Raw genomic sequence first — 144,179 nt, 5'->3', positions numbered from 1 at the left:
GCACCATGCAATATGTGCCCTCCTTAATACCCATCACTGGCCTATCCCAATCCCCCATCCCCCTCCCCTCTGAAGCCCTCAGTTTGTTTCCCAGAGTCCACAGAGATTTCATTTTTTTGATGGCTGAGTGATATTCCATTTTATACACACACACCCCCCATGTATATATATTATGTATATATGTATATTATGTATACATATTTTATATATATATATATATATATATATATATAATATCTATATACACACACACACACACACACACCACATCTTCTTTACCCATTCCTCAGTCGATGGACATTTGGGCGCTCTCTATAGTTTGGCTATTGTTGATAATGCTGCTATAAACATTGGGGTGCATGTATCCTTTCGAATCAATATTTTTGTATCCTTTGGGTAAATACCTCATAGTGCAATTGCTGGATCATAGGGCAGTTCTATTTTTAACTTTTTGAGGAACCTCCATACTGTTCTCTAGAGTGGCAATACCAGTTTACACTCCCACCAACAGTGCAAGAGGGTTCCCTTTTTTGCCACATCTTTGCCAACACTTGTCGTTTCTTGTGTTGTTAATTTTAGCCATTCTGACAGGTGTGAAGTGGTAGCTCACTGCAGTTTTGATTTGTATTTCCCCGATGATGATGTTGAGCATCTTTTCATGTGTCTATTAGCCATCGGAATGTCTTCTTTGGAAAAATGTCTATTCATGTCTTCTGCCCATTTTTTTTTTTAAAGATTTTACTTACTGGACACCTGGTTAAGATGGTTAAGCATCTGCTTTTGGCTCAGGTCATGATCCCAGGGTCCTGGGATCAAGCCCCTCATCGGGCTTCCTACTCAGCAGGGAGTCTGCTCCTCCCTTTCCCTCTGCCTGCTGATTCCCCTGCTTGTACTCTCTCTGTGTCAAATAAATAAATATAATATTTTTTTTAAAGAGGGGAGTGGCAGGCAGAGGGAGAGGGAGAAGCAGGCTCCCTGCTGACCTATATGGGGCTTGATCCCAGGACCCTGGGATCATGACCTTAGCCAAAGGCAGCTGCTTAACTGGCTGAGTCACCCAGGCACCCCACCTTCTGCCCATTTCTTAACTGGATTATTTGTTTATGTATTGTTTCTCAATCTGTATACCTTCTATTTCCTTTTCTTGTTTTATTTGATCAGTAAGAAAGTTCCCCTTCATTCCTAGTTTACCAAAAGTATTTGTCATGGATGGGCGTTGCACATTAATTTAAGTTAAAAATTTTTAGATTGAAGTTAATTTTTGCATATTAATATAAATTGCATTCATATGCAAAAAAAAATCTGTAGCCTACGTTATCACTGAAATCTAAGACCTGACTGGTAAGAATGAGGCAGCTGTGGTCGGTTCTCCATATAAGGATGCAGTTTTCCTTTTAGTTGCTCATTCCCTCACAATCCCAATTCTATATTGTAAAAAGTCACAGGATGCTGAGATTTTTATCAAGAAACCTAGAATTCACCTCTAACTCTGGCTACTCCTCAAACTCATCTCCAGTCAAATACTACTTGAAGTGGAACCAAAGAAGGAATCCCACTCCTTTTATTCCTTAGGCTTGTAGCTCAGAGTACTAACCAGACTTTGAAATACTAGAAACATTCCAGGCAAATATCCAAGGGTCTAGACTGTTTCAACACTGTTTGTTGAAAAGACTTGCCTTTTCCCCATAAAATCACCTTTGTACCTTTGTCAAAAATCAATTGAGTGTATTTATGTGGGTATATTTCTGCTCTATTCTGTTCCATTGACCATGTGTTCTAGTGTGAGTCTTCTGACTGTATTCTTTTTTCCAAAACTGTTTCAGCTATTCTAGTTTCTTTCTTATAAATTCATATAAATTAAAAATTCATATAAATTTTAGAATCAGTTTATGGATATCTACAAAAAAAATTGTTAGGCTTTGGTTGGAATTGTGTTAAATAGAATTGACATCATTACCATATGGAGTTTTCTAATTCATTAATACAGTATATCTCTCCATTTATTTGGATCATCTTTGATTTCTTTGTTTTTTTGTAGTTTTGAGCATACAAATTCTGTACGTTTTTTTAGATTTATGCCTAAGTAATTTTGAGCTCTTGTAAATGGCAAGTTTTTAAAAATTTTCAAGTCCCAATTATTCATTGTTAATATGAAGACACATGATTGATTTTTACCTTTTGACCTTGTGTATCCTGCAACTTTGTTAAACTCACTTATAAGTTCTAGGAGGGTTTTTTGTAAATAAATTTGGATTTTCTACTTAAACAATCATGTCATCTGTGAACAGGGACACCTGTTCTGCACCAATACCCACTCTATGTTTCAGGCTGCCTTAAGTCTAGGCCAACAGACTCTGCAGGGAGAAAAATGGTAAACCCACTGACAATTCAGTATTATTTTAAATTCGGGTCTTCTTCTCTAATTTACCTGCTACTATTTACTTTTCAGAGTGCCCAAATAGCGGCTCCAAGAATTCTTTCCAGGTTTCATAGCTGCATTCAGTGAAAGACAGCGTGGAGTATGCTTACTACATCTTTTCTGAAGCCAGAAGCCTTATAATTTATATTCACCATTAGAAGTTATAGTCTTTATTAGAAAAATTTCAAATTAAAGTGCTATTATTGCTACCCTTAAGATAATTCTCATGTCTTGCTTTTCTCTTCCTTCCTGAATCTAAATCTGATTCTAAATCACCTACCTAAATCACCAACCCAAATATGTATGGCAGAGGAGGAAAACACCGAGAATCAAAGTGAGGGGGAAGATTAAGGGCTCAGAGTCTTTAAAAGGCTGGTAAAAGCAGGCAATGTAAATTGTGAAGCATATTTTTAGTTAGAGCAACTCAAAGATTAAAAAATTCTATTTTTATAGGAATGAGATGCTCATTAGAGGCTCAAAGAGACTAAATTACCACCTGGTATGGATGACTGCAGGGAATGGAGGCCCTTAAATAGGAGGTTGGTTAGTTAAACTTTAAGGTCTCACCTAGACTCTTCTAGGATAGAAACTGCATTAATGATTTTTTAAAAAGTCATAGATGAGAGTAAACAATCATATTCACTTATCAACAAATATTTCTTAATCAGCCAGTATTTATCTAGCAATTGGTTGGGTGCTGGTCCTACACAAGTGAATATACATTCCATTCTCCAAGGAATTATGGAAGGAAAGAGACAAATAAATAGGCAATTATGAGTCCATCTGACAACTACTGTAGCAAGGGTAAGTACAAGATGTTATGAAGTCTGTCAGAGGGCCTCTACACTTAGGAAGCAGGGAAATCTTCATAGAATGGGAACTTCTAAACAGAAGGTCCAACGGGAATCAACCAAGCAGAAGGAGGGAGGGCAGAGGGGCCTGTTCTAGGACCCCAAAACCCCAAAACCAAAAACCAGTTGGTAGGCAACCTCTTCACTTAAACATTCATTCAACAATACTTACTGAGCGCTCACTGTAGGTCAGATGCTGTTTTAGGCTCTACAGACATAGCCATTTAGCATAAGTATAGTACAAGCCACATACAAGTATAGTGAGAGAGTTTGATAAAAAAAAAAAAAAGCCAGTAAATAAAATGTGAAGGAAAACAGGCTCATAGGAAGCCCACATGATAAGAAGTGACAGGGTGAGTGGATGCGTGTGTATAGGGCAAGACAGCTCTGAGAAGATCTCCTTGTAAAGGTTCATGTTTGGGCAGAGACACGAATTAAAAGAAGCCATAAAGAGACCTGTGGGCGGAGCACTCCTGGCAGAAGGAACTGCAAGTAAAATAGTCAAACGGTTTGAGATTGGTCTTAGAAGTGGTTTTCAAAGGGTTTGGGGGCTCAGATGAGGAATTAGGACTTTTATTCCAAATGTAATAGGAACTCATTTGGAGTTTATTTTTTAAGTTTTATTGAGGAAAATTTCAAACAGACACAAAAGTAGAGAGGATAGTGTAAAGAACCTTCATATATCCATCAACCAGCTTTAATAATTATCCCCACACATGGCCAATCTTGTTTTATTCATACCTGCAATTACACCCCCTGAAATACTTTGAAATGAAATCAAGATATCATTTCATTCTTAAGTATTTCAGCATGTATTCTTAAAAGGTAAGGATTTTTTTTTTACTATCACACTTTAAAATTAATATTTCCTTTTTTTTATAATAACATTTTTTTATTATATTATGTTAGTCACCATACAGTACATCCCTGGTTTTCGATGTAAAGTTCAATGATTCAATAGAAACAAATATCCAGTCAGTATCCCGGATTCCCAATTGTCTCACAGTTATTTTTTAGTGTTTGTTCACTAAAAATTCATATGTTACAATAGCTTGACAGGTCTTTTCAGTCCCCATAATGTTTACACATCCCCCTCTTTTTCTCCTTGCAATCTATTTACTGAAGAAACTGGGTTACTTGGCCTATAGCACTTCCTGTAGTATAGATTTTGCTGATTGCTTCCTCAGTGGTGGTGTTTAACACGCTCCTCCTCATTCCCCAGCCTTCCTATAAGTTGGTAGTTAGAGATAGAGGCTTCACATTTAGGTCTGATTCCTTCTTCTTCTTCTTCTTCTTCTTCTTCTTCTTCTTCTTCTTCTTCTTCTTCTTCTTTTCTTCTTCTCCTTCTTCTCCTTCTTCTTCTTCTTTTGACACGAATATTCCATCAGGCGATTCGTAATGTCTAGTCTTCTGTCTTGTGATGTTACCAGCCATGCTTAAGTGCATTAATTCATTATAGAATGCAAAAAGGTTATATTTCGTTCTATTACACTTTCCTCGTTTATTAACTGGAAGTAAAGAAATACTTCCCCTCAGTTGCTTGGTTACCTTAAATATTATGGGCTGAATTGTGCTCCCTCTCCCAAATTCAAACATTGAAGTCTTAACCCCCCAGCACCTCAGAATGTGACTGTATTTGGAGTTAGGGTCTCTAAAGAGGCGATTAAGTTAAAAAGATGCTGTTAAGGTTGGTGCTAATCCAATCTGACTGGTGTCCTTATCAGAAGAGGAAATTTGGACACACAGAGCGACACAGAGATGTAGGTACACAGGAAAAACCATGTGGGGACACATTGAGAAGGTGGTCATTTGCAAGCCAAGGAAAGAGGACTTGAAGAAATGACACTTTGATCTTGGACATTCAGCCTCGAGAAATGTGAGAAATAAATTTCTGCTGTTTAGGCCACCCCGTGGTGGTATGAAAGTCAGAGCAAACTAATATACTAAGGTACGTTTGTATAGGTAAGGCAGGATGAATGCTTGATATTACCAGTTTACCTTTATCCATCAGTTTTTAGAATAATGAGTTGGTTCCTTAGCATCTTCCAAAAGTGACCAATGATGTTTTTTAAGTTTCATAATGGACTCATGAGTTTGAACAATTCATTGATATTTTAAAATTTGTTACCATTCTTATTTTTATTGATACAAGAATTATTCCACTTTGGTTGTTCACAACCTTCTCCAGTCAGACTTTTCCAGTCCTAAGTCCCTAAAGCTGTGACTAAAGTCTTTCGTCATGGCCTTAGTGTCTTTGATAATAATTTCCTTACTTTCTGATGGGATCAGGCATTCCAGACTCATCCCTAATTTCCTGCTGCAGATCTGGAATCAGCCACTTGTCCAAGTTACTTTTGTTCCCTTTAGTGGGAATGGTTGAGGCTAGGATGCTAGCAGTACTCATTACTACTGAGTTGCGTGTTTTTTCCAGCCCCTTTTAGGGGACAGAACGAAGAAATTCTTTTTATAAAAGAAACTTCCATACACTATGAGTTTATATTGATACTTTAAATTCAAAACTGTAGGATTTTACTTAAACTCTTTGATTTGTATTTCCTTTCTCTCATGACCAACAAATTCCATTTCCCAATGATATCAAAACAATTAATCATTTGCTTTATCCCACAATTCATTCATACAATTTCAAATAACAATAACTAACACTACAATCAGCAATTCTCAAATAACAATAACTAACACTACCATCAGCAATATTACTAAAGCAGCTTAAGAATTTCTTCATATTTTTTGTCCTTTGGTAATAGCTCACAAGAGATGCGCTTGAATTAATTCCTCCTTATGTGAATATGCCACCAATTCAGTAAACAGTCAGTCTCATGGGGGAGGAGTTAAGAGGCCAGAGAAGAGGTGGACCCTAAGTTTGTCTGGTCCCTCGAATACAGCTATATAGTTATCAAATCATTCTGAACACCTGAGAAATCAAACCGAGATCTGAGAAAAGAAATGCTACAATTCTACAAGTAGAAAAGCAACCACTTTTTGGAAGGTAGCAGGTGCAGAGACTTGAGTCCAGGGTAATATATCTGAGGATATAGCAGACGGGATGGAGTCTGCTTAAGGAGGCTACTGCGAAGTATTATAAGCAGCAGGGCCCCAAATCAGAACTTTTAGAAATCTGATATAGTAGGGTATGTCTCTGGCTTAAAGGTGCTCAGGTGGCAAAGCAGGGCGGAACCCCACCACCACCACCGGTGTGACAGTCCCAGGATCCCTGGCGTCACAAGAAGAATGGGAGTGCTTGAGTGCAGCAGAGCTCCCAGGCATAGGAGTAGGAAAGCTGGCTGAGAACAATGAGTCCAGGCACCGGCTTTCTGCTCTATGTTGCCATAAACTGCAAACCATTGCATGGTTGTGCAACTGCTTTCCTGGGAGGGGTCCAGTAAAAGACCAGAAGTGCAGAGGAACACTACAGGTCCGCACCCCAGGAGTCTATAAAATTTGGAGTTTTGAAACTCTGTTGTGTGCCTGAGATAAAAACTCTCAGTCACAGGCCAGGTGAACACAGAGTTCTGATGGAAACCAGGGGGACAAGAGTGAGGGGCTGCTTTTCTGTGAGGGCTCACTGAAGAGCTGGGGCAGTGAACTTTCAGCTCCAGGGCTAGAGAGTGGGGCACCGCCATATTCATCCTGTCCCTTGGTGCTGAAAGCCTTCATGGAGCAAAACAGTGCCACATAGTGGAATGTGGAGCCACTTACACTGGGCCCTGCCTTGGCTCAAAGGAGGCACATTTGCAATAGGGCAAGTCCACCTGAGAATCAGCGCAACAGGCCCCTCCCCCAAAAGACCAGCACAAACAACTGGCTTACACCAAGTTTACTGATCATAGAGGGCTGCAAAGCTTCAGCTCTTTGGGAAAACAGTATATAACATCCTTTGTTTTTTAATTCTTTAGTCTTTCAGTATTATTTTTCAGTTATTTTCTTATTTTTTCAATTCTTATTTTTAAAATTTTAATGTTTATATATACATTATATATATGTATATACATATTTTTCCTTTCATTGTATTGTATGTTATTTTATATATATATGTTTTTCTTTCTTAGTATGGGATCTAGTTTCTTTTAATAAGCAGACCAAATGTATCCAGGATTGACTTTTTGTTTTGTTTTGTTTGTTTTGTTTTTTTCCATTGTTGTTGTTTTTTCTCTTTCTTTCTTCCTTTCTGAACAAAATGACGAGATGAGAAATTCACCCCAAAAGAAAGAACAGGAGGTAGTACTCACTGCCAGGGATTTAATCAATACAGATATAAGTAAGATGTCTGAAATAGAATTTAAAACAACAATTATAAAGATACTGGCTGGGCTTGAAAAAAGTATAGAAAACACTAGAGAATCCCTTACTGTAGAAATAAAAGAACTAAAATCTAACCAGGCTGAAATTAAAAATGTTATTACCCAGATGCAGTCATAAGTGGAGACTATAAAAATGAGGATGAACGAAGCAGAAGAGTTAATCAGTGATACAAAGGTAAAATGATGGAAAATAAGGAGGCTGAAAAGAAGAGAGAAAGAAAACGATTAGATCATGAAGGGAGACTTAGAGAACTCAGCAATTCCATAAAGTGAAATAATATCCATATAATAAGGGTCCCAGAAAATGAGAAGCAGGAGAAAGGGGGAAAAGGTTTATTTGAACAAATTATAGCTGAGAACTTCCCTGATCTGGGGAAGGAAACAGGCATTCAAGTTCAGGAGGCGCAGAGAACCCCCTTCAAAATCAATACAAAAAGGTCAACACCTTTACATTAATAGTGAAGTTTGCAAATTTCAAAGATAAAGAGAAAATCCTGAAAGCAGTTTGAGACAAGAGTTCCTTAACCTACAAGGGTAGACACATAAGACTGGCAGCAGACCTGTCTACAGAGACCTGGCAGGCCAGGAAGGACTGGCATGATATATTCAGTGTGCTAAATGGGAAAAATATGCAGCCAAAAATACTTTATACAGCTAGACTGTCATTCAGAATAGAAGGAGAGATAAAGAATTTCCAGGACAAACAAAGAGTAAAGGAATTTCTGAACACTAAGCCAGCCCTGCAAGAAATATTAAGGGGGATCCTTTGAGCAAAGAGAGATCCCAAAGGTAACAAAGACCAGAGAGGAATACAGACAATCTACAGGAAGAGCAACTTTACAGGTAATACAGTGGTTCTAAAATATTTTCAGTGATTACTCTGCATGTAAATGGGTTAAATACTCTAATCATAAGACAGGGGTATCAGAATGAATAAAAACCCACAATATCCATTGATATGCTTCTTACAAGAGACTCATTTTACACCCAAAGACACCTCCAGATTGACAGTGAGGGTGTGGAGAACTATTTATCAATCTAATGGACATCAAAAGGAAGTTGGAGTAGCCATCAGACTACCAGATTATATCAAACAAACTATATTTTAAACCAAAGACTGTAATAAGAGATGAAGAAGGACACTGTATCATAATAAGAGGGTCTACCCAACAAGATCTAACAATTGTAAATATTTATTTACTAACTTGGGAGCAGCCAAATATATAAACCAATTAATAACAAAATTAAAGAAACTCATTGATAATAATGCAATAATAGTAGGGGACTTTAACTCCCCACTCACAGCAATGGACAGATTTCTAAGCAGAAGATCAATAAGGAAGCGAGGGCTTTGAATGACATACTGGACAAGAAGGACTTCACAGATACATTCAGAGCATTTCATCCTAAAGCAGAAGAATACACACTCTTCTTGAATGCACACGGAACATTCTCCAGAATAGATCACATAATGGGTCACAAATCAGGTCTCAACTGGTACAAAAAGACTGAGATCATACCATGCATATTTTCAGAACACAATGCTATAAAACTTGAAGTCAGCCACAAGAAAAAATTTGGAAGGACCACAAATACATGGAGGTTAAAGAGCATACTACTGAAGAATGAATGGGTCAACGAGGAAGTTAAAAGAATGAAAAATATATATGGATGCAAATAAAAATGAAAACATGACAGTTCAGAACCTTTGGGATGCAGCAAAAGAAGCGCTAAGAGGAAAGTATATAGCAATACAGGCCTTCCTAAAGAAAAAAGAAACATCTCAAATACACGACCTAACTTTACACCTAAAGGAGCTGGAAAAAGAACAGTAAATAAAGCCTAAATCCAGCAGAAGCAGAGAAATAATAAAGATTAGAACAGAAATCAATGAAATAGAAATTAAAAAAAAAAACAGTAGAACAGATCAACGAAACTAGGAGTTGTTTCTTTGAAAGACTGATAATTCCCTAGCCAGACTTATCAAAAAGAAAAAAGAAAGGACCCAAATAAATAAAATCATGAATGAAAGAGGAGAGGTCACAACAAACACTGAAGAAATACAAACAATTATAAGAGAATATTATGAGAGATTGTATGCCAGCAAATTGGATAATCTGGGATTTTTGAGATACAGCAATTGCACTACTAGGTATTTGTGCAAAGGATACAAACATAGTGATTTGAAGGGATATATGCACCCTGATGTTTACAGCAGCAATGTCCAGAATAGCCAAACTATGGAAGAGCCCAGATGTCCACTGACAGATGAATGAATTAAAAAGTTGTGGTAAACATATATAATAGAATATTACTCAGCCATCAAAAATAATGAGATCCTGCCATTTGCAATGACATGGCTGGAACTAGAGGCTATTATGCTAAGTGAAATAAGTCAGTCAGAGAAAGACAAATACCATATGATTTCACTCATGTGTGGAATATAAGAAACAAAACAGATGAACATAGGGGAAGGGAAGGAAAAATAAAATAAGATGAAAACAGGGAGGGAGGCAAACCATAAGAGACTCTTAACTCTAGGAAACAAACTGAGAGTTGCTGGAAGGGAGGTGTGTGGGGGGATGGGGTAACTGGGTAATGGGCATTAAGGAGGGCACCTGAAGTAATAAGCACTGGGTGTTATATGCAACAGATGAATCACTGACTTCTACCCCTGAAACTAATAATACAGCATATGTTACCTAAATTGAATTTAAATTAAAAATTTTTTTAAAGCCGTCAAATACATTTATTTATTTTGCTTTTTGTTTTGGGGATTGCTTGTTTTAATTTTTGTTTTAAAGTTATATATTCACATGGTTACAAAGTCAAAACTACAAAACAATGTCGATCCATAGATATATTCACCACCCTCCTCCCTTTCTTCTCATAGATAATTTTAAAATTTGATTTTGCTTCCACTTGAGGTAAGTTCTGGTGAGGATGTGGAGACATGGAACCATCATACATGGCTGGTGAGAATGTAAATAGTATAGCTGCTGTGGAAGATAGTTTGGTGGTTCCTTAAAAGAAATTAAACATAAAATTACCATTTAATCTGATAATTTCATTCCCAAAACTAAAAGCAAATACTCAAAGAGATATTTGTGCACCAACGTTCACAGCAGAATTATTCACAATAGTCAAAGTTGGAAACAAGACAAATGTCCATCAACATATAAATGGGTACACAAAATATGGTATGTATGCACAATAAAATATTCAGCCACAAGAAAGAATAAAAGTCTGATAGAGACCACAACAGGGATGAGCCCTAAAATAAGCCACACACAGAAGAACAAATAGCATATGATTCTACTTATATGAAATATCTAAAACAGGCAAATTTACAGTGATAAAAAGTAGATTAAAAATTATCAGAGGTTGTGGAGAAGGGGGAATGAGGAGTTATTGTTTGATGGGTACAGAGTTTCTGTTTGGAGTAATGGAAAAGTTCCAGAAATAGTGATGATGATTTCATGACATTGTGAGTATTATTAATGTCATGAGTTGTACAGTAAAAATGGTTAAAATGGGGAAAAATAGTATTTAAAAAAAACTCTCCTCCCAGTTTTACATAAATAGTAGCATACTCTCCACACTTTCTCCATCTTGCTTTTTAAATTCTATCTTGCTTTTTTTCTCTGAATAATCATCTATAGTAGTATAGAGACAGATTTCTCATTTCTTTTATAGTTGCAGAGTACTCTATTATATAAATACATCATAGCTTATTCGAGTCTTCTAAAGGTGGAAAATTGGGTTGTTCATTGGAGATTTCAAAGTAAAAACGTTATATAATCTGATTTACATTATAAATAGATCACTCTGACTGATATGTGGAAGATGTATTATGGGGGAGTTGGGTAAGAGTGGAAATAGAGAGATAAGACCTTTAAAAACATCCTGAAAAGATGATGGTTACTTGAATGAAGGTGGTAGTGTTGGACATAGAGAAAATCCGTGAATTCTTGATGTGATTGTGGTAGAGACTACAGAATGTTTTCATGTGCTGGATGTGGGAAGTAAGGGGTAAAGAAAAGCAAAGGTGAATCCTAATTTGGGGGCTTCATAAGTTAGGTAGATGGTGGTGCTACGAATGGAGAAGACTAGGGAAGAAGTAAGAGTTAGTTGTTTTGTTTGCATAGGATTTTGTTTGTTCGTTTTTGGTCTTTTGTGGGGAGAGAAATCAGGAGTTCTTCTTGGGATATCCAGGTAGAGTATCAAGTAAGTCATTTGGAATACGAATCTGGAGTTCAGTGGAGGTGTTAGGTGTTAAACATTTTGGAAGTTATTGGCATATAGGTGGCATTTAAAGCCATGGGATTGGAAGAGCTTGCAGAGGAAGTAAATGTAGCTAGAACCAGGAAAGAGGTCGGCGTGCTAGCTCTGCTCCACGCTAACAAAGGAGGAGGAGCAAGCACAGAAACCTGAGCAACCTGAGGTGGGAAGGGAGGAACCTGAAAAGTGTGGTGTCGTGAAATCCAAAAGAAGGTTTTTTTATGAATGAGGGAGCTGTCCTTGTCCATCGCCATGTTGGATGTTATAAATGGATGAAGTAAGATGGCTAAAGGAAGTGACCACTGGCTTAGGCAACAAAGAAGCTACTGGTGATTTTCACAAGACATTTAAACAGAGGGATGAGAATATGGGAGGTGAGGAGTAGGTGACAGGTAGGTCAAAGAAGGGTTTTCGATGCGAGGTCCTCAGGCATGTTTGTAATGCTTTCCTTGTGAAGAAGGATGACAGGAAAAGGAGAGGGCTAATTGGGGTAGAAACATCACAAAACTCCAAGGCCCTTTCTACTCCTTTACCTTTTATTTTTTCCTGTCTTGAGATATTCTTTGATTCAATTTGTTTAAGGTTCTTCCTTAGGTAGTTTCCTCAGAAAGAGAACATGGTTGTATATTTTCCTGAGCTCTTCGTGTGTTGAAAATGCTTCTTCTTTTGCCATCACTTGGCTGTGTTGTGGATTCTTAGATCACTTCCTGTCTTCTAAATGTGGTTTTTCTATTTTCTAACTTCCAGGGTTGGAGATGAGAAGATTCATACTGATACTTGCTTGTTTCTCTCTCCCTTAGACAGCAACCAGTTCTCTTTGAATGAAAGCTTGCAAGACTTCTTCCTTGGGATATAGGAATTTCACCAGGGTATAGGTAACTTTTCTCATTAATCTCGCCTTTAACTTGATGACCTTGACCAAACCAAAGACCCAAGTCCTTCCTCTTTCTTTTCCTTATAGGACTTCTAAAATTTGTCATTTTTTCCTTAGTGGTTGATGAATTTGCTCTCGGTGGTGGAATATGTTCTCCATTCAGTCTACCTAAACTCTGATGGAAGGTTTAGCGGTAACCATTTTGTTTTCAATTCATTGAATTTTTAAATTTTAAGTAGACAATGAGTTCTGCCTTTCAGAAAACATCTTTTGTGCTTTAATTATATGTCCTTCAACAACCCTTACATTATAATTAAAGCCACTTAAGTCTGCCTTCTTAGGCACTATCTGCTTTGATTATTTGGTAGCATGCCTCCTTTAAGTGATAGTCTCTCCTAAATGGTTGATGGTCTTTTTGGCTGATTCATATCTTTAGATATAAAATCCCTCAGTAGGTGGAGCCCTGTGTTTTACTGGCCAATGTTAGAAAACAGGTGTCTGTTCGAGACCACTGGTGCCCCTTATCCCAGGCACGATGGGATCTATTGTCAATCTCTACTCCTGAACCACCATAGAAACAAGCCTTTTTCACAGCTTGTTAAGTCCTAACTTTGGACACGGTGATGTTCTGAACTTGTCCCAGAACTCAAGGCCTCAGCTGTATTTGGGTGCTCCTCCTGGCTTCAACAAGAGTGGACAGTTGTTTGGGTGGCCTTGAAACCAAAAGGGAACAGAGTCAGGAATTTGAGTTCAAAATCCCCTTTGATTTGATTTGATTTGATTTGATTTGATTTGATTTTTAAGTCTGTAACTCTGCAACCCTTGCCCCCAGAGCACAAGAACAAAATTTTGGCACATTAAATGTACATACAGTGCTATAATATAAGGTTATATGATGTATGATTATTGGTATAGTTAAGTATACATAATTAATTGAGGTGGATGATTAGTTGGAGTCATAATGAGAGCAAATTAAGTTTTGAAATAAATTAAAACCTAAATACATTTTTTTGTTTCCAGTGCCATGAAATACCACATACATTTTAAATGTCCTATTAGGGATTAAAGAGTAGGATTATAATTCAAGCTAGAGTTTGCAGTCTAAAGTTACCACATGAGAGAACTTGTGTGCTAGTTTCTGAAGAATTTTTACTTAAATTTAGCTAACACCATCAATAAGCTAAGATGGAGGGTGGAAATTTAACAGATCAGATGGTTAGAGTCCAACAGACATTTAGGCACACTGGAAAAGTGCAGAGATGCTGAGTTACTCATCCTGAACTCTGCTAATTAAAAAAGTTTTAATCACCCTGGTTCAATTAATGTCTCTAAAGAAATTATAAGTTAACAAAATGTTTGTCAGGCCAAACTCTGATTCAGGCTTGCCTTGGTGTGATGCAAATGCTGGCTGGGGGCCAAGGACGCTTCGTGCTCTCACGCTGAAATACGAGCTGGGCTCCGCGAAGACCAGAGAAGCCTAAACAAACATCTGGGCCCTTCTAACTGCTTACTATTTTCAGTTTTTATAACAGTCTTCTCTGGATTTCTATATAAAAACAAAACACAGTGCACGCTTTTCCTTAGCAGAGGCAAGAAAATCTTGAGATCGCGATGCCAGTTTGGTTTCAATCAGTATTGACGCTTCTCTCTTTTTAGCAAATTATCTTTTGCCTCTGCAGTTTTTCCATTTTCATGATCTCTCCTCTCTTTCTGTTTTATTTTTTTTTCTTTCTGCACTTTGATGGCTCATCAAATTACTACGAGGTATCTGATTAGGCGCAATTAATGAAAAATCTACGAATAGGAAAATCCATCCATCACAACAGCAGTTGGTGTGCCTGGATACCAACAATGTAAGATACTGAACAGATTCCCCATCTAGAACTAGAGCCTGGCCTTCTACCATCCGTAGTCAGCCTGTGGCTTGTGGATGTGCTTAGTTTGGCCAACTCGGTGTTCTTTTAAAAAAACGGGATATGAATGGGGGTGCCGGTCTGGCTCAGTTGGCATAGCATGTGAGTCTTGATTTCGGGGTCATGAGTTCAAGCCCCAGGTTGGGTGTAGAGCTTACTTATTGCATGGTGCACTGGGTGTTATACGCAACTAATGAATCATGGAACTTTACATCAAAAACCAGGGATGTACTGTATGGTGACTAATATAATAAAAAATATTATTATTTTAAAAAATTAAAAAATAAAAAATAATTTAAATAAAAGAAGTAAGTAAATAAACTGAATATGAATGACTTTAAATGGAATGCACCTTTTCCAGGGGACCCCAGGGCAAACAGCCTTAAGCTTCCTTTCGCTTTTACCCTACTTGAATGGCCTGTGAGTCACCTAAGTTTGTACCTGGGTAGAATTTTCACAGAGAAAGCCCCCAAAGCGCATTTCTTGAATGATTGTCAAGGAGTTCTGAGGTGTGGCCCAGGGCCATGCCTGTTTAAGGATCATTTCAGGTGGTTCTACCAAGGTGATCCTGGGCCCTGCTGAAGACACATCACCTGAAAGATTTTCCAAATAGTCTTTGTGTGTGTGTGACAAAAAAAAAAAAAAATCAAGTCAAATCAAAGCAATTTCTGCACTCAAATAGTATTACAGCAAACTGACAGAGCAGATAAATGAGAATGATGTATCTCATTAGTTCATGGGGTCTCCTTTCGCTAAATATGCTGAAGTTTTTATGAAGGAAAATAAAAAGTGAATAATTAAAAATGAAATTTTGTATGGAAAGCAGCAATTATACACATGTATGCATAGGCAGCAGTGGTAATGCTACCAAATTTCAAAACAGTTTTCTTTCTTAGCTCTCCCGAAAGTGACATAATATTTTTTTAGTTTAATTTTTCAAAAATTCATTTAACAGAAAAAAATTCTACTCACGGAGATGGTTTTTTAAAAAAAGCAAAATTCTTCCAACTTTGTAATAAAGGTTGCTGAATACAAAGTTAAAGTGTTACCCTTAATCGAATTACACTAAATAAAATTATTGATTTGTTAAGGTACTAATGAGGTGAACTAAATTACCATTAAATCTAAATTAGGCAATGTCCTTGCACTATTAAAACACACAGTTTACTGCTACCATTCTTCTGAAAATTCTGGACAATTTTCTTTAAAATTGGTCTAGACATTTTTCTTTTAAACTTAGCAAAGTAGGCAATCCCCTTTTTTAAGAACGTTTTCTCCTCTGATTTTTAAAAGTTGTGTATGAAGTCATACAATATAGAAAAGTAGAAAAAGCAAAACATTATCCGTAACTTTGCCCGCTTAGAGAGAACATTTAATAAGCATAATATGAAAGGTGATAAAACTATAATATAAATACAACATAATGTAAAGTATTTATAAAATAAAGGCCATTTTTCAAAGTTAAAAAAATATTTGTGTACCACAAAAAGCCACAGTTAAACAAAATGCAAATTTCACAGTATTGCGTAACATAAAAAGCAAAATTCTTCTTTCTCAATTCAGTCCTGATAGTTGGCTCTTTTTCTTCTTTTTTTTTTTTTTGAAAAAGTTTTTCCAGTAATTAACATACCTTAAAATAATATGTTTATTAGTACTTTAACTCTTTTTTCCTTTCAATTTAGGTATTGCATTCAGAAAGTTGTGCACAAATACTAGGCTGGCTCAAAGAAATTCTATATATGTCTACAACCATGTCACTATTAACTGCTACCAAATCAAGCTACAGAACATTTTAGCTCCAAGAAGGCTTACCCCTTCCCAGGCAGTGTTCCCCCAAAGATAATTACTTTTCTCCTTTACAACATAGATGAGTATTACAAGTGTTTGAATGTTATGTAAACAGAATCATATATACTTTTATCCTTTTTTTTAACAGTGTAATTAACATACAGTGTTGCATTAGTTTCAGGTGTACGATATAATGATTCAATAATTATACATTTCTCAGTGTTCATTAAGATAAGTGTACTCCTAATTTCCTTTACCTATTTCACCATTCCCTCACCCACCTCCCCTCTGGTAACCACCGGTTTATTCTCTGTATTTAAGAGTCTGGATTTTTTTGTCTCTTTTTTGCTTTGTTTGTTCTGTTTCTTAAATTCCACATATGAGTGAAATCATATGTTATTTGTCTTTCTCTGACTTATTTCGCTTAGCATTATACCCTCTAGATCCATCCATGTTGTTGCAAATGGCGAGATCTCATTCTTTTTTTATGGCGGAACAATATTCCATTATAGATACACCACATCTTCTTTATCCATTCATCTATCAGTAGTCATTTGGGTTGCTTCCATAATTTGGCTAATGTAATAATGCTGCAATAAACAAAGGGGTGCATATATCTTTTGGAATTAGTTTTTGTATTCTTTGGGTAAATTCCCAGTAGTGGAATTACTGGATCATATTGTAATTGTATTTTTAATTTTTTGAGGAACCTCCATACTGTTTTCCACAGTAGCTGCAGCAATGTGCATTCTTACCACAGGGGTTCCTTTTTTCCCCTGCATCCTTGCCAGCACTTGTATTTCCTGTGTTTTTATTTTAGCCAGTGTGGCAGGTGTAATGTTTTGCACAGTAAAGGAAACCTTCAACAAAACAAAAAGGCAACCTAATGGATGGAAGAAGATATTTGCAAATGATATATCTGATAAGGGGTTAATATCCAAAAGGGATAAAGAACTTATACAGCTCAACACCAAAAAACCCCAAAGAATACAATTTAAAGATGGGCAGAGGATCTGAATAGGCATTTTCCCAAATAAGACATACGGATGGCTAATAGACACATGAAAAGATGCTCAACATCACTAATCATCAGGAAAATGCAAATTAAAGCCACAGTGAGATATCATTTTATATACTCCTCTCAAATAAGATTTTTGTCATTCAACATAATGTATGTGAGATTCATCCATGTTTTAAGTATATCAATAGTTTATTTTTCATTGCTATGTAGTTCCATACATGACTATATCACAATTTATCTGTTATATTGTTGACAAGCATATGGGTAGTTTCTAATTTTTGCCTATCATGAATAATACTGCTCTTCTTGAGCATGTCTTTCTATGGACATAAGCACTCTTATATCTTGGGTATATCAAAAGAGTTCAATTTATTAATCTTTTTTTTAGTCTTTATAAGAAATCTTTATCTGTCCCCAAGTCATGGAAATATTCTCTTATGTTTTCTTGTAGAAAGCTTATTGTGTTATTTTTCACATTTAGTTTTAAGATCTATCTTGAATTAATTTTTGTGTACATTATGAAGTAGAGGTCAAGATTCTTTTTTTCTTCAAATATATATCTACTTGACCTAGCATCATTTATTTAAAAAACTATCCTTTCCCCCACTGAGTTTAGTAAATAAGTCCACTGTCACAAAAAACATCTATGTATATGTTTATATTTGTTGCTGGGTCTCAATTGCATTCCATATATCTATTTGATTATTTGTACATCATTACCACACTCTTAAGCACTATAAATCTGTAAACATTGATATTTGGTCATTAAAGTCTTCCATCTTTGTTCTTCCTCAAGATTCCCAAATAAAATTTAAAATCATCTAGTCAGTTTTCACAAATAACTTATTAGAATTTTGCTTGGGATTGAATTGAATTTATAGAACATTTTGGGCAGAATGGATATCTTACTAATCTGAGAACATATTATTATTACTCCATTTAAAAAATATCTGTAATTTCTTCCAGTGATATTTTGCACTTTCAGTATAAAGATCTTGTGGTTCTTTTGTTAGATATATTCCTTGTTTTTTGATGTGTCTTTTTGTGCTTATATGGTATTTCTAAAATTTTTATTTCCTGCTTTTTTTCTAGTATATACAAGTAAATTGATTTTTTTATTTGACCCTGTATCCTGCAACCTTGCTAAATTCTCTTATGTATTCTAATAATTTGTTTGTAGATTCTTTTCGACTTTATCTGTACATGTCATATCATCTATAAATAAAGACAGCCTCATGTAAAACAAAGAACAGAGCAGAAATAAATGAAATAGAGATAGAAGAAGAAGAAGAAGAAGAAGAAGAAGAAGAAGAAGAAGAAGAAGAAGAAGAAGAAGGGAAGAAAAGATCAATGAAACCAGGAGCTGGTTCATTTGAAAAACAACAAAATTGATAAATCTTTAGCCAGATCCACCAAGAAAAAAAGAGAGAGGACTCAAATAAATAAAATCAGAAATGAAGAGGGCGAAATAACAACCAACACCAGAAAAATACAAAGGATTATAACAGAATATTAAGAAAAACTACATGCTAACAAACTGAACATAGAAGAAATGGACAAATTCCTAGAAACATATAATCTTCTAAAACTGAATTAGGAAGAAATAGAAAATCTGAACAGATCGATTACTAGATATGAAATCAAATCACTAATCAAAAACCTGCCAATAAACAAAAGTTCAGGACCAGATGGATTCACTGGTGATTTCTACTAAAATTTTTTTTATTTATTTGAATTTTACGTAGTTAACATACAGTGCAATATTGGTTTCTGGAATAGAATTCAGTGATTCATCACTTACATACAACACCCAGTGTTCATCACAACAAGTGCTCTCTTTAATACCCATCCCCCACTCTAGCCCACCCCCACCCACCTCTTCTATCAATTCTCAGTTTGCTCTCCATCATTAGGAGTCTCTTATGATTTGTTTCCCTCTCTCCTTTTTTCTTTTCCCCCTTTACCACATGTTCATCTGTTTTTTTCCTTAAATTCCACATATGAGTGAGATCATATGGTATTTTTCTTTCTCTGATTGACTTATTTAACTTAGCATAATACACTCTAGCTCCATCCACTTTGTTGGAAATGGCAGATTTCATTTTTTGATGGCTGAGTAATATTCCATTGTATATATACACCACATCTTCTTTATTGATTCATCAGTTGTTGGATTTTGGGCTCTCTCCATAGTTTGGCTACTGTTGATAATGCTGCTATAAATATTGGGATGCATGTACCCCTTCAAATCAGTATTTTTATATCCTTTGGGTAAATACCCTGTAGTGCAATTGCTGGATCATAGGATAGTTCTATTTTTAACTTTTTAAGGAGCCTCCAAACTTTTCTCCAGAGTGGTTGCCTCAGTTTACATTCCCACCAACAGTGCAAGAGGGTTCCCCTCTCTCCACATCCTCACTAACACCTGTTGTTTCTTGTGTTGTTACTGTTAGCTATTCTGACAGGTGTGGGATGATATCTCATTGTTCTACCAAATTTTTAAAGAAGAACTAATACCTATTCTTGAATTTTTCCAAAAACTTGAAGAGAAAAAAAAACTTCCAAATTCATTTTATGATGCCAGTATTATCCTGGTACTGTCTTTATCCTGTCCAGTACAGGATATCCTGGACAGGATAAAGACCAGAAAACTGGACAGTACCTGATATAGACAGTACAAAAAAAAGAAAACTACAGGCCAATATCTCTGACAAACATAGATGCAAAACTCCTCAACAAAATACTGGCAAACTGAATTCAAGAACACATTGAAAAATCATTCATCATGATCAAGCAGGATTTATTCCAGGGATGTAAGGGTGGTTCAATTTTCATAAATCAATCAACATGATACATCACATTAACAGGACAAAGGATAAAAACCTCAATTTCTCAACAGATGCAGAAAAGCCTTGGTAAGATACAACATCAATCCAAGACAAAAAATCTCAACAAAGTGGGTTTAGAGAGAACACACCTCAATTTAATAAAGGCCATATGTGAAAAACCACAGCTAATATCATATTTAATGATGAAAAACTGAGAGCTTTTCCTCTAAGATCAGGGACAAGACATGGATATCCACTCTCACTAATTTTATTCAATATAGTACTGGAAGTCCTATATGCAGCAATCAGACAAGGAAAAGAAACAAAAGGATCCAAATTGATAAGTAAGAAGTAAAACTGTCTCTAATTGCAGATGACATGATACCATACTTAGAAAACCATAAAGAACTATTAGAACTGATAAATGAATTTAGTAAAAGTTGTAGGATACAAAATTAATATTCAGAAATCTGTTACTTTCCTATACGTGATTAACAAAGTAGCAGAGAGAGAAATTTACAATTTCCCAATTTACAGTTGCAATAAAAAAATGACACACTAGGAATAAACTTAATCTAGGTAGTGAAAGAGTTGTACTCTGAAAACTATAAAACACTGGTGAAAGAAATTGAAGGCAACATAAACAAATGGAGAGATATTCCATTTGCTCATGGGCTGGAAGAATTCATATAATTAAACTGTCCATATTACCCAAAGCAATCTACAAATTCAATGCAATCCCTATCAAAATACCAACAGCATTCTTCACAGAACTAAAAAAATAATAATAAATTTCTATGGAACCACAAAAGATACCAAATAGTCAAAACAATCTTGACAACAAAGAAGAACAAAGCTGGGGGTAACCCAATCCCAGATTACAAAATGTACTACAAAGTTGTAGTAATCAAGACGATATAGTACTGGCACAAAAACAGACACATATACCAATGTAACAGAATGGAGAGCCCTGAAATAAACCCATGCTTAGATTGTCAATTAATCTATGACAAAGGAGGCAAGAATATACAATGGGGAAAACACAGAGTCTTTTCAACAAATGGTGTTGGGAAAACTGGACAGCTACATGCAAAAGAATAAAACTGGTCACTTTCTTACAGGACTCACAAAAATAAACTTCAAATGGATTAAGGACCTAAATGTGAGAACTAAAATCATACAACTCCTAGAAGAAAACATGGGCAGTGATCTCTTTGACCTTGGCCTTAGTAACATTTTTCTAGATATATTTCTTCAGGTAAGAGAAACAGGAGCAAAAATAAACTAGGACTACAATACACCAAAATAAAAAGCTTTTGCACAGCAAAGGAAACCATCAACAAAATGAAATGGCAACATACTGAATGGGAGAAGATATTTGTAAATGATATGTCCAATATGGGGTTAATATCCAAAATATGTAAAGAACTTATACAAGTCAACACCAAAAGAACAAACAATCCAATTAAAAAATGGGCAGAGGACCTTAGACATTTTTCCAAAGAAGACATATAATTAGCCAACAGACACATGAAAAACGTACCCAACGTCACTAATTATCAGGGCAGTGGAAATCAAAAGCACAATGAGGTATCACCTTACACCTGTCAGTTGGCTAAAATCAAAAAGACAAGAATAACAAGTGTTGGTGAGGATGTGGAGAAAAGGAACCCTTGTGCATTGTTAGTGGGAATGCAAATGGGTGCAGCCTCTGTGGGAAACAGTATGGTTTCTTAAAAAATTAAAAATAGAATTACCATTCAATCCAGGAATCCCACATCTGGGTATTTACCCAAAGAATATAAAAACATTAATTCAAAAAGATATATGCACTCCTATATTTATTGCAACATTATTTACAATGGCCAAGATACAGAAGCAACCTGAGGGTTGAAGACATGGTATACACACACACACACACACACACACACACACACACACACACACACACACACAGAGGAACATTACTCCGCCATAAGAAAGAATGAAACCTTGCCACTTGTGACAACATGTATGGACCTGGGGGGTATAATGGTAAGTGAAATAAGTCAGTCAGAGAAAGACATATATCATATGATTTCACTCATATGTGGAATCTAAAAAACAAAACAAACAAACCAAAAAACCCCAGACTTTTAAATACAGAGAACAAACTGGTGGTTGTCAGAGGAAGTTCAGGCGGAATGGGTGATTAGAAAAGAGGACTAAGAGGTACAAACCTCCAGTCATAAAATAAATAAATCACAGAGATAAAAAATACAGCACACAGAATATGGGCAATAATATTGTAATAATGTTGTATGGGACAGAGGGTGACTACACTTATTGCGGTGAGTATTGAATATGTATAGAATTATTGAGTCACTACGTTACACACCTAAAACTAACATAATATTATATGTTAACTATACTTGAATAAAAAAAATTCTTTTAAAAGACAGCCTCATGTCAAGAACTGAAGGGTCTGGAATTTTACTCTACTTGCAAGGTAACAAAGTTAGCTTGCCACCACTCTTGCAATCTGAAACAAGACGTCTGGGTCGTGATGAAAGACTTTTTCACTCATGACAAAAGCAGTATCTAGAGTATCAACATGTTTGTATCAGTACAAGCCCCAATTTGCAGATGGGCCTAGACGAACATCTGCATACACAGTGGGTCATGTTATAGGAGAGAAGCACTGAGCTTGGGGAACTTTCTGTTTTATAGCAACCAGGAAGCAAGACTTCTTATCCCAAAGCAGACATGATCTTATTCCTCAAGGTTACTTAACTACAAGTACAATGGTCAGGGCTTTGCATTCTTGGCACACTCAGCAAGATGTGTAGGAACAGGAGAGCCCCGTGGAAGAGCATTTCCTGACACTGTCCACACCTGACTTTTACATCATCTTGGCTTCCGGCCTGATCAGAGCCCCATGGACATGGGCAGGTTGTGTTCACTGTCAAGCTTTAATCTGGGTTTGTATGGGCACCAACAAGGAGGCAACCTACCCTCTCTCAACCCCAGATGCCAAATTAGGATTGATATTAATTGGCCAATAGGGCTTGACTTGGATGTCTTTCTGGGGCAAAGCTGCTTTGCCCTTTTGTCCCTTCTTTTATCCCTTGTGAGAGTCTGGAATTATTTCCCCATTCTCGGAGCCCCAACAGGCTAATAACTATCTTTAGGGAGCAGTTCTAAGGCCTCTGTCCTGACAGCAGGATGCTCTGGAAAGAGGGGAGGGCAGGGCAAGAGGCAGGGATCTTACTGTCTCAGCTATTCTGAATAAATCATCAGTTAATTTATGGGTTAGCAGCCAGCTCTCTCCCACTCATTTCATTTGATGGGGAATCATGAGCTGGAGTTGGTTTGGGCTAATGTTTTACTCTGCTCTATTTTCTTCAAGCTTCCTATCCTGCTGCTTCCTCATTCAGGATTTCCTCAAACTTCCTGTTCTTGTTTTCTCGGTTATGTTTTCATTTCTTAAAAAATAAATTATTCCTGCTATTTCAGTGGGACCTAGGGAGACAGAAGAAGTAAACAGGAAGACTCTTTTCTCTGTCTTGAACTGGAAGCCTATAATTTTTCAAGGACTCAGCATCACAGAAAGAGCACGAGATCCCTTTTATCTCCCCATCCTTTTTTTCCCCTTCACTTTCCCTCTCTCCCCACTCCGTACTTCCATACACTCAGCCCACAGGCAAACTGCAGGACAACAAATGCTATTAAAATAAAAATAAACTAGGACAATGATTTTCACATGTATGTTCTCTCACTCTTTCACTGATTCAAAAAACATATGCTAAGTGTCTCCTCAGTGTTTGGCATTATTGTAGGCACTGGGAATACAAAAACAGTGTAATCCCTGACTTCCTATGGGTTTAAAGACCAGTAAGAGAAAAGCAGGCAATAGCCAATGGGGTGAGTATAAAAATTGCATTATATACTCTTTGCAAGGGGAGACCTGGAGTCTGGAGAGAAACTCTGATCAAGGACAATGAGTGTGAAGAGAATTTGCCAAGGGTGGGGGGTAGGGTGGTGTGAAGGCTTCACCATGGAGATCATGTACCAGTCGCAAAAACTCAACAGGATTGTCCCAGACAAAGTGAAGATACCTTATATGGCATAACCCATAAAGCATATAGTTTATTGGGGAAATATAGCATATTTCCAGAGCTCAAATATTAAGGGGAAAGGTCAGAACAACAAGGTTTTGAAGGTCCTTGTGAGTCAGACCAAAGAGTAAGAATGTGGTCAGTGCTTCTCAAAGTGTGGCACAAAATTATTTTAGTCACACATGTACATTTTAAGAAATAGTTTTGAGTTTGTTATGTATGATAGAAACATAAGCCAACACGTCAAATGCATGATTTTACAAATATTAACACTTAGGTAAGGCTAGCAGGTAATGTTGTTGGGATTCGTCTCAGGCAAGCCAATATAGAGGTAAGTGCTCAGATACACTCATAAATGTTCCAAGCCACCAAACTTAGAGAAAATAGACACCAATAGTATTAAGGAGCTTAATATAAGAAAGGAGAAATAAAAGTGATTAAAAAACAAAGTAAAAGTAGTAATCTCTCTACTCCTAAATTCATTTTTCCATTTACTATGTATTTGTTGGGGTTTGATGGATTTGGGGCCGATCAAGGAAAAAGATATGACCACAAGAAGCAGTAGCCCACAGCTAGCTTTATTGGGTGGCACTTAGGGTTGCATGTGGCTAAGTACCTCACTGAAGGAATCTGTCCAGAGGCGATGGTATGGGAGGCCACCACCCAGAAGGGGAGTAGGGCAGGGGAACTCTCAGGGGAGAGGGAGACCAGAGAGTGGCTTATGTGTCCAGATGATGTCACTCAGCAGCATGGCAGGGAGTCTCTGAGTCAGAGAGCTTGAAAGGTCAGCCATAACAGCTTGGGGCCTTAGAGCCATGAGGCTCTATCTAACCAATGCCGGCAGATGTGGGGTGAGGTTTTATGGAGTATGCAAAGCAGATGGGGCTTAAAGGCTTAAAATCTGCTTATCTGGGCTATTTTTTAGGTATTTAGATGTATAGAAATTTGAATGTGGCACTGCTGGGCTTTTGAGCTAACAAGTCTCAGCCTTGAGTGAAGAAAAAAACAATGGAGTCAATACTCAGAGGCCATCTTTGGCTCATGTATACAACAGCGTTTTTTCCAGGGAGCTCTGGAATCCTGTAGTTTGGGAACATGATTTATAGCAATGTATTTAAATGAATGAAATCATATTACAACAAAATGGGGCTCCCCTTTGAAGTGGTATTTATTTCCATTTAGTATAATTCAAAATAAACCCAAACAATTTAATTTTATTTAATTTCAAAACAATTTGCATTTAGTTTAAACTGTGGAGCCCATGTGGCAGTTAAGGGCATAGATTGGAATCAGAAAGCCCTGGATGCAATGTCTAGCTTTACCACCCACGTAACTTCTATCTGCTTCAGTGTTCTCGTATGTGAAATGAGGATCCTGGCCTCTACGTCATGATAAATTTAGGATTAAATAAGGTAATGCAGGGAAAACTGGCTGGTAGACACCTCTGACCTCGATGTCAACTGAGGGGACTAGACAGAGGACATCAGAGTCTTAATGTGAGTGAGAGGCAAGACACCCCCACCCCCACCAAGTGCAAAATTTACAGAGGGGACACAGGAGTTAGCTGTCAATGACTAAACTCCCTTACCCGCTTAGAGAATAAGGGCTACAGTGTGGAAGACAGTTTTGTGGGGAGATTGTTGAAGAATTTATTTGGAAGGGTGGCTGTACAGCTTGGAATTCCCACTCCACCTCTTTGCATGGAGGGGCAAAGGTGTTACTTTGCAGTGCCAGGTTGAGGGGGCCAGTTTCAGTGGAATCTCGCTATCTCCTGCATTTGTTTTTGTTTTGTCTTGTTTTTCAAAGATTTTATTTATTTATTAATGGAGAGAGAGACAGCCAGCAAGAGAGGGAACACAGGCAAGGGGAGTGGGAGAGGAAGAAGCAGGCTCCCAGCAGAGGAGCCCGATGTGGGGCTTGATCCCAGCACTCTGGTATCACGCCCTGAGCCGAAGGCAGATGCTCAACGACTGAGCCACCAGGCGCCCCTATCTCCTGCATTTGTGAGACAGAGGAAATTGTGTCACACCTTTGCCTAAAGTGGACTGAAGTCTCACTCAGCTGTGGGGTAGAGAAAGAGAAAGGCTGACTGGCTTGTCACTTTAATGGCAGAGCCAGGATGAGGCTGTTGGGTTTGGACAGATCTGCACTCCTAGAGGTTGTTGGGGCCAGTCATGCTGTAGGCTCCCCGGTGGACCAGATGATGGGGTGCTGCAGGAGAGAGCTGAGTCCTAGACAATAGGGCTGCCAGAAAAGTGAACAGACACCAGGTGAGGACGTTAGAGCTGTTCCAAGGGACCTACCCAAGAGCAAAGGAAAGCATCACCATGAAAGAAAGTCAGCTTAGATTGTTCACCTGGCCAAACCCTGAAGTCTCAGAGCTCAAAGCCATCCAGCTTAGTAAGGACGGTCCTTCCCACTTTTTCCCTCCCCCCAATCATGGGTCTCCAGCGGAGTGAAGCTGCGACTATCTGTTGGAGAAGTGAAGGAGGAGTGGAGCAGGTGGATGGCAGAAGGCAGTCCCTTTCTTGGCTTGCAAAATTAATTCACGGAAAGTACTATTTAAATCTGTGCTGCCCAGTATGGTAGTTACATTTTTGGCTATTGAGCACTTCCAATGTGGCTAGCCTGAATTGAGATGTAACTGTAAACTACGTGCTGGATTTCAAATACCTGGAGGAAAAGAATGTAAAAATGTTTCACTAGTAATTGTATATTGACCACATGTTGAAACTGTGATATATTAGATACATTTTACTTTTTAAAATGGGACTAATAAAAAATTTAAAATTACGTATGTGACTCACATTATATTTCCATGGGACTGTGCCTGTTTAGCCCTTACTGAGTGTTTTCCTCTAAGTTCTAAAATGACTCTGAGATTTTCAAACAAGTCTCATCACAAGCGCATGTCTCCCTCAAAATATGGCTTTTGTTAGCAAGACAAACTCTCTTTGCAACATGATAAACATGGGCTCGTCAGACGACCAACAGAAAGGAAATTGCCATCACAAATTCCAGCAACACCTGTGTTTTCTCCAAATATCTGTCACTAAAGGCTACCAAAGTCTCATCTTATGTAGCTCACAAGACAAAACCACTGCACAAAGCAGGATAAAGAGCAATGAAAGTAGCAGGTACTAACCTGTAGGTGACAAACTGAATGAACCCTTGATTACTATATTGTAGCAAGCTTTCAAATACTTGTGCTTGTTTGAATATCTGATTTTAAAAGTTTACAAAAAGCCAATATTCCTCTATGGCTAGCAAACACTTTCCCTCATCCCATATATAAAGGCTTTGAAGTTCATTGCTGACTGGGGTCTTCTATGATGGAGGCAAGTCTTTGTCTTTGTGTGTTGATCACAAGGGAGGCTGCCCAGAATGTGTCCATCTCAGGATGGAACATGGATGAAAATCTCTTGTCACTGAGCAATTTATGAAAGCAACATCAAACAAGATGACACAGGTGACTTCAGAGTAGCTTTGCTCCAGCATGATATTAATGTTTCAGAGAGTGGTAAGGATTCTGGTCCTGGCAAGGGGTAGCGGCCTGACACAGGACATCTGTGATGGGCAAGTCCCTGTCCAGAGCTCTCCTGTGTGTGGTGGAGGCTTTTTCAGCTTGCATTTTTTGGACTTCTCCTTCTGCCCAATTCTTTTTCCTCTCCTTCCCCTCCACAGATGTTAACCCCTAATAAATATCTTGCACCCCCAATTCAGGCTCAGTGTCCGCTACTGGAATACACAACCTCCGACATCCCTGAGATAGGCAACCTGAGATAGGGTCTTACCTTATACCCATTCCCATATCCCATTAACCTCCAGAGCTGGTCTTAGGAGCAGAAAGGGAATAGCAAACTGGGGTGCCATGCTTGGAAGTGCCTCAGCTCCCCTCCCAACTCCCCGCAGTACACATACAAGGAGTAGGATGAGGTATCTGTTGAGCTGGTGGCATTTCCCCATGTGTGGGACATGCCCAATCTGGAAGCACTTCTGGGTACACTCTATGATGTTGGCCATGCTATTTTTCTTGCTCTATAATTGGGACAAAGGCCTGCTTCAAGTGTTCAAAATGGAGATTTCATGATGTCATCATTTTCTTCCCTGACCCCTGGTGCCCTACCATTACAGGTCCCTGTGTATCCTTGAGGAAGCAGCCAAGCCCTCAGGGGAAGCCTATGAACTCCCTTTCCAACCCCTCCTTCTCTGCCCAATCCCAGCCAGCATCCTTGAACATGGAGGACCTGCATATCTCCCAATGGCCAGCTTACCAGAAGAGGACACAGACCCCCCTCCCCACCCCAGCACTGTGTTTGCCCTGGGTGGCCCCTTCTTCTTCCCCTATTCCCTGTGTGGCTTGGACTTCAATATGTTCTCTGAAGCTCTCTCAAGACAGCAATGCCTAATGAATGCATTTGAGTGAAAGCCAAGGAAATGTTTAAAGTTCTGTCTTATGATATAGCTTTGAGAGTGGTGGCAAGAGAACGTCCAGACCCTGGAAAATAACCTTGCCCACTACTCTTTCCACTGTTGGCTTGGCAGGGTGGGGGTGGGGGGCTCCTCTGATTAACAGTTGCCTATTCATGAACACAATGACAACCATAAATATTTATTTTAAAACACAGAACTTGGCCACAAAAGAATTGGAGAAATGGCATTATTTCCTGTCCAACCAGGTCATATGTCCATGGATACTTATTTCCTTATTGGAAAAGTGAAGGGACTCACCTTCCTTGCTAAAAGGGAGATTCACTCAATTACACCCTGGGGCCTGGGAACGGGGAAGAACGAGGCAGAGGGCAGGAGCTACAGCTAGAACCTACTAACTAGAGGTCTGCAAGCTCCAGGGACCCTACTTATCCCTAAAAGACGGTCTGGGGACTGAAAACACAGGCTGCTGGTGAGAGCCTTGCTGCGCGTGAAATGCAAACATCATCGTTGTTTTTCCACGCTGGCTAATTAAGATAATTCTGTTTGAAGTTACAGCTCCTGGCTCAACTCTAAGAGGCCCGCTCTTATTTTTTGAATCTGTGCCCACACTTTGCAGGTTTTCTGCATCGCTTGTCTGCCTGGGTGACTCTGGACAGTGTTTTCAGGAGCTGTCAGGCGTGTGCAGCAGTGAAAGAGGCAACTGTGTACGTGCAGAAATTTCACAAAATGGCATCTCACAGATCATAGATGATATGATTTTTCCAAAGACCCTAAATTTAAAGCTTACTCAGGAGAGCTTGGGAGCTTTCTGTGTAGATGTGGTTTGGGTGTCACATACCAGGGAGCTGAGGGTTGATGAGATCAGAGCCTCTGTGACTTCTCTGGCTTGCACTGATTTTTTTTTTTTTTTTAAGTAGGCTCCCAATGCAGGGCTTGAACCCACGACCCTGAGATCAGGACCTAAGCTGAGATCAACAGTCAGACACCCAAGCAACTGAGCCACCCAGGCACTCATGGTTTGCACTGATTTTAAGGGTGGGTTTCAGAATTAAATCAACAGGGTTGGTCAGGCCACAGCCCCACTCAAAGCCGAACATTGCATAAGCAATAGGAAAAGGAGCTGTTATAGTGGAAGTGGATGACTGTTACCTCTTGTCCCCAAAGTTCTTCCAGACCAAGATGATCTCTCTTGTGCTTAGGGTGCAGAATTTAGGGTTTTCAACCAATACCAATGAGCATCTGGGCAGAGTCAAAGATGCTTCCCAAGCTGGGGCAGCCACTATGGAAAAAAGTATGGAGGTTCCTCAAAAAATTAAAAATAGAACTGTCATATGACCCAGCAGTCCCACTTCTGGGTATATATCCAAAGGAGATGAAATCATTATCTCAAAGAAATACCTGCATTCCCATGTTTATTGCAGCAGTATTCACACTAGCCAAGATACGGAAACAACCTCAGTGCCTGGTTAATAGATGAATAAACATTACACACACACACAAACACACACACACACACACACACACACACACACACACACTGGAATATTATCCATTATCCAGCCATGAAAAAGAAAAAAATCTTGTCATTTGTGACAACATGGATGGACCTTGATGGCATTATGCTAAATGAAATAAGTCAGATAAGGACAAATACTGCATGGTATCACTTATATATGGAATCTAAAGAAAAAGCAAAATTCATAGAAACAGAAAGGAAAAAAGTGGTTGCCAGGGTGTGGGGGTGGAGGAAATAGGGAAAAGTTAAAAGTATACAAACTTTCAAAACTTTTCTTGCGCTTTATCTAGGTGGTCTCTAAATAACCCATGGCTATCCTTCCAGGTAACCATGGGGACTCCCCACACCCAGGTTCCTCATCTGTAACAGCCATGGTAATAATAATACTGACCTCCCAGGGGGGCTGCTGGAAGGAGCAGATGAATGACACATTAAGACTATTCAGAACTGCATCAGGCACAGCTGGCTATTTATAGCACTAGTCATCATTTCAGTTATCTGGTATTTGCAAATGACACTGGTCACAAAGTGACAGCTATCTAAACCTGGCCCAAAGCTTCATTATCAATATGTGAGAGGTATATGCTAACCAGTCACACCTTGGTTCTCTAGTTCTAACCCTTTGTTACTAGATAACCAGAAAACCACAGACTTGGACAAGTTTTGACTGTCTATATTTAATTATTTCTATTCCCTCTTATTCTACCAAGGATTTGAAACCATATATGCAAATGAAATAGAAATTCTAAAAATCCATATTCAGGCTTGTAGCTATGGATTAGATAAATCACAAGGATAGAAGGTACAGCATAGGAAATAGAGTCAGCAGTATTGTAATAGTGTTGTATGGTGACAGATGGTGGCTACATTTGTGGTGAGCACAGAATATATAGACTTGTTGGGTCACTATGTCATACATCTGAAACTAATATAACATTGTCGTCAGCTAAACTTCAATTTTAAAAAAATTATTTTAAAGAGTCAATCTTTTTGAATATTTTTGAACAATTCCCCACCTACACCTCTACTCCACCTTGAATGGTCTTTAAATGAGTACTTGGGAAACAACACAAAACAACACATATTATATCCAGGGAAAATATAAATGGGGGAGATAAAATTTATATATATATACATATCTTATATATATACAGATATGTATGTATATATATATATACACATATGTATACATATCTTAATATGTATAAATATTTAATTACATATTTAATATCTTTTATATATAAGTTAAATTATATAATTTATTTAAATTACAAATAAAATTGAGTGTTAAAGTAAATAGTACACAGACATGATGGACATAAAAATAAGGCTGGTTGGGGCACCTGGGTGGCACAGCGGTTGAGCGTTTGCTTTCGGCTCAGGGCGTGATCCCGGCGTTCTGGGATCGAGCCCCGCATCAGGCTCCTCCGCTATGAGCCTGCTTCTTCCTCTCCCACTCCCCCTGCTTGTGTTCCCTCTCTCGCTGGCTGTCTCTATCTCTGTCGAATAAATAAATAAAATCTTAAAAATAAGCCTGGGATGCAAATTTGCTTCTAAATTTCCTGAAAACCAAAGAAAAAGGAAATACGATTGGCTATATATCTATATTGTCCAAAAGAAGAAAGTACACCATTTCCTCAGGAACACAAACAAGTACATAAAAATATTTTCCTGACACTTGGGTATTAAAAAAAATGTTTTGCCTGATTTTTCATATGTGAATACTGAGACTTGCTGTGGGCTACAATGGCTAATGTCCTCGTCATATCTGGACAATAAATGTATTCACTGATTCAATATGAGAGTATATGCCAAGTGAACAAAGCCAAACATGGTGAAGGCAGTTGTGGGAGCTCAAGACAAGGTGTTCCAATTTGAGACCTCTCTTTTTGATCTGGCTTTATCTAAGAGAAAACATAGACCACGAAGAGCAAGTGGGGAACTTCATGTCCTTTAAATTCTCTTCCATTTTATATAGTTCCTCTCAACTGTTCTGGCAAAAACAAAAACAAAACTCCCCAAATCCTCAAAACATACAAACAAACAAACAAACAAACAGAAAACCCCAGAAGATAGCCACAGACAATTTGAGATTATATTTTTTGGAAAGGGACCAGACTGGATTATAGTTTAATATTTTGAATTTTGCCCTTTTCTGGGATTTGGTATTAGATAATACATGATAATATCACTGCATCTTTTAAAGACTGCTTTTAAAGATATTCATAGCTTCGGGGTACCTGGGTGGCACAGCGGCTAAGCGTCTGCCTTCGGCTCAGGGCGTGATCCTGGCGTTATGGGATCGAGACCCACATCAGGCTCCTCTGCTGGGAGCCTGCTTCTTCCTCTCCCACTCCCCCTGCTTGTGTTCCCTCTCTCGCTGGCCGTCTCTATCTCTGTCGAATAAATAAATAAAATATTTAAAAAAAGATATTCATAGCTTCTGATATCCTTTTATTAGATTTACTTGATACATTTTTTAGGACTCTGCTAGGAAGAGGTTGATACACTGGGATGCTTTCAGTCATTAGATAACCTGAGTTTGATGCCAGAAACTCAGAGGTAAATTTTAAATTTAATATCAGTAGCTCTCATTCACCTTGGTTTTCTAGAATGACTATCTTTCTCTCACCTTACTTTGATCTTATCCTGTTACCATGGTCTGAACGGTTCTATACTATTTGTGTCATTTATAATAAACTACTTCAGATGGTTTTTGAAAGAAGATGAGGCACAAATTTAAAATCAAGTGCACAACAGCATTTTATGATGCAAAGGGGGAGCATTTAAAATGTATTCACCAAATACATCTATCAATATTGTTTTTGTCTGGACATAACAGAACCTGACACTACTGTGGCTTACAGTCTTTACTTTATACATTAAGTCTAGAGAAATGCGGTCCGGGGCTGATATGGATGCTTAATGAGATAACCAAGGACTCAGGGTCTTTCCACCCTTCAGCTCCACCATCCATTATGTGTGGCTTTCATCCTCATGGTCCAAGGCAGCTGCTGCACCTGTCACCCTCAACATATCAGGTATGCATACTGGGCAGGAAGAAGAGGGAAAGGACAAAAGGACAAAAGTAGCATGTCTGCTGAGTCTGTTCCTTTTTAAAGCTTTCTCAGAAGCTCCCCCACCACCACCACTAGCAGCAGCAACTTCTCCTTATGTGTCACTGCCTAAAACAGTCACATCACCAACCCCAGCTGCCAACAGCTCCAGGCAGGTGAATATTTTATCTGGGAACATTGCTCCTTAAGCAAACTCTCAGTTCTGTTAGTAACACAGAAGGGAAGAGTGGATATAAGGTAGGCATTTAAAAGTGTAAACCACAACAAATGTTTGTAATATAACATTAACAGGAAAAAAAGACCAGAAAGAAAACCATCTCTTGTGTATAACCTCAGCTTTATAAACCAATAGACACAACATGAGAAAAATTACCAAAATGTTAAAGGTAACTGTCAGTGGGTGGGGGAATTATCAGTGATATTTATTCTCTTATAGGTAGGTTTCTGTCTTTTCTTTGTTTTATTAAATTGTTTGCCAGTTTATAATGAGAATAAATTAGTATTTACAAAATAAAATGTATTTTATGTTTATGTTTATCTTATTGCTAGACTTCTCTAATTCGTCATTCACCAGCATCATCCTGAACATTACATAAGAATAACAGGAATCGGGGTGCTGGGTGGCTCAGTTGGTTAAGTGGCCAACTCTTGATTTCAACTCAGGTCATGATCTCAGGGTGGTGAGATTGAGCCCTGCATCCGGCTCCGCAATCAGCGGGGATTCTGCTTGAAATTCTCTCCCTCTGCCTCTGCCCCTGCTTGTTTTTTTCTCTCTCTCAAATGAATTTTTAAAATCTTAAAAAAAAAAAAAAAAAAGAATATCATGAACCATTTTTTATGGACACCAATAGGTTACACAGACTTTCTCATCTAGTTTTTTTTTTTAATATGGACCCCCCCAACTTTACAAGCTTAAATATGGTGGATTATAGATTACATTATATGACACAATCAGAAAATTGGCAGGATGGCAGGATTCGGCTCAGCTGAAAGAACACTCAACCAGCAGGCAGAGATAAAATTCCACTGGTACACTGCAGGATCTGTGTTATCTTGGACTATTTTAATATAACCAACTTCTTTGAGACCCAAAGGCCTCATCTATAAAATGAGGGCTTGATCTATGTGACCTCTAAGAGTTCTTTTTGACCTTGGCATTCTGCTTCTTTTAGCTACATGTCAACTTCTCTCAGAGCTCGTTTTTATGGCCTTCTGAAGCATTTGTCTTTGTTGTTTACCCTCACCCTGAAACTGTCATCTCCTATGTGATGCTCCCTTTGCCTGTTTCTCCTTCTACTTTTTTTGAATATTTCTCTCTTCTTTTATGATTTAGTTTCCTCCTTCAGACCTGGAAATGTGAATAATGCTCAAGAATCAGCCTTGTTCTGATCAGGCTCCTCTCTGTGGTCCCCTTCGCAGTTTCATCTGCTTTGATAACTGTTGTATGGATGAGTCCCAAATCTATGTCCTTGGCTCCGACACCTCTAGGCTTCAGACTCACATTTCCACCTGGTTGAGAGCGATATGCCATTCAGATAAATGTTGTCACCTGAAATTCAACCTGTTTAAAACCAAGCTCATCCTTTCCCTAGTCAACATGGTTTCCCACCCCCTCATTTTTTGTTATTTCTCTGATTAGCACCATTCTTTTCTTAGTTTTTAGGCCTGAAACCTTAAAGGATGTCTTTGATTCCTTCCTCCAGCTTACCCCTCTTATAAATTCAAGGACAAATCTTTTTGATTCCAGTTTAAGATGGCAATGTAAGATCCTGAAATCGCTCCTGCTATGGACACACCGAATCTACAGCCACATATGGAACAGTTTCCTCAAAAAAAAAAACCCTAAAAACTAGCTGAGGGAATCCTATACATCAGGCAAATTAGAAAAAAACCCACATAGAAATGGGTAGAAGAGGCTGAGATACAATCTTGCCATAAACCCCACCCCTGGCATGGCAACCCATAATCAGGAAGGAACTCAAAACCCAGAGCTTCTCCCTGAAGAGTGAAGAGTTTGAACCCCACATCAAAACCCCCAACTTTTAAGACCTACACCTGAGAAATGAGCCCCTAAACTCTCTAGCTCTGAAAAAAATGGGGCTCATGCCCACAAAACCCATAAGGCTATAATGAACTGAGAAACCCCTCTTAAAGGCTTGTGTACTCAGACTTAACCTACCCCAAGGACTAGCAGAGAGGCAGCCAAGTGAGATGCACCCAGAGTTCACATGAAAGAGGCTTATTTGCTTATCCTAAAGCATTGGCCTGAGGGACAGGGATCTACATGAACATACATGTGGGACCTGCTGGGGTACTCACAGGGGATGGAGGCTGGCAGGCACCATCTTTGCATTTTCCTTCTGCTTTGCTCCAGCCTGCAGATGCCATATTTGTGCTCTCCCTCTGTTTCAGTTCAGCTCACAGGTGTCTTCTGGAAAGAAACTTGTACTCTCTTCTGGTGCCATTATTTTTTTGCGGCTACTACTGGGATACCCCTCTAGATCACCCAGCTCTGATGGCCAGTGGGGTCAACATTTGTGGGTCCCAAAGAAGTGTAACCAATGGAGAAAGAGTTCTAAATGGCTAACACCCCCAGGGCACAGAAAGAGGCAAGAGTCTGGGGAGCCCAGTGTTTCCATGAAAGAGGGTTATCAACTTATCCTTATAGCTGTGGCCTGAGGAGCAGGCTTCTAATTAAACACACATCTAAGGGTTGACTGTAACCCTTTCCAGAGACCTCAGAGGGCAGGTGCTCTCTTCCTGCTCCCCCTCTGCAATGCTCCAGAGTACCAGTATCTCCTGGAGGGGAGCATGTATATATGTCTAGTGCTCAAGTTTTTGCAGCTGCTGCCTGCTGCCCAGGGGCTGTCCCTTGATAACCTGGTGACCTAGCTCTGGTGACCAGGAGGACTTGTGTTCCTAGGTCTCATAGGATTATAACAATCAGAAAGAGAGTCACAGATAGCTGACTAAAACACACCCCCAGTCTTTCTGTGAAAGAGGCCTATTTGCTTATACTGGAGCTTTAGCCTGAGAGGCAGATTTCTAGTTTGGCACACATCTAGAGGCCTAAAAAGGTTCATTCTGGGGATGGTGGCTGGTGAATTCCACCTTTGTGCTCTCCCTCTGTTTCACTCCAGGTCACCAGTATTGCCCAGAAAGGAGCTTATACACCCATCTGACACCTCAATTTTTGTGATTACTTCCCTGGGGACACCTCTAGATCATGTGACTCTGGTGGCCAGCAGGACTTATGCTTGAAGCCCCACAGGAATATATATATATATTTGCATACTTTAAAGGCTGCTGCCTGAGGGTCTGGCTTCTAATAAGGTTGAATCTAGGTGTTGACTGAAATCATACCCTTTGTGACACTGACAGGTCTTGGCACACCCTCAACTTCTTACTGGAAGCCACTAAAAATAAAATTGGCTGTTTGGATGATCACAAAGTTTTAAGACACAACCAAGAACTAGAGCAGGGTTGAATGATAAGGTTCATCTCCTATATGAGGCCACTCTTTCAAGACTGGGAGAGTTGGCTATTTTATCTAATGCATATAAACCAACACATAGAATTAAGGAAAATGAAGAGACAAAGGAATATGTTCCAAATGAAAGAATAAGATAAAACTTCAGGAAAAGTCCTTAATGAAATAAAGATAAATAATTTACCTGATAAAGAGTTCAGAATAATGGTCATAAAAATGCTCACCAAACTCAGAAGAGTGGATAAAGTGAGAATTTCAACAAAGGGATAGAAAATATAAATATCAAATAGAAATGACAGACTGAAGAATATAATAACTGCACCAAAAAATACACTAGATGGGTTCAGTATCAGACTAGAGGGCACAGAAGAAAGGAACAGATAACTCAAAGACAGGGCAGTGGAACTCACCCAACTAGAGCAGCAAAAAGAAAAAAGAATGAAAAAAAAAGTGACTAGCTTAAGGGACTTATGGGACATCAAACACATCAACATTTGCATTACAGGGTTCCTAGAAGGGAAGGGGGGGAGGTGTGTGCAAAAAAGTTAATTTGAAGAAATAATGGCTGAAAACTTCCCTAAGTTGGGAAAGGAAATAGACATCCAGATCCAAGAAGCTAGAAAGTACCAAATAAGATGAACCCAAAGAGACCGACACCAAGACACATTATAATTAAAGTGTTAAAATTTAAAGACAAGGAGAGAATCTTAAAAGTAGGAAAAGAAAAAGAATATACAAGGGAACCCCCATAAGATCATCAGTGGATTTTTCAGCAGAAACTTTGCAGGCCAGAAGAAAGTGGCACAATGTATTCAAAGTACTAAAACAAAAAAACAACTTCCAACTAAGAATACTCTATCTGGCAAAGTTGTCATTCATAACAGAAGAACAGATAGAGAGTTTTCCAGACAAGCAAAAGCTAATAGAGTTTGTCACCACCAGACTGGCCTTACAATAAATATTAAAGGGATTTCTGCAAGATGAAAAGAAAGGGCACTAATTAGTAACGGAAAAACATATGAAAATATAAACCTCACTGATAAAGGTAAATAGATAGTAAAATTCAGAATAATCTAATGTTGTAAAGCTGGTGGATTAATCATTTATAAAGCTAGTATGAAGATTAAAAGACAAAAGTAGTAAAAATATCCAAAACTATGATAATTCAAGGGATACACATGGCTAAAAAATGTAAAATGTGACATCAAAAACATAAAACATGGTGAGGGAACAGTAAAAATGTAAAGCTTTAGAATGTGTTCAAACTTAAGTTGTTAGCAACTTAAAATAGACTGTTATAAGTTGTTATATGTAAGCCTCATGGTAACCACAAAGCAACAAGTAGATAGACAAAGATAAAGGAATATAGACATACCACTGAAGAAAGTCATCAAACCACAGAGGAAGAGAACAAGAGAAGAAAAAAAGAACAGAGAGGAGCTACAAAACAACCAGAAAACAATTGAACAAAATGACAATAAGCATATACCTATCAATAATTACTTTAAATGTAAACGAACTAAATTCTCTAATCAAAAGATGTATAGTGGCTGAATGAATTAAAAAACAAGACCCATTATATGCTGCCTACAAGAGACTCACTTCAAATGTAAGGACACACACAGATTGAAAGTGAAGGAATGGGAAAAAATATTCCATGCAAATGGAACCAAAAGAAAGCTGGCATGTCTACACTTACATCACACAAAAATAATTTTTTAAATCAAAGACTATAATAAGAGACAAAGAGGGGATGACATAATAACAAAAGGGTCAATCCAATGAGAAGATCTAACATTTGTAAATATTTATGCACCCAACCTAGGAGCAGCTAATTCTATAAAGCAAATTTTAGCACACCTAAAGGGAGAAATAGACAGCTATACAATAATAGTAGGGGACTTTAAAGCAAGGTACACCCCCACTTACATCAATGCATGGGGCATTCAGACAGAAAATTAATAAAGAAACCTCAACCTTAAATGGCATGTTAGACAAGATGGACTTAACAGATATATACAAAAGACTCCATTCAAAAGCAACAAAATGCACATTCTTCTCAAGTGTACATGGGATATTCTACAGGACAGATTATATGTTAGGCCATAACACAAGTCTAAATAAATTTAAGAAGACTGAAATCATATCAGGCATCTTTTCTGACCACAGTGGTACGACACTAGAAATGAAAAAAATTAGAAAATTCACAAATATGTGGCGATTAAACAACACGCTACTATACAACCAATAGGTCAAAGAGAAATCAAAAGAGAAATAAAAAATATACCTTGAGACAAATGAAAATGAAAATACAACATACCACAAATTTGGAGATGCAGCAAAAGCAGTTCTAAGAGGAAAAGTTTGCAGTGATAAATCAAAAAACAAGAAAAATCTCAAATAAACACCCTAACTTTTTTTAAAAAAGATTTTATTTATTTGACAGAGAGAGACACAGCAAGAGAGGGAACACAAGCATTGGGGGTGGGAAAGGGAGAAGCAGGCTTCCTGCTGAGCAGGGAGCCCGATGCAGGGCTCAATCCCAGGACCCTGGAATCATGACCTGAGCCGAAGGCAGACACTTAAAGACTGAGCCACCCAGGTGCCCCCAAACACCCTAACTTTATACCTCAAGCAACTAGAAAAAGAACAAATAAAACCCAAAGTTAGTAGAAGGAAAAAAATAGCAAAGATAAGAAAAGAAATATGAAATAGAGACTAAAGACAATAGAAAAGATCAATAATCTAAGAGCTGGTTCTTTGTTATTTTTTTTAATTAAATAGCCTTTATTTTTTAGAGCAGTTTTAGATTCACAGTAACATTGAACAGAAAGCACAGAGAGTTCCCATATAGCACCTGCCACCCCCCCCCCACATACTCAGCATCCCCCAATACCAACATCCCCCACCAAACTGCACATTTGTTACAGTTATGAACCTTCATGGACACATCATTATCACCCAAAGTCCATAATTTACATTATGGTTCAATCTTGGTGTTAACAGTAGATTCTATGGGTTTTGACAGTGAATAATTACGTGTCCTCTGTTCGAGTAGCATAAAGAGTAGTTTGACTGCTCTAAAGATCCTTCATCCCTCCTTTTCCCCAACCTGGCAACCACTGATATTTTCATTGTCTCCATGGTTTTGACTTTTTTAGAATGTCATAGAGTTGGAATCATATAGTATATAGCCTTTTCAGATTGGCTTTTTCTACTTAGTAACATGCCTAAGAGCTGGTTCTTTGAAAAGATAAACAAAATTGATGAACTTTTAGCTAGACTCACCAAGAAAAAAAGAGAGGAGTCAAATAAATAAAATCAGAAATAAAAGAGGAAACATTACAACTTATACCATAGAAATACAAAAGGATCAATGGAGACTACTATGAATAATTATATGCTAACAAATTGGACAACATAGTAGAAATGGAGAAACTCCTAGAAACATAACTGACCAAGACTAAATCATGAAGAAATAGAAAATCTGAACAGACCAATTACTACCAAGGGGATTGAATCAGTAATCAAAAACCTTCCAACAAACAAAAGTCCAGGACCAGACAGCTTCACTGTGAATTCTAACATTCAAGGAAGAATTAATATCAATTACTTTCAGAGTCTTCCAAAAAACAGAAGAGGAGGGAACACTTCCAAACTCATTTTATGAGGCCAGCATTACCCTCATACCAAAATCAAAGAATGACACCACAAGAAAAGAAAATTATAGACCAATATCCTTGATGAACATAGATGCAAAAATCCTCAAAAAAATTAACAAACAGAATTCAACCATACATTTAAAGTATCATACACCATGGTCAAGTGGGATTTATTCCAGGAAAGCAAAGATGGTTCAACATTTGCAAATCAATCAACATGAGACACTATAGTAACAAAATGATTGATTAAAAAAATCATACAATTGTCCCAACAGATGCAGAAACAGTGCTTGACAAAATTCACCCTCCATTTATGATAAAACTCTCAACAAAGTGGGTATAGAGGGAACATACCTCGACATAATAAAGGCCATACATGACAAACTCACAGCTAAAATCATACTCAATAGTGAAAAGCTAAAAGCTTTTTCTTTAGGATCAGGAACAAGACAAGAATGCCCACTCTTGCCACCTGTATTCAATGGAGTATTGGAAGTCCTAACCAGAGCAATTAGGCAACATAAAGAAATAAGAGTCATCCAAATTGGTAAGTGAGAAGTAAAACTGTTATTATTTGCAAGTGACACATTATATATAGAAAACCCAAAAGACTCCACCAGAAAAACCATTAAGAGCTAATAAACAAATTCAGTTCGAAAATAGGTTGCATTTCTATATACTAATCTATATAATAATAAGAAAGAAAAATTAAGAAAACAGTCCCATTTGCAATCACATCAAAAAGAATTAAATGCCTAAGACTATATTTAACCAAGGAAGTGAAAGACCTGCACACTGAAAACTGTGACAATAATGAAAGAAATCAAAGACACAAGTCAATAGAAGGATATTTCATTTTCATGGCTTGGAAGATTTAATATAGTATGCCCATATTACCCAAAGCAATGTATAGATTCAATACAATCCCTATCAAAATTCCAATGGCATTTTTCCAATGGCACAGAACTAGAACGAACAATCCTAAAATTTGTATGAAACTGCAAGACCCCAAATAGCCAAAGTAATCTTGAGAAAAAAAGAACAAAGTTGGAGAACATCATGTTCTCTAATTTCAAACTCTATTACAAAGCTATAGTAATCAAAACAGTATGGTAGTGCCATAAAAACAGACACATAAATCAATGGAACAAAATAGAGAACCCAAAACAAACCCATACATATAGGGTCAACTAATTTACACCAAAGGAGCCAAGATTATACAATGGGGAAAAGACAGTCTCTTTAAAAACCAGTGTTGGGAAAACTGGACAGCCACGTGAAAAAGGATGAAACCGGACCACTATCATAACACCATACACAAAAATTAACTCAAAATGGAAGAAAGACTTGGACATAAGACCTGAAACCATTAAACTCACAGAAGAAAAATAGGTGGTAAGCTTCTAGACATTGGTCTTGGTGATAATTTTTTTGGACCTGATACCAAAAACAAAGGCAACTAAAACAAAAATTAAGAAATGGGAATATATCATACTAAAAAGCTTCTGCACAGCAAAGGAAACCATTATAAAAAGAAAACTTGCTGAATGGGAGAAAATATTTGCAAATCATGTAACTGATAAGGGGTTCATATCCAAAATATATAAGGAACTCATTCAACTCCATACCAAAAAAAATATGATTAAAAAATGGGCAGAGATTCTGAATAGACATTTTTCCAAAGAGATATACAGATGACCAACAGACAGAGATGCTTAGCATCACTCATCATCAGGAAAATGCAAATCAAAACCACAATTAAGATATCCCATTGCACTTGTTAGAATAGCTATTATTCAGACAAGATCGGGTGCGTTCAGGGTGGTATGACTGTAGACAGAATAGCTATTATTCAAAAGACATGAAATAACAAGTGTTCGTGAGGATGAGGAGAAAGGGGAACCCTTGTGCACTGTTGATGGGAATGTGCATTGGTGCAGCCACTATGGAAAACAGCATGAAGTTTCCTCAAAAAATTGAAACTAGAATTACCCTATGATCTAGCAATTCTACTTCTGAGTATTTAGACAAGGAAAAAGGGAACACTAACTCAAAAAGATATCTGTACCCCCATATTCATTGCAGCACTATTTATAATAGCTAAGATATGGAAACAGCCTAACTGTCCAACAATAGATAAACGGGTAAAGAAAATGTGATACACACACACACACACACACACACACACACACACACACACAGAGGAATACTACTCAGCCATAAATAAGAATGAAATCTTGCCATTTGCAACAACATGGATGGACCCTGCGGGCATTATGCTAAGTGAAATAAGTCAGAGAAAGACAAATACCATGTTATCTCACTTATATGTGGAGTTAAAAATACAAACAACAGAAAACCAAGCTCAAAGATAGAACAAATTGGTGATTGCCAGAGTGGGAGCAAAGGGAGAGCCAAATGGGTAAAGTAAGTCAAAAGACACAAATTTCCAGTTATAAAATAAGTTAAGCCGTTGGGGTGTAATATACAGCTTGGTGACTATGGTTAATAATACTGCACTACAATTTGAAAATTGCTAAGAGAGTAGATCTTTAAAGTTCTCATCACAAGATAAAAATATTTTGTAACTATGTATGGTGATGAATGTTTACTACACTTACTGTCATGATCATTTTGCCATATATACAAATATCAAATCATTATGTTGCACATCTGAAAGCAATATAATGTTACAAGCCAATTATACCTCAATAAAAAAAGTCATATAGTCAAATCTGCTAGTCTTTTAATTTATGATTTGAAATAATATTTTTATAATAGCCCAAGATTATAAAATGTCATCTTAGTTTTTTTTCAGCACTTTCTCATTTTACTTTTTAAGCTTACACTATAGTCCCAATGTGACCTGGAGCTCCTGACGTAAGCTCTAGGATGGCACGTCTAACTGCTTACCTAACACATCCACTTTGGTTTCTGACTGGCATCTCAAAACTGCCATGGTTAAATCAGAGATTTTGTGTCCCCCATCCACCGATCTGCTTATCCCTAGTCTTCCTGGCCTTAGTAGATGACACTGCAATTTCCCCAGTTGCTCAAACCTGAAAACCCATCCATACTGGGGCAGTCCTCTCTCTCACTTCCAGCAACTAATTCATCAGCAAGGTCTGTCAACTCTACCTTCAAACCACATCCCAAATCCATCCATTGTCCCAGTTGCACTAATACCACCTAAGCCTAAGCCAGCAGCACCTTTTTTCCTGGACTGCTGTGACAATCTGGTCACTGAGATCATTGCTTCCACTCCTTCCACCCCCACACACATAACTGATTCTCTATGCGGCCGCCAAGGAGATTTTTTAAAACAGAACACCAAGTTACATAACTCCCTTGTTTAAAATTCTACCATCACCGAAGACACAAGGTCTACAGTCCTTACCATAGACTTCATGGCTCCAAGTGCCCCACGCCACCAATGCCTGTTGGACCTCAGTCCTTCCTCTCCCCCTGGCTCCAGTGTTCTCCAAATAGCTCTTGTAGAGCTTTTTGCTATTTCTTCTTTCTAGACTTAACTTCTCTCAAATCTTCAAATGGCTGGCTGCTTCTTTTCAATTCAGATCCCAGCAAAAATGTCGCCTTCTCAGCGAGGCTTTCCCTGAGCCTATATAAAGGAGTATCAGTCATTTTCTCCCCCTTTCCTGTTTTGTTCCATCACAGTACTTACCTTCACCCCCTATTTTCTTCATTTGTATACTGTCAGAGTATAAACCAAATGAAAAGATTCCACTAAGCATGGGCCCAGTCAGAGCTTTAAGTACAGGCCACCACGATGGGACTGGTACCTCAGAAGGTTCACTCAGGCTGTAAAGGGGAAGGCAGACCTCAGTGGGCCGGAAGCAAAAGCAGGGGGAGCTGGGGTGGGGGGAGGCAAGGAGGCCAGTGGTGAGCTTGCAGCTCTTAAGGTTAAGCTCTGTGCCTTACAGCTAAGTCAGTTCAGGTACTCCCCACCAAAGTCGAATTTAACCTCTTAGAAAAGCGCTCAGAAAGAGCCAACTGCTTCGTCCGTGGAACAGTGACCAAAGGGAAAGATAGCAGCGGAGCTAACGAGACCCGCTGGGAAGGAAGCCCTGTATTTCCTCTGTGTGTGTTTTTGCGTGTATTTTTGTTGTTGTTTTTTTAAGTCTTAAACTTAGAAGGGAAAAACCCGATAAATATATTCTCTTCTGAATTTCCTGGCTGCCTTTAGCCAGCTCTCAGCAAGAGAGGCCAAGTTCTCCTAACCTCTGTGAGGAAGGCCAATAGGCTGACAGCTGGATATCAATATTTACATTCTGTTATCACGTCTGTTGAGGAACCCCAGACCTAAGAAGCTCAACTGAATTATTCTAGTTTTATCTCTCTACTGCTGGGTTCTGAAAAAACACTTCCTCTTTTTGAGAGCACAGGGTTTTGGTTTTTTTTTTTTTTTTAAGGCCAATATAATTTTTTTTCCCTAAAATATCCTAAAGACTTCTCACCCCGAAAGTTAACCCTTCCCTAGCTCAGTTGGCACTCAGCATATCTGAAGTGCAAACTGATTGACATGACTGTTATAAGCCAACATTAAAACAATCTGCCATCTGCAAGACACATCTCCAACACTTGGGTAAACAACAAGGAAAATAGACTTTAAGTGACCACTGACATGAGTCAGCTGTGAGCAACAGCAAAGGAAAACATGTAAAGGGCCTGGGAGGCCTTTCTGGGACTTAGATTTTGTTAAAAAGGGACTACCAAGTGAAACTTTAGGAGAGTCGGTTGACCACTCAGGGTAGACGCAGTGCTCTACTCGCATCCCACAAATCACGGGACGGTTGCCAGATACCCACTTTCATTGGGAAAACAAAAACAAAGAAACCCACAAAACCCGCTATGACAGATATACTTGGCAAGATATTGTACATGGTATCCAACGTCAGATCACTCCAACAGTTTATCTTTCTCCAGAGTCATACTTTTTCTTTGCTGTATTTTCCTTTTCTTCTCCCATTGTAATCTTCGTGAGATGCACAGATGTGGTCTGGAACAATCCAGATTTATTTAGAGTGTCCTTATTTTCTGTACCATAAATGGGTTGGTTTATCTGGGGTCAGGAGGTCCTTCTCTTGCAAATAATGGAAACGTCCGGATGCCTGTTTACAAAATGTGAAGATAGAAGAAAATACCTTTGGTCTTTTAGTTTGGCCTTTTAATTTGTTTCTTATTTGCACACACAGTGTCGTTTCAAGCGTGTGGACCCCATGTTCACTCTCCCTTAACCCCATGTCCAAGGTTCCCACAACCGCCCACTAAGACCTGAGCGCAGCTTGTTCAGAGCCTGATCCGCAGGGGGTGTGGCAGTTTTCCCTTCACACGTTGCAACAACAGCCAACAAGAGGGCATGGCTGTGCACGGACCTGTATCCACAAAGTCATTCATAAAAGGAAGTGGCCAAAAACAGCTCTCGAAGTGTCACTTGTTGGCAAGAAGGTACGACAGCTTAGTGAACACCAGTGCAGAATTAAGGAAAAGGCGTGACGTTTCTAACTGCCGATTGGGGGTTTTCTTTACCAGCAGCCATGGAGTTTGAACAATCGGATGGGAAGGGTGGCCGTGTTCCGAATTTGCCAGCAATGTACTGCATCCTGAATCTTAAACCTGGCAAGCTGTGGACATTTGTTTGGTTATTTTTGTGTTTTGGTTTTGGTTTTGGTTTTTACAGCCCAGCATTGGAACCCTTCCCTATGAGGAATTCCCTATCTTATTTATGACTGTGGTAGGGAAAACATTTCTGAGAAGTCCCCATCCTCTTCTCAGTCTCCTTCGAGGTGGAGGTGGGTGTGTGGTCTGCACTTGACCAACGGTGACACCCCGACAGGAATCAAGTACTGACAGTATAATGGCAGGGCGGCCCATCCAGCAGTTGGGAGAGCAGCTTGGGCCTGGCGGTGTTGCCCGGGGGACCCTGAGGGCACAGAAGGGGAGCTGCACAGTTAGATCTCCAGCATCCCCAGTGATCATACGGGCTTTCCAGTATCATCTCTACATGTTTCAAAAATCATCCAGGGTCAGTTTCTGTTGCTCGCAATGGGCCGGGGAAATAGAGCACTCTGCACGGGGCAGTGGTCCAAATCTGGCATCTTCGTAGGAAGGATGTCTTGGCAAAAACACCAGGGGAACTTCGAGGCCCTACCTTAGCTCAGGTCCCCTCCTCATCACCAGCATTGTGCTCCTGTTTTCAAAGGCAACTTGATTCTTCCCTCGATTCTTTCGGGTGGCAGGCCGTTATCAGAAACGACACTCATTTAAATGAAACAATAGGAAATAAATACCAATGTTCACGTTAATTTTTCTCCCTTCAAGACCATGAGAGCAGATTTGCAGGGATATTTAAGGGATGGGTTCTTGATGCTCAAGTTGTTTGATTCCATCTCTCCTGATAACATATATATATTTCTATAGAACATACATATATGTTATTTATAAGGTATATATTCATAAAGATAGTGTTTGCTGGCTTTTTCAGGGCAACTCTGCAAGCTGCCACCTCTTTTTCTCAATAGCTAATTTTATTATAATAAAGACTTTTCAAAAACAGTACCCTAAGCATGATGTATTTATTTTAAAATGTAATGTTGACAACCAAAAGCTGAAAACAAAGGGGTTAGGCTGCTGTGGTGCTCACACAGCTAGTAAGTGGATGAGCCAGAGGCTGAGAAGGATTTAATTATGGCTCTCCACTTGCCCTGGACTCATAAATGGATTCTGCATGGCACGTGCCTCATGCGTCCTTTTTAAGTGTGAAAAAGGCCTTTTGTAACCAGGCAGGTATAGATGCTATCAGTGTGAGTTATGCCCTTGAACTGTCTGGAGAGGTGAACAAGCATTTGCTTTGTTTGATTGCAAGCTCAAGCCCCTCTAAATAGGACCTTTATCTTCACTGGTGTTTTACTCTAATTTCCAAAATAATTCTTTGAGTGGGAAATTTAGTAAGGTAGCAATGTCACCTTCCAGCAATATGTCCCAAAAAGATTTCTCAAAGTCCCTGGGGTGTTTCCCAAGACTTTATCCCCATGGCTGGGTAGCTATCTTGTGACGGCTGTCACTCCTCTTTTTTTATTCACGTCTCCTTCTGCAGCGCCTTTCCACTGATGGTGTTGTATCTGTCTGTCCCAGTGCTGCTAGTTGGGCCCAGCAAAACTGGTGTGCCCCCTTCCTTTCCATTTTCTAGATTCTTCACATATAAAATATTCCATTGGGGACATTTTTAAATGACAACAATAAGAACTAGATGGAAAATTCTATTTATATCCTCTAGATTAAACTAAAATATGTTACTTATGTTGTTTAACTCTTAAGTACTTGGACTTCTTAGGACTTTCAGAAATGAAGGGCAGCCCTTTCTGGTCGAGTGAATAAATTCAATCTACTTTGAAAAGTTTCTCTTTCCTCTCTGAATGTCACTGGAATTTTATTAGTCAACATATTTGTCTAGGATCTGTTTTGAGGTATGTGAATGGCTATTAATCAGCTCACAAAGGCAAGCAGAACAGACACTCTAACTCTTGTGGATTTTGTGTTTTCCTATTGGATGAAATGAGTTCTTTATGTATTAAGCCGTTCATTCTTTGCCAGATTATGGCAATTTTTTTTTCATAATATGTTCGTTTTGAGCATTTTAACTTTTTTCTTTCTTAGAACTCATGCCAATTTAAATTAATTATTTGCATGAATCATTGGCTAATGTTTGATACAACAATTTCTCGTATCTCCACGTCTATCATCCAAATATAGGTATGGCCATCTCTTACCAGGACTACACCAACAGCTCCTCACCAGGCTCTCTGCTTCCCCTCTTCCTCTTACAGTTCATTCCCCAGCAGTCAGAAGAAGCCTGTTAGGACAAAAGTGTGGTCATGACACTCTTCCTCAAAAATCGCCTGAGTGGCTCAGTCGATCAAGCGTCTGCCTTTGGTTCAGGTCATGATCCCAGAGTCCTGGGATTGAGTCCCACATCGGGCTCCCTGCTCAGCAGGGAGTCTGCTCCCCCCCCCCCCAGCCCTCTACCCCACCGCTCATGCTCTCTCTTTCTTTCAAATGAATAAATTTTAAAAAACTCTTATGTAATGGCTCCCCTCCTGTCACCTTCCTCTCACCAAGCTTACAAGACCCTAAATGATCTATCGATTGATTGATCCATTGAGTCTCTGGCTGCCTTCCACACCTCAGTTGACCTTCCTGACCTCAACCACTTGGCTGCCTCCCCACCCCCCATCCCTTGCTCCTGCTGCACCAACCTCCGTACTATTACTCCATCTCACCACACATGCTCCTACCTAGGAATCTTGGCATTCTCTATCCCCTTTACTTGAAATCTCTTTTTCTAGATATTACCAGGACTCAATCCCTCGCTCTCTTTAAGTCTCTGCCTGTGTTTTGATGTCCCTCTTTGTGACTTTGTCCATCTTTTAATTGTTTCCAATTAAATCAGGTGAGGGAGAGGTAAGGGTGTATTGTCTGGCCCCCTCAAACTCTTAAGAGCAACGTATAGTTTATGTTGCTATTGTAAATGGAAGCCTTTGAAAAGTTATGCTTCCTGAATGTACAGGAATCTAACTGGTTTTGATATTTTGATATTTTGATCTTGTACTCAGGGAGGGTGGTGAGCACTCATATTAGTTCTAGTAGTAAATTTGTAGATTCTCTCCAAATGCCTATGGTTTCAATCATGTCATCTGATGCCAGTTTTGTTTTTTTCTTTTCAAATCCTTTTATCATTTAGTTCTCTTTTTGTCTTACTGGGTAGGACCTCTACAACAATATTGAATAGAAGCAGTGATAGCTTGCCTCCTTGTCTTATTCCTAACTTTAAAGGGCATTCTTTGAAAATTTTCCATTAAACGTCATGTTTGCAGCAGGATTCTGCTAGACATCCTTTATCAGAATAGAGAGGTTCCCTTTTATTGTATTTTGCTGAGAAAGACTTTTTATCATAAATGCATATTGAAGAATAATGAAGACAGTCTTGTCCTATCAGATATTGATACATTACAGAGTTGCAATAAAGAGCGTACTGCTAGCACTGGGATAGATAGAACAATGGCGGATTAACAGAGTCTAGAAGTAGATGCAAATGTATATCAGAAGTTGGCTGATTTATTCTGGTTTGCTTTGTCTCGTTTTGTTATATTTTCCTTTTACTCTGTTAAAAGTCCTTCTTGACTACTGTTATGGATTCTCTTTCCAGTCACTGGAGCCATGTTTTCTTGTAACCTACTGAAGAAACAATTTTCATTTGAGTTCTCCAAAAGGTTATCTTCAGGGGCGCCTGGGTGGCGCAGTCGTTAAGCGTCTGCCTTCGGCTCAGGGCGTGATCCCGGAGTCTCTGTGAGCCACCTGAGAGGCTCAAAGCCTAGAATTTCAGCCTGTCTATTAAGCTTGGCTGTACAGTGCAAATGGCTGAAGAGTCACACTTACCAACCACAACAACAAAATTTTTTGAAAGGGTTTTCAATGACAGTTGCGGAAAACTGAAGATACTTGAAATGTACAAACCAGATTTTTAAAGTTACTATTCCATCTAAAATAATTTAAAGGCTATTATATATTCTGACTAAAGACAAGTTAAAATAAAATAAGATAAAGAGTTGAAAATGAGATAAACTCCTGCCAAATATTTGACCAGCCTTTAAAGGAATGTCTTGTTTCCTTCCCACATATTTTTTAAAGAGGAATGCTCAGGGCCAGATAGACCAGGGGTACACTCAGCTCAAGAGTCTTGGGAAGGCACAAACTCCATGCATGCTGGCGTATCAGCAGCAGGCTAATCCACAATGGGCAAAATGATATATGAAAAACCACCCCAGACATAGGATTGATCCCTGACGGGCAGGATTGATCTAACCTTGTGCTATGCTAGTATCAAAGGTAGTCCAATTCAGTTGGACTGAATTCAGAGAATAACAATAGAATCATGGTGGTATTCTGATTGCTACTGGTATATCTGGTTAAGAACAAAATCTCAGCCAGTTCTTGGGGGACATAATTTCTGGGAACAGTGATGGTCGAGGGTAGGCAGAGAAGTATCAGAAACCTGGTCAACTGAGTTGAAGTTCATGGAAGCCTCTGGTCCTTGTGCAAATAAGAAAACCAAGAGGTCAGCTCAGTGAACACAGCAAGATTAGGAGAAGGTTTGCGCTCACCCAGAGTGCCCATATATAGCTTTCCTTGCAAAAAATTCATTCCATATCTAAGCAGCAGATGGACAAAGCTACTGAATATGGCTGCCTTACTGGGTTTAATTAGGGAATTCAGCAGAGCTTTAGCCTACTAGGAAAAAGGTCCTCACTGTTTACAGTTGAGTGGGATCAAACCGTTCTGGCTGTAATGGGGTTTAATCTTCTCAGGCCTGAAAAAGTGTTGGAGCAGGACAGGACTCCTACTCTAATGAGTGAAGAACATGTAGATGAAGTACTACGGATAATCCAAAGGAACAATAGGGCTGCATTACTGCAGGCCACAGCATGGTTTATCCAGCTCACTAGACTTGAATAGAACACCACACAGTCTATACCAAGGCCATAGTATTTCAAACGATCATCAATGACCTGGAAAAGGACGCTCTGGTTTCCCTGCTAATGGCCTGACACATGGGCCATTCTTTTAACTTCTTGGAGTCATCTTCCCATAAAACAGATTTTATTTGCCTCCTAATAACTACATCAATATCTTACACATATAAATAAGATACTATTATAAAGATATGTTGCACATGGGGTGCCTCAGTGGCTCAGTTGGTTAAACATTCAACTTCTGATCTCAGCTCAGGTCTTGATCTCAGTGTTGAGTTCAAGCCCTGCGTTAGGCTTGAAGCCTACTTAAAAATGTGTTGCACATAAGTATAAAAATAAAAAAGACAGATAATGGAGGAATGGGAAAGATTTCTTAAAACACGTTCACTGGAATTTCACAACACAACTAGAAGTATCTCTCTAACCCTCTCCCGTTTCCCCAGCACCAGAATCATATCTTCCCTTGAATGACTTCATATATAGCCAAACAAAACTCATGACATTTTCCCATAAATACTCTGCCTTTTCCTATCACATCACTGCATCCTCCTCCTCACTTGTACTTGACCATTGCTCTCTCTCCTACGTTAATGATCACTGCATTCAAAATTTTCAGTCAAAACTCCATTACTTCATGAAGCTAGTTAGCTGTACTTCTGTTCTACTAAATATCATCACTCCAACTTGTATTTGAATACAAACTGGGAGTATGGGGAAGGGAGAGATGGCTTCTTAGAGAAGGTTGAATTTGAATTGACCTAGAATGAGTAAAATACTTAATAAGTAGATATTGGAGATATTCCAGTCAACATCACCATCACCACCACCATCATCATTATCACTAATGCTTGTTGTATGCTTACAATGAGCCAAACACTGCTCTAAGCAGTCTATATGCATTATTTCACTTAATTCTCATGACAAGACTATGAGGTAATAGTATCAGCTCCATTTTATTGATGCATACGTGGAGGCACTGATAGATTAGGCAACTTGTTCACGATCGCTCAACTACTAAGGAGTAGAGCAAAGTGTGAAGCACAGAGGCTGTGCTTGTAAATACTGTGCTACAATGCATAGGGAACTGATTGAGCTACCCACACTACCCAAAGTAATCTACAGATTCAATACAATCCATCAAAATATGAACAGCATTTTTCACAAAACTATAAGAAAGAATACTAAAATTTGTATGGAACCACAGAAGACCCCCAAAAGCCAAAGCAATGCTGAGAATGTAGAACGAAGCTGGGGGTATCCCAATCCCAGATTTCAAGATACACTACAAAGCTGTAGTAATCAAAACAGTATGGTACTGGCACAAAAACAGACACCTCGATCAATGGAACAGAACAGAGAGCCCAGAAATAAACCTGGGCTTATATGATTAATCAATCTATGATGAAGGAGGCAAGAATATACAATGTGGAAAAAACAGTCTTCAATAAATGGTGCTGGGAAAACTTCACAGCTTTATGCAAAAGAATGAAACTGGACCACTTTCTTACACCATACACAAAATTAAACTCAAAATGGAGTAAGGACCAAAATGTGAGATCTAAAATCACAAAACTCTTAGAAGAAAACATAAGCATTAATCTATTTGATATTGGCTATAGTAACATTTTTCTAGGCATGTATCCTCAGGCAAAGGAAATGAAAGCAAAAATAAACTATTGGGATTACATCAAAATTAAAAAATCGTTTGCACCTCAAAGAAACCATCAACCAAACAAGGCACCCTACTGACTGAGAGATGATATTTGCAAGTGATATATCCAATAAGGGGTTAATATCCAAAATACATAAAAACTTCACACAACTTGTGGCCAAAAAAACAAATAATAATCAAATTAAAAATAGGCACAGGACCTGAATAGACATTTTTACAAAAGAGACACACAGATGGCCAAACAGACACATGAAAAGATGCTTATCGTCAGGGAAATACAAATCAAAACTACAATGAGATATCACTTTATACCTGTCAGAATGGCTAGAATCAAAAATACAGATAATGAAAAGTGTTGGCAAGGATGGGGGAGAAATGAACCATTGTGCACTGCTGTGGGAAATGTAAATTGATGCAACCATTGTGGAAAACAGTATGGAGGTTCCTCAAAAAAATTAAAAATAGAAATACCATATGATCCAGGAATCCCACTACTGGGTATTTACCCAAAGAAAACAAAACACTAATTTGAAAAGATATATGCACCCCTATGTTAATCACAGCATTATTTACAATAGCCAAGATATCGGAGCAACCCAAGTGTCCATCAATAGATGAATGGATAAAGAAGACATGGTATATATATATATATATATATATATATATATATATATGCACACACACACACACACACACACACACACACTGGGATATTTGTCATAAAAAGAGTGATATCGCCATCTGCAACAATATAAATGGACCTAGAGGGTATTCTAAAGTGAATTAGGTCAGAGAAAGACAAGTACTGTATGATTTCACTTATTTGTGGAATTTAAAAAACAAAACAAATGAACAAACAAACAAAAATCAGAAATAGAGCCATAAATACAGAGAACAAACTGGTGGTTGCCAGAGGAAAGGGGGTGCAAAATGGGTGAAAGGGAGTGAGAGATTCAGGCTTCCAGCTACGGAATGAATAAGCCACGGGAATAAAAGATACAGCATAGGGAATGTAGCCAATGGTATTGTAATTGTGTTGTATGGGAACAGATGGTAGCTACACTTGTGGTGAGCACAGCATAATGCATAAACTTGTTGAATCACTATGTTGTACACCTGAAACTAATGTAACATTGTGTGTCAACTGCACTTCAATTTTTAAAAAAAGGGAAAAAATTAATTTCCTGTCTTTTCCTTCCTTCTATTTTTAAGATTCTTTTTCAAAATCCTTCCATTTATGAAATATTTTTCTAAGTTCAGGGAGAAAACACACACACACACACACACAGAATTGATTGAGCAAACAAGAGCAGATAAGAGGAAACACAGTGTTTAAAGAAAAGCTACTGATTATTATGACTACACACTAATAAAAAATGTTTGGTCTCTATAAAGATAAAATTAGGCCAAATTATGAAAGGCCTTGAATTCTCTCATGAAATTTTCTTTTATAGGAATTATTCTATGGATAATAGAGAGCTATCAAGGTTTTTTAGCAGATAAATGGTATAAAATCTGGCTTTAAGGTATGTAAGTTTGGGGACAGTGAGGAATTCAGCAGAAAACACCAGTTCTCTTCTTTCCTTTACCTACTAAAGAATTTAGCCTTCAGCTTAATTTCTATCAATGCAGATTCTGAAACAACGTAACCTATGGCACCCCCAACAAGCATGAAGAAATAAGAATCCAATTCATCATGGGCCAGTAAATAATAGTGACTCTTGCTAACTTTATGAAATTATTATTGGCCAAATCTCCTTCTTCCGTGGCATACATGTTTAATGTACATACATATTTAATGTAGTCTCCTCTAATTACTGGATGTGTTTATCAGCTGCATATTTATTAAGTAAAGACAAAGATACTCAATATGTTTGCTCTGCATAAATCTTCCTCTACTCCAAGCAAGTTACAATTAGCAGCCATAGCAATATCTAAAGGGGCTGAGAAAGAACAATCAAAGATGTGTGAATTATGCGTATAATTGAGTATAATTAAATCCTTTTACTGAGAGAAATTGAGGTGTAACAGTTACTCACACTTTTTGGCTGCTCTTATCAAGCTCCCAGTGGAACCCTTGGAAGGAAGCTGCAAAAGGTGGAAATTCTGCTCTGGGCGACCCTGCTCAAGTTCACCTCTGAAGTGGCTCAGACCACTTACCATGCATCCTTTCCAATCCTTGCTTGTGATATAGCTATGATACTAAAACTGATTGGTTGTGGTTAATTAGCTTACCAACCATTAAATCACTCAGTTGTTTAATAAGAAATACTTTGGTTACTATTTTGGCAACAAATCAAAAAGTATACCCTATATATCTATTATCTTGATTTCTCCTCTTTCCCTTCAAAATCAAATGTATTTGTCCATAAAACCTCCAACTATCCCAAAAATGAATTTTATTTCAGAACTCTAAATTCCCTGTTCACTTGATTCAGGAAGTCACTGTGTTCATTACCTGGGGGGTACATTTTTCAGCTACTGCAGCCCAGTGTTCATACCAAGAGCTTACGCTGCTTAGAATTTGGCATTTCCCTGGGTATTACGGACCTCCTTTTACAGCTGTAAAAGCAGACAATGTATTGTTTTCTAGGCCAAAAATCACTTTGTTTATGCATTATGGTGTCGAAGCGTGAAGTCTCAATCAAACACTAGCCCATGCTTCTGGGAGAGGAATTTGGTTTTGCTCACAGGTATCCCTGCCTACAAACTCAAGCCACAGTGGGGCAGCACTCCATCTGAGTAAACAACTGCTTAAACCTCTCAGCTTTCATCATGGAAGTGCAGATGTGACAGAGTACCCAAGCCACTGCCACCAAGTCCGGTCCCAACGCCACATGCCACCAACGCCCACCCACATGCACTGCCGATTCCTTTTGGTTTGAAGTCCAATATGGCATCTCTTCATGGTTAGCTGATTCAGAATCTTCTTCAGGAAGACCGTACCACCAGAATAAGATTACAGTTGTTGGGGTTGGTGCTGTTGGCATCTTCGTGGAGGACTTGGCAGATGAACTTGCTCTTGTTGATGTCATGGAAGATAAACTGAAGGGAGAGATAGCAGCCTTTTCCTTAGAACGCCAAAAATTGTCTCTGGCAAAGACTATAACATGACTGCAAACTCTAAGCTTGTTATTATCACAGCTGGGACACAACAGCAAGAGGGAGAAAGCCATCTAAATTTAATCCAGCCTAATGTGAATATCTTCAAATTCAACATTCTTAATATTGTAAAAGATAGCCCAAACTGCAAGTGTGTTGTTTCCAGTCCAGTGGATATCTTCACCTATGTGGCTTGGAAGATAAGTAGCTTTCCCAAAAACCATGTTATCAGGAGTGGTTGCAACCTGGATTCAGCCTGGTTCCATTACCTAATGGGGGAGAGGCTGGGAGTTCACCCATTAAGCTGTCGTGGGTGGGTCTTTGGGGAGCATGGAGACTCTAGTGTGCCTGTATGGAGTAGAATAAATGTTGCTGGTGTCTCCCTGAAGAATCTGCACCCTGACTTAGGCACTGATGCAGAAGAGGAACATGGAAAGAGGTTCACAGGCAGGTGGTTGACAGTGCTTATGAGGTGATCACACTGAAAGGCTATCCAGCCTGGGCCATTGGGCTGTCTGTGGCAGATCTGGCAGTAAGTATAATGAAGAATCTTAGGCGGGCGCATCCAATCTCCACAATGACTAAGGATCTCTATGGAATAAAAGATGATGTCTTCCTTAGTGTTCCTTGCATCTTGGGACAGAATGGAATCTCAAACATTGCGAAGGTGAATCTGACCGCTGAGGAAGAGGCCCTTTGGAAGACCAGTGCAGATGCACTTTGGGGGATCCAAAAAGAGCTGCAGTGTTAACATTTTCTAATGTTGTACTACTTCACTGTCTAGACGACAACAGGATTTGAATTGGAGGTTGTGTATTGTCCTTATTATCTGATCTGCTACTCAAGTAGTAATATTAAGAGGGCCTAGGAAAAATACCAGTTTTCTAAAGTTACAAATAGGAATAGTTCACAAAACCCTGCAGGTATACCCTGATACTAGATGAAACCTAGGTATACCCTGATACTGGATGAACCCTATCTTGTGTTGTGCTAAATTGGTTCATGTAAAATAGTTCTACCACCTCAGAGGCACCACTGTCAGTGTTGCCTATGCTGTAGTTGCTGTTCAAACCAGACAAGTATTTACTGTGTGTTACAGAACTTTCGATTCCTTCACCCAACATGCCAATCCAACTTTTTTTCCTCCAGTCAATCCCATCTTGGGATCTAGTAGATAAATTCAATATTGCATGTATTGTGCATAGCTGTTCTAAAGGACCTTATTTTGTATACTCTATGTATCAGAATATGGTATACATTGCAATATAATGTAAAAAGAAAGATCTGCATATAAACAATGTAACCAACTGTCATACCAACTAAAATACCAAATAAACCTTGAACAGTGAAAAAAAAAAAGAAACACAGATATGACACCCCCAAGTGTCACTGATATTATGAATATGTCTTTAATCAGCAGCCATTGCTTTAAAGCTCTTGCAGAGAGCACAGCCTTGAATCACCTATTCAGATAGTACTTTTGTGAATGCTTCTTTCCTACTCTCCATGTTTCCTTCCAGTACAAGAATCTCAATGGTAAGACATCTTGGCTTTTCTCTGCCCTAGTTAGCCAACTTTACTGGAGAGTCTGGGAGAAGAAACTGAGTATGCATAACTAGACTCCTTCACTTTCATTTGGGAAAAGAGCAAATATTCTCTGTTTCTCCCAAGCCCTTTGTGAGGGGCCTTCCCTGCTCCAGTGCTACCTGATACTGTGTAGATGTGTCAGTCTGTTTCTGGGGTTTAGTAGTGGAGAGCCCACTTGCCTAACACTTAGAAGCCACGTTTTCCAAAATCAGCCATATAAGTAATGAAGGTGGTATTTGCAACCTCCATCTGCTAACTGATATATTTTATTTTTCAGTCAATTGGGAATGTGTTCAGTAAAAAAATGTGTCTTTATTGGGCCCCAGCTAACGCCCAACAACTACTAAAGTTCAACTGAAAAAAATTTAATTTAATAAAGGCAGACTCCCACACCATCAATTCATTCTTTGAGGTTGAGAAGTTCTAGATCAGTGTCACTTACACCAATGTATAGGGAGAGCATATTAAAATGAACCTTCTCAGAATTGCCTTCACTGAGTTAGACATTAATGTTGGTTTTTACTGGAAGTCATTATGAAAAGGGGCTGTGTAAAATAACATACGTATCTGCTGATTGTTAAAAACATTATCTGTTACATGTCTATTGCTCAATGCTTCACTTGTTTATCCCTTGTAGAATTTTTACTTTAGAAGCAGGAGAATATTATCTTTATTCAGAAACTGGTATGCTTACTCAGCAAGGCAAAGATAACTGTGTAACCTGTAATACTTCTCTCTTTTGATTTCACTAGCAGGAAATCCCTGGTCCAGAGTAGTGCACAGGAACTGTAATAGCCAATATGAAGAGCATTCTTACTTCATTCTCTTCATAGTTTAAATATCTACTTTCCATTTTAAAAACCTGCACACAATCAGTTTTGAAGGCCATCCTATAGTCTCTAGAATATAAATAAAGCACAGTTTAAATAATATAGAAAAGTTGGAAAGCAAAGGATTCCCACTTTCCAGTCCAGCATGTAAGGAGCTTGGAAGTCATCACTCCTGACCTCCCAATAAGAAAAATGCTGGACAAACTAAAAATCAACTATTCTTCTTAGGTCCCCCACAGGATTGAGGTTCCTGCTGCCACCCTCTCCCAATTGAACAGAAAGACAGTTAGATACAGACAATCACAACTTATCAAAGCAGAATCCCAGGAACAGAAACTTCCACAAGGATCAGTACCAGAATGGGAAAACTTAATATGTAATTGGTGAATTGCTGGAGGCTCAGTGCAGGCAAGGTTGAGAGTTAAAAATCATAGGGTGATCCAGCTTTAGGGAGGCCTCCCATAATTTTTGTGAGTTTTACTTCCAAGAGCCTTACGACTCTCAGTGAAGATTGGAGAGAAATTGCCTCTTGCTTCTGGTAAACAGCAGCCACTTTGAAATAGGTGAGATAATTCTGTTCTTTTTTTCACAAGGCCTGCCCTCAAGATAAGCTATTGTATCAGAGCCTAACTAACTAGGGTTTTATCAGTCTAAGCAATGTAGGAGAAAGGAAATATCTAACTCCAGCCAACTCTAGCCTTTCTATCTCACTTTAAGAGGAAACAAACGAACAACAACAACGAAATCCCAAACTGAGATCACAACTAGAGGCACAGACTCTCTAAAAGACTGACACCTAATCCTAGGACTAGAGAATGCTTACCCTCCCCTAAACAGCTTATCACATCATCAGCAGGGCTCTGTATAATAACAGGAGGATAAAATGGAAAGAACTATGTATCCCAGATCTTATTTAAGAAAAAGTCTCTGGGGAAACCCAAGGAAAACAGCACAGACAAAAACAAGGACACCAGAGGAAATTTTTGCTGTGACACATACAGCCACAGCAAGTAGTCAACATAGTCTAACCCCTAGCCACATAACCATAAAACCTCATGTTAGAGGCCTATTTACCTTAGTTCCTTTTATACAGTATGCCATGTCTGGCTTTCAACCAAAAACGTTTTAAGAGACAGAGCAGGCACCAAAAACAAACTCAGATATGGCAGAAATGTTGGAATGATCAGACTGGAAATTAAAACAACTATCATTAATATGCTAAAAGCTCCAGTGGAAAAAGTGGGCATGATGCAAGAACATGGTTAATGTAAGCAGAGAGATGGAGACTCAAACCAAGAATCAAAAGGACATGCTGGAAATCAGAAACACCATAACAGAAATGAAGAATGCCTCTGGTGGGCTCATCAATAGACTGGATATGGCTGAGGAAAGAATCAATGATCTTGAAGAAATGTTAATAGAAACTTCCAAAACTGAAATGCAATGAGAAAAATAAATAAAAAAGACAGAGCAGAATGTCCAACAACTGTGGGACAATTATAAAATGTGTAACATATGTGTAACAGGAATAAAAAGAGAAAAAGGGAGAAAAGAACTGAAGAAATATTTGAAGCAATAATGACCAAGCGTTTCCTGGGTGCTGGGTGGCTCAGTTGATTAAGCGTCTGCCTTCAGCTCAGGTTGTGATCCCAGGGTCCTGGGATCGTGTCCTGCATCGGGCTCCATGCTCAGCGGGGAGCCTGTTTCTCCCTCTCCCTCTGCCCCTCCTCCCTACTCATGCTCCTTCTCTCTCTCTCTTTCAAATAAATAAATAAATAAATAAAAGCTTAAAAAAAAAAATAATGACCAAGAGTTTCCAAAATTAATGATAGACACTAAACCACAGACTCAGGGAGCTCAGATAACAGCAAGTGGGATAAATACCAAAAAATCTACACTTAGGCATGTATCCAAACCACAGAAAAATAAACACAGAGAAAAATTTGAAAGACGCCAAAAGCGGGAAAAGCCTTACTATGAAAGAACAAATATAAGAATGCCATTCTTTTTCATTACAACTTCTTTTTAGAAACCATGCAAACAAGAAGTGAAGTATTTAAAGAAAAATGCCACCAATCTAGAATTCTGTATCCGGAGAAATTATCCTATAAAATTTGGAATATGGTTCCAGTCTCATCTGAATTTCAATGTCCTGATAGTGCAGCAGCTTTTGTACACCTCAGGAATTATGTTCTGGCCTAGAGGATGGCTGTACTGATCACTCCCTTCTTTGAGCCTTCCACAGGAGGAAATTTCTACATGCTTGCTTTAAAAAAATAACTTCTTTGTTGAACTGAAAGAAAGAGTTGTCTGTTTCTAGAAGAAACATTTTAGGGAATTCAGTACCAACCAAATAGTAGTATCCCTTCACATCTAGCCAGGCTAACTAAGAAAAAGAGAAAAGACACAAATTACTAATGTCAGAATGAAAGAGGAATTGATCTTTGATCCCATGGACATAAAACAGACAATAAAAAAATTATGAACACATTTATGCCCACAATTTGGTAATATAGATGAAATGGACCAAAATATTAAATGATGCAATCTACCAACACTCATCAAGGAGAAATACGTTACTTAAATAGGACTATATCTACTAAAGAAATTGAATCAATAATCAGTGCCTGTTGAAACAGAAAGTATCAGGCCCAGATGAATTCACTGGTGAATTCTACCAAACATTTATGGAAGGAATTATAACAATTCTCTATAATCTCTTCCAAAAAATAAAGCAGAAGGAATACTTTCTAACTCATTCTATGAAGCCAGCATTACCTTAGTAACAAAACCAGACAAAGACATCATGAAAAAGGAGAACTACAAACCAATACTTTTCATGAATACGAATACAAAAATCCTCAAGAAAAATTAGCAAATTGATTCCTCTTGTGTATAAAGAGAATTATACCCCACAACCAAGTGGGATTTATGCCAGGTATGCAGAGCTGGTTCAACATTTGAAAAATCAATGAACACCTCATCAGCACCCATTTCAGCTTTAGCCTTCCTGACAAGGTGCCCACTGTGTGAAGAGCCCAGGACCCCTAGCCCATGCCTGCCAGAGCTCCATCCAGGCAGCAAAAGTCCCCAAGCACACATGGTCTACATAGAGAATGATCATACACAAGACAATTCCTTCAAGTTTAGAAAAAGTGGCTGTTCTGCCTAATCCATAGAAACAAACACAGAAAGTCAAGCAAAATGGGAAGACAAAAGAATATGCTCCAAAAGAAAGAACAAGACAAAAACCTCTGAAAAAGCACTAAATGAAACAGAGATTAGCCATATGCCTGATAGGAAATTTCAAGTAATGATCATAAAGATGCTCATCAAGATGGAGACCAGAGTGGATGACTCAGTAAGACCCTCAAAAGAGATAGAAAGCATTAAAAAGAACCAATCAGAGTTGAAGAATTCAATAACTGAAATAAAAAACACACTAGAGGGAATCAACATTAGACTAGCAGATAGAGGAGAAATATCAGCAATCTGGAAGACAGGGTAATGGAAAGCACTTAAGCTGAACAGAAAAGAGAGAAAAGAATTTTTAAAATGAGGCTAGGTTAAGGGAGCTGTTGGATAACATCAAGTGAACAAACATTCACATTATAAGGGTCCCAGAAGAGGACAAAAAGAGAGAGAAATGGGTAGAAAACGTACTTGGATAAATCATAACTAAAAACTTCCCTAACCTAGGGAAGAAAATAGACTTCCAGGTCCAAGAAACACATAGAGCTCCAAAGAAGATGAACCTAAGGAGGTCCACACCACGACATAATAAATAATTAAAATGGCAAAGGTTAAAGATAAGGAGAGAATTTTAAAAGCATCAAGAAACAAGCAAAAAGTTACCTACAAGGCAAAAGCTATGAGGTTATCTGCTGATTTTTCAGCAGAAACTTTACAAGCCAGAAGAGAATGGCATGATATATTCAAAGAACTGAAAAGAAAAAAAATCTACGACCAAGAACACTCTACCGGGCAAGATTATCATTCATATTTAAATAAGAGAAAGATTTTCTCAAACAAAATATAAAGGAGTTTATCACCACTAAGCCATACTTACAAGAAATATTAAAGGGACTTCTTTAAGAGGTAGAAAAGAAATGGCCATAATTAGATGTAAGAGAATTATGAATACAAAAATGTAAAATACGACAACATATACATAAAATATTGAGGAGGGAAGAAAAAAAGAAAGAAGTTTTTTTTTAAGAATGTTTTTGAACTTCAATGACCATCAAATTAATATAGACTGCAATGTACTTAGGATATTATATATGAACCACATGGTAACCACAAACCCAAAACCTAAAATAGATACACAAAAAAGAAAGAAAAAGAAAATGAAACATAACACAACAGAAATTCATCAATCACAAAAAGAGAGAGCAAGAGAAGAAGAAAGGAACAGGGAACTACAAAAAAAACTTGGAAAACAAATAACAAAATGGCAATGTGTACATACCTATCAATAACTACTTTAAATGTAAATGGGCTAAATGCTCCAATCAAAAGACACAAGGTTGTGGAATGGATCAAAAAAACAAGACCCATCTATATGCTGCCTAAAAGAGAATCACCTCAGGCCTAAAGACACATACAGACTGAAAGTGAAGAAACGGAAAAACGTTTACCATGCAAATGAAAGTGAAAAAGAAAACTGAAGTAGGAATACTTACATCAGACAAAATGGACTTTAAAAACAAAGATTGTAACAAGAGACAAAAAAGGGCATTACATAATGATAAAGAGATTAATCTAACAAGAGATTATAACGATTATAAATATCTATGCACCCAACACTGGAGCACCTAAATACATAAATATTAATGGACATAAACAGAGAAATTGATTGTAATACAATTATAGTAGGAAACTTTAACACCCCACAATGGATAGATTATCCAGGCAGAAAGTCAATAAGAAAACAGTTTCTTTGAATAACATGTTAGACTAGCTGCATAGGACAGATATATACAGAACATTCCATCCAAAAACAACAGAAAACATATTCTTTTCAAGTGTACACGAAACATTCTCCAGAATAAATCATATATTAGGTCACAAAACAAGCCTCAATAAATTTAAGATCAAACTTATACCATGTAACTTTTCTAATCAGTGATACTGAGACTAGAAATAAATCAGGAGGAAAAAAACTGGAAAAAATACAAACACATGGAGGCTAAACAACATGATATTAAACAACCAAGAAGTCAATGAAGCAATCAAAAATGTAATGAGCACTGGGTATTATACACAAATAATGAATCATGGAACACTACATCAAAAACTAATGAGGTACCGTATGGTGACTAACATAACATAATATTTTAAAAAAGAAAAAAAAATACAAGGAGACAAAGGAAAATGAAAATGGAATGGTCCAAAGTCCTTGGGATGCAGCAAAAGCAGTTCTTTTTTTTTTAATAATATTTTTTTGTTATATTATGTTAGTCACCATACAGTACATCCCTGGTTTTGGATATAAAGTTCGATGATTCACTAGTTGTGTATAACACCCAGTGCACCATGCAATACGTGCCCTCCTTAATACCCATCACCAGCCTATCCCATTCCCCCACTCCCCTCCCCTCTGAAGCCCTCAGTTTGTTTCTCAGAGTCCATAGTCTCTCATGCTTCATTCCCCCTTCTGATTACCCCCTCTTTCTTTATCCCTTTCTTCTCCTACCGATCTTCCTACTTCTTATGTTCCATAGATGAGAGAAACCATATGATAATTGTCTTTCTCAAAAGCAGTTCTAAGAGGGAAACATGTAGCAATAATGGCCTACCTCAAGAAACACAAAAAACTCCAATAAAAAATCTAACCTTATGCCTAAAGGAATTACAAAAAGAGTAACAAACAAAGCCCAGGGTGAGTAGAAGGAAGGAAATACTAAAGATCTGAGTAGAAAGAAAGAAAGAAAGAAAGAAAGAAAGAAAGAAAGAAAGAAAGAAAGAAAGAAAGAAAAAGAAAAAGAAAGACTTACTGGAACAAAAAAGAAAGAAATGAGATAGAAACTAAAATAACAATAGAAAAATCAATGAAATCAAGAGCTGGTTCTTTGAAAAGATAAACAAAATTGATAAACTCTTAGCCAGACTCACCAAGGAAAAAAATAAAGGAACCAAATAAATACAATCAGAAATGAGAGAGAACTAAAAACTAACACCACATAAATTAATACAAAGGATTATGAGGGAATACTATGAGAAATTATATGCCAACAAATTGGACAATCTAGAGGAAATGGATACATTCCTAGAAGTAAAAAATCTTCCAAAACTCAATTAGGAAGAAAGAGAAAATCTAAACAGGTCAATTATTAGTAACAAAATTGAATCAACAATCAAAAACTATAGGAAAAAAAAAAAGTTCAGGATCAGAAGGATTCACAGGTGAATTCTACCAAACATTTAAAAGAGAGTTAACACTTATTCTCCCCAAACTAGTCCAAAAAATAGAAGAGGAAAGAGAACTTCCAAACATGTTCTTTGAGGCCAGCATTATCCTGATACCAAAACCAGACAAAGACCCCACGAAAGAAAAGAAAGAAAGAAAGAAAGAAAGAAAGAAAGAAAGAAAGAAAGAAAGAAAACTATATGACAATATGAACATAAATGCAAAAATCCTCAACAATATATTATCAAATGACATTCAAAAATACATTAAAGGATTTTTTACCACAATCAAATGGGATTTATTCCAACAATGTAAAAATGGTTCAATATTTACAGATCAATCAACATGAACAAAATGAAGGATAAAAATCGTATGAATCATATGATCATCTCAACAGGTGCAGGAAAAGTATTCAACAAAATTCAACATCCATTCATGATAAAAACTCTAAACAAAGTGGGTTTAGAGAGAACATACCTCAACATAGTAGAGGACATATATGAAAAACCCACAGCTAACATCATACTCCATAGTGAAAAACTGAGAGCTCTTCTCCTAAGCCCAGGAACAAGACAAGGATGTCCATTCTCACAACTTCTATTCAACATAATACTGAAAATCCTACCCATAGCAATCAAACAAGAAAAGGATATCAAAGCCATCCAAATTGAGAAATGAAGTATAAAAATGTCACAATTTCTAGATGACATGATACTATATCTAGAAAACTCTAAAGACTACACCAAAAAACTACTAGGAGTAATACATGAATTTAGTAAAGTTTCAGGATACAAAATTAATACCGAGAAATTGGTAGTGTTTCTATACACTAATAATAAAGTAGTAGAAAAAGAAATTAAGAAAAAAATCCAATTTACAATTGTATCAAAATGAATAAAATACCTATGAATAAACTTAACTAAGGAAGTGAAAGACGTGTGCTCTGAAAGCTATAAAACACTGGTGAAAGAAATTGAAGATGACACAACAAATGGAAAGACATTCTATGCTCATGGATTAGAAGAATTAGTATAATTGAAGTGTCCATATTACCCAAAGCAATCTACAGATTCAATGCAATCCCTAACAAAATATCAACTGCATTTTTCACAAAACTAAAACAAATACCCCTAAAATTTGTATGAAACACAAAAGACCACAAATAACAAAAGCAATCTTGAGAAAGAAGAGCAAAGCTGGAGGTATCCCAGTCCTAGGTTTCAAGATACACTACAAAGCTGTAGTAATCAAAACAGTATAGTACTGGCACAAAAATAGACAAATAGATCGATGGAACAGAATAGAGAGCCCTGAAACAAACCCACGTTTATACAGTCGATTAATCTATGACAAAGGAGGCAAGAATATATAATGCAGAAAAGACATCTCTTCAACAAATGTTGCTGTAAAACTGAACAACTACATGCATAAAAATTAAACTGGATCTCTTTCTAACACCATACACAAAAATAAACTCAAAATGGATTAAAGACTAAATGTGACACCTGAAATCATACAATAGCTGTAGCAACATTTTTCTATATACGTCTCCTGAGGCAAGGGAAACAAAAGCAAAAATAAACTATTAGGACTACATCAAAATAAAAAACTTTGCACAGTGATGGAAACCATCAACAAAACAACAAGGCAACCTACTGAATGGGAGAAGGTATTTGCAAATGATACATCCAATAAGAGTTAATATCCAAAATATATGAAGAACTTCTGCAATTCAACACCAAAAAAAGAAATAATGTGATTTTAAATTGGGCAGAGAACCTGAATAGACAAACAGATGGCCAAAGAAGACATACAGATGGCCAAAAGACACATAAAAAGATTCTCGAAATCATTAACCACCAGGGAGATGCAAATCAAAACCACAATGAGTTATCACCTTATACTTGTCAGAATGGCTAAAATCTAAAACTCAAGAAGTAGCAAGCGTCGGTGTGGATACGGACAAAAAGGAACACTTGTGTGCCATTGATGGGAATGTAAATTGGTGCCACCACTGTGGAAAACAGGATGGAAGTTCCTCAAAAAGTTAAAAAAAAAAAAGCAGGTAATCCAATAATTCCACTTCTGGTCATTTACCCAAAAAAAATCCAAAAACACTAATTTGAAAAGTCATATGCGCCTGTACGTTAATTGCAGCATTATTTACAATAGCCAAGTTATGGAAGCAACCTATGTGTTCACCCATAGACAAATGGATATAGAAGATGTGGTATAGATAGATATAGATATAGATAGATATAGATATAGGTATAACTCAGCCATAAAAATGGATGGGATCATGCCATTGATGACAACATGGATGGACCTAGAGGGTATTATGCTAAGTGATATAAATCAGACTGTGAAAGACAAATACCATATGATTTCATCATATGTGGAATCTAACAAAAATCAAATGAATAAACAAACAAAAAGCAGAATCAGACCTTTAAATACAGAGAACAAACTAATGGTTGCCAGAGGGGAGGAAGGTGGGGGGATGGACAAAATGCATGAAGGAGAGAGGGAGAGACAGACTTCCAGTCATGGAATGAATAAGTCATGGGAATAAAATACACAGCCTAAGGAATAGAGTCAGTGATATAGTAGTAGTGTTGCATGGTGACAGATGGTAGCTACAGTGGTGGTGAGCATGGTGTGATATATAAATTTGTCCAATCACTGTGTTATACACCTGAAACTAATGCAACATTGCACATCAACTACACTTGAACTACAAGAAAAGAAAAGAAAAAGATACAATTCTGTAACATAAATTAACTCTTCTATTTTTAATTTTGGTAATTTTTGTTGTTTATTTTAACTCTAGAATCTCAGAGAAATTGGGACATTTCTAAACTGCTATGCCTCACATCCTCTCTTGCTCAAGCTTGTCTGGGAATTTCATCCAACTTTTATTTGAGGGGGAGTTGAAGGTATTTCAGCAAAGCAAACAACTGAATTGTGTGTCAGCCAAAACCCAAAATGTTTGTTTTAGAATGCTTATATTTTTGAATACAATAAAGTCTGTCAAAATAACAAAAAAAGGAAAGAAAACCAATGAATGTAATTCACAACAAGCTAAAAAGAAAATTCACATGACCATATCAACAGATACGGAAAAAACATTTGACAAAATCTAATGCCCATTCATGATAAAAACTCTGAGCAAACTAAGAATAGAGAGAAACTTCCTCAACTTGATAAGGAAGATCTATAAAGAATCAACAACTAACATCATACTTAATGGTGAGAAACTAAAAGCTTTATCACTAAGAACAAGAACAAGGCAAGAATGTCCCCTCTCACCACTCCTTTTTAAAAATTGTACTGGAAGTCCTAGTAATGTCAAGGCAAGAAAAAAAGTATACAGGTTGGGAAAGAAGACATAAAACTGTCTTTGTTTGCAGATGATATGACCGTCTATGTAGAAAATTTAAAAAAAAGAGAGAGACCAAAAATCTTTCTCTTTTTTTTTAAAGATTTTATTTATTTATTTGATAGAGATAGAGACAGCCAGCGAGAGAGGGAACACAAGTAGGGGGAGTGGGAGAGGAAGAAGCAGGCTCATAGCAGAAGAGCCTGATGTGGGGCTCGATCCCATAACGCCGGGATCACGCCCTGAGCTGAAGGCAGACACTTAACCGCTGTGCCACCCAGGCGCCCCGAGACCAAAAATCTCTTGAAACAAATTAGAAATTATAGCAAGGTTGCAGTCTACAGGTTAATATACAAAGGTCAACTGTTTTCTATATGCCAGAAATACACAACTGGAATTTGGTATTAAAAACATAATACCATTTACATTCACAACAAAAAAGAAATACTTAGGTATAAATTTAACAAAAAATGTATAAGACTTAAATGAGGAAAACTACAAAACTCTGATAAAAGAAATCAAAGAAGATGTAAATAAATGGGGAGATATTTTATGTACATGAATAAGGAGACTCAATATTGTCAAAATATCAGTTCTTCTCAACTTGATTTTTAGATTCAATGCAACCCTAATCAAAATTCCAGCAAGTTATTTTGCAAATATTGATAAACTGATTCTAAAGTTTATATGGAGTAAACAAGACCCAGAATAACCAACAGAATATTGTAGGAAAAGAATAGATTGGAGGACTGATACTACCTGACTTTAAGACTTACTATAAAGAGATTGTAATAAAGACAGCAGAGTTTGGTCAAAGAATAGACAAATAGACAGACAGGGAATTTTGGGTCAGTGAAACTATTCTGTATGATAATGTAATAGTGGATCCATGTCATTATACATGCATCAAAACTCATAGAATGTATACATGGAGTGAACCCTAATGAAACCATGGACTTTAGTTAATAATAATATATCAATATTGGCTCATTAATTGTAGCAAATACAACACACTAGATGCAATATGTTAAAATAAGGGAAACTGGGGCAGGGGGTAAAGGATGATTTGGGAACTCTTAGTACTTTCCGGCTGATTTTTCTGTAAATCTAAAACTGGCTTAAAAAGGAAGGGGGGAAACCTATTAATTCAGAAAATGAAAGCAAGGGAAGTAACAGTTTTTAAAAATGTTAAAACATAAGAAAACAGGACATCGTGATGGAAAACAAGCAGAAATTCAGTCAGCAAAATTATAAATACCTAACCCACTCAGACTTTAGCCATTCAAATTTTCAGAAACAGAATATTAGCCATACAATGTTTAAAGAAATAAAATAGAAACTTAAACAATGTTAAGTGTGTGTGGGAGGTGATACTGTGATTTATAATAAAAAATATATATGTTTGGTCCTCATCCCCATTTCTGGCACAGAGCTCCTAAAATTCTTGGAATTTCCTAAATGGTAAGAGCAATAAAGATGTCTTGCTATTTATATCAGGCCTCTTTCAACCACACGAGTTTATGCTAATGAGGAGACTTTTGGAAAACCCCTAAGGATGAAAGCTGGTTGCCAGGGAAACCAATCAGGTAATTAGAGGATTGGAACTTTTGGCCTTACCCCCAGACCTCTGGGGAGGGAAGAAAGGCTAGAGATTGAGTTCAATCACCAATGGCCAATTATTTAATCAATCATGCCTATGTAATGAAGCCTCCACAAAAACCGAGAAGTAAGAGATTTGGAGAGCTTCCAGGTTGGCAAACCAGAATCCATCCATGTGTTGGAAGTGTGGTGCACCCCAGACTCCATGGGGACAGAAGCTTCTGTATTCAGGACCCTTTCAAACTTCTCCTTAGGTATCTCTTCATCTGGCTATTTATTTGTATCCTTTAATACCCTCTGTAATAAATGATTAATCTAGTAAGTAAACTGGTTTCCTGAATTCTATGACCCACTCTAGTAAATTAGCCAAACCCAAGGAGGGGTTGTGAGAACCTCTGATTTATAGCTGCTGAGCAGCACAAGTGGCAAGATAAACTTGTAATTGCTATCTAAAGTGGGGGCAGTCTTCTGGGACTAAACCCTTAATCTATGATATCTGACACTACTCTCTAGCTAGATAGTGTCAAAATTGAGTTAAATGAGGAGGACACTAGTCAGTGTCTGCTGAGAATTGAAGAGTTGCTTGGGGGTATTTGAAAAAAACACACCCTGGAGGGGAGAAGGCTATAAAGAATGACCAAGAAGATCTGAAAAAGAACCATACAACTTCTAGAAATTAAATATATAATAAGTGAAGGGGCACCTGGCTGGCTCAGTCAGTAGAGCATGCAACTCTTGCCCTCAGGGTCGTGAGTTCAAGCCCTACATAGGGTGTGGAGCCTACTTAAAAAAATAATTAAAAAAAAAGTGTAAAATAATTTATCAGTGTACTGAGAGGAAAAGCTGTCAATCTAAAATTCTATACATAGCAAAACTGATTTCAGATGAAAAGAAGTTGAAAGGAAAGACAGTCAGGAGCAACTCCTCATCTTCTGCTTGGCCATGGAAGAGTGGTATTGGGCCCAGAACATTTCCTCACTGAGAGCGGAAGAGTTCTCATAGCCTGTGTTGGACTTGTCATCTTATGGAAGAATATCTTTCATGGTCTGGGCTCGATGTACACTTACACAAAGCATCAAGGACTCTTAGGCATGCTCCTGCTTCCTGTGTTTTAGACCCCAAGACAGGGTATAGGGTCCTCCCACTGCAATGTAAAGTGGGATGTGTGCAGCCACATTGCCTGTGTGGGCTGGCCATAGTGGATGGGTGCATTGCAAGGGCTGGAATTTGTGTACTCCCTCTTCCTCTCTTGTTGTAAATAAATGCTGTACCATGTAAGCCTGGTGTGTATGTTGTCTGTTCTCAGTGACCTCAAATCGTGCACTGGCCTCTTCCCTGGGGGGCACCCAATTGCCTTTTAACCTTGGCTTCATGGCCCAGTCACCCACTGGATCATGAAACATCAATAAATAAAGCAAAATAAAGACACTGTTAGAAAAACATAAAACTGACAAGGTCAGTTTCACTAAGTGAAATTCTTAAGGATAGAACTCAGAAGAAAAATACTGAAGACAGGAAACGCAAGATACAAGAAAGACTAATGAAGAAAGATATTTGGAAATATATGGGCAAAGCTAAGTAAATATCGAATGGACATAACCATAATATAATGCTTAATTTGTTGAGAGGAAAATATGCTAGATTGAAATATAGGTCAATAATAGATTATGATATGAGAGGTAATAATCACATTTAAAGGATCTTAAGGTCTTCATATTGTCTGGGAATGAGGTAAAGATATTAATTTCAGATTTTGTTGAGTTAAAGGCAGTTAAAAAAAAAAAAACACCTGAAGTAATTACTCAAAGAGGCTACATAGAGCATATAATTTTCAAACAAACAGAGGGAAAAATAGAATGAAACAAAAGGAACATAAGCAAAGTTAATCAATCAAAAAAAAAAGTCAGGGAAGGAGGAATAAAACAACACAAAAATCAATCAAAAAGCAAAACCAAACACAGAAATAAGACAAATCAAATGAGTCCTAATATGACCAATCACAGCAAACAAGGAGTGTAAATTCTATAATTGAAAGACCAAGATTATAAGACTGTAATTTTTTTTAAATTTAGGTATATGATGTTTACAAGATATATACCGAAACATGAAGCCACAGAAAGATCAAAATTCAAAGAATGGCAATGAATGCCCAAATCAATCTTTGTTCCTAGTACCATTCTTCAACAAAAGAACTAGAGATCCTTGAAATAGTGGCTCATTTTGGGGCGCCTGGGTAGCTCAGTTGTTAAGCATCTGCCTTCAGCTCAGGTCATGATCCCAGCGTTCTGGGATTGAGCCCCGCTTTGGGCTTCCTGCTCATGAGCAGTGGGAGGCCTGCTTCTCCCTCTCTCACTCCCCCTGCTTGTGTTCCCTCTCTCGTTGCCTCTCTCTGTGTCAAATAAATAAATAAAATCTAAAAAAAAAAAAAAAGAAAGAAAATAAATAAATAAATAAATAAATAAATAAATAAATAAATAAATAGTGGCTCATTTTAGGGCAGGGTAGGGGAATATACAAGATGATCCTGGAATATCTTGTAGTGCTGGAAAGTAACAAAGTGCTACACACACATACACACACACACACATTTGATCACACAAGTAAGCAGACACACACACCTCAAATAATAGAAACCAAATTGATGGGCATATGTCAAAAAAGACATAGGAGCCAACTGAGAGAGGTTCCAAAGGTCAAGGATAAAATAATTCGAGCAATAAAATAAATGAGTACTGTATAACCCACAGCACAAAATGAACACTCATGAGTCCATAAAGATATAAACAAGTGAGTGTATAAAAAATAAATGGGAAGAAAAAAACAAATCTCCCACACAGAAGAATTCCAAATAGTTTATGTAGACACTCCTCTTTCAAGGACGGGGAGCATAACACTCAAGTGTGGGCTGCACACAGTGACTTCCTTCCAAAGAGCCCATTTGCCCTAGTGTGAAGCACAAACATTACAATTTTCCATATGTGCCATGAATAACAAAGGTTGAGACTAGCATATCTTTTCAATGATTGCATCTTCTTTTATGTCTATGACAGATACCCAGGATTGGCTTCCTCAGCTCCAGCCCATCCACCCTTTAGACGATCTTCCTATACTGCAGGGGCTGAAAAGTTGAAAAATAAATAAATAAGAATAAAAATAGCCTACATTTTCTGATTTCTTGGTGCTAATGTTCTCGATGCAAGTACCACCAAATTCAATGCATTTCCTTCATTTTTGATGGCTGCAGTGAGGAAGAGGCTTTGTTGCTATTTCCACTACAAGAAATGTCGTGGAGAAATATCATGGAATTATGAGACGCAATTGCAGTGGCCCAACTCATCATCCTGGTGTCTGTCAGCATCTTCGTGGGTACTGATAGGTGGTTGCAGCGTCTGTCGTGGCTCCTAGATCTCTGGATTCCAGCTTTCGGGGGCACTTTTGAATTCAAGATATTCTGACTGCTAACACTGTCCTTTAATTATTAAGTCTTACATATTTTAATTTTTTTGAGAGAGAGTGAGAGCTGGAGAGAGAGAGAGCACACACAGAGGGAGAGGGAGAGAGAGAGGCAGACTCCCCGCTGAGCAGGCAGCCCAATCGGGACTCGATCTCAGGACCCTGGGATCATGACCTGAGCCAAAGGCAGACATTTAACTGACTGAGCCACCCAGGTGCCCCTAAAAGAATTTATTTTAATAATATTTTTCTTCCTCTGTACCACTTGCTAAATCTAAGGGAAGTGGGGGGAAAAAAAGGATAAATTTTTCTAGTGGATCTTCCTTCTTTAGAATTGAATTTGTTAACATTGAAATCATGGAAGTAGAAAACATTGTAAGTTTGCATCAAACTGAGTAAAATATGTTTTATTTCCCCATCAGTCTTCAGTTATTGAGAACTAGTGCTAGGCAAAAGACCAATTTTGCCTAACTCAGGGACAGCTCTATTCTCCTTTGGTCTCCCTGAACTCTCTCCTCCTTTCTTTCCTTTCTCCCAAGTCAGATATTACAGGTTTTCTATTATGTTCTTTTCATATCCACCCCCAGACGCATGTCATAAACTCAGGGTATCTGAGTATGTAAACTACCTCACCTATGTTCCCACTGGAATATAATGATCCTTAACTTCTCCTTCTTCTATGCTATCATTAACCTCTTTACTATTTGGCTTACAATTTCCTTTTCTGTGATCTCTGGCATATTGCCTCCAGTTTCCTGCCTCAGCTGAGAATGTGCCCTTCTTTTACTTATAAAACTTCAACTACACTACTGACCAAAAGAATAAATTCCAAACTTCCTAGCCCAGAATTTTAGGTTCTTTACAAGCTATCCTCAAGAAAACTTATCACTATAAGTCAATATAGTAGATCCCTAATAGATATTAGATATACTTTAATCCAATCATTTTTAGTTTAACCCCATTTTATTTTTAAATTTTAATTCTAGTATCATTAGCATAGAGTGTTACATTAGTTTCAGTGACTGTTAGTTACAGTGAGTCAACAATACTATACATTACTCAGTGCTCATCACAGTAAATGCACTCTTAATCCTCTTCACCTATTTGTCCCATCCCCCACCCCCCTACTGGTAACCAACAGTTTATTTGCTATAGTTAAGAGTTTGGTTTTTTGTTTGTCTCCTTTTTTCTTTGTTTTGTTTCTTAAATTCACACATGAGTGAAATCATAGGTATTTCTCTTTGTCTACCTGACTTATTTCACTTTAGCATCATACCCTCCAGTTCCATCCATGTGGATACAAATGGCAAGATCTCATTCTTTTTTATGGCTGAATAATATTCCACTGTGTGTGTGTGTGTGTGTATCTTCTTTATCCATTCATCTATCAATGAATAATAATAATATAGAGAATCCTATGTGGCAATTTATGGCAAAAAGAAATCACAGAGAAGACGTCAAGGAAAATATAAATTGCCAAAATTTATTCCAAAGATGACAGAAAACCAGGTTACACCAAGTATAGGAAGCCCTGAAGGTTGTTAAAGATATGACTTTCAAAACAAGCCATCCATATCACATGGTTTCATGGATGAAATAAAGAAAATCTTTAAGAAAAAGATCTTTAATAATTCCTAATGCCATTCCAGAGCATAGGTAAAGGTGAAGATTTTTCTAATATGTTACATGAGCAAATACACAAAAACATCTGCAAGAATAGCACACACACACACAAAAAAAAGAGCTGTATCTTTTTAGAACTGAAGAAATCTTCCCTAGCTAGAAAAAGACTATTTGGCAATTAACAATCTAGAAACCAACTGCACATCCTGTAAGCATTCCCCTTAGTGTAAGAAAAATACATGAGCTCCTACTATGTCTTCTCCATTTAACATTGTTCCAGAATCCTAGGTGATACGATTTTAAAACAAAAATCATAAGATTAATAAACATTGGGAAGGTATCATTATTTTTTATGATATTGTTGCCTACCTAGAAAATCCAAAACAAATAACTAAAAAATAAATTGAATTAATCTGAAAGTTTAACAAAATATAAGGTAAATATAGAGAAATCAACAATAACCAGTGACTGTGTAATTATTATTTTATTTGTTTTTGTTTCAACTTTTTATTTAAATTCTAGTTAGTTGCGGTGCCTGGGTGGCTCAGTCAGCTAAGCATCTGACTTTTGATTTCAGCTCAGGTCCTGATCTCATGGTTGTGGGATTGAGCCCCTTGTCCAGCTCTGTGCTCAGCAGGGAGTCTACTTCTCTCCCTCTGCCCCTGCCCCTGTCCCTCCTTGTTCACTGGCACTCTCTCTCTCTCTCAAATAAATAAAGCTTTTTTAAAAAAAGAAATTAGAAATCCTAGTCAGTTAACATATAGTGTAATATTGGTTTCAGGAGTAGGATTCAGTGATTCGCCACTTACATATCACTCCCAGTGCTCATCACAACAAGTGCCCTCCCTAATACCCACCACCCATTTAGCCCATCCCCTGCCCACCTCCCTCCATCAACACTCAGTTCGTTCTCTGTAGTTAACAACCTCTTATGGTTTGCCTCCATCTCTTTTTTTTCCTTCCCTTACCTATGTTCATCAAGAAATTCAAGAAATTTTGTTTCTTAAATTGCACATATGAGTAAGATCATATGGTATTTGTCTTTCTCTGACTGACTTATTTCACTTAGTATTATACTCTCTAGCTCCATCTACATCGTGGCAAACAGCAAGATTTCATTCTTTGTGATGGCTGAGAAATATTCCTGTGTGTGTATGTGTGTGTGTGTGTGTGTGTGTGTGTGTGTGTACCACATCTTCTTCTTCCATTCATCAGTCAACTTTGACTCTTCATAATTTGGCAGTTGTTGATAATGCTGCTATAAACATCAGGGTGCAGGGGTGCATGGGTGGCTCAGTCAGTTAAGTGTCCGGCTTCGGCTCAGTTCATGATCCCAGGGTCCTGGGATCAAGCCCCGTATCAGGCTCCCTGCTCAGCGGGGAACCTCTTCTCCCTCTCCCCCTTCTGCTCTCTCTGCTTGTGCTCTCTTACTATGTCAAATAAATAAAATCTTTAAAAATAAATAAATAAACATCAGCGTGAATGTGCCCTTTGAATCAGTATTTTTGTTACCTTTGGGTAAATACCTAGTAATGCAATTCCTGGAGCACGGGGTAGTTCTATTTTTAACTTTTTGAGGAAACTCCATACTGCTTTCCATGGCGGCTGCCCCAGTTTGCATTCCCACCAACAGTGTAAGAGTGTTCCCCATTCTCTGCAAATCAACAGCAACATGCAGAAGAATGAAACTGGACCACTTTCTTACACCATACACAGAAATAAATTCAAAATGGGTAAAAGACCTAAATGTGAGTCAGGAAACCATCAAAATCCTAGAGGAGAGCACAGGCAGAAATCTCTGACATCGGCCATAGCAACTTGTTATTAGACATGTCTCCAAAGGCAAGGGAAACAAAAGCAAAATTGAACTATTGGGACTTCATCAGGATAAAAAGCTTCTGCACAGCAAGGGAAACAATCAACAAAACTAAAAGACAACCTACAGAATGGGAGAAGATATTTACAAATCACATATCCGATAAAGGGTTACTATCCAAAATCTATAAAGAACTTATCAAACTCAATACCCAAAAAACAAATAATCCAGTTAAGAAATGGGCAGAAAATATAGACATTTTTCTGAAGAAACATACAAATGACTAGCAGACACATGAAAAGATGCTCGACATCACTCATCATCAGGGAAATATGAATCAAAACCATGATGAGATACCTACCACCTGAGATACCACTTGTCAGAATGGCTAAAATTAAAAACACAGGAAACAACTGACGTTGGCAAGGGACTATGCAATTAAAAGTAGATCTTATTTGGGGTGCGCCTGGGTGGCTCAGTCAGTTAAGCATTTGACTCTTGGTTTCTGCTCAGGTCATGATCTCAGAGTCCTAGGATCAAGCCCCCCATGGGGCTCTGTACTCAGCAGGGAGCCTGCTTCAGGATATCTCTCTCTCTCTCTCTCTCTCTGCCCCTTCCCCCACGCACTTATGCTCTCTCTCTAAAACAAATAAATAAATCTTTTTTTAAAAATAAAATAAAAGTAGATCCTGTTCAGAATAAGAAAGTAATTTTTCCAAAATACTAGGGATAAATTTAATAATAAATATATAGGAGCTATGAGAGGATAACTCTAAAACTTTCTTGAACAACATAAAAACACTAGAATACTTGACAAAATATTGCTGTTGCTGTATCAGAAAACTTAAAATGGTAAATATGTCAGCGTTCCCCATATTAACACGTAAATTCAGTGAAATGGAATAAAAATTCTGCTGGAGTTTTGTAATTATTAGATCGATTCTTTTTTTAGGGGGGAGGAGCGGGGAGAGAGGGAGAGAGAGAGAATCTTAAGCAGGCTCCCCCCAGTTTGGAGCCAGATGCAGGGCTCGATCTCACGACCCTGAGGATCATCTCCTGGGCCAAAATCAAGAGTCAGGCACTTAACTGTCTGGGCCACCCCGGTGCCCCTCTTAGATTGATTCTAAAGTTCAACTGGAAGAATAAATAGCTGGGAATATTTGGGATAAGTATAATCTGTTATCAAAATGTAGTCCAAAGCCATTCTAGTAAAAACAATGTGATACAGGAAAATTTTTTCAGTGGAAAAAAACGTGTTTGGCAATAGATGCACACACATACATAAATATTGCAGTACAAAGGAAGCATTTCAAATTAGAAATAATGATCAGTAAATGGGGATGGAACAATTCACTACTTGCAGAAAAATTGGAATTGCCTGAATTAAAGAGTTAAAAGCAAGAGAGAAATGAAACCACAAAAGCATTTGGGAAAAACTTAAATAGTCTTTATATCGTATCAGAAGGAAAAAGTCATTCCAAAATAAAGGCAAAGGAGAATACTATGAGTAAAGAGAGTGAAAGAACTGACTACCCAAAAAAAGGGTGATATGTTTTCTTCCTTATATTTTTTAGGGTTTTTTTTTCAATATTTCTATAAAATATATTACTTGTGTAGTCAGAAAATTGCTATTAAAATTTAAAATTTTAAACTAAAGAGTTTAACAAGGAAATTCACCTGAATGAAAGGCTACCCTACCTCACGACAGAGTCAGCCAAGGGTCTACCCATGGGCAAAATCTCTCACAATGCCTTTTCACAATTATAATTTATTACAGGTGCACATATTTATGTAATACTTAACTGACCACCCCCTCCTACTGAAATCCACCAGCCTTTCTTAACCAGGGTTAAGTTGCCAATACCCTAGGGCCTCTACTGTAAGTAATGAAATAACTTCTCTAAGCATCTAGAATGGTACTAGTTACATGCCAGCCTTGCAAGGCTTGAGAATGTGTTCTGTAGTTCAGATCAGAAACCGTGTTTAAAAAGGCACAGAGTAGGCCCTAAGCTCTACTTAAGCCTAAAGGTAGGAAATAGATCTCTTTTTTTCTGGGCTTGGGCTTTCTGCCTGGCACTGCGTATAACATTTAGGAGGTGCTCAGTCAATTAATATCTGCTCAGCACTCTATCAGATCCATATCTGCTCAAAAAGAATCTTCCCATTTGAAGCAGAATCCACTTTGGAACAAAGCAGGAGAATTCTTACTTTGCATTCTTTTATTTCAGGGACAAAGATATTATAAAGAAGTTTGAAAATACTAGGCATATGGATCCCATAGGCAGTCAAGTCAATTAACTGGAATCCAGGGGGAAATATGAATTTGTATCACTGAAACAAGAAAGTTGTATCTCCCAATGCTCAAGTTTTAGAACATAGTATCAGCCAAACAGGTAGTAAATATACCGTGCAGTTGCCTTCTAGCCTAGGTGTGGTGACAACACCACAAACAGAACGCATGAGCTGTAATTTTGAGCAATTTCCCTTGTTTCCTAAGTACTCGATGTGATTAAGCTGATTAGTGCAAATAAGCCAAAAATCCCCACCTAATTACAACTGGGAATTAGGTAAAGCACCTCAGATAAGTTGTGGACATACTTTATTTTGGTAACATTATTTCTCTTATGAGGCTGGAAATATCGTTCAATAAATTATTTACGAAAATCTTATTTTTTCCACAATGGTCACAGTGAAGACTTGATAATCTAATATCCTGAGCCTAGTGCTTCACACACTTGGCGTTATTAATGGAGACCTTTTTCTCCCTGTGTTATAATAACAACTTCCTCATTCATCACACACCCTTGCTGCCATTATTCACTCTTTCCCTCTTGTTTAAATCTGTTGTTAAGGGTCAATCATTCTGGAAGTTTCCAGTATTATGTTTTACATTCTTCTCCATTAAATCCAAAAAGGAAATAATTATCTGAGAACAAAGCCCTGTGATGTCCAGCGGATGAACCTTTCAGTTCTATTGACATTCTCCTGGGTATCTGAACACATGCTGTTCTATGGGGTTTCTTAAGGCTGCACTAATTAGTCTTTGTCTTTAACTCTGCATTTCTATTACAGGAGGAAAGTGTGTGTGTATGTCTATGTGTGTGTGCATGCGGGTACATTCTCATCTGTAATTCAATATACTAGCAGGATAAGACAACCAAGCATAAATCTACATATACTCTGTAGACCATCAGACTGCACATTAGCCACTATCAACTGAACACCAAAAGAGGGTTCTTTTTATAGTATACAAGTAAAGACTTTCTGCTGAAATTACCGTTTTTCAAACTACCATGTACAACAAGGTGGTCATTTAGAAAAAACTCTCTTTCAAACCTAGGCAGTTTATATAGTGCTGCCCTTAACTGTATTTCTTCCGGCTTGGTTTTTGAAACCTGAACCAACTGGATATTGCCTGGGCATGAGACAGCTGTGCTATGAACTAACCTAGAGAGGGCCGCATAAAGAAAACAAACAAATAAATAAAACAAAACAAAATTCCAGGTTGAGGATGAACCAGCGTACTCTCAGGGGGTTAGTGTGTCTTCCGTGATTTAGGCCCCAGTACCTTCTTTATTTCATTGAACAACACTTCTCTGCCATCTTGCAGACTAACAAGTGGGAGACTCCACGAGCAGCTGAGAGGCTCCGTGTCAGAGTTAGACACACCTCGATCTGGATCCCAGATGATCCATTTCCTAGCTAGGTGATCTAAAAAAAGCTCTTAACCTCCCCAAGTCTCAGATTCCTCATCTGTGAAATTCTGGATAACAAGACCTGCTTTCCTATGACGTAAGGTAGAAACAGGCAAGAGAACGGGTTGATGAGAGGGGCATTAGATATAGGCTATGGTCCTAGATTTTGTTTCAGGTGGTGGGATCACAGGTGTTTATTACATTACTAAAAGTCAATAATTAAACAACCAACATGAGTCATGAATGAGCCAAGGATTATGTTCAATCATTTCTGTGCACTGAGAGCCTAACGATAATAGTAATATTTGTTTTGTACAGCTGTTGTCATATTTAAATAACATATATGGAATGTTTAGCACATTGGCTCATTTTTACTGCTCTATAAAGACAACTGCAATTATTATGATGGGGGTGAGTGGCAGTGATGGGTGAGAAGGAAAAATAGAACTTCTTAAAAAGTACACTGAGGAAATGACAATGTCTCATAAAGAACGATCCTTTTCTATTTACTGACCTAAAGTTCAGGAAATTGACATTTTATCTAAATGACAAGACTCCCCCTCAGAAACTAGATTCTTCACTAAGGTCATTTTATTTTATTTTATTTTATTTTATTTTATTTTATTTTATTTTATTTTAATTTTATTCTATAATTTTTTTAGAGAAAGAGAATGCACAAGTGTGTGGGGCAGAGGTACAGGGTGAGAGAGAATCTCAAGCAGTCTCCCTGATGAGCAAGGAGCTCGGCTGAGCAGGGCTCTGATCTCACAACCCTGAGATCATGACCTGAGCCAAAATCAAGAGTCAGACACTTAACCGACTGAGCCACCCAGGCAGCCTAACAGATGATTTTAAATGATCCTACAGAATACATCACGTAGGGTTACAGTACACTTTAAATAGTTGCTTATTTTTATTAAAGAATGCTCTTGCCTTCAAGAAGCTTAGATTTTTCAGGGCAGAGGGTGAAATGGTCCTACAACATGGAACAATTACAAAACTAGAACTAGAATGTGTGATATGAATGACAGTTTCTTCAAGGAGTCCAGACAAAGGAGATGGCTTCCTAGAATAAGGAGCTGAAAATGTAAAAGTTAGGGGGAGCACAATCCCACTTTTATTTTTTAAATTTTTTTATTTAAATTCAGTTTAGTTAACGTATAGTGTATGATTAGTTTCAGAGGTAGAATTCAGTGATTCGTCAGTTGCATACAACACCCAGTGTTCATTCCATCAAGTGCCCTCCTCAACGCCCATCTCCCAGTTACCCCATCCCCCGACCACCTCCCCTCCAGCAACCTTATAGTTCAGAGTCTCTTATGGTTTGCCTCCCTCTCTCTTTTCCCCTCATTTTATTTTTCCTTCCTTCCCCCTATGTTCATCTGTTTTGTTTCTTAAATTCCAAATGCGAGTGAAATCATATGGTTATTTGTCTTTCTCTAACTGACTTATTTCACTTAGCGTAATACCCTCTAGTTCCAGCCACGTCACTGCAAATGGCAAGATTTACAAACCCACTGTTAAATGAGGGAACTTCTTTCTATTCTTTCCAGGCCCTGGGGGCCATGTCTGCCCCCTATGGCCATTATTTTTCCATTTCCCACAAAAACAATATGCCCAGGGAGAAAACAAGAACAAGGTAGTGGTTTGACACCAGATTGTATAAAACAATCTCTTTCACTTTCTTGCTCCTTAAATACTAACCTAATTTTAAAATAGATTCTAAGGGGCACCTTAACTGGCTCAGTCAGTTAAGCATCCAACTCTTGATTTTGGCTCAAGTCATGATCTCAGGGTTGTGAGATCAAGCCCAGTGTTGGGCTCTGCCCTCAGCAGGGAGTCTGCTTGAGAGTCTCTCTCTCCCTCTCCCTTTGCCCCTCCCCCACTGGCACTCTCTAAATCAATCAATCAATCAATCTTTAAAATAGATTCTAGGGGCACCTGGGTGGCTCATTCATTAAGCATCTGCCTTTGGCTCAGGGCATGATCCTGGCATTCTGGGATCGAGCCCTGCATCAGGCTTCTCTGCTGGGAGCCTGCTTCTTCCTCTCCCATTCCCCCTGCCAGTGTTCCCTCTCTCACTGGATGTCTCTCTCTCTGTCAAATAAATAAATAAAATCTTTAAAAAATAAATAAATAAATAAATAAATAAATAAATAAATAAATAAATAAAATAGATTCTACAATATTGCCTAGAGGTAATGTTGTCAGAGACAGAAAAGAAGTGCCAGGTATTGGATTCAGTGCAAAGTTCGGTTGTATCTGAGACTCAAAGCACATGAGAATATGAGCAACTCTGGGAGACTGGATAAAGAGAAGGACACTGATCAAAGCAGAAACACTGATATAAGACACTGATACATAAGACATTGATAAAAGGAATTTTCAAGGTAGTAAGAGACAAAGTAAAAACAGCAAATCATTTTGTATTTATATGTTATGAAAAGGTGGCATAAAAAATGCACAATTTTGAGGAGAGAATAGTCATTTCAACTAGCCAAACTTCCAAAAGTAAAATTAATTGCACATAACTTAATTTCACATACATACATATTCACTACTCGTCATTCAATAGTACAAAAAAACTATGCGAATAATGAATAATAAATTAATGTTCCCTTCTACTCTGAAATTCTAAGAACTTCTTATATAATTTTACCTACTTTAATAAATAATCATCCTAGGAAATATATACTGTACTAAAATATATAGTGTAAATATTCAGAAAAGGATAGCAATCCTTTTTAAAAATTTGTTTGTGGAAAAGAATTTTTACAGAAAAGACTCTAAAATCTGAAATGCCAATATAGAAAAAAGCTGGTAAGGATTTGATTGAAACGTGTAAAATTGTAAAGGATACAGTATAAACTGACTTTATACTGAATCATAAAATGATTCAACTTTTCACTCCCCCCACAACCAAGGGCAAAAAGAGTTTCAATGAAATTAAAAAGTAGTAACTTCAGTAAAGGAAAAAGTACAGAAAACTACGCAGAGTAGAAGAATTGCCTCTCAAATCTCCCAGCATGAAAAACCATACAAACAAGTTTATTTAACTCAAAATAGTGTGCTCTTTTGAAAAGCTGGTAATACTCAACTAATGTTAACAAATACATAGTCATCAAATACATATTATGCTCTTGCCGCGAATGAGACAAACTCTCTTCTTTTATTGAGCTTATACTCTACTGGGAGAGACAGAGAACAAACAAGAACCAAATAAATCATATAATTTCAGATTGTGAAACAGTGCTGTGAAGAAAACAGACCAAGAAGCAAGATACAGAATGGGGATGTGGTGAGGTGGGACACAGTTTTAGACACTGTGGGTAGAGAAAACTTCTCTGAGGTTATATTTGAGCATAGATCTGAGTGTTAAGGAGAAATCAGCCATATGAACATCTAGGGGTGCAATTCTCCAGGCTAAGGGCTAACAGGTATATCGGTCCCATAGTAAGATGGATAGAAAGACTGAAGGATGGGGTGGGAGGGTGGATGGATGGATGGATGGATGGATGGATGGATGGATGGATGAGTGGATGGATGGACAACTTATCTATACACAACACTACACATACATAAAACACACAGAGAATGCTCCAGCTGACAACAGCAGAACACACATTTTTCTCAAGTGGACATGTAACACTTTCCAGGACAGACCATTTTTAATGTCTGCATTTACAGCTACAGCTTTCTCTCCCAGCACTGCCTTTGCTGCATCCCATAAGTTTTGGTATGTGGTGTTTTGTTTTCATTTAGCTCAAAGTAGTTTCTAATTTCCCTTGTGATTTCTTCTTTGACCCATTGGTGGTTCAAGAACATATTGTTTAATTTCCACATATTTGTGAATTTCCCAGTCTTCCTTTTGTTATTGATTTCTAGTTTCATTCCATTATGATCAGAAAAGATGCTTTGTTTTCTTTCAGTCTTTTAAAATTTACTAAGACTTATTATGGCCTAACATATGGGTAATCCTGGAGAATGTTCCATGTCCACTTGAGAAAAATGTATATTCAGCTGTCATCTATTCTTAATTTATTCTCTATTTTTGTAATCATGTTAGATGTTGGACTTTGTCAAAAAAAATTTTCTGCATCTATTAGAGTAATTATATACATTTCCCCCTTTGGGCTATTATTAAGATATAATATATTCATAGTTTTCCTAATATTGACACACCCTTGCAGCCCAAGGAGGAAGCCCAATTTTTTTAAATTAACATACATTGTTATATTAGTTTCAGGGTTACAATAAAATGATTCAACAATTCTACACATTTCCCAATGCTCATCAAAATAAGTGTACTCTTGATCTCCCCTTTATCTATTTCACCCATCCCTCCACCCACTTCCCTTCTAGCAACCACCACTTTGTTCTCTGTATTTAATAGACTGGTTTTTTTGGTCTCTTTTTTAGTTTGTTCATTTGTTTCTTAAATTCTGCATGAGTGAAATCATATGGTATTTGTCTTTCTCTGATTGATTTATTTCACTTAGTGTTATAACCTCTAGATCCATCCATGTTGTTGCAAATGGCAAGATCCTGTTCTTTGCTGTGGTTGAGTAAAATTCCATTGTATATATACATATATATACCACATCTTCTTTATCCATTCATCTGTGGATGGACACTGGGTTTGCTTCCACATTTTGGATATTGTAAATAACACTGCAATAAACATAAAGGTGCATGAACTTTTTGAATTAGCATTGCTGTTTCCTTTGGGTAAATACCCAGCAGTGGAATGACTGAATCATATGGTAATTCTATTTTTAAGTTTTTGAGGAACCTCCATAGTGTTTCCCACCATGGCCATACCAATTTGCATTTCCACCAACAGTGACTAAGGGTTCTTTTTTTCCCACATCCACACCAACACTTGTTATTGGGCTGGGAGGAGCCCAATTATTTATGACATAATTTTTGGAGTACTGGTGAACTACAATTTCCATTGTTTTATTAGGATTTTCACATAATTATTAATAAGTGAGTTGGCCCTATCCTGTCAGGTTTTGATGTTAAAAGACTTTCTTAGACTTTCTTTATAAATATGATTTGAAGGATCTCCCTTTTTTGGTGTTTTGCAACAGATTAAATTCTATCCAACTTGCCTGTTTCTTAAAAATGTTAAAGAGTTAACAGTGAAACCATGTGAGCCTGGAGATTTTAAGGAGGAAACTCTTCTGTAACTTTTTCAACTGCTTTCATTGTTACTCGTGTGTTCAGATTTATCTGTCTGCTGCTATCCAATATTTTTCATTTATATTTTCAAATGTATTTTTAGGACCTTTTAATTTCCCTATATCAATAGCTCTTTTCCCTTTTTCATTTCTAATATTGTGTATTTGTCCCTTTTTCCTTTTTAAACAAAATTTATTTCTATACCAGCCAGTGGTTTATCTGGGTTTTGTCTGTTTGTTACACTGTCTTCAAAGAATCACCTGATTTTTGCAAACATACTGTATTTCAGTCTTCCAAATGTATGGCTGGATTTTGTGAGGTTTTTTTTTTCCTTTCTCTATTCTGTAGCTTCTTGTATTGGGTGAACTTATTCTTTTTTATATGTATTAGTATAAGATATATGTTTAGTAATTATTATTTCATTTTACCTTAAGTGTTCCTACCAATTGCCAAATGTATGGTCTTTCTGTATTTGGTTTTATAGGTATGTCTATGTGTGTGTTTCTTTGAATAACTTTGAAGTTTATAATCTGCTTTTTGGGTTGTTGTTGTTGTTTGTAATCCTTGTAACTTCACTTAGTATTATTAATTCTCCATTTCTTGATTCAGCAACTTCAGACTGTATCTGTTGAGTACCAGTTACAGAATAATATAAAAAAAAAAGTTCACAAATAAACCTCTTTCCACTTCCCTCACTCCCCTCCACGCTTGATTTTCATTGTTATATTACCATTTTTTTACATTGTCAAGGTTTATAGCAGTTACATCCTTAACTATTTTCCATAATTGTTTTGTTTTAATTTTATATTTAAATGAATACAGTCTTTATTACCAAGTCTTTTTACTGTGGCTTCCCTCCTTATTTCTTAGTTATTTGGCTTTGATTTTTTTTTGTTTTTTCAAAAAGGTCATGTGAGTCCTGGGTTTGGGTTTTGTGTGTGTGTGTGTGTGTGTGTGTGTGTGTGTGTTTAAGATTTATTTATTTGAGAGAGAGAGCTCACATGAGCGAGGGGGGAGGGGCAAATGGAGAGGGAGAGAGTGAATCCCATGCAGACACCCTGCTGAGGGTAGGATCCAGACACGGGCTCAATCTCATGACTCTGAGATCCTGACCTGAGCCAAAGTCAAGAGTCAGACACTTAATCAACTGAGCTACCCAGGCACCCCTGTCCTGGATTTATTTATGATTGAGATTGTCTATGTGTCCATTTCTTGCCTTTATATTTGAATGTCAGCTTGACTGAGAAAAACATTTTTGAATATTACCTTCTTTTCTTCAGCACTTTACAGACATTAAATAATTCTTAGAGAAGTCTGAGGCTACCCTGATTGTTTTTGTTTTTATTTTTGTTTCTGGTATATAATTAGTATTTGCCTAGATATGTAAAGAATTTTATCTTAATCAGTAAAATGCAAAAACCATAAGGATATATCTCAGTTTAGCTACTCACGTGTCAATTCTTTTCCAGGACCAAGATGTTCTAGGTTAATTCCTTCCTCTAACTGGGAAAATTCTCTTCTGGTTTTTAGGTACAATGTCTGATCCATTGGTTAGTTTCTCTAATTCCAAGACCCCAATTACCTCTATTCTAATTAGTCTTTGTCCTTCAAATATTTTATCTACTCTTTAAATTGCTTTGTCTTTTTACAAAAATCTACAGACTCTGTAATTATCAAGCCTTTCCCCTATTATAATAATTGATTTTACATTGCAGTCTTCACTGTTCTTAAATTTTTTAATGGCTTTGTAGGGGTGTTGTTTGGGCTCCCAATTTGTTCCTAATCTATGTGTAATGATTTGCATTCCCCAGAAGCAGACCCAAGAATATGGGTGCACATAATTTATTTGAGAGGCAATTCCAAGAAACACTAACAAAGGAGTGGGGGATTAAGACATAATTGGGAAGGAATCCAAAAATACTATCAATCAAGTAAACACTGGGGGCAGCTGGAACTAAAACCTACTGGGGAACTCTGAGACACTGCAGAACATGTCTCAGAGTTATCCCAAATGAAGGCAAAGAAGCTGGAGTATGTGTCCACCAACTGGCTATTACTGGTTGTAGGCTGTTTCTTGGGAGCATTAACGTTCTGACACTTCTCACTTGCCCTGATTGTGGGCTGAGCATATTGCTTTGGTCAGAAAAGTGACCTCAGGCAGAGTGTCGCAGGTGTTCACAGGACTCACAATTTTATAGAGGGGGCAAGATTGAAGGGATCCGGGTTGGGCACTAATACAAATACCCCCTTAATCTTTGTGGTGTTGTTTCATCTCATGTTTTAAACTTTATTTATTCTTTTTAATTTATATTTTCATTAAGTTCTTCTCTGGCTCCACTGGTCAATATGGCAACCACCAGCCATAAGCAACTACTGAGAAACTGAAATGTGATAGGTCTTAATGAGATGTGCTTTAAGTGTAAAATATAAGCCAGACTCAAAGTCTTGGTAGAAATCATCTAAAATAGCTCCTTAATAATTTTATATTGATTATATGTTGAAATAATACTTAGATTATATTGAGTTAATTAAAATACATTATTAAAATTCATTTCACATTTTGTTAAAAACATTTTAAAATTAGCTACTAAAATTTTTTTAATTATATATATTCTTCAAGAATACATTTTTCATCTCTATCTTGCATGCTGTTTCCTTGTTTGTTTTTTAACTTGGGAGGGTGGGAGATTTAGTAAGTTTACTCAAATACCGTATGGTTTGTTTTGTTTTTTTCACCTTACTTATGTTTAAGTTGTGCATACCTGTCCAGAAATTCTATTTCTGCTTCTATGAGGTGGGTACATTCTTTTAACACTCAGTGGGCCTGTCGATTATATATCAATTTAATATTTTATTTATTTACACTTTTGAAAATGGAAATTTTGACTTCCAGCTGAGATGAATTAACAGGGACCAGATTTATTCTGCTCTGCAGGTTCTTTCTGACACCAATGGGGTCCTGTGATTTAATTTAATTCTGACACTAACTACTCGGAGTCAGTATCAGACTGCATAAATCTAAGGGCTCATCCCACAAGACTGCCCCCACTTTAGACATCAGTCACAAGTCTTGAACCACCACTACTTCTGACTGACCAACCGTAAACCAGGGGCTCCCATGACCCTCCCCCCCTACCCTGCTCAGGCTTGGTAATTTGCTAGAATGGCTCATAGAACTCAGGAAAATATTTTACTTGTGCTTACTTATGCTTTATTATGAAGGCTACAACTCAGGAGCAGCTAAATGGAAGGGATGCATAGAATAAGGTGTATGTGTGTGTGTGTGGTGGGGGGTGGAGGGGCACACCACCCTTCAGCCAGTCAACATGTGCACCAATCTGGAAACCACCTGAATTTCTTGTATGAGTTTTAATAGAGCTCCATCTCCAGCCTCCTTCTCTCTCTGGAGGTCGATGTGGGTGGGGCTGAAAGTTCTTACCCTCTAATTACTTGATCTTTCTAGTGATCAGCTGTCTCTGAGGCTCTCTAGGGGCCCCAGCTCGTGTCACCTCATTAGCATAGACTCATACGTGATGAAAGGAGCCCATTATGAATAACAATCCTATCTCTGAGGAAATTCCAAAGATTTTAGGAGTTCTGTGCCAAGAACCAGGGACAAAGACCAAGTATATTTCTTATGTACCACACCTCCTGACTGAAACAAGCCGCAAACCAGGCAATATACATGAAACAACAGTTTTCAAGACATTGGATATCAGGTGGGGAAAAAAAGGATGGTGATTCCTGAGGCATGAAGTGAGTCTTGTGATGATTCCATTACTGCCTGGAGAGAATTTCTGGGCCTCAGGGCAGAGAGGAAGAACTCAAATGAAGCCCAAAGATCTCTATGTTGAGGAGACAAAGCAAGGCATTCAGGGAGTCTAAGGCAGCTAAATTCTCAGGCAGACTAACAGAGAGGGGAAAGATGCAGAAAGAAACTCTAGAGATCAGAGGGACCCCTTGAGTCTTCAGCTGAGTACTGATCTGTCCATGCATGGAGGGAACTACTGAAGGCCATGAGAAGAACACTCAAAAGTATTATAGGGAAAACTCTTAAGTCAAACAGGACCAGCTATAGTTCCAGTTCCCACAATCCAGAGTGGAAAACCTCCTGATTCATGGATATTGTGTACAGTACTTGAAAGGGTTTTGCCTCAGTAATGGGCCAAAATTAGCACTTCAGTAAACACTGCTCTGATCCTGCTAGAAAACCTTATAAGACCCAAAGGGATCAAACTTGTTTCCAAGTGACTTAACCTTGTCCTAGAACAAAGATCAAGAATATTTATAGGGATACAAAAATACCCAGCATACAAGAAGATAAAAATCACAATGGTTGGCATTCAGCAAAAAAGAATAGCTAGGAATGCAAAGCAATAGGAAAATGCGACCCATAATGAAGAGAAAAATCATTCAATTGAGAAAGACCCATATATGACCAAAGGATAGAATCAGCAGACAAGAAACCACTACAGCAACTGTACTTTGTATGTTCAGAAGTTATAGGATGATTGAATATGGAAGACATTTTAAAAGACCAAAATCAGGGGCGCCTGGGTGGCACAGTGGTTAAGCGTCTGCCTTCGGCTCAGGGCGTGATCCCGGTGTTATGGGATCGAGCCCCACATCGGGCTCTTCTGCTGTGAGCCTGCTTCTTCCTCTCCCACTCCTCCTGCTTGTGTTCCCTCTCTCGCTGGCTGTCTCTCTCTCTGTCGAATAAATAAATAAAATCTTAAAAAAAAAATTAAATAAATAAAAAATAAAATAAATAAAAAATAAAATAAAAGACCAAAATCACACTTCTAGAAATGAAAACTAAATGTTGGAGATGAAAAATTCGGATGGTATAAATGGCAGATTATACATTGTAGAAGAAAATCAGTAAAGTTGAAGATTTAGCAATTGATATTATCCAAAAAGAAACAGAAAGAGAAAAGACCCACCCCCAAACTGAACAGAACATCAGTGAGATATGATAAAACCTCAAGTGGCCTAATATATATGTAACTGGAGTCTGTAAGGGGAGGTGGGGGATAGTTAAGAAAAATAGCCCCAAATTTTCCAAATTTGGTAAAATAAACCAAAGCAAAGAAACTAAATGAATCCTAAACACAAGAAAAATGAGGAGAATTACACCAAGGCATATCATAAACAAATTTCCCAAGATCATTGATAAAGAACAATTATAAAGGCAGCCAAAGAAGATATATTGTAGCACTGGGTATTATATGTAGCTAATGCATTATTGAACACTACATCAAAAACTAATGATGTACTATACAGTGGCTAACTGAACATAATAAAAAATTAATTAGTTAATTAAAATAAAATCAAATTAAAATTAATTTAAAAAGAAGACATATAAGGTTTAACAACAGATTTCTCATAGGAAACAATGCAAATCAGAAAGCACTAGAGCAATGTATTTAAAGAACTTCTCCAAATTGTCAAAGTAGAATTTTTTAAAGATTTTATTTATTTATTTGAGAGAGAGAGAGTGCACAATCAGGGGGAGGGGCAGAAGAGAGGGAGAAGCAGGCTCCCTGAGGGCCCCCAACTTGGGGTTCAATCCCAGGACCCCAGGATCATGACTTGAGCCAAAGGCAGACGCTTAACTGACTGAGCCATCCAGGCGCCCCTCAGATAAGAATTTTATACATAGCAAAGATATATATCTTTTAAAGATAAAGGCAAAGTGGAGCACCTGGGTGGCTGAGTTGGTTAAGCATCCAACTCTTGATTTGGGCTCAGGTCATGATTTCAGGGTTGTGAGATCAAGCCCAGAGTCAGGCTCTGTGCTCAGCAGGGAGTCTGCTTCTCTCCCTCCCTCTCCCCCTGCTCCTCCTCCTGCATGCACATTCTCTCTCTCTCTCAAACAAATATTTAAATAATAATAATAATAATAAAGATAAAAGCAAAGTGAAGATTTTAAAGACACACACACACAAAAAAAGAAATCACTAACTGGCCTTTATTACAAGAAATACTAACAGGAGTGTTTCAGGCAAGGAGAAAACGATATTAGATAAAAAAAAACTTCACTAAGGAAGAAAGAGCACCATAAATGATAACTATGTTCATAAATAAAACACTTTTTCTTATTATTTAAATATCTTCCAAAGATAATGCACTCTCCAAAGATAAAATCAACACTATATCCCTGGAGGTGATGTGTTACACTTAAGGGAAATGTAGAACAACAACAGCACAAAGGAAAAATGGAAACATAATGCTATAAGGTTCTTTATACTAAGCATGAAGTGGCAGAGTATCATTTAACAGTGGACTCTTATAAGTTAAAGATGTATACTATGAAATGCAAAGCAATGTCTAAAAAATACAACAAATTATAGCTAGCAGGCCAACAAAGGAGATAAAATAGAATTTTATCCATTTAAGAAGAAATAGAACCAGCTCTATCAAATACTCAAATAATTTTAAATAGAACAAGAGAAAAAGGGGAGCAATAAACAGATGGAACAAAAAAAATATCAAAATGAACCAAATTATATCAATAAATATAATGCTCTAACCACCCAAATTAAAAGGCAAAGATTGTTAAGTGAAATTTAAAGAACAGGACCCAACTATGTACAACCTAAAACAAAAACCAAAAAAACCCACTTTAAACACAGTGACACAGCTAGGTTAAAAGTAAAAGGATGGGAAAGATATAACAGCTAACGCTAATTAAAACTGTCTACATTAAGATTAGAGAGAGGAAATTTTAGAGCAGAGAATATTTCCAGAAAAAAAGAGGGTTATATCATAATAAAGGAATCAATGCAATAATAGGGCATAAAAATCCTAAGTGTTTGCACCCCTAATAGAAAAATACAAAATACACGAAGCAAAAACTGATAGAAGGCAAAGCCACATTTTAAATGGGAGTTTTCAGGGCACCTGGGTGGCTCAGTCGGTTACGCGTCTGCCTTCCACTTGGGTCATCATCACAGGGTCCTGGGATTGAGTCCCTGCTCGGCGGGGAGTCTGCTTCTCCCTCTGTCCCTCCCCCCCTGCTTGTGTACCCTCTCTCTCAATCTCTCCATCTCTCATGTACATGTGTGTGCAAAAATAAAAAAATCTTTTAAAAAATTTTTAAAAAGGGAGTTTTCAACAACCCTCTCTCTATAATGGATAGAACAAATAGACAAAATGGGAAAGGATATTGAGGACTTGAATGATACAATCAGGCAAACTGACTGAACTGACATAAAGCATCTAACAAGCAAAGAATACAAATTCTTGTCAAGGGCACATGGAACATATACCAAGATGGTACCTGTGTGGAGTCATAAAAGAAGTCTTGACAAACCTGGAAGTTTATAATTCATGCAAAATATGGCTTCTGACCACAGTCTATGAAAACTAAATACCAAAAACAATATAACCATAAAGTGTAATAATATTTGTCAATTAAAAGGAATGAAATACCAACACATTGTACACCATGGATGAATTTCAAAAACATTATTCTACATGAAGATGCCAGTCACAAAAGACTAGGTATTGTATCATTCCATTTATATGAAATGTCCAGAATAAGCAAATCCACAGAGAAAGAAAGTAGATTTGTAATTGTCCTAGGCTAGGGAGGTAGGCAAGAGGGCTGAAGAAGGTCGGGGAGTGACCGCTAATGGGTATAAGGCCTCTTTTCGGAATGATAAAAAAATGCTCTAAAATTAGATTGTGGGAATGATTGCACAATGCTGTGAATATGCCCAAAGCACTTAATTTTACATGTTAAATGAGTGAAATTTATGGCATAAGTTATATCAATAAAGCTGTTAAAAATAACAATATAGAACTGTATTTTTTAAATCTCAAAATATTTTGAAATTAACATACTTCTAAATAATCCATGGATCAAAAAAATCAAAGAGGAAGGTAGAAAAGTATTTTGAATTGGATGAAAATTAAAACACAACATACAGCTAATACAGCATTTAGAAGGAAATTTATTGCATTAAAAAACCTATTTTAGAAATGAAGAAGTTCTCAAAATGACCTAGCTTCTACCCTAAGAAAAAGAAAAAGAACAGTCATGAAACTCAAAGTAAGCACAAGAAAGGAAACAACAAAATTCAGAGAAGAAACAATAAATTAAAAACAGAAAATTAGAGAAAAATGCATCCAGAGTTCAATGTTTTTAAAGACCTTTGAGAAGATCCATAAAATTGATAAAATCCTAACCATACCAATTGGGCGGAAACGGAGAAAACACAAATTTCCAATATCAGGAATGAGAAAGTGACATCTCTCTGAATTCTACAGACACTAAAAGGATAATTAGAGAATATTATAAACAACTTTATACCAGTAAATTCAAGAATGTAGATAAAATAGACACATTTATTGGAAGGCACAAATAACCAAAACTCACTAAAGAAGCAGCTAACACGAACAGTCCTATATCTATTTTTCATAGTTAAAAACCCCACAAACAAAACTACAGGCCCAGATGGCTTCATTGGTAAATTCTACCAAATACTTAAGGACAAAACATACCATTCTAGAAAAGCTCTTCTTAAAAAACTGAATAGAAAGGAATACTTCCCAACTCATTCTATGAGGCCAGAATTACTCTAACCAAAAACAAAGACATTACAAAAAATAAAATAAAATTACAGACCAGTCTCTCTCATGAACATAGATGCAAAATTCTCAAAAAAAATTAGCAAATCAAATCTAGTAATATATTAAGAAGAAAACACAACATGACCAAGTGGGTTTATTCCAGAATGGTGGGCTCAATTTAAAATTTAAAAATCAAATAATGTAATTCATCAACTTAATAGATTAAAAAAGAAAACCTATATGATTATCTTAAATGACCCAGAAAAAGCATTCAATAAAATCTGACAATGATACTTGATAAAAACTCTCAGCAGGATAAAAAGAAACTTCTACATGCTGATAAAGATTGGTTATAAAAACTAGAGTTAACATCATACTTAATGGTAGAGAACTAAGTCTTTTCTTCTTAAGATCAGGAAGAAAACAATGATACCACTAATACCGCTTCTATTCAACCTTGTACTGGAATTCTAGTTTCCAACCAGTGCCAAAAGGGGAAAACACGGGGCGCCTGGGTGGCTCAGTCGTAAGCGTCTGCCTTCGGCTCAGGGCGTGATCCCAGCGTTCTGGGATCGAGCTCCACATCAGGTTTCTCCACTGGAAGCCTGCTTCTTCCTCTCCCACTCCCCCTGCTTGTGTTCCCTCTCTCGCTGGCTGTCTCTATCTCTGTCAAATAAATAAAAAACTCTTTAAAAAAAATTCAAAAGGGGAAAACAAATTGATCATCCAGATGAGAAAAGAAGATTTGAAATTTAAAAAATGAGAGTAGCATCAAAAATCTGATTTAAAAAAAAATTTGTAAACCTGTTGCCTGAAAACTACAAAACATTGCTGAGAGAAATTTTTAAAACTAATTTAAAATTTTAAAAATTTAAAAGTAATTTTAAAAGTAAATAACTGAAGAGATATACTGTATTCTTAACCTGGATAAGTCAATATTAAGCTATCAATTCTCCACTCAATCAATGCATTCAACACTCAAAATCCCAATAGGCTTTTTCTTGGTTGTTGTAGAAGTTGACAAGTTGATTCCTGGAAATGCCAGAAATCTAGAATAGCCAAAATGACACTGAAAAAGAATGACAAAGTTGGAGAATGTATATGACTTGACTTCAAGACTCATTTTAAGGCACAGTCATTGAGACAGTGTGTCACTGTCATCAAGATAGGCAAGTAGATTGGGGTGCCTGCGTGGCTCAGTCGGTTAAGCTTCCAACTCTTGATATCGGCTCAGGTCTTGATCTCAGGGTTGGGAGATCAAGTCCGGCGTCAGGCTTCTGACTCAGCTCAGAGTCTGCTTGTCCCTCTCCCTCTGATCCTCAACACCCACCCCCCGCCCCGCACACATGTGCCCTCTCCCTTTTTCTCCCTCTCTCTCTCTCTCTCTCAAATAAATAAAATCTTTTAGAAATAAATAAATAAAATTTAATTACTGGTTTGATGAGATGGTACCCCAAGGTAAAGCCAAGATTCATTAACCTCAGATGGTCGTTCTTCCCCTCAGGAAAATACACTGCATTGATGGATTTGTAAGTAGTAATAGCTATTGAGGGCATTTGAAATGCTCTGTACTATGACACATAGAGAAACAAAGTGTATTACTGAAGTCTGAAGACTAGGATACAACTTTAAAAATGTGTTTCAAAAGAGCATTTAAGAGTGTCAGTAAAAGAAATTAAAAGAACTAGGTAAGTCTGGAAGACTATGAGTATGGACACGCCCATTAAATGCACTTGACACTCTCCGTTTGGCAGAAAGAGGAAAAACAGACTGAATCTTGTGATTAGAATAACAATTACAAGAAAATGAGGAGCAAATTTATCCTCTTTGACTACAATCCCCCTGTATACAGGAAAAAGAATGCCAAGAAGGGTTTCTCTGACTGAGAGTTGGAGATCTTCATGATGCTCGAATGGAGTTTTAAGACAAAGAAAGCAAAGCTGAAGCACTCTGGATAAAGCAGCCTGTTTTGTGGTAGCATGCAAATCAGGTTGAGTCATAGGCTCAATATGATACAGATTTTTCTACCACATTCATCAATAGATGGTTGAGGTATTAATTCAACCAATCAATACGCATCGAGGATCTACTGAGCACCGATGCTTGACCAGGTGCTCCTCAAAATTCCGATCTAAAATTAGAAACTCGCCTCTACTTTTATCATCTTGTCTGAATGATCACTTTGATTTCTTGCCATAATTGAGCCACAGCTGTCTCCTGGCAATACCATGTCTTCTGCAGTCCTCTCCAATGGAGGATCCAGCTAACCATCCACTGTCCCAGTTATTGCCACTCCCAGCACCCAGTACGCAATTTCCTCTCCTTTTTGTTAAACTTCTGCTCCTCTGAGTATCAACCATCTGTTTATACCTCCCCTCCCCCACTTCACCCCCCACAGCATCATCTACTTCTTCCCATCATGAAAGACTAAGTGCTTGGCTCAGGCTCCCTCCATCCCCACTCCTGCCACCATCCTGAGTCACTTCGACACAAGCTTGGGTGACCCATCAACTAGTCATTCACTTCCTTGAACGCCTCCTCTTCTGTGACTTCTTTTCCACATCAACACCCACCACCAAGTCACACCTGGATCAGGAACTGCATCACATCAATAACACTAATTCAAAATGCTACCCCCTTCCAGCCACAACTTTCTATCCTTCTTGTTCAATTACTCAGAAGTATAACAGTTTTTGGCTTTGCTTCTTTCCTTCCTGTTCTCCCTTTTTTTCTCTTTTTCTCCCTTTTTGTCTTTTCTTTTTATCTTTTTAACTGATACTCCTCCACTTTCTAGAAATCACTTCTCTCCTATACTCACCTCCTCTATTCATTTTTAAATTAAATATTTTGCTTAAACACCTTCCTAAATCTCACATTATTTCTAATTTTTCTGTAGGCTTTTGGGGCTCTCTATGTATGTCATAATTTTTTCAGATTCCTTACTTTCCAATTTTTGTGCCCATAATTTATTTTTCTTATCCTACTGTTTGATTGAGGACATATGGTAAAATGAACAGGTAAGATGTACTGATACAGTTTCTCTGCAAATCTAATCCAAATATTGCACTTCTCTCAATCTCCAAGGCCAACTCCCTATTCAAGCCACCATGCTTTCACTTGATCAACTCATCTGGTCTGCAAAATAGATTCCCCAGTTCTATTCTGTTCCCCTCCATTCTACTCTTAATAGCCAGAGTGATCTTTTAAAAACACATTCAGGTTATGTCCTTGTTTTGCCTTAAACCTTTCCCTAGTTTATAATTGTACCTAGAACAATATCCAAAAGGTTTAACAGATTCTTCCTCTTCAATCTCTTCTTTTCTCATACTACTAGATTTTACTCATGGTATTTTTTTTTTTATTTCCCAAAAACAGTTAATGTTTTCCTACTGCAAGTCCTTCTCAGTGGCTGTTCCTTCTGCCTAGAATGCTCTTTGTCTCACACTTTGTCTAGAGAACGCCTACTCAGACTTTAGGTTTCAAAATTCTCCCAGAGAAGCCCTCTCAAGACTCCAGAAATTCAGTCAGATCTCTCTTTTTTTAATATTTCATTTAACTCTTCGTTTTTCCTTCAAAGCACTTACCACTTTATGTAATTATACATGTTTATTTGTGTGGCTACTTAATATATGTCTCTCCCATTATACTAAAAGCTCTCTGTGTTTATCCCATCATCCTCAGCCTATGGCATTTTGCCCAGAAAATTGTGTGCTCTTAATAAATATTTATTGAATGAATAAATGGATGAATGAGGATATAAAGATGACTAAGACACAATCCTGGCTCAGAAAATGCATTCACAAACCTTTCCTTCCAGTCTTAATGATTTGTTTTCCTTACCAGGGTTAGAAATGGCAGTAAGGAGCAAGATGACATCCAAGATCCCGACTTTATATTCCTTAGTGAGAGGACCTTGTTAGGTCAGAAATTGACTAATATAAGCAATTATAGCAGCCTGAATCTAGGCCTGAAAATGGCAGGAGAAGCAGGATAAATTGGTGCAAGAAACTAAATACAGGATTTATTCATTACACATCCAAATCCAGAAGCTAGGACAGCTAAAATACCCATGATTAAAATTTTATTAGTTTGAATTTAGACTTAAACAATTCAATACTTACATTCCTTTTCACACATTTGTTATTTCCCCCTTAATTTCTATATATAAGTATTTTTTAAAAATAGTGTTGTATTTAGAAACAAAAACTAAAAAATAAACTATTAGGACTCCACCAAAATAAAAAGCTTTTGCACAGTGAAGGAAACCATCAACAAAACAAAAAGACAAACTACTGAATGGAAGAAGATAGTTGCAAATGATATATCCATCTGACAAGGGGTTGATATCCAAACTACATAAAGAACTTTTTCAACTCAACACCAAAAATTAATCTGATTAAAAATAGGCAGAGGACATGAGTAGACATTTTTCCAAAGACATCCAGATGGCCAACAGACACATGAAAAGATGCTCAACATCACTCCTCATCAGGAAAATGCAAATCAAAACTACAGTAAGATATCACCTCTCACCTGTCAGAATGGCTAATAAAAAGACAAGAAATAACAAATGTTGGCAAAGATGTGGAGAGAAAGAAGCTCTCATGCACTGCTGGTGGGAATATAAATTGGTGTAGCCACTATGGAAAACAGTATGGAGGTTCCTCAAAAAGTTAAAGACAGAAATGCCATACAATCCAGTAATTCCACTACTGGGCATTTACCTAAAGAAAACAAAAACACTAACTCAAAAAGATAGCTGCATCCCTGTGTAATTGGAGCATCATTTACAATAGCCAAGATATGAAAGCCCCTTAAGTGTCCATCAATGGACAAATGGATATAGAAGATGTGGTATATGTATATATATATGTGTGTGTGTGTGTGTGTGTGTGTGTGTGTGTGTGTGTGTATATGCTCACACATACACACCCTCTAGGTCCATTTATATTGTCACAAACTGGCAAGATTTCATTCTTTTTTATGGCTGAATAATATTCCATCTCATTCATATATATATATATATATGAGGGTATTATGCTAAGTGAAATAAGTCAGGCAAAAAAAGAAAAATACCATATGATTCATTCAAAGGTAGAATCTAAAAAACACAACAACTGAACAAACAAACCAAAAAAGCAGAAACAGATCCATAAGTACAGAGAACAAACTGATGGATGTCAGAAGGCAGAGGGTGGGGGTAAGAGTAAAACAGGTGAGGGACAAAACAGGAGTGGGAGGTCCAGGCTTCCAGTTGTGGAATGACTAAGTCTCAGGGAAGAAAGGTAGAGCACAGGGGATATAGTGAGCAGTGCTGTAATTGTGTTGTATGGTAACAGATGGCAGCTACACTGTGGTGAGCATAGTATAATGTATAAACTTGTCCTATCACTATGTTGTGCACCTGAAACTTACGTAATATTGTGCGTCATCCTTACTTTATTAAAAAAAATTTTTTTCAAATACTGTTGTATTCTGTACTAACGGAAAGATCCAGGCTTTTCCCCAAAAGAAATACAAGTGGTAACAACTGTTAGCTTCCAAAGTCAGAAGCAGCCAAGGTTACTTGAAAAGAAATGTGGAATCCCACATGTTTAAATGCAGGTTGAATGGCAAATGTTGGTTCTTCTCAAAGGGTCCATCTTTCCTCCAGTCTTAGATGATCAGCCATCTCTCTCCTATTCAAGTTTCGCTGCATCTGTCCTGAAGCCCATCCTCTCCTTCCTCCTCTGAGACCTTCACCTTACACCCTAGCCTTGTGTTCTCTTTCTATTACAAACATCCTTTAGAGCTGCAAATATGCTTTTTTCTTTTCCTGACTTCACATTATCCCCGAGCTATACTTTATATATTCCTTTCTCATTAAAGCCTCTGCATTTTCATACTCCCCACTTCCTAACTCACTGTAATCTGGCTTCTGCTCCACCACCCTGAAGGCCTTCCTCTGGAATTACTGATTATCTGACAAATCTGAAGAGCATTTTTTGGTCTTTATCCAGTGGTTGACAGTAAATGTTGAACTACCTTCTCAGAGCAGAAGTCAGGTAGCAGGCTGACCAGCTATAGTGTATTAAACTTTCAGTGGTACAAATACATTCACCATGGCTCGTTTCAGCTACTAACTTGGCATCAGTTGGCTTCCAAGACAGTTAACATTGGCTCTATGAGCTATTACAAGTCTGCTAAAACCCTCTATTACACGGGAATCTGCTGATCATTCCTTCTTACTTCAACTTCCCACTCGTATATTCCATGATACTATTGCCTTTGAGACCCCTCCTACATTTTTGACAACTTTTTGCCTGTTATGTTCTTTTTTTTTTTTAAAGATTTTTTATTTTTTATTCGACAGAGATAGAGACAGCCAGTGAGAGAGGGAACACAAGCAGGGGGAGTGGGAGAGGAAGAAGCAGGCTCATAGCGGAAGAGCCTGATGTGGGGCTCGATCCCAGAACGCCGGGATCACGCCCTGAGCCGAAGGCAGACGCTTAACCACTGTGCCACCCAGGCGCCCCTGCCTGTTATGTTCTTGACACTTCTTTCTTCTCTTGCTTAAGAGTTGAGGTTCCCTGGGGTCTATGCTCTGTCCAATATTGTTTTTTCTCAATAAACTTTCCTGGTGAAATCAAATAAAGTTTTATAGTTTCAAACATACATCTCTTACACAAAAGCTCTACCCTAACTGCCTGACGAATGTTTCCACCTGATGGTGAGAAACTTACATAAAACCCAAAATGTTATAACCCTTCCTATAATCTGGATTCAATACCTCTACTTAATCAGTAAAGCACTGCTTTATCTCTTAAATAATTCTTTAATTTCTCTCTGCTTCTTTATCCCTATCACGTCTGCTATTTCCAAGAGCTGGAATCAACTATAAAGCAGTCTATAAGATTCAAAGTTAACAATGTCCTTCTCTAGTGTCAGGTTGTTCAGTGGGTCGCCACTGACCAGTAGTATTTCTCAAGATGTGTATTGTGTTCTAAGGGGGAAAAGAGGTTTTGTGGCCAAATAAATCTAAGAGTCACTGAATTAAACAAAGCAAAATTTTGTTTTGCTCTGTTTGATTTTTTAGAACTTTTAACATACGAATGTGCATCATGGATTTCTGATAGGAATGTAATATATAGATATTTTCAAATATATTTGACCAGCCACTTTTTTTTTGAAGTGGGAGGAGGGTGTGAGTTAAAACACTAATACCTGAAAGAAAAAAAAAAGTCAAATTCATAGAGGCAGAGAGTAAAAAAGTGGTCACCAGGGGGTGAGGGAGAAATAGAGGGGGAAAATAGAGAAAGGCTGGTAAAAGGGTACAAACCTTCAGTTATAAGGTGAATAAGCTCTGAGAGTCTCATGTATAACATGGTGACTACAGCTGACAACACTGTATTGTATAGTTGAAATTTGCTATGAGAGTAGAACTTAAATGTTCTTACCACCTCCCCCCAAAGGGAAACTATGTGAAGTGATGGATGTGTTCATTAACTTGATGGGGGAAATCCTTTCACAATGTATATGTATGTCAAATCATATGTTGTACACTTTAAATATCTTACAATTTTGTCAATTATATCTCAATAGGGGCGCCTGGGTAGCTCAGTCGTTAAGTGTCTGCCTTCGGCTCAGGGCATGATCCCCGCGTTCGGGATCTAGTCCCACATCGGGCTCCTCCGCTGGGAGCCTGCTTCTTCCTTTCCCACTCCCCCTGCTGTGTTCCCTCTCTCGCTGGCTGTCTCTCTGTCAAATAAATAAATAAAATCTTTTTAAAAAATTATATCTCAATAAAGCTGAAAAAAACCCACTCTTCCCTGGGAGTTGAGCTCAATTTCTCTTTCGTGTTGCAGTAGTCTTGAATAAGTCTTCCTTTAAAAAGAAGCACCTTTGGGGCTACTGGGTAGCTCAGTCAGTTGAGCATTCAACTCTTGATTTCGGCTGAGGTCATGATCTCAGGGTTATGAGATCAAGCCCCATGCCAGGTTCCTCTCTCAGCACAGAGTCTGCTTGAGATTCTGTCTCCCTCTGCCCCTTCCCACACTCATACTCTCTCTCTACACAAATAAATAAGTAAATAAACAAAATCCTTAAAAAAATAATAAGCACTATTACCACCTCGCAGTACATAAGTATGTCTTGGAACACAATTCAGTGTGACTCTGAGGGTCTACAGAACAAGAATCAAAAACCTCAAGAAAGATAAAGCCCTCTTGGTCTTCATCTCTGCCTACAAATCCAACCTCAAATCCTTCTTCTCCCTGCCTTAGATCTTAAATTTCCACACTATGTTTTTGTAGTTCTTCATATAAACCCTGCTGCTTGCCTCTATTCTTTATTCGTGCTCTCCTCTAGGCAGGAGTTTCTCTTCACGGGCTTTCTTGTCTAGATAATGCCTACTTCAGTTCCAGTATCATTTCTTCCAGAAATTCCTTTCTGGTTTCTCCAGCACCCACCATCTGAGCTAAGTGTCTGCCTTTGGTATTGGTACCCAATGCACATCTCTACCATTGTACTTGCTGCATTGTTCTATCAACATATGTCTGTAATTGTTTCCCTTCCAAATTGCGAGCTCCTTGAAGGTAGGGCCCTTATCTTATTCAATTTCACTGTCTCACATGGGACCTGTCTATATAAAGCGTGTCTTCTTATTCTGATGTTTTGACATATGGGGCCTCCGTGATCTTGGAGGGACTGTCTCTCTTAGGCTTAGCCCATTCCAGGAGGTGGTAAAGGCCCCACCTGTGAGCGTGCCTTTCACAGGGAGATCATCAGTCAAAACTCATACTCTCAACCACATTCTTTATTAGACTCTCACAGGGCTCTCACACTCCAGACCACTATTTCTGACCCTGATCAACCCCACGCCAGGTAACAGACAACTAAAGACAGCCCTTCCACCCCAGAGCCTGCTAAAATTATTCTAACTAGCAAATCCTAAGCCTACTTACCCTACCTCATCAAGTCCTCCTGCAGAAACCACAATAAAAACTCTTGCCCACATTTTCCCTTTGTTGCCTCTGCCTCTTGACTGACCCCGATACTTCCCCACATCACTCTCCATAGCATGTTGTGCTGTGTCTCCTGATTCTGGGAATCTGTGAGTATAAACTTCTTCCTTTATGACAATCATTTTCCTGTCTGCATGTCTTACCACACCTGATTCAAACAAATCCCAGGTACCTTTTAAAACACTGTCACGTGGTAGATATCTAATAAGTGTTTGTGGAATAAATTAATTAATCAATGAGTTCACCGTCGGCAAGAATATAAAAACTGCCACCTCGAGTTAGCCTGCCAACTTCTCTAGCCCTGTACTCTGATGTCCGCGAATCCATCATAGAATACAGTTGTCCTCCTTGATACCAATAGCTAAGGCATATCTTCACAACAAAAATTTTCCTTAATGAGAAAAAAGAATCTCACCCTGTTCCCCCTCTTCCTTGAATGTAGAAGAGAAAAATGAGGTGTGTTCCAGTTGCAGTAAGTTAGCTTGCCCCCTTCTCTTTTGTCATCTTTCAATTCAACCCTTAAATTTAGAAATAGTGAGGAAAGTCCTTAAATTAAAGCAATGTTAGCATTGAGGCCATCTAGCTAAGACTCTGTCTACAGAATGGCAAGAGAATTCCCTTCCAGCTCTAAGAGCCCATCACTTCCATGTAAGCAGGAATGCAAAAGAATGTTGCTGCAGGCCATCTGTGACCATTCTTGGCTCATTTAAGCAAATGTGAAAGGAGACCGTGCCCTTCATTTCCAGTTAAACCTGTCATTGAATCAGTTATGAGTCTTTATGTTGCAAGGACAGAAAAACCCACCTCCAAAGGGTTTAAACCATAAAGACACACTGGTGCACAAAAGGTGAGTCTAGAGGTAGACTAATGCCTTTTTAGGGCTAAAAACAACTGAAACAGAAAATTCTTCAAGAAAACATACAGATGCAAGAAAACCACATTAAATGAGAGGGGAAAAAAAGAAAGTATGAATGCAGAATTCAGGACAAGAGTTCCTTGAGGTCAGGGAAGGCAAGGAAGGGAATGAGATGGGGAGGAAGCCATAAGGTTAAGATTTGGGTTATTTGTCAAGGTCCTAACTTTTGTTTTGCATGGTGTGTTTGAGGATATTTGTTACAGTATTAAAAATATAATAAATACATAAGCAAGTGCACTTGCTGGAAGCAGAGCTAGAACTAGAACAAAAATTTCCTAGAGTTCTAGGTTCCTGCAAAAGAGAAAAGCTGTTGTTACAAGGGATGCAGGCTCCTGGTCTAATACCTCTTCCTCCTCTATAATAGGGAGAAGGTGCAAGTGACTTTGTAACCTGTGCTCAAGCAGGCACCAAGTTAGGGTCTAACTGTACGCTAAGAGAGGATTCAAGCCGAAAATTTTTAGATAAAATACTCATATTTCTTTCTTTCTCTCTCTTCATAGAGAACAAATTTAAATAGAATAGCCATTCCTAAATATAATCGATTGATGGAATAAAATCAATAAACCAAGAACAACTAATAATTAGGGGGATTCTCATTTCATTGTTAATTGAGAAGTTGCAAATCCTGAATAATTGACATAAGAATCAATCGTTAACACAATTTAGTAATAAGGGAGCTGATTAAGAAGCTAAATCTTAGGGGCACCTGGGTGGCTCAGTTGTTAAGCATCTGCCTTTGGCTCAGGTCATGATCCCTGGGTCCAGGGATCGAGCCCCGCATCGGGCTCCCTGCTCCTCTGGGAGCCTGCTTCTTCCTCTCCCACTCCCCCTGCTTGTGTTCCCTCTCTTACTGGCTGTCTCTCTGTCAAATAAATAAAATAAGATCTTTATTTTAAAAAAAGAAGCTAGGGGCGCCTGGGTGGCACAGCGGTTAAGCGTCTGCCTTCGGCTCAGGGCGTGATCCTGGCATTCTGGGATGTAGCCCCACATCAGGCTCCTCCGCTATGAGCCTGCTTCTTCCTCTCCCACTCCCCTGCTTGTGTTCCCTCTCTCACTGGCTGTCTCTCTGTCAAATAAATAAAATAAAATCTTTATTTAAAAAAAAGAAGCTAAATCTTAGATCACATTTTGACAAGGTAGATCTATAATAGATGAGTCTGACCCTTCTTTTATTAAATCAGTCTCAAATGAATAGGATCTTGAAGTAATATATCATGTGATATGTGAGGCTTACATGCACCAGAAAAAAAGCAAAAGCATTTCAATATTTTCACCCTAGCTCTTTGTTGATGTTACTGGGAGTTGGGTGGAAGTGGAGGTAAAAACTAAGTGTGAGACTTACGGGAACTTTTCTTCTCCTTCAGATCATGTTTAAAATTTTCTCCTAATGATTGGCCAGTATCTGACTAAAGCTGTGGTTCCTCAGGTAGTCACATGGAGCTCCATAATTATTGGTGGGGGAGCCTGGCTGGCTCAGTCGGAAAAGCATGCAACTCTTGGTCTCAGGGTTGTGAGTTCAAGCCCCATGTTGGGTATAGAGATACTAAAAAAATTTAAATTAAAAATTTTAAAAAGTTAAGCATAAAATAAAAGGACTCCCCTCTCTTTTGATTAATTGAGCTCCCCTCCTAACTTCCTTAAAAAAAATTGTTTGTGAATTTGATCAGTATAGAGAACCAAGCTAAATCACACAAGGAAACAATTCTTAGAAACAGCTATTTAACACCTTTGTCTGCCTTCTTCCCTCTCCACAGGTTTATTCTTGAAGAAAATTTGTCTTAAATTCCCATTTAAGGCTTTCTCTTTTTTCTTTTTTAAGATTTTTTTTTAATTTATTTATGAGATAGAGACAGCCAGCGAGAGAGGGAACACAAGCAGCGGGAGTGGGAGAGGAAGAAGCAGGCTCACATCAGAGGAGCCTGATGTGGGGCTCGATCCCATAATGCCGGGATCACGCCCTGAGCTGAAGGCAGATGCTTAACCGCTGTGCCACTCAGGCGCCCCTTAAGGCTTTTTCTTTATAAGTAAACTTAAGACTAAGCTTGTTAATAGTGTGTTGACAATGGTGTGGAAATTAAATACTTTCTGGAGCCTATGATGATTAGTTATCTCTGTCAGAAAAATCTTGGCTGAGGGGAAAGTATTTATTCTGAGGCTTCGGGGAAAAATTTAAAAAATAATAATAAATAAACAAACAAACAAACAAATAAATAAATACTTTCTGGTTAAACAAAATCATCAAGCATTGCAAAATTCAGAACATGATTGCTTCCTTTTTGATCATGTTCAGCTTAACCACAGAGAGAAACTGCCAGTGTGATGGCTGGGCCTGGAGTACCTCATCAAGTTGTCACAAATATTCTAGAAATTACTTGGTAATTGCCCTGTGATCTGCTTCATTCTAGCCATGTAGACTCAGTTGTGTACTGCTCATGTCATAGCGGTCCTCTCACCTCATCAGGGACCTTGAATCCAGGCTGGAAGCTTGAATCAGTACCAAAGACAGTTTTCGAACAAAGGTGATATGATTCCGGGTTTGGAGAGTCGCTAATCTGGCAGCAGAGTGTCGTATGGATAGCAACAGAGTAAGTGAGGCGGTTCTTCTAACATTCTTCAAAGGCACCAATGGGATTAGGCAAGTCAACAAAAGTAGGCAAGGAGGTAAAGCACAGGGAATGATGAATTCATAATAAAGATGTTGAATTTAAGTTATTAACAGGACACCCAATCTCAGCATACAGTGGGGAATGAAGAACTGGTACTGGAAGGTAATGTTAGGACTTAATTAAGATGATACCAAGTCATCTAAATAGAGATCACTGAGGCTGTGAAAGATACAGGTAGTTCTGAAGGGTGAGAACCAGATCTCAGTCCCTCCATAAATTATAATAATTGCATAGGTACCAGCAAATCCCCTCACCCACCATACTTACAGGCTCTATCATCACGACTCCTGCACAGATAACAACACATACAGACACACCCTCACATGCGCATGCACACACATACACACACATACATATACACTCCAGGGTTCTCAAGGCTTCTGGGAAAGAAGATAGGTCTTGGTTATAAAATGTTTGTGCCAGAAAGGAAAGACTTTCCCCTACCCTCTTAGGTTCTATGGCCGAGCCTGACAAACTGACCAAAGACAGAGAAAAGCATGCAAGTTTTATTTGATATTAATATTTCTATGTGTACACAGAAGTCTTCATATAAAAGAAATAAAGACTCAGAGAAGTGGATAGGTGTGAAAGTTTATAGACCATTTTAACAAAGAGTGAGAAATTGAGGCAATGTGGCAAGAGAAAGGAAAAAAAGGGTTTGGGCTAGAGGCAGTAAATTGGGGGAAAGTGACTTGGAAGTATTGGGAGGAAATTAATGGAAAATAAGGGTTATTTTAGTAATGTTTTTGGCACAGATTCATCTTAGCATTGATTCTCTGTCCTCGATGATAAGAATGGGCTCCTCTTTTCTGTTGTAGGGAGGGTACATTTCTCATGGGAAATTTATGCCTTACTTTTGGGTAGAAAGGAGAAGCGCAGAGACACCATCCTGCATCTGCCATTTCTCTATTGCCTTCAGCTCAAAATTGTCAATAAGTAGCATTTTGGGGGGTAGTATGTTCTGACTTCCACTATTTGTCAATCCTGACTTAGCAAATTTTGTGAAATATAGCATAAATACATCAAGATTTTAGCACATGTGTACCAAGTACACCACAATATAAAACACATACATACTAAAACCAAAAGTATTTCATTACTATATTATAGTATTTATTTCATAGTTAATCCCTTCAGAATTGCAAAGCCCTGCCAAATTAGAACTATCTTAAGCACTTTGGGAGATAAGAAAATGAAACAGAAATCCAACTCTCAGTGATCACTTTTCACAGTAAGGGAAATTAGATATAGATGTAAGTGATGAATATTAATAAGCATAAGATAGGGTAGAAAGTCATGTCATAAGAGAGGGACATAAAATGCTATTCCAAATGGGAGGCTGAAGCTCAGGCACTTAGGACAGCTTGATGAAGACGCCTGAAGTGTAGTAGGATTTGGAATGTAGAGGTAAAGGAGAGCTATCTCCAACAAGAGGAGCAAAGGCACACAGCTGGGAAGATGTAGCTTGTGGGGGGCAGAAAGCAAGTGTTTGGTTTGAGCCAAGGGCAAGATTTATTGAAGGGGGTAGAGGATTTTAAGACCACATGTTAGCTGAGGTCAGGTCATGATGGCCTCAAAGATCAAGGCCTGAGGATTCTGCACTTGATTCTGAAGTCAGGAGAGATCTTCTGAAGGTTCAGGGGTGGGGGAGGCATGCATGATCATAGCTGTATTTCAGGAAGACAGGCAACACTGTAAGATGGAAGGAGTAGGAAAGCCTGGAGGTGAGTAGAAATGAGGCTCTGTCTAATTAAGATGCAGAGATTATATGCCATAGAGACTATCAGTGTCAACGTTTCATAATGCAGCTATGCTCTATTTAAAATGGTGATGTTTTCAAAGTAGGATGAGAGGTAATTTTCTCTGTCTTAATATGGATTTTAGTCTAAGGATAATATTTTAAAGTTAAGTTACTCTTAAAAATAAAGCACATCCATGGAATAACTCTGCCAAAACACAGGACATCATGGGTGAATCACAAAGCACTGTCAACTATTTTCAAAGAGTACAGATAACAATTTTCAACGCTGCAGAGACTCCCTGAATCCAATTGCACACTTAAGACAATATTAGGGTCTGTTTTTCAGTTTTAGCATTCTGTTCATAAGAATGGCAGCTGAGAGGGGCGTCTGGGTGGCACAGCAGTTAAGCGTCTGCCTTCGGCTCAGGGTGTGATCCCGGCGTTATGGGATCGAACCCCATATCAGGCTCCTCTGCTATGAGCCTGCTTCTTCCTCTCCCACTCCCCCTGCTTGTGTTCCCTCTCTCGCTGGCTGTTTCTATCTCTGTCAAATAAATAAATAAAATCTTAAAAAAAAAAAAAAAAGAATGGCAGCTGAGAAGGAAAAACAGTCAAAACCGTATATTCAATACCAGAACTGATGGTAAATGATAACTGGATAGGTATTTGGCTCTACGTGAGTATTATGTAAGTAGATAAGGCCAAAATCTGAGGTAATATTAGACAACACAGCCACAGACTGTGAAGAGTATTCCAATATTGGCTGTTAAAACTTTTGAACTGATTCAATCTGCTGCCTCCAAATGACCCTTGATATATTGATAGCTAACAGAGAAAAATGAGATTTTGAGGGTTTCTGGTGTCCTTTTACACTCTTCACTCATTAAATCATTCATCTTTGTTTTTTTGCCCTTCATGACACTTGCAATCGAATAGAGAGAGAAACATGAACCACATAAAAACATCCAAGTAAATACATGTTTACAAATGGCAGCAAGTACTCTGAAAGTGTAAAAACTGAGCATCATGAGAACGCAGAGATGAACGGATGTAGGAAATCAGAGGATGCATCTCAAAGAAAGCAGTAAACTGAAATCAATTTTAGCCAGGAAAAGAGCAGCATTTCACAGTAAGACAGAATATCAAGTCTGGTTAACTGTGATACTTTACATAGAAATTGCATGACCCTAGAATACATTCTATTGCACCTAAAGGTATAACATAAAAATATTATAGATCATCTAACAATATGTGAAAATGTTATTCATTAAATTTAAATAGCAATTTGCAATACTCTGGTTATAAACTATTTGGCTTGGGGCAATATGTTTCCATGTCTTATGAAATTATTAATTCTCATTAAACGCTAATGATCCTTACTGTGAAGATTAGAGCTAATTAACTACTCCTTTCACCTACATTAATTTATTAGTTACTCATGATGAATCCAGTAAATGTTTCTGTGTTAGTTGGCCAAAGTAAGTTTTATGGACCAGATACCAACACTGCTAAGCACACACATAAACAAACACTTTGAAAAATAAACATTGCCATGGTTAGATAATAAAGCTGGAAAACAGGGATAAATGTTATGATATATTAAATAGTCATCCAATTAGTCAGGTGACCAAATGTGTTGTTTCCATAGTTACAGGCGTTGATGTCACAGGACCCTATGGTGAGCAGGGCTACCTCAACACCATTACAGAATCAAAACTGAAAAGCAACTGAAGTCTTTAGCACTAAATTCCTTGGCTTAAATACTAACATTTGGTAGTACTGTGCTTGCAGACTTTTTTCACAACCAGGAAGATTTCAAACAAAAAAAAACGAGCAATAAAACTAAGTCATCGTTGGTGTATAAAGAGGGAAATTTCAGTGGTTCTCAAAGTGTGATCCAACTATCAGCAGCATCAGCAACACCTGGAAACTTGTTAGAAGTGCGAGTTTATATGTTCTCCACCTCGGCTACTGAATAATCAGGAAGGTTCAGGGAAAGGCCCTGCAATCTGTGTCCTAAGCAAATGATTCTGTGCACACTGAAGCAAGTTTTCTTAAAACTTGTTGATTTTAAAACAAAGCCAGACTCAAAAGCTCATCTCAATTTTAGCAATTTTCTAAAAGTTATTTTCTATTTCTTTCAACTCAGAACAAACTGAAGCCATATAACAGCATGTTATCTATAGCTACTAACTCAAGAGTTTAGTAATAAATTTTAATTGTTAAACTTTGAATAAATTGAACTTGGAATATTTCAAATTTGTTGTAGATTTAAAATTCTGAGGATTACATGAGGTTTGTGCTATCATAAATATGTTTTTAGTTGGTATAACTTAAATTTCATGGTATAAATAAGATGACATTTACCCAAAAAATGTATTAGATTTTCATTTGCAAACTTTTGTATATTTTATTTTATTTTATTTTTTTTAAGATTTTATTTATTTATTCGATAGAGATAGAGACAGCCAGCGAGAGAGGGAACACAAGCAGGGGGAGTGGGAGAGGAAGAAGCAGGCTCATAGCGGAGGAGCCTGATGTGGGGCTCGATCCCCTAACGCCAGGATCACGCCCTGAGCCGAAGGCAGCCGCTTAACCGCTGTGCCACCCAGGCGCCCCAACTTTTGTATATTTTAATGTGTCTTACATGGTGTGCATTAAAGTTAATAGTTGCTTCTTTTTAGGAGAGCTTATTATAGAATATAATCTTGACGTTACAAAAAGATCATCTTTGGCTTTAAAAAGTGTATTTTTATGTCATTTAAAAATATATCTATTCAAACATCCATTTATGATAAAAACTCTCAACAAGGTGAGTATAGAAGAAATGTACCTCAACATAATAAAGGCCATGTATGATGAGCTGACAGCTACTGTCATACTCAATAGTGAAAAGCTGAAAGTTTTTCCTCTAAGATTGGGAACAAGACAAGGATGCCCACTTTCACCACTTTTAATCAACATAGCATTGAATGTCCTTGCCATAGCAATTAGGCAAGAAAAAGAAATAAAAGGCATCCAAATTGAGAGGAAGAAGTAAAACTGTCACTATTTTCAGATAACACAGTACTACATATAGAAAACCCTAAAGACTCCACCAAAAAACTATTGAAACTAATAAATGATTCAGTAAAGTTGCAAGATACAAAATTAACATACAGAAATTGGTTGCATTTCTATACACTAATAACAAGAAATCAGAAAAAGAAATTAAGAAAATAATCCTATTTATAATTGAAATACTTAGGAATAAACTTAACTAAGGAGTTGAAAGACCTATATTTTGAAAACTATGTCACTGATGAAAGAAACTGAAGCTAATACAAATAAATGGAAAGATATTCTGTGTTCATGGATTGGAAGAATTAATGTTAAAATGTCCATACAATCTATAGATTGTAGATATAGACCCAAAACAATTTATAGATTCAATGCAATCCTAATCAAAATTCCAATGGCATTTTTCATAGAAATAGGACAAACAATCCTAAAATCTGTATGACACCCCCAAAGACCCTGAATAGCCAAAGTAATCTTTAGAAAGAAGAACAAAGTTGGAGGTATGACACTCCCTGATTTCAAACTATAGTACAAAGCTATGGTAATCAGAACAGCATGGTACTGGCACAAAAAGAGACAGATAGATCAACAGAATAGAATAGAGAGCCCAGAAAAAAACCCATGCATGTCAATTAACCGATGACAAAGGAGGCAAAAATATACAATGGGAAAAAAGACAGTCTCTTCAATAAATGGTGTTGGGAAAACTGGATAGAAATTGCAATAGAATGAAACTAGACCACTATCTCACACCATACACAAAAATAAATTCAAGACTTTAATGTAAAACCTGCAACCATAAAAATTCTGGAAGAAAACAGGCAGTAAACTCTTTGACATCGGCCTTGGCAATATTGTTTTGGACCAGTCTCCTCAGGCAAGGGCAAAAAGCGGAAATAAACAAACAGGATTATATCAAACTAAGAAGTTTTTGCACAGTAAGGAAAACTATCAATAAAACAAAAGGGCTACTTACTGAATGGGAGAAGATATTTGCAAATAATAAATCTAATAAAGGGTTAACAGCCAAAATATCAACTTAATATTTTAAAAACTTAATTAAAAAAAGAGTGGAGGACTTGAATAAATATTTTTCTGAAGAAGACATATAGATAACCCAATGGGCACATGAAAAGGTGCTCAGCATCACCAATCATCAGAAAAATGCAAATCAAAACCACAATGAGGTATCATCTCACACCTGTCAGATTGGCTATTATCAAAAAGACAAAAAAGAACAAGTGTTGGCAAGGGTGTGGAGAAAAGGGAACCCTCACATATTGTCGGTGGGAATATAAAGTGGTACAGTCACAAAGTCAAAAAATTAAAAACAGAATTATCACACAATCCAGCAATTCCACTTCTGGGTGTTTATCTGAAGAAATTGAAAACACCAAGTCAAAGAGACATATGCACCCCTTTGTTTATTGCAGCTTTTTTTTTTTTTTACAATAGCCAAGATACAGAAGCAACGTAAGTGTCTAGCAATAAATGAATGGATAAAGAAGATGAGATATACACACATACACACACACACACACACACACACACACAATGGAATATTACTCAGTCATAAAACAGAATGAAATCTTGCCATTTGGAGCAGCACGGAAAGACCTAGAGGGTTATATTAAGTGAAAGAAGTCAGAGAAAGACAAATACCATATGATTTCACTTATATGTGGAAGCTAAAAGACCAAAACAAATAAACACAACAGAAACAGACTTATAGATATGTTGATTCCAGAGAGAAGAGGGGTTCTGGCACAGAGGAACAGGTGAAGAAGATTAAGAGGTGAAACTTCAGTTATAAAATAAATCGGTCATGGAGTTGTAACGTACAGCCTAGGGAATATAGTCAATAATACTGTAATAACTTTGGTGACAGATGGTAACTAGACATTATGGGGATCATTTCATAATGCATAAAAATATTGAATCACTATGATATAAACCTAAAACCAACAGAATACTGCGTATCAATTATACTTCGATAAAATAAAGATCCCAGGAAAAAATTATCAAAAAATAGTAAAATCCCTTGTAAGTATTAGGGCTGATCTTTCAGTAAATGGATTATTTGCTAGGCTTCTCCACTCAAGTGAATCATCTAGTTTTAACGACAAAAAAAGTAGTAATAATAAAAAATAATTCTATTCATAAAAATTAAGTATATATACAATTTTTCTGATAGATATATATTAACTCAATCATATTCAAATACACCAACTTGTGAGGGTATAAGTATTCTCTAAACATATAACATATCATTTCCTAATACCTGGGTAGAAGCCCTTTGGAACCCAGTGTATACTGAATGCCCTCCTAACTGAGCACAGTCTGATTTGCTGTAGGAAGATTTTGTCTAATCTTTCTTCAGCTTTACACACTGCACTTTTAAAGGTCTCCAAATGCTGTGAGCAGTAATTAAATAAACAACAAACATTTTAAATTAAACCTACATGTGAAAAGTTGAAAGAAGCATCTTAGAGCAGACCTTGCTCTAGCGCCCAGGGCAGTTCTATGAGGAAGCATATGAGGCACAGTGTTTTGAGTCACTGGAAATTAATATTACAACTGATCAACCATAGAACATAAATAAGAATTCCCCACCTCCAGGGAAGTGTGGGGGGAAGGATGTATTAAGACAGACTGAAGAGGCACAAGACAGTCACGTGAATTCTAGAAGAGTTTGATGAATGAAATGCAGGAATGAGAGAATATTTCCTATTCTTTCTATTACAAAAGTCTCGAGGATTCCTGGAAGAACAAGGAGCTACACTATCATAGACACACTTCACATAACTATAAGAGGGATGACAATTTCTTCCTGGTGAAGACCTGGAGATAGAGCTAGGAAAAAGTTCCCGCTCGGTATACATGTAATGCACTCTTTTTTCTGTATTTGTCTATTACAACTAAATTAAGGAATACATCTGTTTAAAGGGAAGGTAATTTACAATTGAACTGAACCCTGCACTGCCGAGTTTTCCTACTACATAAATAGGGGCAGCACTATTTATCATTCTCAGTGTTGAGGAGATTAAATGATGCCACGTACACAAAGCACTTGGCACAGAGCCTGGCAGAGAGTAGGAGCTGAGGAAGTGTGTGTATACACCATCGTGACCAAGACCGGCACCCAATGAATCACCTCACCTCTGCCGTCATGCTGTTTGTATTTGGGATATTTTGTTCACAAGATCTGATGATGTTAGTATTACATAAATTTTCCAGAATCAAAACCCTACATTAGTCCCAAACCTAACGTGCATTTTAATCTCCCCCTACTACAGAGAGCATGAAAATAAACCAGCTTGAACAAAGTTCCTCCTCATCCCTGGCATAATTTCAGAAATGTCTCCAAATAAGTATTAATAATTTTTTAATTGAGGAAAATCAATTCCTGCCTTCATTCCTAAATAACTAGATTTTTCCTATTAATTACTAGATTATTTTATTTATTTATTTTTGGAGCGGGGAGGAATGCAAACTGGTGCAGCTGTGCTGGAAAACAGTATGGAGGTTCCTCAAAAAGTTAAAAATAGAACTACTCTATGATCCAGCAATTGCCCTACTAGGTATTTACCCAAAGGGGTACATGCACCCTCATGTTTATAGCAGCAGCATCTATAATAACCAAATTATGGAAAGAGCCCAAATGTCCGTCAGCTGATGAATGGAAAAGAAGATGTGGAGAGCACAAAAGGAGGGCACTTGTTGTGATGGGCACTGGGCGTTGCATGTAGGTGTGGAATCACTAAATGGTACACCTGAAACTAATATTACACTGTATATTAACTAACTGGAATTTACATAAAAACGTTAAAGAAAATAATTACCAGGGGCGCCTGGGTAGCGCAGTCGTTAAGCGTCTGCCTTCAGCTCAGGGCATGATCCCGGCGAACTGGGATCGAGCCCCACATCAGGCTCCTCCGCTAGGAGCCTGCTTCTTCCTCTCCCACTCCCCCTGCTTGTGTTCCCTCTCTCACTGGCTGTCTCTCTGTCAAATAAATAAAGTCTTTAATACAAAAAAAATAATTACCAGATAATTTTAGGGCTGAAAATGGAATGAAAGATCTAGACCAAACACTCGTGGTATAAGGCACAGAATAGTTAAGAGGCATAAGGGCACGGCCGTGACTCTGCAAGTCAGCACAGGACTGGACTGGCTCAAGTCTACTGAGCAAACGCCATGCTACCTTTGCTAGCATAGGTGCATCACATGGTTTCAGCTACACAAAAAAGCGCCCCATGGACCACACTAAATAGCATACTACCAAGGTTGTCCGGGCTTTCCTTCTTCACAAATACTTTTACACAAAACACTTAATTGTCTCAGTTTCTCACGAACCAACAAAAGACTAAAACGCTTATTTAAGTTGAAATAATATTTCATATAAAAGAGTTAACAGTGTTTTATATGTAAACATTACTAAGTCACTAAGTATATCTGAAGCATTAAAATTATACATATTGTATGGGAATATTTACTTTAACATTCCTTTGTTCTACTGAGAATTCAGAGTCCCAAATCGACTCATTAACTCAGCTCCCAAAAAGGTAATTGTAAGACATAATTGTCTTTTTGACCAATTAATAACCTAGTTTACTTTCCAAAAGAATTTAAAATAAATATTGTGATGTTTATCCAAGACAATCATTCCTACACTCATCTTCCAGCATCTATAGGACCTGTCTTCCTTTTCCCAAAGTAAATTTACGTTTGGTTTTGATAACAGATTTTTTTTCAGCCTGGAATTTGATAAGCTTATCAATTTAAGATAAAAATTCAAACTCCAACTTCACAAACTGGCTAGAAAATTCAATGTCATTCCAGGGACAATATAAATACCAATAGCATCAGCTTTATTTGTATCTTCTCCAATTCTTTGTTTCTTTATGCAGACATGAAAAGGGTTCCTTTGATTTACATCATCTATTTCAGCAATCAGCTTCCCTGTGGAAAGGAGTCCACCAGCCATATGTCCTGTTACTTCTGAGAGGAAATTTCGACTTCAAAATCTATCCAATCCATAGCAGAAGCTTTGGTGGTAGGATCTTTCTTATTCTCAATTGTTCCTTTATTCTCTCTCTTTTCTAAACCTGTCTACCTTGCTTAAATGGAAAACAATAGTGAAACTATCTCAGCTTAAAGAATAAGAACAGCCAGTTGTAAAACTTCTACCATAAGATTATTCTCTGACCTTCCTTAATTTCCAGGTTCAAAAAAAATAAGTTTCAGATTTTCCAAATTCCTCACATGTATTATTCTTTTTCTTAAACAAACACAAGATCTGGAAAGTTATGCTTTTGGTTCTTATTATGATGAATAAAGCAGAACCAAGCAGAGTAAAAAGCGAACAAACAAAATCAAAGAAACCAATAAAATCAAGAAAGGACTAAAGAAAAGCAATCAAGTCTAACTTTCCAGAGAAGATTCACTCTCAAATATTTTTTCTTTTTTCTTTAGTTATGTCAAAGTTCAGAACAATATGGATATTTTTTAAAGCAACAACTTGTTTTCTTATAGTCATATTATGATGTGTTTTACAGAAAGGCAGAGAATAAAATAAGGGCATGAAAAAAATAATTTCAAAATTATTCTTTAAGATTTCAACTCTAGCTGAAACTTTATAAGGAGTTTTTTCTTCCCATTCTGGAATCTCACTCCGTAGAGATAACCGTTCTCCACCGTTTGGGCTTCCTTCTAGTTGCTATTACTCTATCTCAAAATAACCCTTTTATTCTGCCATTCCCTGACTTTCGTTTGCTGTTCTTATCTCCTAACTTCTTCCTTTGGAAAGTTAATTTCTCACCCACCCACCCCACCAAACAAAGCATCTTCCCTCCTCCCAATAAAGTTACAGCATAATGAGTCAACTTTCTATGATTCATTATTATGACCACAAATCTACCTAGATTAGCCACACAAAGTTCTTTGATAACTTTCCCCCAGATATTTCCTGCTTGGATTGCTCTGTATCTACCTCTGAGTCATCCACACACATCTTCAGAGCAAATAAACCTCCAGTCTTCTGAAGGGCTGGGGAGAGGTAGCTGCCCTGCTCTGTGAGGACAGGGAGGTGACCTGGGAATCCAAGCTGTAAAGTCCTTCAAACAATTCTCCGAATGCCACTTTACACCCTCCTCTCCTAGAGGTTTCAGCTTCCTACAAATTCCTGTGGCTTTCTGGAGTTCTTAGAGAAGCTGGCTCTCCACCCACAGTCTTGGGTTTCAACCTTATTCATACCGCTAAATCAGGTGTCGTTCATCTGCTTTCCAATCTTTGTTGACATCTTTTGTCTGTTGTCATTTCCTCCCTCTCCTTTGTTCTTGTGGGTTTGTTCCTTTCTAATCCTTTGATATCCTTTCAGTGTGGTTTATAGAGGGAACACAAATAAATGCATCTGTCCAATCCACCATGATTAACCGGAAGTATTTGTGCTGATTATTGGTAAAGCATGATTTTCTTTTTTTTTTTTTTAAACATAACGCACCCATTTCTCTTTGTCCATTCCAAGTTGTCTGCAGGCAAGTCCAAAGAGCTAATTGGATTTTTTAAGTGGAGACAGCCTTCAGTCCTAAGTAAAACTGTAAAGTAGCTGAAATTCATGTTCAGTGTTTTTAGCCTCCCCATTCTTTTGCCATTTTCCCCACTTGATGGCACCCTTCTCCATGATCCATTATCTTCGTGTTTTCTTTGTCTCTCACTCCCTCCCTCCCCCTGTCCTCCTCTCTTTCTCCCTCTCCTTTTCTCTCCCTATCTCTCTATCTCACTCCAAGAAACTAGATCTAGGGGCAGGAAAGAAACAAATGAGTTTATTCATACTAGGGTGTAAATGATTGACGTCATTAAAAGTTGTGTCCCTGGACATTAATACAAGGAAAAATTCTAAATGGAAATAAAGGTAAACTGAAATGTTCAAAGATATATTTTGGAAACTCTCTGGAAGCAGGAATGTTTTGCGAGAGGAGCAGAGTAGAGTGAAAAATGAGGCAGAAGGGACAGAGAAAATAAAATACAAGGGACCAACAGGAAAAACAGATTGATGATAATGTCCAATTTCAAGAGATCATTTCCTATTTTTCTTCCTATATACGCAAATCTGGAAGAAGCCAGAATTTTAAAAAAAAATTAAGAAAACAAAATTCTATATACTGCAGAAACTATGACAAGAGACATGACACTGTGAAGGTACAAAGACCATGAGAATTCTTTAATGTCTTGTGAAGAAAATTATAAAATAAAAGTATCCCAAATTCAACATACACCCCTACTTAGTTAATGTTAACAAGTGACCTGATTTTTCTGGTTAGTTATATCAATAGCTAGAACAGTCAGGTTTCAGGTCAGGAAAATAAATTTTTATGGACTACTCTGGAGCAAATAATAAAGGAAAAGAAGCCAGTGTTTACCAGAAAAACAGCACTGTTTCTGACATAAGTAGAAAACTTCATTACTACTAGGCATTATTATGGGGCCTTTCCAGATTCATCATCTCTAAGGCAAGTGGCTAGCACAAGCAGAAAAACTGAAGTAGGATGCCCTTGCTTTTAAAAAAAAAAAAAAAAAAGAGGGGTGCCTGGGTTGCTCAGTTGGTTAAGTGGCTGCCTTTGGCTCAGGTCAGGATCTCGGGGTCCTGGAATCGAGTCCCACATTGGGCTCTCTGCCCTTTTCCCTCTCCCTACCGTTCCCCCTGCTCAAGTTCAATCTCTCTCTCTGTCAAATAAATAAATAAAATCTTAAGAAAGAAAGAAAGAAAGAAAGAAAGAAAGAAAGAAAGAAAGAAAGAAAGAAAGAAAGAAAGAAAAACAGAGAAAGAGAGAAAAAAAAGAAAGAAAGAAAGAAAGAAAGAAAGAAAGAAAGAAAGAAAGAAAGAAAGAAAAGAAAACAACAGAACCACTTTGTGAATTAATCTAACTATGCATCTTAGAGTTACTCTATGTTCGGATTTCCTTGGAGAGGAATTTTGATTTACTGATCTGTAAAATGAAGAGGCTGGCCTAGATCTGTGGTTGCCAATGCAAGTATGTGAAGCAACACCTTTCTGTCATTAAATTTCCACCAATCATGAGAAAATGGTGAGGTTGTCATGAAGCCAACTGTACCCAATTTAAACACCAGTTCTTCATTCTGAGATTGTGTCCCATCTTGTATGAAATAGGGATGAAAATGGATAGCTGTTTTTCTTTCCTCCTTCTTCTCCCCTCCCAACTCCTCCTTCTTCTTTGGATTGTTCTTATTGGCAGAATTTAAGAGTCGATGGATTTCTATTGGTCATGGACATTTAAAAAATGAAAAACACCTACTCTCCATTGATATATATCTAAAGCCTCTTCCAATATCAATGCAAATTAAGTCAAAATGGTCCTCTAGTTTTTCCTGCACCAGCAGATCTCAGCATAGTTCTTTTAAACCTTGGTCTTTTTCTTACATTGTTATACCTCTTTGTTGGTCTATATTTAAATTATGAGAGAAAAAGTAATTTAATTCTTTTTTTTTTTCTTTTAAGTAGGCTCCATGCCCAACGTGGGGCTTGCACTCATGACCCTGAGATTGAGAGTCACATGTTCTACAAACTGAGCCAGCCAGGAGCCCAAAAAAGTAATTTAAAATGCAACAAGCACTCAACTGAAGGTCAACTGTGGTAGTTCTGGGGTCCACCTACATACCCGGCAAGGGCAGCTTACAGGACTCCTCTTGAAGATGAAATGACACAGCAAACACACTGTCTACTTCAGTTGTATGTTACCAACTAATGAGGATAGCATGAATGAGTTTCTAAGGCGTTTTGTTCATTCTTTCCATTAGATTAAGAAAATGTCAATTGTCGAAAAAATGTCCATTGTCCATATTGAAAAATAAGAACAATAATTATCTGCAATGGTTTTGATACATAAAGGTTCGAAACAATGATGCTTTCACCTCGGGTTCATTCATATTTTGTTGGGCATAGACACAGAGCCCAGGTGGGTAATCCAGCAAGTTCTCACTGGCTAGGTACTGCAAGCAACTACCCATAGGGGTGGCAAGCCCAGTGTCGTGCCTGACAGGAACACAGGTTTTATAATTTCTGATCATAAAGATCACTTTTACTCCAAAAGAACTAGAAAAGGATTTGGAGACATCAACTCCTGTCTTAGCTCTGTTCTACTCTGGAACCCTGGTCAAGTAACCTTGCCTCTGCACCCTCGGTGTCCTGCCTATAAGTAGGGAGAATAATATCTCCTTAGATCCCTCTACTATTATTTCATGACACTCTTGTGAGATAGGTCTAACACAGGAAAATCCTGTGAAAACTACAAAACACCATAAAAATATTTAAAAGTTTGCTCAAATTCAATAAATATTTACTGCTTTGCAACTTCCAGGAACATTCTTACTTGTGTACAGCATCCAAATGAAATACCAGAAAGTACTACAAATAGCCATTCATGTACATTTATTAGCTTTTCTTTCTCTCACTGGCCTTTATACAAAAGTCTGTGCCTTCTAAAAATGGCTCCATGAAACAATGAATCATGGGACACGACATCAAAAACTAATGATGTACTGTATGGTGACTAACATATCATAATAAAAAAAAAGAGAGAGAGAAAATAAATGAATAAATAAAAATGGCTCCATGAAGCAATTTCTTTGTGATGGTTCATTAAGGGCTCTGTTCCTTTAGGAAGGCCACCAAAATTTCTTCCCAAACTTTTCCAAGAGATTAATTTTTCCTACACTCACTGTTCAGTTTATGGGAAGAAATCAAATAATTTCGAGATCCACAAAACCAAATAAACAGCAGTCAGCAATTAGTCTGAAGGAATATTAGCAGCTACAAATCCATTAGCACCAGAAATAGGAACCTCCACCAGTGGTTTTCCCAATACTTCAAATATGAGAACTCTCTTTTAAACATCAAAATACCTCCATAACTGAAAAATATATAATGAGCAAAAACTACAAAATTTGTAATGCTTTTTAGTGAATTTTTATTTCCCTAATCATAACAGTATCTATATACATTTGAGAATTAGCACCTACACAATAATTAGCACAGAGATGAAGGACCCTGGCAGATTTTGACCCACAACTAGGCAACCATTGACCTACAGCTTATCCTCGCCATGTTTTTGTCTTCCAGAAGAGAATAATTAACCTCTTAAGCAAAATGAGAGAAAATAAGAAAAATTCAGAAACGGATATGGCAAGTTTCTGCCTTATTGGCTCTCATTGTAAATCTGGACATTGATTAGTTTTTAATCCAAATTATCTACTGTTAGAAAAGAAATCTTTGCAAGTTGTTGAATCCTTTAAAACTTGTAATTATAAAACATTTCCTGTCTGGGACAGTGGTTCTCAACAATGGCCGACTTCACAACCCCTTTTTTGGTAACATTACCAAATTCCTTCTTGGTAGTCCACTTTGTTTATCTATTGCAGTAAAATAAAACATACCAAGTAGCAATTTCTTACGTCTCATGATCCTGTGGGTTTACTGGGCAGCTCTGCTTGAGGTGGCATGTGGGGCTCAGGAACAGCTAAGAAGTCAAAATGACCTCACTCACATCACTGGCAGGTGGTGCTGGCTGCTGGCTGGGTGTTCAGCTGGGCCTATTGGCTGAAGCCTCACTTCCCTTTCAAGTGTGCATCTCTACAGGACTGCTCAGGCTTCTTCATAGCGTGGCAGCTGGGTTCTACAAGGAGTGTTCCCTGAAGCAAATATGGAAGCTTCAAGGCTCTTAACACCAAGCCCCCCAGGTTACAAGGCATCACTTTGGCTGCATTCTATTGGTCAAAACAGGTCCCAGGTCCAAATTCAAAGGAAAGGGGAAAGAGACTACCTTTTGATGTAGGAGTGGCAAGGTTATATTGAAAAGGGACTTGTGGAATGAGAGAAATTGCTGTGGCCACATATCCTCAAATGAAATTTTTGGATAATATAATCTAACTACACACACAATCTTTTTAAAAATGAAAACAGCAGGGGCGCCCGGGTGGCACAGTGGTTAAGCGTCTGCCTTCGGCTCAGGGCATGATCCTGGCGTTATGGGATCGAGCCCCATGTCAGGCTCCTCTGCTATAAGCCTGCTTCTTCCTCTCCCACTCCCCCTGCTTGTGTTCCCTCTCTCGCTGGCTGTCTCTATCTCTGTCAAATAAATAAATTAAAAAATCTCAAAAAAAAAAAAATGAAAACAGCACCTCAACAATAATTTAACAGAGAAATAAAAAGAGAAATAATTCATAAAGCATGTATTTCAATATGTAATTGCTCAGCTATGCCTACACTAAAAGATCTAACAAAGCAGCTAGATTCTTACATTGACTTGGAGATTAAGTTTTGATTTAAGAAAAGATACCAAGTCATTCTGTAAAAGAAGTAAACCAAAACAGAGATACAAGTGGACACTAGCACAACAACAAAAAAGTTTTAGGGTAAGTAATAACACATCTGATTTATTTGTATATAATAAGGAAAAATAAGATAAATTAGAGGGGAAATAGTCTCAAAAATGAGCTGGGCCTTATTTGTAACGTATAAACTCAAAATAATTCCCTATGTGACTACAGAAAATATCTGAACTATTTTAAAATTCTACCACATGTTAAAGCAGATATTTGGTTTCCAGTACCTGGAAAAATTCTGGTGATCACATCTTTCACTACCCATAGAGAATATTGATGGATTTTTTTAAGAAGGAAACAAAAGAGATTATAGAGATTATAGATGTCAGAGACATATCAGAGCAAGACTGAAAAACAGTAGGCAATCCTTAAGTAAGTTTAAAATGTGATTTTTTACATCATTAATTTCTTACTGTACTACAAAAAAATTAAATACAGTTGACCCAGGAACAACCTGGGGGTTAGAGGCACAATCCTCCCCCCCCACAATACACCCCCGTGCAGTTGAAAATCCAAGCATAACTTTTGACTCCCCCAAAACTGTACTCATAGCCTACTGTTGACTGAAAGTCTTGCTGATAACATATACACTCAAGTAACATATTTTGTATGGTATATGTGTTAAGCGAGAGCAAAGAAAATGTGATTAAGAAAATCATAAGGCAAAGAAAATACATTTACAGCCCCACACTGTATTTACCCAAAAAAATCTGCATGAGGGAAGCCACGCAGTTCAAAACCATGTAGTCCCAGGGTCAACTGTATATGGAATGGCAACAATATAAAATATTTTTGAAAAATATTTATTCAAATGTAGTGTGATTCCTGCGTTTCATGTGCCTCTTGATAATGTTTGGTTCCTTAGTCTGGTAAAGGGATTCTCAAATCTCCTTAACTACATAAGGTGATGGATTTCCTTGCTTTTGCAGTAACTGGAGTGACTGCATTAATACCGTTTTCAACTGTATACAGAAAGGCTGAGACTAGTGCTGAAGAATAAAGCATTCACTCTGGGCATAAAACTTAAAGGGCTCCTTAAATGTAAACTCAGTAATCAAGATCAACAATATGCAATATTTTAAAGCAGTAACTCAATGTCCAAGAAAAAAACTATGATGAACAAAGTAACAAAACTTCAAATACACAGAGTCCCTACAGAGCCACTAAGTTTTTCAGTACTTCTGACACAGTATCTTTATGTCACTTAAGAATCCCTCTCCAAAATGACTTCTAATTTAGGAGGTTTTTTGTGTAGCTTCTTATAAAACTGTTCAGTATGACTTTCTACTGAAAGGCTACTGATTTACACTTGTACTAAAATACTGACATATCTGTAGCAGGATGCTGTTCAGTGCATCTTTTTATACGCTAATAGGACACGGGAAAATTTTTCATTGTGCAGAACTGAATCGAAGCTTTTGGGGACATCAAGCATAACCGGCCCCTTCGTCTAAGTACCAGTGGCATCCCCCCCCCCCCACATACCAAATCCTTGTGTTGACCCAAAATGCCTCACATCTCCAAACCCGCTAGCAGTACAGGCACCTCCCTGAGTGAGAACTACTGGAGAGGTACCATCAAAATGTGAGTCACGTGAACACAGGCTGCACGGTAAGTGTCTTCTGAAAACTGTCCTGGATATACATCTAAGGTTGATTTGGACCTTAATTAAGTCACACTTGCAGGCTCCCTAGGGCTTTTAAAAATTAAAGAGCTTTCAAGATACAATACTACATGGGTCCTGCTTTTAAAACTGGACAATGATAAAAGCTTAAAGCCGAAGCAACCACAAAGTTAATCACAACGCTCCACTGGAAGCTCGCCAAGGGAAGAGAGACAACAGTACCATCACTCATTTCTTTCCTTCGTTTAGCCACAAAGTGTAATTAAGGGTTATTATGTTTTATTTGGTCACGTTTTTAACTTTTTTGTTCCAAATTTTGGCTTTTAAATTTTGGTAATATATAGTGCATCTCAATAAATTATTTCTATTAATTCACAATATAATTCTATTAATTCACAATAGTAATCAACTTAGGGGGACAAAAGTAGGATTTATGAGCAGGAATGTCCAAAACCCCCATACATTAAAAAAAAATCCTAAAACTTCATGGATTTTGCTGTGGTTACCGATTCTGAAAGCACATATAGATCATATGAGTTTTGTTTTGTTTAGGTAGCAGCAAAATCTAGTAAGTACTAAGTTAGATTGACTGAAAACAGTTTCAAGTGCATCTGTGGGCTCTTCCCTTTATCTTAATGGTGTGCTAATTAATGCCACTTAATGCACTTGACCACTATCGCCTCTTAATCCCATGTTCCAACTTTTAGCTAATCATACATTTAATTCAACTAACAGTTATAATCATAACGGTCTGAGATTTCTTTACTGGGAACAGATGCCTTAGATTATCGAAACAGAGAATCTTTACTATAAATATGATGTATGATTGATTTTTTTGATAATTAAGAATTAGGATTGGAGTTCTTAGTGGCATCAACCATGATGAGTTGTACACCTGTGGAGTGCTCAGTCGGTTTCTGTGGGTAAGATTAGGAGTTTGTGAATTTTCCAAAACTTGTTCCAGCCATGAAAAGACAGTTAATTTAATGAACTGATAAGTAACTTGAATTGTCCATTTTTCTATTGTCCTATAATATCTTACATTAGAATTCAAAGACATTAAAGAGGCAGAAATAATACATCACTTGCTTTCTGAAACTCCTAAAACATGCAGTTTTCCAACGACCTATAAAAAATCTGATCTCTTATTTAATAATTTAAATTTAAATACTATAGCAGTAAGAGATGTAAACAACTCTTTCTTTTTCTTTCTTTCTTTCTTTCTTTTTTTCCTGTAGATAGAATAAGTCCCCAGTGAGACTTTTTTTAACCTAGTTATTGATTTATAGTCTCAAGACTATTTTATTAGGAAGCTTTCTTTCCCATTTGGGCAATTTATTTTTGGCACAAGAATCTAGGCCAAATACAAAGTCCCTTGAATAATTTCTGGAATGAAAACTGTTGAAAATTGTCTATAAATATAATCTGAATTTAGAGCATTAAGATGATATTAAAATCCTGTCTATAGGGGTGCCTGGGTGGCACAGCGGTTAAGCGTCTGCCTTCGGCTCAGGGCGTGATCCCGGCGTTATGGGATCGAGCCCCACATCAGGCTCCTCCGCTATGAGCCTGCTTCTTCCTCTCCCACTCCCCCTGCTGTGTTCCCTCTCTCGCTGGCTGTCTCTCTCTCTCTGTCAAATGAATAAATAAAATCTTTAAAAAAATAAAAATAAAATAAAATCCTGTCTATAATACAAAGTATGTTATAATATGCTCCAATATAATACATGTCTTTAAGGTAAATTTACAGATGTGCAGCCTTTATTCTGTTGTATGGACAAAATCGTGGGCTATCTGAAGCATGAAATTTGGTGAGTATAAGGTCACCTAGCTGTGTCTTCAATAAATATAATAAAATAATATAATAATATAATCCTTTGTTTATCAGTCATCACTAGCAAACATTTATTAATGACCTACAAAACACAGCTCTTTGCCTCAAGAAGTTTAAGATGTAGGAAGGAATATTGTAGATGAATATAAACCTATCGCTAGTTGCATACAGGGTGAAACTCGGTATAGAAAAATCTAAAATGGAAAACGAGAGAAGTTTTAAAAAATATTTTCTAAGTTCTGTAAATGGTTTCTTGCATCCCTATAGGTGTTAAATAAGTATTAAAAATACATCATTAATGAGGCATCATCCACGAGAGCAACAAAGACGTACCTCTGACAAGAGGTCAACTGTGGAACTCGCACAGCCATAGGGCCCTTCACCTGCATCGTCTCCTTCCAACATCCAGCACCGAGTTTTGCATTTGCAATTTTGTATTCTTTTTCTTAAAGTAAGCCTCCCAAACTGCATAAGCTGCAGACTCCACAAAACCTGGATCTGTCTCAGGGGGGCAATAAACAATATGTGAGTTCTATAAGTGAGTACATTACTCGGCTGAGCTACTACAAAACTCTATACCCAGAAAGAGATACCAGATTCCTAGATGACAAAACACAATACTATTAAAATGTCAAGTCTCTCAAAATCAAACTGAGCATTTAAGGCGAGTGCCATGAACAGTCCAGCAGTAGTTAGAAATAACAGAACTTAATCCTGGAAATGGCTGGAAAAAAATAAGAATCACTAAGAAATTTCTGAAAAACAGATTCACTGAATGTGAGGCACAGGGCTGAGGAGAAAGAGACTTGTTTTTCCAGATACAGAACATATTAGAAACCTTCAACAATTTAGACAATGCTGTACTGGTGTAGGAATAGACACAGTGAACAAAACAGACGTTAGTAAATGTAAAAAGATTAAGAAATAATGCAAGAAGCACACAAACTCAACAGGAGAGGGAAGAAGTGTTAGGAAAATGGTAATGTTGCAATTGGTTAGATTGGGAGTGAAAATCCAGTTAGATCTTAATCTTACACCATTCACTCAAACTAAATAAAGTAATGAAAAATTTTTAAAGATTAAATCATGTAAAAACTATAAGAAAATAAACACCAGTATTTATCAAACTCGACAGAGGAATGATTTGCTAAGGCTTAGAAATGATGAAGTAAGTTACAAAATAAAATATTGACAGAACTCACGGTATAAATATTAAAAATATTTGCACACACAAAAAAACCACTATTCAAATTAAAGGCAAGCAATATGTAGAAATAAAATACTTTCTGCAAGTAGGCAAGATTAATATCAACCTCATATAAAGAGCTCATACAAATCTATAAGAAAAGCAACAAGACCCCAATAGTTAAATATGTAGAAATCACGCACAAACAGTCTGCAGTACTTCAAAAATTTAAATATGGATTCACCACAAGACCCAGTGATTGTGTTCCCAGGTATATACCCAAGAGACGTAAGAATATATGTCCACACAAATCTTGTACATTAGTGTTCAAAGAAGCAATACTCATGATAGTTAAAAAGCAGAAACAACCCAAATAACCATCCACCGTGAATGGATAAAAAAATGTGTCATATCCAGGGTGGCTCAGTTGGTTAAGCGTCTGACTCTTAATTTTGGCTCAGGTCATGATCTCAGGGTCATGAGTCTGAGCCCCGCACCTGGCTCCACGCTGGGTATGTGGTAACCTGGCACACAAAACTTCAAAAAAAGTAGATTAGAGATAATAAAAAGAAGGCTGGGGAAGGACAGGATTTTAATGAAAAGCTGCAATTTTTCAATTCTAATAATACAATTAAACAGAGTACAAACCTTCAGAAATTTTAATTTGAGTTTTAAAACACTGAAAGTTCAATCAGGAGTCATTACATCCTGCAAAGTATTCTTGTCCTCCACCCACTCTATCTCCTTTCTGACAGAAATCAACATAATCACACTGCTATACGATTCTCCTCAACACTACTTATTATATTGAGGCCAAAAACCAAGTGAATACACATGAGCTTCAAATCTAAGAATCAAAACTTTTGTGCTGCTTCATGTTACCTGGACCCAGCCAATCAGAATCCAGTATTGCCTTAGAAATCCTCGCGCTTATTACAAAAATAACTCTGTTGCTTGGTTTTTAAATACCTACCTAGAAATAATTTTTTAAAGATTTTATTTATTTGTTTGAGAGAGAGAGAGAGAGCATGATGAGGAGGGGCAGAGGAAGGAGAAGCAGATCCCCTGCTGAGCAGGGAGCCTGATGCGGGGCTTGATCCCAGGACCCTGAGATCATGACCTGAGCTGAAGGCAGACACTTAATTGACTGAGCCACCCAGGAGCCCCTAGAAATAATTTCTTAAATTTATTGGTAAACAGTCAACATTTCAGAAAAAAGAAAAAAACCACAGAAATTTATTATCCTGATTCCTTTTCCACTATTATATGAGGACTCAGAAGAGACTAAGAGAACCATTTCACCCTGTTGTCATATTCATTTCTTGTTCACCGAAACCTTTGGTAATGTAAAGAGAAGAAAAAATATATACTCTGATTTTCTTTGTCTATGTGTACTGCATTCCATACATTTCATTAGATACAAATGTATTTGTCAGATTCAATTACATGCAATTATTTTATATCTTCCTTGTCATATGTGAAAAAGATAGAAGCAAAACTTTAATGGGAACAAAGAAAAAGATAGAAGCAAAACTTTAATGGGAACAAAGAAAACTGGCCCCCAGAAGGAAGAATCCTGTCACTCGTGTCCAGTATATATGAAAAAGATTCTCCCACAGGGACATACAGTCATTAATTATGGTACACTGGGGAAAGAGGAATTCCCAGATATTTCAAGGACACAGAGTCGGAATTAACATTGATATCCAAAGACCTAAATTGTCATCATGCTCCCCACGCCATCCCCACCGCCCTCCACTCCCATTAGAATGGGTGCTTTCACAAGGCACGTAATAAATGGCATCGTGGTTTCATGAACCACCCAACAGCGCTAAATGCATAAATGTATAATTGGAATGGATATACTTAGTACTTGGCACAAAGCCCCACATTGGTTCCTTGGCCTGTGGGGCATGAACTACCCTCTGGGAAAGGCCACACAGAAACTCTGACAATGTCCCCTCCTGCCCCCAGCCTAGCTGGTAAATAAAAACAATATCATGCCACAAGGAGAGTGGCAGAGATTACTGCCACCCTTGAACATACAAAGGATGCAGTGGAGGTCCTCATCATACTGCCATTTGACTCACTGGCCTGACATTTACAAAAACCACATGATTCCTGGCGGATGACCTATTATTAAGAAGTGGCCTCAGTGGTACTTTGGCCTCAAATGTATGGCAGGTGGCCATCTCACCAGAAGGAAGGTCAGAATCAGTTTACACTCATGTGGGACAGACACAAGAATGTGTTTCCAGTCGAGGTTAATTCTCTCACCCCTCGTCATAATATGATCTGAGGGGACCCTCACTGTCCAGATTTGCAGAACATCATCGTGGTCTCCTCTAGATGACATCGTGTCAGGGAGACCAGATAAGAAAGAAGGAAAAGCACCTTGGAGGCATTGGTAATACATATGTGATCCAGAGAGTGGGAAATGAATCCCACAGAGATTCAAGGGCCACCACAGTGTGAAGTTATAAGGAATCCTATGGTCTGAAGTGCCCCTTCCAAAAGTAATTGGCAAAGTGTTGCATTGCACAATTCCCACTACTAAGAAAATAGCAAAATGCCTGCTAGAGCTCTCAGGTGGCACACTCAAGAACAACCCATTTCAACCCATTTATTAGGTGACATCAACGGCTGCCAGTTCTGAGTAGGGTCTAGAGCAGGAAAGGGCACTGCAGGAAGTCTGGGCTGCAATGCAAGCAGTCTTGCCATTCAGACCACACGATTCAACATACCCTGTGGTACTAGATGTAGCTTTGTTTGGTAGGAAAAGATGCCTTCTGGAGTTAACAGCAGTTCCAAAAATGAGAATCACAATACAGACCCCTACAGTTCTGGACCAAGGCCATGCTATCAGCAGCAAATAGTTACACATCATTTAAAAACCGCTTTTGGAGGTGCCTGGGTGGCTCAATCAGTTAAGCATCCAACTCCCAGTTTCAGCTCAGTTCATGATCTCAGGGTCGGGGATTGAGCCCTGAGTTGGGCTCCATGCTCAGCACGGAGTCTGCTTGTCCCTCTCCCTCCCCCTCTGCCCCTCTCCCCCAACACATAAATAAAATCTAAAAACAAAACAAAACCACTTTTGAACATGCTCCTGGACCCTGGTAACAGAATGCCTGACCATAGGTCATCCAGTGATCATGAGACCCGAACTGCCCATGCTGAGCTGGGTTCTATCAGACCCACAATGTTATAAGGTTGAGCAGGCCCAGCAGCAGTCCGTTGTAAAAGGAAGTGATACATCTGGGATCAGGGTGAAAGAAGAAAAGCAAACCACATGGGCAGGTGACCTAAATGCCCATTTCGTCCACCAGTGTTGTGCATCCCCCAGTCAACATCTATGGCCATACTGGGGGTCAGGGGGTCAGGGTGGGAGGAGCTCTCTTCCAACCAGATGACAAAGGAAGAAAAAGGCTGCATATAGTCCCACTGGGTCAGTTCAGTATGTGGGTGCAAGCCAAAAATAAGCAGCAACTATACTCCTGCCCCGCTCAGGAGTGACCCTGAAAGGCAGCAACGAGGACCAAGCCTTTCAAAGGGCAGAGAAGAACATTTTCAGACTTCTGTACCCAGACATTAAGAAAGCCTGGTTTCTTCCACTCCCTCCCTCTTCGAGCTACCCTACTGGAGAGACAGGCCCTGCAGGATGAGATGCCATGTGGAGAAAGGGGCCACACGGAGGAGCCTGAGGTGCCAGGAATCTAGTCCCAGCCCCGATCCGGCTGCAAACCCATGAGAGACCCCAAGTAATACCAGGCAAGGCATTGTTTCGCTGAGCCCCAGTCAACTCATGGAACCAAGAGATGTAATAAAACAGTCGTGTTAAGCCACTGAATTTTATCGTGGCTTATTATGCAACCATAGATCACTGAAACAGAACTTGGTCTCTGAAAATAAGGTGCCTATCTTAACAAAAAGCAAAAAGAGGTGGTGTTAACTTTGGGACTAAGTGGTAAACAGAAGACAGAGCTCCTTAAAGAGACCATTAGTGAAGGCTTGCAAGACAGTGACAATGGCTCCTGGAGACTGAAGGAAAGGGACCTGAGTATTGTGCACGAACTGTATGTGGAGCAAACACACCCACAACACAGTGCTGAAACTGTCACCTGCAGTAAGGCGGGAAATAGAAAAGGTACCTAAGGAACTCACAGGTCTGGCTGAGGATATTTATAGGCAGGCTGTTGAAAGCTCCAACTGTTTTTGCTTTGCTTTGCTTTGTTTTGTTTTGTCTTGTTTTTAGCTGCCTGTGAAAAAATACATGATGAGTAAGATAAGCAAAAAAGGAAGCATAGTTTTCAAGCAGAATTGAGAGGGACCATAAGGGAACAAGGATTTAATGGATTTGAAAGCAGGGCTGTCTCTCCAGATGAAGCGAGCGTTTCAAGGTAAGAAATGGACTCCGAGGGAAAACAAAATCAAATCCAGGACACTGAGAGTAAAACATGCCGCAGCATAAAGTTCAGATCAAAGATGGAACTAGAAGACACTTTGGTGAAACCCCAGGAAGATTTTAGGCGATGCGTCGTAGAGCCTTTCAGCTGAACAAAAAGCCTTCTAAGAAATCCTGAGGGCGTGCCTCTCAGCTAGACAACAGGGCTTCGAAGAATCATAAGGAAGTTGTTCCAGAGCGACTTCAGAGTCCTGTTTCAGAAAGAAGGCAGGTGTGGCTTTTACCAAATGGAGTTGATTATGAGCTGATACACACGACATGCACAATGTTTTTAAAGGAACTGAATCCATTTGGACGGAAAGGGATAGAGACGGTTCATAATGGAAAGAGGTCTCCGGGCCCTCAAACTTCTATAGATAGTAAGCAGACTAAGAAAACTGTCCAGCTTTCCATTTACTATGGAAAAGGAAGGATGACTCTGGGTAGAGGCAAGAGGCCTGGGAACTCTTCTCACAGATCAGGACTGGTCTACAGCGAAGGACTGGCAACAGGTGCCCAGCTGGGTTTCAAAAGTGCATGTCTATTGTTTCCGCCTTGGCTATTCTGATTTTCCTGCTCCTGCCTCATCATTGTTGGGTGAGTGTTGAGCAAGTAATTTATCTTTCTTTCTCTTTTTTTTTAAAAGATTTTATTTATTTGCGAGAGAGAGAGAGAGACAGACAGAGAGAGAAAGAAAACAAGCAGGGGGAGCAGCAGGCTGGGGGAGAAGCAGGTTCCCCGCTGAGCAAGGAGCCCCGTGCAGTACTCGATCCAGAACTTTGAGATCATGACCTGAGCTACAAGCAGACGCTTAACTGACTGAGCCACCCAGGCGTCCCAAGTAACTTATCTCTTCTACAGTTCTTTAGAGGAAGAGGAGCCATACCTAAGAAGCTATAATCAAGGAAACACACCTAAGAAGCCCCATTTACACCTACATCTATTTTTTTTTTTTTTTTTAGAGAGAGAGCAAGAGGGGAGGTGCAGAGGGAGAGGGAGAGAGATAATCTCAAGCAGGCTCCATGCCCAGCACAAAGCCCAACTTGGGACTCAATCTCACGACCCTGAGATCAGGACCTGAGCCGAAACAGTCAGATGCTCAACCAGCTGAACCACCCAGGTGACCCTCACCTACACCTAATTTAATGATGAGGTCCTGGATTCTCAGACTTTCCTTGTTCTTGAGGATTTTGAGTCTTGAGAAGGACTGGTCAAGTATTCTATAGGATGAGCCTCTACTGAAATTTGTTTAATGTCTTCATCATGAATAGACTGGGATTATGAACTTGGGGAAGGAAGACCACAGAGGTGAAATGCCATCGTATCAAGAGTACATAATGTCAACATGACATATCACTAGTGATGTTATCCTTGATCACGTGGCTGAGGTAGTGTTTGTCAGGTTTCTTCACTGTGAAGTTACTCTTTCATTGCTCACCCCACCCCTTTCCATATTGTAGTCTTTAGAAAAAAATCACTATGCACAACACACACTTAAGGAGTGGGGAATTGTGCTCCCCCTTTCCTTCAGGGCCCACCTTCTCAAATAATTAAATGTCCTTAAGTAGGGTTCTGGGTTCTCAATTGTTTCCATTGGCTTGCTTATCTATTCTTGCATTAATACTCTAATGTCTTATATACTTTATGATAAATTTTAATAAGAAGGGGAAACAAATCCCTCAAAATAATTTTTAAAAATGTTAATTGTGGGAACAATACACTTAACATGGAATTTGCCACTTTTATCATTTTAAGTGTACAATCGTGTTAAGTACATTCACATTGTTGCACAACCAGTCTCCAGAACTCTTTTCATCTTGCAAAACTAAAACTCTATACCCATTAAACCACAGGTCCACATTCTCCCCTTCGCCCAGTCTCTGGCAACCACCATCCATATTACTTTCTGTTTCTGAATTTGACTACTCTGGGTACACCATATAAGTGGCATTATACAATATTTGTATTTTTGTGGCAGGCTTATTTTACTTAGCATAAAGTCCTCCAGGCTTATGCACGTTGCCGTGATGTCAGAATCTCCTTCCTTTTCAAGGTAAATTCATATTCCATTGTATAGATACAGCACATTTTGCTTATCCATTCATCTGTCAATGGACACTTAGGGTGCTTCCACATTTTAGCCACTATGAATAATCCTACTATAAGCGTGGGTATACAAATATCTCTTTGACATCCTGTCTTCAATCCTTTTGGTTATGCACCCAGAAGCAAAATTGCTGGACCTTATGGTAATTCCATTTTTAATTTTTTGAGGAACCACCATACTGTTTTCCATAGTGGCTGCTCCATCTTCCATTCCCACCAGCAGTTTACATGGGTTCCAATTTCTCCATGACCTCGTCAACACTTTTTATTTTCTGTTCATTGTTGTTATTTCGTTGTTTATAATGGGAGTCATCCAAATGCAGGTGAGGATTTGATTTGATTTGCATTTCCCTAAATGATTAGTGATGTTCAGCTTTTTTCATGTACTTATTGGCCATTTGTACATCTTCTTTAGAGAAACGTCTATTTGAGTGCTTTGCCCACTTTTTAACTGGGTTGTTTTTTATTGTTGAGTTAGAGAAGTTCTTTCTATATTGCAGATATTAACCCTTTATCAGATATACTACTTGCAAATATTTTCTCCCATCCTATGGGCTGCCTTTTCACTCAATTGATAGTGTTGTTCACTTGCACAGAAGTTTTTAATTCTAAGGTAGTCCAATTTATCTATTTTTAATTTGTTGCCTGTGTTTTTGGTGTCATATCAATGAAATCATGGCCAAATCCAATGTCATGAAGATTTCCCCCTATGTTTTCTTCTCAGAGTTTTATAATTTTAGATCTTATGTTTAGGTATTTGATCCATTTCAAATTGATTTTTTTGTATGTGATGTAAGGTAAGGACCCAACTTTATTCTTTTGCATGTGAAAATCTAGTTTTCCCCTTACCATTTGTTCAAAAGATTATCCTTTCTCCCTTGGTCTGTGCACTCTTGTTGAAAATCATTTGATCATATATACAAAGGTTTATACGTAAGCTCCCTAGTCTCCCTCAGTGTTAATTTTAAAAGAGAAAAGTAGAATTCAAACTTGTATATATAGTATGAATTCAGGTGTTATTTTTATTTTTAAATTTTATCTATTTTATTTTATTTTGGAGGGGGAGGGAGAGAATCTTAAGCAGGCTCCATGCTCAGTGCAGAGACCAATGTGGGGCTTGATCCCAGGTCCCTGAGATCACGAGCTGAGCTGAAATCAAGAGTCAGATGCTTAGCTGACTCAGCCACCCGGGCGCACCCAGATATTATTTTTATGTTATAAAAATGTCAGTTTACAAATAAAAATCATTCATGTTTATTATAGATAATTTGGAGAGTAAAATATAAAAAAGAAAAACATCACTGATAGTCTTGTTTTGGTGTATTTCATTCACCATCAAGAAATATTTATAGATCACCTATGTAAGTAATTCAGTCTCAATACAAAATTGGGATCATGCTTTTGGATAGTTTTGTATATAGCTTTTTATACCTATGCTATATTTTAACATTGTCCAAAGGCATATTTCCTTTTAAAAAAAAAGATTTTATTTATTTATTTGAGAAAGAGAGAGAGCACAAGCAGGGGAAGCAACAGGCAGAGGGAGCGGGAGAAGCAGGATCCCCACTGGGCAGTAAGCCCTATGTGGGGCTTGATCCCAGAACCCCAGGATCATGACCTGAGCCGAAGGCAGATGCTTAACCAACTGAGCCACCCAGGTGCCCCAAAGGTATATTTCCTGAAAAACATTATGTAAATGGCTATATAGTATTCTAATGTCTAAATAACATACCATAATTTATCTCACGACTTCCATTATAGTGTTGCCTATTTTATGTTATTTATGATTTCTATTAAAAATAATGTAGTAAATATCACCGTACTTAAATTTTACAGATATTTATTATTATAACCTTAGGCATACACTACCTTGATAACCGTGAAGAATTTCCTTTAAAAAGGAAAGTAAAACTTTGCTCTGGCTTCTTATATGCTGACCCTTCCTAGGATGCCTTTCCTTAGTGGTCTCAAAAACTAGACTTTCCACAACTTTAAACATTTTTTTCCACACAGATTAGATTTTCTTTTTTCTTTCTTTCTTTCTTTTTTTTTTTAAGATTTTGTTTATTTATTTGACAGAGAGAGAGACAGCCAGCGAGAGAGGGAACACAAGCAGGGGGAGTGGGAGAGGAAGAAGCAGCTCCCAGTGGAGCAGGGAGCCCAATGAGGACTCGAGATCGCGACCTGAGCTGAAGGCAGACGCTTAACGACTGAGCCACCCCGGCGCCCATTACCGCACCTTTTAATCTCAAATCTCATCTTGGTTTCAATGTTCAAAATTTATTTTCAGAAATAAAATTTTCATTAATTTAAATGCTATAGTAATTTCTACAAGTTGTTTTTATTGCATGTTTTTAAAGACTTTATTTTTAAGTAAGCCCCAGCATGGGGCTCAAATTTACAATGCCAGGATCAAGAGTCACATACTGCTCTGAGGTAGCCGGGTGCCCCATGTTTCATGTTTTTAAACAGATGGGGGTAGGAGCAGTTTTTGTTTCCAGACAAAATTCGAAGCCCAAATAAAGAGTAAATTTCCTGTATTTTCTGCTTTAATTGCACAGATTTATTCTTACCAAGTTTATCGTAGGTGGTGAGATCAAAAGTGAGGAGTCATGGAAAAGTGATTTCCAATTTCTATTATGTCTCCCCATCTTCATCCGTAAATACTCATCTGATAGGGTTTGGTAGTAAATTTATTTTTGACTTCTGATCTATGACAACTTAAAATTCACACTGCAACCCAAGAATCCATATGTTTACAATTTAAAAGTTATATTTTGATGATTGGGAGAAGGACAAGAGGGGAGTGTTTCTGGGATGTGGGTAATTACTTTATTTATCGGTGAAGATGTCAGTTATAAAGAGTTTCCTTTAAAATTATGTTTTAAGGGGTGCCTGGCTGGCTCAGTCAGTAGAGCATGCAAATCTTGATCTCAGGGCTGTGAGTTCAAGCCCTACACTGGGTATGGAACCTACTTATAAAAAATTATTTTAAGAGTTTTCTTAAGGATATGAGCCTGAACAGTTGAATTTTTAATGACTTTTCTTAAAAATTTAAGCTATGAAAACAACTGAAAACTAAGGTAGTTACTACAATTTTACAAATACATTCCCACATCATTCTTATAAGTTCAATATGTAAAAACAGAACACACTGATACTACCAAAGGGGCTCAACCTGAAACACTACAAATGAAATGCTGCGCTTGACAAAATTAACATTCTTAATTATTTAAAAGGTTTCAACTCCTTAAACTATTTTCTAATTAAATGTATCACAGTTTATTCTACCACCAATGTATTCCTGCTCTGCAGGTTGTAGCTATAAACTAAACATTTTAGGCCTCGTGCCCACCAAAATTCCAAGAAATAAAATTAAAATTCACGTTAGCATTACTCATTATGATGTATTAGGTATGCAGAAACAAGGCCTTTGTGTTTCTTTGGAAGTTTAAAAGTGTTTCCCCCCAACTCTTGTATCGTATGGCATCAGACACAGGTGTTAGAAATGAAAACGGAGACATGGTAACCATGTGGCTTCCTCCTAACCCCTATTATCCTGAAAAATGCTGCCATGTAAAAAATATTTTAAATTATTAATTATTAAAAGTTATATGAATATTACCTCCTCTAATAAGTTTGTAAACCACAGTACTTGTTTCACCTTTTATTGCACTTTCCTCCAATTTTATACCTGAAGTTTAAACATACAACTGTTTACTAACAGTATTAGGAACATATTTACATACTCAGATGCTTGACACAGCCTTTTAAATGGTCTTGGGTCTTCAATTAAGGCTCTAAACAATCTCGACACATTTCTGGGCTTGGCTGGTATTACAGAACCAAGCAAGAAACTGAGAACAAAATAATGCTCCCCAGAAATGGTATTTATTGCAACGTCTATAACCAACACACATTAAAATTTTACAAAGGCAATTCATCCATAAATGTTTAAGCAATTTTTCTAAAATGCTTCCACCTGTTTTATCTGTAAGCAACAGTGAGTACAAGAAAATGTGCTAAGCGTTTGCCCATGTAATAAAATCAACTACTTACGTTAGAGGGCAGTTTTGCACTCCTCGCCCCACTTCCATTCTCATTTAATCCTTCCTCTTTATTTTCTGGCCTCTAAATCCTATTAATCCCCGAAATAGGGTGAAATAGAACATACTTAAAAATTTAGGATCAAATTTAAAACTGCCACCTCGGCACCTGTCCAGTGCAAACCTTGTTACTATCTCATGAAGGTGTCTTTGAAATCAAGGTCTCAACAGGTATCCCAAATGCCAAACAACAGCCTGGGGTCCAAGAACCTTTAGGCTCTAGATTAACCCCCATTGCTTGAAATCTATTCTTCTTTCTATCCCTCTTCCATATTTCGCCTGGGCTATTCCAGCTTTTCTTAATTTCTAATCTTGCCTTCTCCCCATAAATGCTATCAAATTGTTTCCCAAAGATACGTTTCACATTAAGATTTCATGTTCCTACACAGTTTTCATTTCAATAAAATTAAGCAGCACAATGAATGTGTAATTTAACAATGCCCTTTAGTATTCTATGAATGTTCAGTGGTTTTTTTTTTCCCCTTCATGCGATTTGGAGCAAAATATTAATGAAACTTCATAAAAACTAATTAAAAATATCACCTTTGGTTTTAAATTAACTAATTAATCAAGTAGCTCTATGTTAGAGGAGGTCGTACAGCAGTGCGGAGCATGGACTCTGGAGCCTGACTGCCTGGGTCAAATCTGTACCAAGCTGGTGACTCACTGCAAATTCGGGCAAATTACTCCATTGTACCTTCCTTCGGGTGGCTCATCCGTATAGTGGCAACAAAAGGACCTACCTGGAAGGGTTGTGAGGATCGCACACATTCATCCGTGAAAGCTCTCAGAGCAGTGACTGGCCAGGACTAAATAAATGTTAGCCTTTATTAACACGTACACCTGGAGGAAAACATAAAGAAGAGCATAACTACTCATTTGCAGGAATAAAACATCACTTTTCTCCAGACCCATCTTTCAAATTTCTGTAATCTAGACCCAAGACAATCATTATGAAGAAACTATGATTACTTCTCAAACGCAGCCTATATTTGGAGAATGAAGGATAAGGTAACTATTTTGAGAGAGTTTTGCATTTTGTGAAATAAATGGTACACGCTTATCGAATCAAAATATGTTAGCAGTTTCACTTTTCATCTTTCTCATAATTTTTTTCTGAAGTTTAACACAATCACGCAGTTGTTAAAACAACACACAGGTTTGCTTCCCTTCTGAATAGATGGGAAATGCTGCAGGTCCATTCCATTCTCTATAAAATTCTGGCACATTAGTATAAAAAGTAAAATATAACACAGAAATGCTCTTACAATAGTGTCCACACAAAGGCTTCATAACAAACATTTCTGAATTCACCCACACCGCAGAGTCAATGTTGAAGCTAGGACACGGGAGTGTATGTTTACGCTGACGGGGACGAGACAAACGTGGCACGATTCGACATGAGTGTGAAAAAAACGTGAAGAGTTTTAAATCAATGTACAGCCTGAACTTGGCACCCTTTAAATACATACATGCAGGCGGCCTCTGACATTTCAGGGGTCCTGACGCGGAACGAGAGCAGCCGGGGCAGGGGGCCCGCCGCGGAGGCCTCTGGGGCGCGGCGGCGGCGGGTTCGAGACCCGGGCGCGGCGGCGCGCGCGGCTGAGGGGCTCGCCCGCCGGGCCTCTGCGCGCTCTCGCCGCCCGTTGCCCGCACCCGGCACGGCGGGGCCCACGGGAACCTGGCGAGGCGCGGAAGGGACCTGTGCGGCCTGGGCTGAATCCGGGAAAGAGCGAGGAGGACGACGGCCCCTCGGGGCGTTCAGCGGCCTGAGTTTGGGAACTGAGAGACTGGAAGTGAAAGGATGCGGGAGCTTTAGGGCTTTGGACCCTCTCGCCCACCCCCGGGGTAGGGGGGTGGTCAGGAAGAGCCCACCTGCCCGCCGGGAGCCGGGGACGGCTGGGGGAGGGGCCTCCAGCGCTCCCGGAAGCTGAAGAGCCGCCCGCAGGGTGGGCGGCGAAGTGAGAGCGGCGGTTTCTTTTCGCTCAACCCCTGGATAGCGACCTCCGCGTAGTCCGTAGGTCTGAACTCCCAAGAATTGTGCAAAAGTTCCGGCGACAAACTTGTAAAACTGGAAGTCGTCCCTGGGTGGGCTCGAACCACCAACCTTTCGGTTAACAGCCGAACGCGCTAACCGATTGCGCCACAGAGACTTCGATGCCATTACCATCTCCAACTATAGCCTTTATGGAGAATTATAAAGGCAGTATGTTAATATTATTTTCTTTACTGTTTCCTGATTCGTATTCTTAAAATCAGAATTTTCTATTCAAAATATTTAACCCTCTTAATTTTATTTTCTATCTTTAAGGCATATTGAAAAACTATAAAACAGCAAAAGCGAGCAGAATTTCAGATTGCAACGTGTGTTAAAATACCGTCGTTTCTTTCCAACTCCCGTTTGGAACGTTCTGTTTCAGGAAGATGACTATTTCTGATGTTTCCTTCTATAGGGAAACAAAAATTTTAATCTTGTGAGTTGAGAACTTTTCCTTTTGTTTCAAACTCTTTGTCCAGTGTTTTGTTCGCTAATCTTCATGATTTACTGCTGTAGCATTCACAAGGTCATCTGAATTGTCTATTTGCCTTCTTTATTTTTATTTTCAGGTATTATTAAATACATACATGTAATCCCTATTTGTTTGCCACGTACTAACCGATAGTGCAATTATCTGTCGTTAACATTTTGTTACTGGAAAAGAGCACTAGGAAAAAGCTACAGTAACACTATTAGCCCCGTGCATTCTAGTTCATTGCTGAATCGCCCTTCGTTCTCCCTAGATGTAGCCTATACGCGCACACATTTGAGCCGTGCGCCTTGAAAGGCACGTTTCGCAAGGTATTTATAACCCAATTTGAGGAAAGAGAAGTTAAAGAAGAAAAAAGTATGATTTATGACTAACTCCTGAAAATCCCTAGCGCAGAAACCCTGTTGGCAAACTTGCTACATCTCTATATATACTCTAAATGAACATTTTTCCTTTTGTGTGAATATTTCCAGATGCCTTTCGAGGTACTCTTCAAAGCTCTAAACACTCTTTTTTTTCCCCCTTCTCTCCTCAAATAACTCCTAGTTTTCACTTGACAACTCTGTATTTAAATGTTTAGCAGTTACTGTATTGCTCTGTCCAGAATCCCTCGAGAAAGAATTCGTTTCATGATTTATAGAAGTTGTACGCGACACGCCTCAGTCCAATCAACATTTTGAGTTCCTGTGGTTTGATAAGACAATTTAAATTGGCTTTGGAACCAATTAGCAGAATTCTTTGAAAGCTCTGGGATATTAAACAGCTGTCAATTCACACCAAGCTGTACCACTCCTCTTTCAACAAACTTTTAGGAGTGCACTTGAAAATTCTGAATTTGATAAAAACAAAAGCCAAAAAAAAAAAAAAAACCAAGAAGCGCTTATAAAGAACATATGAGTTTTATTTCATCTGTGATGCTACTTTCACATATGATAAAACTTCATTTGTATTGTGTGCACCTGTTAATGTGAGCTAAAGCTCCCTCACACTGGTTTTTTCTTCTATGAATACCAGGATGAGTGTCCTTTCCCCTGTTATTGTTCCTGTGTCTATTCAGTTAGAACAGACTTGCAAGGAGGTACCTCACCACCCCTTCATTCAATATTTACTCTCCTGCTTAAAATAATACTAGAAACAGTTCTGTTCATATAAATATTTTTGCTCCAATCTCTTTTCCTCACTTCAGTCATCATACAAACATTTTAACTCCTAAAAAGAGAGGTGAAGAGAAACGGTTGATGAGAAAAACTAATTCAAAAAGGAATATTAATTTGCATGCTAACTATGTGTCTATGTGAATACCACGTTTGCTTTAAAACTCAGTCTTCAAGTCTGGTTCTGTAGTTGTTAATATTTTTAATAAAATGAATGGCTTTTTCCACAGTTCATTAGCATTGCTTTTTTTTTTCTTTTTGGTGTCTTCACTTGAAAATACTTCAAAAGAACATGTAAATATTAAACATATGAAATGAAATCTCAATATTTTACTCCAATGATCTATATTAAACATATATTTTATGTAAAATGTTTCCTTACAAAAATAAAAGGATGCGTTGTCATCTAAATCTTTGTGATTATTTAATCTTAGGCCTTATATCTATGCCCAGTTTTTAAAGCTAAGGTAAGCCTACTGGATTAATTTTAGAAATATATATTATCTTTTCTTAAATTTCAGGATAACCTAAGATAAACAATTCTTATAGCATCATTAATACTTAGGTCTTTATAATTGCTGAAAGTGAAAAGGACTGAGAATTTTGTCCCCTTTTTGTATATCATACACATTTGAACTACAACTTTACCTTTTCCAAGAATGTGCCCTATCAAAGAGGCTGACCTGCGCAGATTAATGGGCCTATATATTTTATTTCCTTCTTAGAGAGGAAAAGAGAGAGAGAGAGAAAGAACATCTGTGCAAATGGGATCCACCTGTCTTAACAGACAAGGCAAGATGGACCACGTTGATTTATAGACCTTCCAGGTATCATGAATCCAGTGCTTTCAGATAATGTGCCTCCAGCTTCATACCAGCAGAATAGGCAACTCACAGGATTCCCATTAACACACTTGTACATGACCTTAATTCTTTTGAATGACTGTATTTCAGAAAGATGGTGACTGAGTGGCTAAAAATGAAAAGCCCAGTTAGAATTTTTTTTAAAAATCCAGTGAGTTAGAGAAATTATTGCCATAAATGGAAGGTTGTGGCATCAGGAAACAAAAGAGAGTGCTAAACCAAGTGTCACTAAGAACAGGAGAACTCTGAGACCAATTTTCAAAGCCATTGAAATCACATTTTTTAAAGATTTTATTTATTTTAGAGAGAGAGCAGGGGGAGGGGCAGAGGAAGAGGGAGAAAGAATCTCAAGCAGATTCTGCAATGGGCAGGAAGCCCAATGTGGGGCTGGATCTCATGACCCTGAGATCAAGACCTGAGCTGGTATCAAGAGTCTCACACCTGGGGCGCCTGCGTGGCTCAGTCCTTAACCATCTGCCTTCTGCCCAGGGCCTGATCCTGGCGTTCTGGGATCGAACCCTGCATCGAGCCCCTCATGGAACCCTGCATCGAGCCCCACATCAGGCTCCTCCGCTGGAAGCCTGCTTCTTCCTCTCCCATTCCCTCTGCTTGTGTTCCCTCTCTCGCTGGCTGGCTGTCTCTCTCTCTCTGTCAAATAAATAAATAAAATCTTAAAAAAAAAAAAAAGAGTCCCACACTTGACTGAGCCATCCAGGGGCCCCTGAAATCATATTTTAAAACTTATTTATAGTAGAGTTGAACCCTTCCAACCAGTGTCAAGCTTAAACTATATTTCCTATTCACAAAAAGTATCATTCCCATTCGAAACTGCTAAGAGTCAGTTACCAGTGTAGTAGGCCAGTAGCAGTGTCCAAAACGCTATTGGATCCAAAACACTATTCACGGAGAATAACTGCTTCCATGGTTGACTGTTAAGTTGGGTCTGCTCACAAACTAAGAACGTTAAGAAAGGTGTATTAGAATACGGTGTCCTTCTCATCATTTTTAAAATTGTGTCACTTTGTTGGAAAGTTTTGTGAAATTATTCAGATAATTATCTCCATTTTATTTTTAATTTAATAGACATGATTTAAGAGAAAAGGTAAAAAGAGGCAGAAATAATATATTGATGCTCTACCTAGTGCTTTTGATGAAAGTTATTAAAAATATAGTTAATTCTTCATGAAACGTTCTTTTGTATATGGAAATCATTTTTATGGCTTTGCCAAATAATACAGATCTGAAATTTTAATCATTGCTTTTCTCATTAGTGGGGAAGTATTATTCACTCACAGTATTGATGATTTCAACTGTGTTCAGACCAAAAGAATCTTGGATCCAGCTAGAAATGGTGGGTGTTGGGGGAGAACATGGATTTTAGCTTTCTTCTGTCTACTCAGGAAACTTCTCCAGGAAGATAACCCTACAGTTATCTCAGTAACTTTGATAGGTTCTACCCCATGGTCCATTTCTTGACCACGACACTGTTAATAAAAAAGCCACAGCCC

General features: G+C 37.9%; 1 protein-coding gene, 1 non-coding gene and 1 pseudogene across 4 annotated transcripts; 2 read left to right on the top strand and 1 right to left on the bottom strand.

Annotated features, from left to right (window-relative positions):
- Positions 1-31,633: 31,633 nt before the first annotated feature.
- LOC148107391 (uncharacterized) lies at positions 31,634-140,296 on the bottom strand. 3 transcript variants are annotated; one of them, XM_087857628.1, is made up of 4 exons: positions 139,599-140,296; positions 138,870-138,969; positions 48,358-48,440; positions 31,634-32,737 (listed from the first exon to the last, which is right to left on the bottom strand). In XM_087857628.1, the coding sequence occupies exons 1-2, from the start codon at positions 140,294-140,296 to the stop codon at positions 138,957-138,959; spliced, it is 711 nt and encodes a 236-aa protein (XP_087713754.1). In that variant the 3' UTR covers positions 31,634-32,737; positions 48,358-48,440; positions 138,870-138,956. The 3 variants fall into 3 exon arrangements, with proteins under 3 accessions (XP_087713754.1, XP_087713753.1, XP_087713755.1); XM_087857627.1 differs by lacking the exon at positions 31,634-32,737 and adding an exon at positions 43,300-45,699; XM_087857629.1 differs by lacking the exons at positions 31,634-32,737; positions 48,358-48,440 and adding an exon at positions 131,162-132,126.
- Positions 55,683-56,642, top strand: LOC123786202 (L-lactate dehydrogenase A chain pseudogene; annotated as a pseudogene).
- LOC123786286 (small nucleolar RNA R38) lies at positions 106,051-106,124 on the top strand. The gene has a single exon (XR_006777933.1). It is a non-coding gene; the product is annotated as a small nucleolar RNA R38 (small nucleolar RNA).
- Positions 140,297-144,179: the final 3,883 nt, after the last annotated feature.

This window comes from Ursus americanus, chromosome 31, assembly GCF_024610735.1.
Source record: "Ursus americanus isolate L20-20 chromosome 31, mUrsAme1.1.p, whole genome shotgun sequence".
In the NCBI taxonomy this organism is placed as follows: Eukaryota; Metazoa; Chordata; class Mammalia; order Carnivora; family Ursidae; genus Ursus; species Ursus americanus.
The sequence above is the reverse complement of the archived record's forward strand: the minus strand, read 5'-3'. Positions and strand labels throughout refer to the sequence as shown.

Excerpts from the sequence above, each read along its gene's own strand:
- LOC148107391 (XM_087857628.1), bottom strand. The coding sequence starts at position 140,296 with ATGGTAATGGCATCGAAGTCTCTGTGGCGCAATCGGTTAGCGCGTTCG.